Raw genomic sequence first — 144,179 nt, 5'->3', positions numbered from 1 at the left:
ACAATTACTATCTTCTGACCAAAAGGAAATGTAGTTTCATGTACAGGATGTATCAAAATGAACATACCGGTTTTAAGGCGTTGTAGCATTTATTACGTTCAACTTACAATTGTAAAAAATACACTAAATGAAAGAGCGACTCAAACAGTTGTGTTGTATACCTGTGCGCAATGGGAAGATTATGGAATGACAAAAATAAAAATGCAAATGTCGTGTGACTAGGGCCTTCCATCGGGTAGACCGTTCGCTGGGTGCAAGTCTTTCGATTTGACGCCACTTCGGCGACTTGAGCGTCGATGGGGATGAAATGATGATGATTAGGACAACACAACACCCACTCCCTGAGCGTAGAGAATCTCCGACCCAACCGGGAACCGAACATTCTGTCGCGCTGACCACTTTTTTTTCTCATATTGTTTGATATTATTCGTTGCATTTGTTCGGTGCGGAAGTCCCATGACAGCCGTTCAAGTTCAGTGTGCAGCCGTTGACTCAGCTTTTCATTGCAGAGGGCAGCTAACCCTCTGACCGAACACGCTGAGCTACCGTGCCGGCTAGAGCTATGGCCCGTGCCTCAATGGGAAGAAGCTGAACAACACATCTTTATCTTTGGAGCAGGATGGTGCGTCGCCTCACTGACATAACTCAGTGCGCGACTGGTCAAACGAAGTTGTATCCGACCGGTGGACTGAGCGCAAAGGGCCGGTTGACACAGCATTTTATGCACGACCTTCACATTCACACACGATCTGACGCGATTACGTGCTTGTGCCTCCGATACCAGCTGATCTATCCGACTTTAGAAACAGTGTTACTCCAACAGTTACTCCTGACACGTTGATCAAGGTTTCGGAACAACTCGCCTATCGACTCGAAGTGTGATCGGTGTTCTCATTGAATAATTGTAAGAAAAACTGTTCGCGTTTCTGTTTCATTTGTTGTATTATTTATAATTGCAAGGAGAATGTAATATGTGCTACAAAGCCTTAAAACCTGTATATTAATTTTGAAACACCCTGTATCACCAATATTGCATATAAAATATTCTCTACCGATCGTTAAGTGGATAAGCTTAAAGATTTTAATGGTAGCTCGGAGTTTCGATATTTACTCGTATAACAAACAATCGAAAGCGCACTATTCGTCGTTTATGGACACGATCTGACTACCAGACACGCTTACCCATAGACAACCAGTTTATTAGTGATAAACTAAAGTTTCAAACACGATATCTACTTCTATACCTACATACACACCCCAAAAACTGCCGTACGGTGCATGTACCACTGCGAGGCATTCCCTTTCCTGCCCCACATGCAAATGGAGCGACGGAAGAACGACTGTCTACATGCTTCCACACGAGCCTTGATTTCTCTCATCTTGTCTTCGCAACCTTCACGCGAGACGTACCTCGGTGTGAGTAGAAGCGTCCCGTAGACACTCGCCATTGCCGGTTCTCTGAGCCTTCCCAACAGTGTTTCGTTGAAAGAACACCTCCTCCCTGTGGATACCCGTTTGAGTTCACGGAGCATTTTCGCAGTCCCCGTGTTGATCGAAACTACCGGTAATAAATCTACCAGCAGACCTCCCAGTTTTGTCCGTGTTTCCTTGTAATCCGATCTGGTGAGAATCCCATACACGCTAGCAGTACTCAAGAACGGGTCTCTTTTGTAGGTGAGCTACACGTTCCTAAAATTCTGCCATTAAACCCAAGTTCACCATTCGCCTTCCTGACAACCAACGTTAAGAGTGCGTTCCAATTCGTATCACTTTGCAACGTTACTCCTAGACAGGTCTGTTTACTCGACGGTACAGTGATTTTGGCTTGCCAGGTGTGCTTATCGTTTACTAGACCATGTTTATGAAAGAATAGTATGGTGTTGGCGCACCGATTCCTGGTACAGATTTGGAAAATGGACAGCACTCCTGATAATACAAGATAAAATAATAACTTCCACAGTTTGTAAAACCCCACAGCACAATTTCGTAAAGGAATATGCCACAGTAAGATAAACAGGTCGAGAATCGTCTTCTAGAAATGTAAGTAAATCAATGAAAACTAAATGTAAACCGCCAAGTTCAAAACGATCTGTTAAATGCAGGGCCGTCTTTACCAGGCTGTACATGCGGTTCGAGGTACCACGGCGCAGGTACCTAGGCATCGCAAGGCGGAAGCCTTATACCGAGTGTAATCTGCCCGTTTTGAAAATTACTGAACAGACATTCATTACACTTGTAAAAATACAGGCACCGATATTTTTTACAAATACGCCTCATGGAGCTTGAGGCACAATTGCGACATGCGACGGGCACGTATAATTGACTCAGGACAAGAAGACGGCTCGCGCAGGTGGTTGGCGGAGCGAATGGAATAAACCGTCTGCCGTTGCAGATACTGGAGACGTGCGTCAGGAAATGTTTACTTATTACTCACACGGCGTTGCCAACCAATGCCTAGATTACCCACGAAATAAAAATGGTATAACTTCTAACTCGCTGCCGTTGGAAACAATCTAAAAGCAAGTAGTTCTGCTTGCCAGTCGAAGACGTATTCATTGGGGGTGAAATGTACCGAACATACAGTTGATGTGACGTTGAAACGGACTTTTCGTTGGCACTTCGCAATCCAGGCGTGCGACAGATTTCCTGTTACATCAGCCAGGCATTTTAAGACGATACTTCATACCGCGAAAACGCGAGAAACTAAACCAGACAATAACACAACGCTAATAAAAAATAAGAAAACTTGAGGAAGAAGAAAGAATTAAAAAGCTGTCTTCTACAACTCACAGTCTTTCTCTGTCTGATAAGTACATTTTAGTGAAGTTAAAAACAAACTGTTTGTTATGTACACTATCTGGTCAAAAGTATCGGGACACCTGGCTGAAAATGACTTACAAATTCGTGGCGCCCTCCATGGGTAATGCTGAAATTCAGTATGGTGTTGGCCAACCCTTAGCGTTGATTACAGCTTCCACTCTCGCAGGCGTACGTCCAATCAGGTGCTGGAAGGTTTCTTGGGGAATGGCAGCCCATTCTTCACGGAGTGCTGCACTGAAGAGAGGTGTCGATGTCGGTCGGTGAGGCCTGCCACCAAGTCGGCGTTCCAAAACATCCCAGAGGTGTTCTATAGGATTCTGGTCAGGACTCTGTGCCGGACAGGGATGATATTGTCGTGTAACCACTCTGCCACAGGCCGTGCATTATGAACAGGTGCTCGATCGTGTTGAAAGACTCAGTCGCCATCGCCGAATTGCTCTTCAACAGTGGGAAGCAAGGAGGTGCTTAAAACATCAATGTAGGCCTGTGCTGTGACACTGCCACGCAAAACAACAAGGGGTGCAAGCCCCTCCATGAAAAACACGACCACGCCATAACACCACCGCCTCCGAATTTTACTGTTGGCACTACACACCTGGCAGATGACGTTCACCTGGCATTCGCCATACCCGTACCCTGCCATCGGATCGTCACATTGTGTACCGTGATTCGTCACTCCACACAACGTTTTTCCACTGTTCAATTACGCTCGTTACACCAAGCGAGGCGCCGTTTGGCATTTATGGACGTCATGTGTGGCTTACAAGCAGCAACTTGACCATGAAATCCAAGTTTTCTCACTTGCCGCCTAGTTATTATAGTACTTGCAGTGGATCCTGATGCAGTTGGGAGTTCCTGTGTGATGCTTTGGATAGATGTCTGCCTATTACACATTGCGACCCTCTTCAACAGTCGGCTGTCTCTGCCCGTCAACAGACGAGGTCGGCCTGTACGTTTTTGTGCTGTACTTGTCCCTTAACGTTTCAACTTTACTATCACATCGAAAACAGTGGTTCTATGGATGTTTAGGAGAGTGGAAATCTCGCGTACAATCACCGGACCACGTTCGAGGTCCGTGAGTTCCGCGGAGCGCCCCATTCTGCTCTCTCACGATGTCTAATGACTACTGAGGCTGCTGATATGGAGTACCTGGCAGTAGGTGGCAGCACAATGCACCTAGTATGAAAACCGTATGTTTTTAGGGGTGTCTGGATACTTTTGATCACATAGTGTATGTTGGATTTGGATAGATTTGTTTTTCATAGGCTACCTATTATGGTTGGATACGCAGAAAAAAGTTTTAGGTAATTTTCCAGTTCGGGGAGATACATATGGCGCGTATGCGCCTCATTTTAATTGCGATTAGGGCCCCGTCTGCGCCTGTTTGATATTAATAAGTAATAATGAAAAAATAACATTTTTAGTGTAAGGCAAGCAAAGACAGGGGAGCTAACCATAAAATGAAGAAAAAGCATATGCGCCGACGCCATGTTTATTTCCCCAAATAAATTACCAAATTAGTTTATTAACCAGTTAATTATTTCGTATAATATGACGCCTTGGTAATTTGGTAGTACGCTTGGCAAACGGTACATCTCTATCGCGTGACTATCGTGCTGCGAGGTATCGATTGTCACGCAGCACGCGCTAAGTTTTCCATTCTCTTAGGCGATATCATGTGTTTTCATTAAAAAACTTATTCTAATCAAACATACGTTGTAATAACGCTTTTTAATGTGCAGAGTGTTAATTCTGATATGTAAACAGACGCTTAAGAGCAAGTGCGATTTTTTTTTCCTTCAATAAAATTTGATTCCGAGGCTCGGGGAACACATTTAAAATCAGAAAATGCTTTCTTGACACAGTGGTATTCGCGTAAGCAACGTAACATTACTTTTTGAAGCAATTGCTACCTGCACACAACAGTAAAGAAGAAGATATCGTGAAGAACATAGTCTGCTAATGTTGTGGAGTACATAATACGGCAGCACCGGCTTCAAGGCGAAGCACAGCGAAAGTCCGTGGCACCGTTATCCATATATGATTATGAGCTGTGGAAGAAGCCATCTCTCACATATAAATCGTTGGCGCTGCATGCTAATGTAAACAAAACCACCCAAGTCTGTGCGTGATAATATATTACGCTTCTGCAGTAACACGGCTTGGTACTTAACTGAGAATTAAACAGATTTATAACTTTCACGAGTGTTTACTTTCATATCGAAACTATCTTCACAAACATAAACATTTGGTACGTTGGCTACATTATTTGGATCTCAACGAACGAATTGCAAACATATTTTACGTATATTCCCATTCCTTGCTATTTTAAAAATAAATTTATGGAATTTTTATAGATGTACTTCTACCGTATGGTACCAGACACAAAGAGTAACTCACTTTTTACGACGCAGATCCACAACAGGGCACTATAGTGTATAGGCGCTGCGACTACAAAACAGATAAAGGCTCGTAAAAAAATACGGCACAGGCATCACGTGACTCGGGGGAAGCATTTTTGCAGGCCTTCAAATTATTTTAGTTTCATTTCGATTTTTTGTTTTTTTGTAAATACGTACAATTACCAGGGAAAAAACTTATTATCGACATAAAATAACGCAATTAACTGTTAAAATGATTTCCTGAAAATAGTCAAATACAAAATACCCCATCATATTTCTGTATTGTCTCGGTTTTTAACAGTGGAAACCTCTGAGGTACGACATTTGGCTACCTGCATAAATTGTTGACTTATGGTATGTTGCATTTCAGGGACATCTTCGTCAATCAGAAGAGCAGCTTTCTTCAGAAGAGGCACCTGCTTCAAAAGAGACACTTACTTCAAGAGAAAGGAATACTCTCTCCAATAGTACCTCGCCTGCTCCATATGAATCAACCAGGACGCTGAATTTCCATTGGATGCACGATTTTCTGAAAATACCGCGATTGATCCTGCTCGCTGACCACAAATACGAGGGCTGGAGCTTAAATAGCGGCAACTATTTATTCACAACCGATATAAAAGAGTTACATGTTTGCACCTGTTACTGTCCTTCAGAGTAGTCACCAGAGTTGAGTAGAACCAGTTGCCAGCGATGTGGAAGGCGTAGTGTACCGTTAGCAGAGCCTTTTCTGTTGATGGTGCGAATGGAGCGGTCTACGGCCTGTCGAATCTCTGGAACAGTTCTGAAGCGAATGCCACGAAGTGGTTCCTTCACCTTCGGAATCAAATCAAAGTCACAAGGACTCAAGTCCGGGGAGTATGGTGGATGGTACAGTACTTCCCAGTCCCATCGACCGAACAGAGCAGTCACAGCTTGCGCTGTATGCGCCCGCGCATTGTCCTGCAAAATGATGGGTGGGTTGCGCAGAAAGTGTCGCCGCCTCTTTCGCAAAGCTAGTCGCAGGTGTTACTACAAAAACGAACAGTAATACTGTGCACTGACGGTCTGCCGTGGATGAACGTGAAGAGTTAGGGTAACACCATCACAGTCGTACACGAGAATCACCGTAACTGCGTCAGAGCCCCGATATGGTGAAAGTTATGGTGATTCTCGTGTACGAATGTGATGGTGTTATCCTAACGATTTACGTTCCTCCACGACAGAGTATAAGCAACATTTACGCATATATTTAACACTTTCTGTGACAGTAGCCGAAGGAAAAAAGGTCATTTCCAAAACTGAAAATAATAAAAAAAAACTATTTACGATCAACCATTACCCAAGAAAGATTGACAAATTTAGGCACTGTAAGTATCGAATCGAGAGTAGATTTCAAAACAGATGATATCATTACAAAGTTTGCCAACTTAGAAGCCAGTAAAACTGAACTCGATGTTTGAAAATGTAGTTACCTTTATTTTAGGGTACGAATTAAATTAAAAAATGGAACGTAAAAATTAAATTTTGTTGGTCTTTCTCCTTTGTTGGCAAAAGGTGGGGGGTCAGAGGCTGAATTTCCGCACCCCAGCGCCCATTATCGTTAAGACAGCCCCGGTTAAATGTACGCCTTTGGTATGTTTTTAAAGAGTATTCAGGCTAAATCGAAACAAAAAGCATGTCCTTGATGTTGTTTAACTTCATAAAACAATGAATCTTTTTGAGAAGTAATTGTAGTTTGTAAGTGAGAAGAATAACTCTTTCAGTTACTGGATACCAACCGTACAAACCAGACAAATATTTTAAATAAAAGCTTACCTGATAGCGTTTTCAACAATACTAAACACAATATAGACCGGTTAATATCTGAAATGTTAATACTTTTGCTGTAATGTCTAACTCCTATGTTTTTATTGATAGAATTTTGGCTGATATTTTATTAGATGCATCGTACTGCAGAGATAATTTTGATATGCTTAGATTTACTCTATCCTTTTTTGTTGGATAAGTACAGATAATAGACGTACTTAAAAATGTCCGCCTTTATCAGTCTGAAATTCTCCCCCGTGTCCAGAGTCACTCATTCCAGTGCAGGCGAGCTACTGCCACCCCTCCGTGCCCATTGGGTTAAAACCCCTCTGGCTACCTACGGAAACTGCCCTTTATTGCTGAGCGCTCAGCGCTGCCAGAGAAAGTCATCAGATCGTCAGAGCACGTATGTAATAGTAATGAAATTCGAGAATCAAAGAAACGTACCAGAAACATTCTACATAAAACTGGTTCTGTTATGAAATGTCTATTGAACGACAGTAATGGCGCATTACATCACTATGCATCACAGGTTTCTCATGCTTACAGTAAATTAAATGTAAAGTGCGTTTCACCATTCAATTCATCCTTAAAAATTCACCCTGACTAGTAATATATCCTTCTATACATTGTATTCCATTGTTACCGCACATACTGTAGGTCAGGGACACCGTACTCAGATCACCCAGGAAACGCTATTAGTAGCGCAAAACAAGATTTTTTATCAATTTTTCGTAATTCAATGGAAGTCAGATTTCTAAGCACACTATTTCCAGTAGCTACGTTGTATTTAGAAAAGGAGACTTAAATTTTTATGGATAACTCAAATAAATGAGAATATTCCCCACCATACAAAACGCATGAAACAAAATGCCTGAAGACACACAAGATATGTCGGAAGGACAACATATAAGCAAAGGAAAAAATACACTCGCGAAAATTTATAATTTTACGTTCACGTTCAACATCCTGGCCTGTCCGCAGTTTCCAGATGCTGTACGTGTCCAGTAAAGGTGTAAGCTAATGGAGGAACAGTTCCCCGGCATAATGAGTCGCAAATCAAAAACATCGAATCCCAATTTTATAAAAACCTCAGGAGCCACTGAATAGTCACAAAATAGTTTATTGAAAACAGATGGCAAGCTCCAAAACGGAATGCCTCACCTTAAAAATTGCATTTATACAAAACATTTAAACACAGTGCTATAAAGCGCGCACTGCATCTGATACCAAGATGTGTACACACACTTGAAGAAGAAAAAAAGAAGTAAAAACATTACGTATCACACCGGAATTATGTTGATGTACATATACAGGCAAACATATGTTGAGAGTTTCAAAAAAGCTGGATGATTTATTCAAGAGAAAGAGCTTCACAAACTGGGCAAAACAGTAACTCGCTGGTCCACCTCCGTGCCTCATACAAACAGTTATTCGGCTTGGCATTGATTACAAGAGTTTTTGGATGACCTCTTGAGGGATATCCTGCCAAATTACGTCCAAGTAGCATGGTGGCCAGTTTAAAACCCGAGCTGGTAAGAGGTTCCTGCTCATAATGCTACGAACTTTCTCAATTGGGGAGAGATCAGACGGCGTTGCTGACGACGAAGCTGGTGTTTGGCAAGCACAAAGACAATTCAGTCGGACTGGTATCCCACCGCTGCCTGGGACGCCTCCAGAAACGTCTTCACTGGTTATAGGGACTCAGTTCTAGGCGAGGCAGTTCTACTCCAGTCAACGAGATTCCAGGCCGAAGACGTGTCTGGTGACTCACCAGACAGTGCTTGGATACCAAACTGACTGTCATCTACCATATGGCCCGACAACCTGGAGTTATGGTTTGGTTTCCCATTTCTTTTCATAGCAAGACCCCTTACAGCACGGCGGTACGTCGACGATATTCTACATCCCGTACTGTTGCCTTTCATGGTGAGCCATTCTGGGCTTACATTTCAGCAGGACAATGACCGCCCACACACGACGAGAGTTTTTACTCGTGCTTTCCAAACCCTACCTTGTCCACTAAGGTCGCTGGATCTCTCCTCAATTGAGAACGTTTGGACCATCATTGGCAGGACCTTCCAACCAGCTCGAGACTTTGACGATCTAACGTGACAGTTGGGCAGAATTTGGCACGATATCCCTCGACAGGAAATCCAACAACTCTATCGATCAATGGCAAGACGAATGACTACTTGCGTAAGGACCAGAGATGGACCGACGAGTTACTGACTTGCCCAGCTTGTGAAGTTCCTTCTCTTGACTAAATCTTCCAATTTGCGTTAAATTGTAATCATTTATTTGTCTGTACATGTAAATCACATCTACTGATTTCTTTTTTCTTTTTTACTGAGAGCGTATATGCTTTTCCGACCTAGGTGCTAACAGTACCCCGACAGAGATTTGTCACGAGTCCCTTCAGTTGACTGATGCATGCTAAAGGAATCCTGAGGGAGAATACGCTAGATGATAGATTTGATGCTAAATGCCACGGATGCGAGACTGCGAGCTTATCGTGACGTTGGGAAAATATTTAACCAGCCTGTTAGAAACTGCTAAAATTACACATTACGTTATCCTGAATTGAATAAATTTTCAATTTGCACATTAAACCTGCTTTTTTTCAAAATTTGGTACGCCGTTTCAATTATCGAGATGTGAAACGAACTATTTCCCATGAAATACTACTGTGGGTCACCCTAGCCCATAAACGAACGGAAAATGAAATGGTCAGTAAGTGCCTAGTTGGCAAACGCAGAAGCTATCTTCACCGGCAAGACAAAAGTGCTTTCGTAGTAAGCACTCAAAATTTAAACAATATTTGCCTCAGGCTGTTGCTACGTAACGCCTCGACTATTGTTACAGGTTTCGCTGGTGGTAGGGACTAATGCACTGGAAAGTGCACTTCCCCATCGCAAGAGAATGCTGCGCGATTAGACGTTGCTGCCTGAGACAGAAACCTAGTTAAGAGCAGGGGGCTAACTGACAATCTCAAGATTCTGTCACTTGCGTATCCTCAGTAAAATACTAGATATGACCACATCGAACATAAAATTTAGTCACCTCCATGAGATTTTACGCCAATACCATGTAAGACCGCATTTGTCCTCAAAAATTGCTTCAATATACGGAGGAAGACAATCTACACGTCTCTCCCGTATGACATGTCCAGTTTAAGCAGATAATCGATAATTAGATCCCACGTAACTACCAAATTGCGGGAATGTTGACCGCTACAATTCAGACACAGTTCAGTATAGTCCCAAATATTTTCTGTAGAGTTAAGGAGTTTGAGAGTTTGAGTTAGCCAGTAGTGGTGCGACAGAATGCCTCGGTGTTCGTAAAACCAGCTGCGTATGGGTTCAGCCCTGGGAACACGGCTGTTATGATCGGAAAATACACAAGTCTTCACAGAGATCTCAGCACGGAAATAAAGAAGAGAGGCCGAAACATGGACACCGTGAGTGCTGAAACAAGCGTCCTGGTTCAATTCGTTATAATCTGAATGAGGGCATAAGACTAGCTGGAAATATGCTCCCACGACATGACAGAACCATCTCTGGCCAAACTAAATGCTCCACACACTGCGTGTTAAACGACTTACTGGTTCGTCACTGCACTCGACGCCTGATATCATTTGAAAACAAGCAAACCCGTGACCTGTGGCTCGTCAGTCCGCACTAAACCAGTTGCCGCCTAGCAGCTGTGTTGTTTGGCCCACCAAAAATGTGCAGCCTTATCTGCCACCGTGAAATGGACTTTGGCGAGGAATGGACCTACAGATGTCCATTCTACGCTATTTTCTTTGCAGTATTGGGTTGGGAATTTGTTGAGATTGGCCCGAATTAATGGCAGCAGCTTCCATCTGCTTGACTTCGATTGCCGTTTCATTTCGCTACACTGGTCTCTGCCTCGTGTCTGCCAGCTTCTTTTACGGTCACTGTTCCTGCGCCGTGTTACACACAGTTCGCATAGACTCAGCAACAAATCGGGCAACTTTATTCACCGTGCGATAGTGGACACATCGAAACACGATATGTCCTTTTGTCGTGTTTATTTTAACAACCATTTTTATCTGTGCGGAAAGGCGCATTTACAAGTCTCACATCGAATCTGTCCTGAAAATTGCATGTTTTGTTTCCTCGGTCGTTAACAGCTATGGATTTGTAAAAAAAATGGCACACATTGAGCGACTTGTTACGCACACTGTAAAAACGAACGTCAGTACTTAATTACATCCACTTTTCCATGACAGTGGAAGATTCAACACCGTAATTATCATCATCTACTTCACCCCACTAAACATTTTCCAACCACTGTCAGTGAGTATTTGGAACATATACATTCCGATTTTGTCCGGCCCCTCACCACCTCCTTGTTAATAAGCTGGCCAAGATTTCTGAATGTTTCCTTCACTCGTTTTGTCCACTCTTCTTTTGTCCTTCCGCTTGGTCTGTTCTCTTCCATCTTCATCTTGAGATCTACCTTAGTATCCTCGTCTCATCCAGTCTCTTCTCCTGTCCATACCATTTCAATATTTTTTGCTCAGTCTTCTATCATTTTATTTCTCTAATACTATCATCCTCGATACACCAACCTAACTTCTGAAGAATCTGATCTCACGTTCTCGCACTTTACTTTCTTCCCTTCGTTTCACGTCACAGTCTTCTGCTGCAGCGAACAATGAAACTAGTGTATGATACGTTTGCTACATCACCTTCTTACTTTTCTGGGGGGGGGGGGGGGGGGGAGGGGACTTGTTTGTTCCATATCGTGCCTCTCAGACTTCATATTTCGTTCACTTATGTCTTGAAAGGAGGGTATAAGAAGAACATCAACAAAAGCAAAACGATGATAATGGAATGTAGTTGAATTAAGTCGGGTGATGCTGAGGGAATTAGATTAGGAAATGAGGGGTTTTGCTGTTTGGGGAGCAAAATAACTGATAATGGTCGAACTAGAGAGGATATAAAATGTAGACTGGCAATGGCAAGGAAAGCGTTTCTGAAGAAGAAAAGTTTGTTAACATCGAGTATAGATTTAAATGTCAGGAAGTCGTTACTGAAAGTATTTGTGTGGAGTGTAGCCATGTATGGAAGTGAAACGTGGACGATAAATAGTTAGACAAGAAGAGAATAGAAGCTTTCGAAATGTGATGCTACAGAAGAATGCTGAAAATTATATGGGTAGATCACATAACTAATGAGGAGGTATTGAATAGAATTGGGGAGACGATGAATTTGTGGCACAACTTGACTAGAAGAAGGGATCTGTTGGTAGGACATGTTCTGAGGCATCAGGGGAGCACCAATTTGGTACTGGAGGGCAGCGTGGAGGGTAAAAATCGTAGGGGGAGACCAAGAGATGAATACACTAAGCAGATTCAGAAGGATGTAGGTTGCAGTAGGTACCGGGAGATGAAGAAGCTTGCACAGGATAGAGTAGCATGGAGAGCTCCATCAAACCAGTCTCAGGACTGAAGACCACAACAACAACAACAATGTCTTGGTCATTATTTTCAGTTTCTTGTATTGCACTCTGGTTCTCGAATCTTTCCACCAGTTTCAGCTGCTTCCAACACAGCATATTACTTCACTACAAGTTTATTACGTTTACTGGTTGTGGGCACCATTTCACACTTATTTGCCGTAACTATTTGACCATACTGTTCATAACTTCTTCCCAAACTACTGTTCTGAAATTCCTCGTCAATCTTTCCCTGTATCATCAAATCGTCAGCATTCACAATTCCTGTCCTCCTGCAGCCTATCTCCCTTACCACTTTCGTCATTATCTGAATCACCGCTATGAACTGTAAAGGAGACGGTGGGTGCACTTCCTTGCTCCTACCTGCTTTTCTGAGTCGCACTTACCCGCCTCACACATCCCTAACACTCTCCTCCTTAGAAGGACCTTTTCGATTACCGGTAGGTACGTTCATAGTTAGAGGATCTGAAGCTTACTGCCAGGACATTAATGTTTTAAAACTGTACGACGCAACTGTAAATGAACAAATACATTGAAGATTAGAAGATTTCCGAGCGTTGTTAAGTAAAATTATTTGTAACTGAGCAATAAAGTTGTCAGAAGGTGATGCTTACACAGACGCAAAAACTGTCTGTAGATATGAGTGAGCACAGAAGGGAAAAATTCTGAAAACTTTCGAAAAAGATTAATCATAGTTCCTGATGGTGGACACGGTAAACTCTGTGTCTAATATTTGAAGCAACTAATCTCTCCTCAAGCAGAGGTTATTGTTTCGTAAGTGGACGACTTTTGGTTACAGGAAAAATAACTTTTTGGTGATGTAATGAATGAATGAATGAATGGCAAACACGCTAGTAGCTCGAAAATGCTATATAGTAGAGGAAACCAAGTAATCTTGAAATTATCTATTTTTAAGCAGATTACGTGTTAGCATATTTCTAGAGAGATATTGAAAGAAAGCTTTTTGTAAACGTAGAACTGAACCTTTGCGATCAAAGCCTACTAAAATGTTCCTCACATTGACAAATAATTTTAGCATTGTACCTGTGTTGAATAGGTCAGATTAAAAACTATAAGGAGAAATAAAATGAGTTTAGTGGCTCTCCAGTTTTCAGTTAACGTTTTCTTTTTCTCGTTTTTACGATATTAAAATTAATATCTAACAATTGGCTGATTACTGATTATTGAAGCAGCGAACATTTGCATTTATCCTGTTCACTGCCAGGAAAGTTCAAAACGCTCTGCGGTACTCCCTGGCGTTTCTGCGGTTGCCCAAAGTCAAAACTCTTACCAAAATCGAACTTTCATTTAATCTTTCCTTATAGGATAGCTGCAACATACAGCGTTCTGCAATAATCGTCGAAAGAAATGTAACCCTCATAAGCGGTTCAGTCTGGGATCTTCTTTTCGGCCATGAAAGCGAAAATATTTTATTTGGGTATGCCTGCCCATCAAAAAGACAGGTTTGGATGATCCGCTCGTACCTTGACAAAGACGAGATAAAGTGAAATTTTGTAGACATTTCGAAAGTAACGAAATTTTTTTATCGGTTAAAACTGTCAAAATGGTAGTATGAACAGCAGAACATTAAAAGTGTAAGTGTAGCTAATCCAGTACCATTAAATGTTACCTCGCTTCCAACAAGTATAAATTGGGTCGTCAGAGCGAGCATGTATTTGGAATGAAATAGCAACATACCTAATACCATCGAGATGAAACTGGTTCAGTTTCGAACGATACTAACGGTTATTACTTCACCATACGACATAGGTTACAGCTGCTTACCGTAAGCCCGCATCTCGTGGTCGTGCGGTAGCGTTCTCGCTTCCCACGCCCGGGTTGCCGGGTTCGATTCCCGGCGGGGTCAGGGATTTTCTCTGCCTCGTGATGGCTGGGTGTTGTGCGCTGTCCTTAGGTTAGTTAGGTTTAAGTAGTTCTAAGTTCTAGGGGACTTATGACCACAGCAGTTGAGTCCCATAGTGCTCAGAGCCATTTGAACCATTTTTTGCTTACCGTAAATTAAATGTAAAGTACGTTTCACCATTTACTTCGTCCTATTACGATATGAATACTGACAGTGGCCACGTTAAATTTACAATACTAAAGCTAAATATGTAGGACTAACTTAAACGAATGGGTCTATTTATAAAAATCTTCTTGGTTTTCAAGCCACATCAAGTTGAATAAAATTCTCGTGTTACCGATTAGCATCTCTGCCATCGTCATCAGAAGTAAAACGACTAACTACTACGGCTGGCACGTTTTCTGCTTATATAGGCACGGTTACTTCCTCTGGGACCAATCAGAAAAGACCGGAACGACACGTGCGCACAAGCTGACTGGGCCCGGTTACTTCCTCTGGGACCAATCAGAAAAGACCGAAACGACACGTGCGCACAAGCTGACTGGGCCCGGTTACTTACTCTGGGACCAATCAGAAAAGGATGAAACGACACGTGCGCACAAGCTGACTGGGCCCAGTTACTTCCTCTGGGACCAATCAGAAAAGACCAAATTGACACGTGCGCACAAGCTGACTGAGCCCGGTTACATCCTCTGGGACCAATCAGAAAAGACCAAAACGACACGTGCGCACAAGCTGACTGGTCCTGGTTACTTCCCCTGGGACCAATCAGAAAAGACCGAAACGACACGTGCGCACAAGCTGACTGGGCCCGAATATTTTCTCTGGGACCAATCAGAAACGACCGAAACGACACGTGCGCACAAGCCGATTCGGCCCGGTTACTTCCCCTGGGACCAACCAGAAAAGACCGAAACGACACGTGCGCACAAGCTGACTGGGCCCGGTTACTTCCTCTGGGACCAATCAGAAAAGACCGAAACGACGCGTGCGCACAAGCTGACTAAGCCTGGTTACTTCCTCTGGGACCAATCAGAAAAGACCGAAACGACACGTGCGCACAAGCTGACTGGGCCCGGTTACTTCCTCTGGGACCAATCAGAAAAGACCGAAACGACACGTGCGCACAAGCTGACTAAGCCCGGTTACTTCCTCTGGGACCAATCAGAAAAGGCCGAAACGACACGTGCGCACAAGCTGACTGGGCCCGGTTCCTTCCTCTGGGACCAATCAGAAAAGACCGAAACGACACGTGCGCACAAGCTGACTGGGCACGGTTACATCCACTGGGACCAATCAGAAAAGACTGAAACGACACGTGCGCACAAGCTGACTGGGCCCGGTTACTTCCTCTGGGACCAATCAGAAAAGACCGAAACGACACGTGCGCACAAGCTGACTGGGCCCGGTTACTTCCTCTGGGACCAATCAGAAAAAACCGAAACAACACGTGCGCACAAGCTGACTGGGCACGGTTACTTCCTCTGGGACCAATCAGAAAAGACCAAAACGACACGTGCGCACAAGCTGACTGCGCACAGTTACTTCCTCTGGGACCAATCAGAAAAGACCGAAACGACACGTGCGCACAAGCTGACTGGGCCCGGTTACTTCCACTGGGACCAATAAGAAAAGACCGAAACGACACGTGCGCACAAGCTGACTGGGCACGTTTACTTCCACTGGGACCAATCAGAAAAGACCGAAACGACACGTGCACACAAGCTGACTGGGCACGGTTACTTCGTCTGGGACCAATCAGAAAAGACCGAAACGACATGTGCGCACAAGCTGAGTGGGCCAGGTTACTTCCTCTGGGTCCAACCAGAAAAGACCGAAATGACACGTGCGCACAAGCTGAATGGGCACGGTTACTTCCTCTGGGACCAATCAGAAAAGACCGAAACGACACGTGCGCACAAGCTGACTGGGCCCAGTTACTTCCACTGGAACCAATCAGAAAAGACCGAAACGACACGTGCGCACAAGCTGACTGGGCACGGTAACTCCCTCTGGGACCAATCAGAAAAGACCGAAACGACATGTGCGCACAAGCTGACTGGGCCCGGTTACTTCCACTGGGACCAATCAGAAAAGACCGAAACAACACGTGCGCACAAGCTGACTGGGCACGGTTACTTCCTCTGGGACCAATCAGAAAAGACCAAAACGACACGTGCGCACAAGCTCACTGGGCCTGGTTACTTCCACTGGGACCAATCAGAAAAGACCAAAACGATACATGCGCACAAGCTGACTGGGCCCGGCTACTTCCACTGGGACCAATCAGAAAAGACCGAAACAACACGTGCGCACGAGCTGACTGCGCACAGTTACTTCCTCTGGGTCCAATCAGAAAAGACCGAAATGACACGTGCGCACAAGCTGACTGCGCACAGTTACTTCCTCTGGGACCAATCAGAAAAGACCGAAACGACACGTGCGCACAAGCTGACTGGGCCCGGTTACTTCCACTGGGACCAATCAGAAAAGACCGAAACAACACGTGCGCACAAGCTGACTGGGCACGGTTACTTCCTCTGCGACCAATCAGAAAAGACCAAAACGACACGTGCGCACAAGCTCACTGGGCCCGGTTACTTCCACTGGGACCAATCAGAAAAGACCGAAACGATACATGCGCACAAGCTGACTGGGCCCGGCTACTTCCACTGGGACCAATCAGAAAAGACCGAAACAACACGTGCGCACGAGCTGACTGCGCACAGTTACTTCCTCTGGGTCCAATCAGAAAAGACCGAAATGACACGTGCGCACAAGCTGACTGCGCACAGTTACTTCCTCTGGGACCAATCAGAAAAGACCGAAACGACACGTGCGCACAAGCTGACTGGGCCCGGTTACTTCCACTGGGACCAATAAGAAAAGACCGAAACGACACGTGCGCACAAGCTGACTGGGCACGTTTACTTCCACTGGGACCAATCAGAAAAGACCGAAACGACACGTGCACACAAGCTGACTGGGCACGGTTACTTCGTCTGGGACCAATCAGAAAAGACCGAAACGACATGTGCGCACAAGCTGAGTGGGCCAGGTTACTTCCTCTGGGTCCAACCAGAAAAGACCGAAATGACACGTGCGCACAAGCTGACTGCGCACGGTTACTTCCTCTGGGACCAATCAGAAAAGACCGAAACGACACGTGCGCACAAGCTGACTGGGACCAGTTACTTCCACTGGGACCAATCAGAAAAGACCGAAACGACACGTGCGCACAAGCTGACTGGGCACGGTAACTCCCTCTGGGACCAATCAGAAAAGACCGAAACGACATGTGCGCACAAGCTGACTGGGCCCGGTTACTTCCACTGGGACCAATCAGAAAAGACCGAAACGACACGTGCGCACAAGCTGACTGGGCACGTTTACTTCCACTGGGACCAATCAGAAAAGACCGAAACGACACGTGCGCACAAGCTGAATGGGCCCGGTTACTTCCACTGGGACCAGTCAGAAAACACCGAAACGACACGTGCGCACAAGCTGACTGGGCACGGTTACTTCCTCTGGGACCAATCAGAAAAGACCGAAACGACACGTACGCACAAGCTGAGTGGGCCAGGTTACTTCCTCTGGGTCCAATCAGAAAAGACCGAAATGACACGTGCGCACAAGCTGAATGGGCACGTTTACTTCCTCTGTGACCAATGAGAAAAGACCGAAACGACACGTGCGCACAAGCTGACTGGGCCCGGTTACTTCCTCTGGGACCAATCAAAAAAGACCGAAACGACACCTGCGCACAAGCTGACTGGGCACGGTTACTTCCACTGGGACCAATCAGAAAAGACCGAAACGACACCTGCGCACAAGCTGACTGGGCCCGGTTACTTCCACTGGGACCAATCAGAAAAGACCGAAACGACACGTGCGCACAAGCTGACTGGGCCCGGTTACTTCCACTGGGACCAATCAGAAAAGACCGAAACGACACGTGCGCACAAGCTGAGTGGGCCTGGTTACTTCCTCTGGGTCCAATCAGAAAAAACCGAAATGACACGTGCGCACAAGCTGACTGCGCACGGTTACTTCCTCTGGGACCTATCAGAAAAGACCGAAACGACACGTGCGCACAAGCTGACTGGGCCCGGTTACTTCCACTGGGACCAATCAGAAAAGACCGAAACGACACGTGCGCACAAGCTGACTGGGCACGGTTACTTCCTCTGGGACCAATCAGAAAAGACCGAAACGACATGTGCGCACAAGCTGACTGGGCCCGGTTACTTCCACTATGGACCAATCAGAAAAGACCGAAACGACACGTGCGCACAAGGTGACTGGGCACGTTAACTTCCACTGGGACCAATCAGAAAAGACCGAAATGACACGTGCGCACAAGCTGACTGGGCCCGGTTACTTCCACTGAGACCAGTCAGAAAAGACCGAAACGACACGTGCGCACAAGCTGACTGGGTACGTTTACTTCCACTGGGACCAATCAGAAACGACCGAAACGACACGTGCGCACAAGCTGACTGGGCCCGGTTACTTCCTCTGGGACCAATCAGAAAAGACCGAAACGACACGTGCGCACAAGCTGACTAGGCCCAGTTACTTCCACTGGGACCAGTCAGAAAAGACCGAAACGACACGTGCGCACAAGCTGACTGGGCACGTTTACTTCCACTGGGACCAATCAGAAAAGACCGAAACGACACGTGCGCACAAGCTGACTGGGCCAGATTACTTCCTCTGGGTCCAATCAGAAAAGACCGAAATGACACGTGCGCACAAGCTGACTGCGCACGGTTACTTCCTCTGGGACCAATCAGAAAAGACCGAAACGACACGTGCGCACAAGCTGACTGGGCCCGGTTACTTCCACTCGGACCAGTCAGAAAAGACCGAAACGACACGTGCGCACAAGCGGACTGGGCACGTTTACTTCCACTGGGACCAATCAGAAAAGACCGAAAGGACACGTGCGCACAAGCTGACTGGGCCCGGTTACTTCCTCTGGGACCAATCAGAAAAGACCGAAACGACACGTGCGCACAAGCTGACTGGGCCCGGTTACTTCCACTGGGACCAGTCAGAAAAGACCGAAACGACACGTGCGCACAAGCTGACTGGGCACGTTTACTTCCACTGGGACCAATCAGAAAAGACCGAAACGACACGTGCGCACAACCTGACTGGGCCCGGTTACTTCCGCTGGGACCAATCAGAAAAGACCGAAACGACACGTGCGCACAAGCTGACTGTGCCCGGTTACTTCCACTGGGACCAGTCAGAAAAGACCGAAACGACACGTGCGCACAAGCTGACTGGGCACGTTTACTTCCACTGGGACCAGTCAGAAAAGACCGAAACGACACGTGCGCACAAGCGGACTGGGCACGTTTACTTCCACTGGGACCAATCAGAAAAGACCGAAACGACACATGCGCACAAGCTGACTGGGACCGGTTACTTCCTCTGGGACCAATCAGAAAAGACCGAAACGACACGTGCACACAAGCTGACTGGGCCCGGTTACTTCCACTGGGACCAGTCAGAAAAGACCGAAACGACACGTGCGCACAAGCTTACTGGGCACGTTTACTTCCACTGGCACCAATCAGAAAAGACCGAAACGACACGTGCGCACAAGCTGACTGGGCCTGGTTACTTCCTCTGGGACCAACCAGAAAAGACCGAAACGACACGTGCGCACAAGCTGACTGGGCCCGGTTACTTCCACTGGGACCAGTCAGAAAAGACCGAAACGACACGTGCGCACAAGCTGACTGGGCACGTTTACTTCCACTGGGACCAATCAGAAAAGACCGAAACGACACGTGCGCACAAGCTGACTGGGCCCGGTTACTTCCTCTGGGACCAATCAGAAAAGACCGAAACGACACGTGCGCACAAGCTGACTGGGCACGTTTACTTCCACTGGGACCAATCAGAAAAGACCGAAACGACACGTGCGCACAAGCTGACAGGGCCCGGTTACTTCCACTGGGACCAGTCAGAAAAGACCGAAACGACACGTGCGCACAAGCTGACTGGGCCCGGTTACTTCCACTGGGACCAGTCAGAAAAGACCGAAACGACACGGGCGCACAAGCTGACTAGGCCCGGTTACTTCCACTGGGACCAATCAGAAAAGACCGAAACGACACGTGCGCACAAGCTGACTGGGCCCGGTTACTTCCACTGGGACCAGTCAGAAAAGACCGAAACGACACGTGCGCACAAGCTGACTGGGCACGTTTACTTCCACTGGGACAATCAGAAAAGACCGAAACTACATGTGCGCACAAGCTGACTGGGCCCGGTTACTTCCTCTGGGACCAATCAGAAAAGACCGAAACGACACGTGCGCACAAGCTGACTGGGCCCGGTTACTTCCACTGGGACCAGTCAGAAAAGACCGAAACGACACGTGCGCACAAGCTGACTGGGCCCGGTTACTTCCACTGGGACCAATCAGAAAAGACCGAAACGACACGTGCGCACAAGCTGACTGGGCCCAGTTACTTCTACTGGGACCAATCAGAAAAGACCGAAACGACACGTGCGCACAAGCTGACTGGGCACGGTAACTCCCTCTGGGACCAATCAGAAAAGACTGAAACGACATGTGCGCACAAGCTGACTGGGCCCGGTTACTTCCACTGGGACCAATCAGAAAAGACCGAAACGACACGTGCGCACAAGCTGACTGGGCACGTTTACTTCCACTGGGACCAATCAGAAAAGACAGAAACGACACGTGCGCACAAGCTGACTGGGCCCGGTTACATCCACTGGGACCAGTCAGAAAAGACCGAAACGACACGTGCGCACAAGCCGACTGGGCACGGTTACTTCCTCTGGGACCAATCAGAAAAGACCGAAACGACACGTACGCACAAGCTGAGTGGGCCAGGTTACTTCCTCTGGGTCCAATCAGAAAAGACCGAAATGACACGTGCGCACAAGCTGAATGGGCACGTTTACTTCCTCTGTGACCATAGAGAAAAGACCGAAACGACACGTGCGCACAAGCTGACTGGGCCCGGTTACTTCCTCTGGGACCAATCAAAAAAGACCGAAACGACACCTGCGCACAAGCTGACTGGGCCCGGTTACTTCCACTGGGACCAGTCAGAAAAGACCGAAACGACACGTGCGCACAAGCTGACTGGGCACGTTTACTTCCACTGGGACCATACAGAAAAGACCGAAACAACATGTGCGCACAAGCTGACTGGGCCATGTTACTTCCTCTGGGACCAATCAGAAAAGACCGAAACGACACGTGCGCACAAGCTGACTGGGCCCGATTACTTCCACTGGGACAAGTCAGAAAAGACCGAAACGACACGTGCGCACAAGCTGACTGGGCCCGGTTACTTCCTCTGGGACCAATCAGAAAAGACCGAAACGACACGTGCGCACAAGCTGACTGGGCCCGGTTACTTCCTCTGGGACCAATCAGAAAAAACCGAAACGACACGTGCGCACAAGCTGACTGGGCATGGTTACTTCCTCTGGGACCAATCAGAAAAGACCGAAACGACACGTGCGCACAAGCTGAGTGGGCCAGATTACTTCCTCTGGGTCCAATCAGAAAAGACCGAAATGACACGTGCGCACAAGCTGACTGCGCACGGTTACTTCCTCTGGGACCAATCAGAAAAGACCGAAACGACACGTGCGCACAAGCTGACTGGGCCCGGTTACTTCCACTGGGACCAGTCAGAAAAGACCAAAACGACACGTGCGCACAAGCGGATTGGGCACGTTTACTTCCACTGGGACCAATCAGAAAAGACCGAAAGGACACGTGCGCACAAGCTGACTGGGCCCGGTTACTTCCTCTGGGACCAATCAGAAAAGACCGAAACGACACGTGCGCACAAGCTGACTGGGCCCGGTTACTTCCACTGGGACCAGTCAGAAAAGACCGAAACGACACGTGCGCACAAGCTGACTGGGCACGTTTACTTCCACTGGGACCAATCAGAAAAGACCGAAATGACACGTGCGCACAAGCTGACTGGGCCCGGTTACTATCTCTGGGACCAATCAGAAAAGACCGAAACGACACGTGCGCACAAGCTGACTGGGCCCGGTTACTTCCACTGGGACCAGTCAGAAAAGACCGAAACGACACGTGCGCACAAGCTGACTCGGCACGTTTACTTCCACTGGGACCAATCAGAAAAGACCGAAACGACACGTGCGCACAAGCTGACTGGGCCCGGTTACTTCCGCTGGGACCAATCATAAAAGACCGAAACGACACGTGCGCACAAGCTGACTGTGCCCGGTTACTTCCACTGGGACCAGTCAGAAAAGACCGAAACGACACGTGTGCACAAGCTGACTGGGCACGTTTACTTCCACTGGGACCAGTCAGAAAAGACCGAAACGAAACCTGCGCACAAACGGACTGGGCACGTTTACTTCCACTGGGACCAATCAGAAAAGACCGAAACGACACATGCGTACAAGCTGACTGGGCCCGGTTACTTCCTCTGGGACCAATCAGAAAAGACCGAAACGACACGTGCGCACAAGCTGACTGGGCCCGGTTACTTCCACTGGGACCAGTCAGAAAAGACCGAAACGACACGTGCGCACAAGCTTACTGGGCACGTTTACTTCCACTGGGACCAATCAGAAAAGACCGAAACGACACGTGCGCACAAGCTGACTGGGCCCGGTTACTTCCTCTGGGACCAACCAGAAAAGACCGAAACGACACGTGCGCACAAGCTGACTGGGCCCGGTTACTTCCACTGGGACCAGTCAGAAAAGACCGAAACGACACGTGCGCACAAGCTGACTGGGCACGTTTACTTCCACTGGGACCAATCAGAAAAGACCGAAACGACACGTGCGCACAAGCTGACTGGGCCCGGTTACTTCCACTGGGACCAGTCAGAAAAGACCGAAACGACACGTGCGCACAAGCTGACTGGGCACGTTTACTTCCACTGGGACCAATCAGAAAAGACCGAAACGACACGTGCGCACAAGCTGACAGGGCCCGGTTACTTCCACTGGGACCAGTCAGAAAAGACCGAAACGACACGTGCGCACAAGCTGACTGGGCCCGGTTACTTCCACTGGGACCAGTGAGAAAAGACCGAAACGACACGGGCGCACAAGTTGACTAGGCCCGGTTACTTCCACTGGGACCAATCAGAAAAGACCGAAACGACACGTGCGCACAAGCTGACTGGGCCCGGTTAGTTCCACTGGGACCAGTCAGAAAAGACCGAAACGACACGTGCGCACAAGCTGACTGTGCCCGGTTACTTCCACTGGGACCAGTCAGAAAAGACCGAAACGACACGTGCGCACAAGCTGACTGGGCACGTTTACTTCCATGGGACAATCAGAAAAGACCGAAACGACACGTGCGCACAAGCTGACAGGGCCCGGTTACTTCCACTGGGACCAATCAGAAAAGACCGAAATGACACGTGCGCACAAGCTGACTGGGCCCGGTTACTTTTTCTGGGACCAATCAGAAAAGACCGAAACGACACGTGCGTACAAGCTGACTGGGCCCGGTTACTTCCACTGGGACAAGTCAGAAAAGACCGAAACGACACGTGCGCACAAGCTGACTGGGCACGTTTACTTCCACTGGGACCAATCAGAAAAGACCGAAACGACACGTGTGCACAAGCTGACTGGGCCCGGTTACTTCCTCTGGGACCAATCAGAAAAGACCGAAACGACACGTGCGCACAAGCTGACTGGGCCCGGTTACTTCCACTGGGACAAGTCAGAAAAGACCGAAACGACACGTGCGCACTAGCTGACTGGGCACGTTTACTTCCATGGGACAATCAGAAAAGACCGAAACTACATGTGCGCACAAGCTGACTGGGCCCGGTTACTTCCTCTGGAACCAATCAGAAAAGACCGAAACGACACGTGCGCACAAGCTGACTGGGCCCGGTTACTTCCACTGGGACCAGTCAGAAAAGACCGAAACGACACGTGCGCACAAGCTGACTGGGCCCGGTTACTTCCACTGGGACCAATCAGAAAAGACCGAAACGACACGTGCGCACAAGCTGACTGGGCCCGGTTACTTCCTCTGGGACCAATCAGAAAAGACCGAAACGACACGTGCGCACAAGCTGACTGAGCCCGGTTACTTCCACTGGGACCAATCAGAAAAGACCGAAACGACACGTGCGCACAAGCTGACTGGGCCCGGTTACTTCCACTGGGACCAGTCAGAAAAGACCGAAACGACACGTGCGCACAAGCTGACTGGGCCCGGTTACTTTTTCTGGGACCAATCAGAAAAGACCGAAACAACACGTGCGCACAAGCTGACTGGTCCCGGTTACTTCCACTGCGACAAGTCAGAAAAGACCGAAATGACACGTGCGCACAAGCTGACTGGGCACGTTTACTTCCACTGGGACCAATCAGAAAAGACCGAAACGACACGTGCGCACAAGCTGACTGGGCCCGGTTACTTCCTCTGCGACCAATCAGAAAAGACCGAAACGACACGTGCGCACAAGCTGACTGAGCCCGGTTACTTCCACTGGGACCAGTCAGAAAAGACCGAAACGACACGTGCGCACAAGCTGACTGGGCCCGGTTACTTTTTCTGGGACCAATCAGAAAAGACCGAAACAACACGTGCGCACAAGCTGACTGGTCCCGGTTACTTCCACTGCGACAAGTCAGAAAAGACCGAAACGACACGTGCGCACAAGCTGACTGGGCCCGGTTACTTCCACTGGGACCAATCAGAAAAGACCGAAACGACACGTGCGCACAAGCTGACTGGGCCCGGTTACTTCCTCTGGGACCAATCAGAAAAGACCGAAACGACACGTGCGCACAAGCTGACTGAGCCCGGTTACTTCCACTGGGACCAATCAGAAAAGACCGAAACAACACGTGCGCACAAGCTGACTGCGCCCGGTTACTTCCACTGGGACCAGTCAGAAAAGACCGAAACGACACGTGCGCACAAGCTGACTGGGCCCGGTTACTTTTTCTGGGACCAATCAGAAAAGACCGAAACAACACGTGCGCACAAGCTGACTGGTCCCGGTTACTTCCACTGCGACAAGTAAGAAAAGACCGAAACGACACGTGCGCACAAGCTGACTGGGCACGTTTACTTCCACTGGGACCAATCAGAAAAGACCGAAACGACACGTGCGCACAAGCTGACTGGGCCCGGTTACTTCCTCTAGGACCAATCAGAAAGGACCGAAACGACACGTGCGCACAAGCTGACTGGGCACGTTTACTTCCACTGGGACCAATCAGAAAAGACCGAAACGACACGTGCGCACAAGCTGACTGGGCCCGGTTACTTCCACTGGGACCAGTCAGAAAAGACCGAAACGACACGTGCGCACAAGCTGACTGGGCCCGGTTACTTCCTCTGGGACCAATCAGAAAAGACCGAAACGACACGTGCGCACAAGCTGACTGGGCCCGGTTACTTCCACTGGGACCAGTCAGAAACACCGAAACGACACGTGTGCACAAGCTTACTGGGCACGTTTACTTCCACTGGGACCAATCAGAAAAGACCGAAATGACACGTGCGCACAAGCTGACTGGGCCCGGTTACTTTTTCTGGGACCAATCAGAAAAGACCGAAACGACACGTGCGCACAAGCTGACTGGGCCCGGTTACTTCCACTGGGACAAGTCAGAAAAGACCGAAACGACACGTGCGCACAAGCTGACTGGGCACGTTTACTTCCACTGGGACCAATCAGAAAAGACCGAAACGACACGTGCGCACAAGCTGACTGGGCCCGGTTACTTCCTCTGGGACCAATCAGAAAAGACCGAAACGACACGTGCGCACAAGCTGACTGGGCCCGGTTACTTCCACTGGGACAAGTCAGAAAAGACCGAAACGACACGTGCGCACTAGCTGACTGGGCACGTTTACTTCCACTGGGACCAATCAGAAAAGACCGAAACGACACGTGCGCACAAGCTGACTGGGCCCGGTTACTTCCTCTGGGACCAATCAGAAAGGACCGAAACGACACGTGCGCACAAGCTGACTGGGCACGTTTACTTCCACTGGGACCAATCAGAAAAGACCGAAACGACACGTGCGCACAAGCTGACTGGGCCCGGTTACTTCCTCTGGGACCAATCAGAAAAGACCGAAACGACACGTGCGCACAAGCTGACTGGGCCCGGTTACTTCCACTGGGACCAGTCAGAAAAGACCGAAACGACACGTGCGCACAAGCTGACTGGGCACGTTTACTTCCACTGGGACCAATCAGAAAAGACCGAAACGACACGTGCGCACAAGCTGACTGGGCCCGGTTACTTCCACTGGGACCAATCAGAAAAGACCGAAACGACAAATGCGCACAAGCTGACTGGGCACGTTTACTTCCACTGGGACCAATCAGAAAAGACCGAAACGACACGTGCGCACAAGCTGACTGGGCCCGGTTACTTCCACTGGGACCAATCAGAAAAGACCGAAACGACACGTGCGCACAAGCTGACTGGGCCCGGTTACTTCCACTGGGACCAGTCAGAAAAGACCGAAACGACACGTGCGCACAAGCTCACTGGGCACGTTTACTTCCACTGGGACAATCAGAAAAGACCGAAACTACATGTGCGCACAAGCTGACTGGGCCCGGTTACTTCCTCTGGGACCAATCAGAAAAGACCGAAACGACACGTGCGCACAAGCTGACTGGGCCCGGTTACTTCCACTGGGACCAGTCAGAAAAGACCGAAACGACACGTGCGCACAAGCTGACTGGGCCCGGTTACTTTTTCTGGGACCAATCAGAAAAGACCGAAACAACACGTGCGCACAAGCTGACTGGTCCCGGTTACTTCCACTGCGACAAGTCAGAAAAGACCGAAACGACACGTGCGCACAAGCTGACTGGGCATGTTTACTTCCACTGGGACCAATCAGAAAAGACCGAAACGACACGTGCGCACAAGCTGACTGGGCCCGGTTACTTCCTCTGGGACCAATCAGAAAAGACCGAAACGACACGTGCGCACAAGCTGACTGGGCCCAGTTACTTCCACTGGGACAAGTCAGAGAAGACCGAAACGACACGTGCGCACTAGCTGACTGGGCACGTTTACTTCCACTGGGACCAATCAGAAAAGACCGAAACGACACGTGCGCACAAGCTGACTGGGCCCGGTTACTTCCTCTGGGACCAATCAGAAAGGACCGAAACGACACGTGCGCACAAGCTGACTGTGCACGTTTACTTCCACTGGGACCAATCAGAAAAGACCGAAACGACACGTGCGCACAAGCTGACTGGGCCCGTTTACTTCCACTGGGACCAGTCAGAAGAGACCGAAACGACACGTGCGCACAAGCTGACTGGGCCCGGTTACTTCCTCTGGGACCAATCAGAAAAGACCGAAACGACACGTGCGCACAAGCTGACTGGGCCCGGTTACTTCCACTGGGACCAGTCAGAAAAGACTGAAACGACACGTGCGCACAAGCTGACTGGGCACGTTTACTTCCACTGGGACCAATCAGAAAAGACCGAAACGACACGTGCGCACAAGCTGACTGGGCCCGGTTACTTCCACTGGGACCAATCAGAAAAGACCGAAACGACACGTGCGCACAAGCTGACTGGGCACGTTTACTTCCACTGGGACCAATCAGAAAAGACCGAAACGACATGTGCGCACAAGCTGACTGTGCCCGGTTACTTCCACTGGGACCAATCAGAAAAGACCGAAACGACACGTGCGCACAAGCTGACTGGGCCCGGTTACTTCCACTGGGACCAGTCAGAAAAGACCGAAACGACACGTGCGCACAAGCTGACTGGGCACGTTTACTTCCACTGGGACAATCAGAAAAGACCGAAACTACATGTGCGCACAAGCTGACTGGGCCCGGTTACTTCCTCTGGGACCAATCAGAAAAGACCGAAACGACACGTGCACACAAGCTGACTGGGCCCGGTTACTTCCACTGGGACAAGTCAGAAAAGACCGAAACGACACGTGCGCACAAGCTGACTGGGCCCGGTTACTTCCACTGGGACCAATCAGAAAAGACCGAAACGACACGTGCGCACAAGCTGACTGGGCCCGGTTACTTCCTCTGGGACCAATCAGAAAAGACCGAAACGACACGGGCGCACAAGCTGACTGAGCCCGGTTACTTCCACTGGGACCAATCAGAAAAGACCGAAACGACACGTGCGCACAAGCTGACTGGGCCCGGTTACTTCCACTGGGACCAGTCAGAAAAGACCGAAACGACACGTGCGCACAAGCTGACTGGGCCCGGTTACTTTTTCTGGGACCAATCAGAAAAGACCGAAACAACACGTGCGCACAAGCTGACTGGGCCCGGTTACTTCCACTGCGACAAGTCAGAAAAGACCGAAACGACACGTGCGCACAAGCTGACTGGGCACGTTTACTTCCACTGGGACCAATCAGAAAAGACCGAAACGACACGTGCGCACAAGCTGACTGGGCCCGGTTACTTCCTCTGGGACCAATCAGAAAAGACCGAAACGACACGTGCGCACAAGCTGACTGGGCCCGGTTACTTCCACTGGGACAAGTCAGAAAAGACCGAAACGACACGTGCGCACAAGCTGACTGGGTACGTTTACTTCCACTGGGACCAATCAGAAAAGACCGAAACGACACGTGCGCACAAGCTGACTGGGCCCGGTTACTTCCTCTGGGACCAATCAGAAAAGACCGAAACGACACGTGCGCACAAGCTGACTGGGCACGTTTACTTCCACTGGGACCAATCAGAAAAGACCGAAACGACACGTGCGCACAAGCTGACTGGGCCCGGTTACTTCCACTGGGACCAGTCAGAAAAGACCGAAACGACACGTGCGCACAAGCTGACTGGGCCCGGTTACTTCCTCTGGGACCAATCAGAAAAGACCGAAACGACACGTGCGCACAAGCTGACTGGGCCCGGTTACTTCCACTGGGACCAGTCAGAAAAGACCGAAACGACACGTGCGCACAAGCTGACTGGGCACGTTTACTTCCACTGGGACCAATCAGAAAAGACCGAAACGACACGTGCGCACAAGCTGATTGGGCCCGGTTACTTCCACTGGGACCAATCAGAAAAGACCGAAACGACACGTGCGCACAAGCGGACTGGGCACGTTTACTTCCACTGGGACCAATCAGAAAAGACCGAAACGACACGTGCGCACAAGCTGACTGGGCCCGGTTACTTCCACTGGGACCAATCAGAAAAGACCGAAACGACACGTGCGCACAAGCTGACTGGGCACGTTTACTTCCACTGGGACAATCAGAAAAGACCGAAACTACATGTGCGCACAAGCTGACTGGGCCCGGTTACTTTCTCTGGGACCAATCAGAAAAGACCGAAACGACACGTGCGCACAAGCTGACTGGGCCCGGTTACTTCCACTGGGACCAGTCAGAAAAGACCGAAACGACACGTGCGCACAAGCTGACTGGGCCCGGTTACTTCCACTGGGACCAATCAGAAAAGACCGAAACGACACGTGCGCACAAGCTGACTGGGCCCGGTTACTTCCTCTGGGACCAATCAGAAAAGACCAAAACGACACGTGCGCACAAGCTGACTGGGCCCGGTTACTTCCACTGGGACCAGTCAGAAAAGACCGAAACGACACGTGTGCACAAGCTGACTGGGCACGTTTACTTCCACTGGGACCAATCAGAAAAGACCGAAACGACACGTGCGCACAAGCTGACTGGGCCCGGTTACTTCCTCTGGGACCAATCAGAAAAGACCGAAACGACACGTGCACACAAGCTGACTGGGCCCGGTTACTTCCACTGGGACCAGTCAGAAAAGACCGAAACGACACGTGCGCACAAGCTGACTGGGCAAGTTTACTTCCACTGGGACCAATCAGAAAAGACCGAAACGACATGTGCGCACAAGCTGACTGGGCCCGGTTACTTCCTCTGGGACCAATCAGAAAAGACCGAAACGACACGTGCGCACAAGCTGACTGGGCCCAGTTACTTCCACTGGGACCAGTCAGAAAAGACCGAAACGACACCTGCGCACAAGCTGACTGGGCACGTGTACTTCCACTGGGACCAATCAGAAAAGACCGAAATGACACGTGCGCACAAGCTGACTGGGCCCGGTTACTTCCTCTGGGACCAATCAGAAAAGACCGAAACGACATGTGCGCACAAGCTGACTGGGCCCGGTTACTTCCTCTGGGACCAATCAGAAAAGACCGAAATGACACGTGCGCACAAGCTGACTGGGCCCGGTTACTTCCTCTAAGACCAATCAGAAAAGACCGAAACGACACGTGCGCACAAGCTGACTGGGCCCGGTTACTTCCACTGGGACAAGTCAGAAAAGACCGAAACGACACGTGCGCACAAGCTGACTGGGCACGTTTACTTCCACTGGGACCAATCAGAAAAGACCGAAACGACACGTGCGCACAAGCTGACTGGGCCCGGTTACTTCCTCTGGGACCAATCAGAAAAGACCAAAACGACACGTGCGCACAAGCTGACTGGGCCCGGTTACTTCCACTGGGACAAGTCAGAAAAGACCGAAACGACACGTGCGCACAAGCTGACTGGGCACGTTTACTTCCACTGGGACCAATCAGAAAAGACCGAAGCGACACGTGCGCACAAGCTGACTGGGCCCGGTTACTTCCTCTGGGACCAATCAGAAAAGACCGAAATGACACGTGCGCACAATCTGACTGGGCACGTTTACTTTCCACTGGGACCAATCAGAAAAGACCGAAACGACACGTGCGCACAAGCTGACTGGGCCCGGTTACTTCCACTGGGACCAGTCAGAAAAGACCGAAACGACACCTGCGCACAGGCTGACTGGGCACGTTTACTTCCACTGGGACCAATCAGAAAAGACCGAAATGACACGTGCGCACAAACTGACTGGGCCCGGTTACTTCCTCTGGGACCAATCAGAAAAGACCGAAACGACACGTGCGCACAAGCTGACTGGGCCCGGTTACTTCCACTGGGACCAGTCAGAAAAGACCGAAACGACACCTGCGCACAAGCTGACTGGGCACGTTTACTTCCACTGGGACCAATCAGAAAATACCGAAACGACACGTGCGCACAAGCTGACTGGGCCCGGTTACTTCCTCTGGGACCAATCAGAAAAGACCGAAACGACACGTGCGCACAAGCTGACTGGGCACGTTTACTTCCACGGGGACCAATCAGAAATGACCGAAACGACACGTGCGCACAAGCTGACTGGGCGGCTAAGGCCAACCGCACGGCCCACGCCCGCGAGGAACACAGGCCGTGGTGCGTATTCAAAAAGGGTTCAAATGGCTCTGAGCACTGTGGCAGTCAACATCTGAGGTCATCAGTCCCCTATAACTTAGAACTACTTAAAACTAAGTAACCTAAGGACATCACACATACCCATGCCCGAGGCAGGATTCGACCGTAGCGGTCGCGCGGTTCCAGACTGAAGCGCCTAAAACCGCTCGGCCACCGTGGCGTGTATGTCAAGCAGCCGGCTCCGGCGGGAAACGAGTAAGTATTTAAGAAAAGTTAAATAATTTTTGACTGCGCTTTTAAATACATGTTAGCTTTCAATAGCCCACAACGAAATTAAGACCTTTAGTGGATACCTTTTCAGTTAAATATTGATCTCCGGTGGGCCTTGCACAGAGCCGAGCGTTCGCGAAGTGTGTCAGGCAAGCCGACCTGTGTGACGTCAGAAGTTCGTAGTATATCTCATCGGCCCCGAAGCCAATTAGTGTGACGTCACAAGACCGTTGTAAGGCCCGTGTACCTCGTTGGTTCCGCCATGGGACCGAGTGCCATCACGTGTCGCTAGGGGCTGGCAACATATTCCAAACTGACACTCCCGCCTGTCAAGCATTCGCCGTGGCTTCGTTTCGACATCCAAAGCCCGCCTTCACGCCCTATTGCGTGTGTACCCTGGTCTCTGTTGAAATGGTTGCTGTTCATCCTAATCTCAGCCGCCCAGTATGTTGACGCATGAGCCAAGACGCTTGTGTTTTCAAACATTATTTTGTGTCTGTTTTCCGGGTAATGCTCAGCTACGGCCAATTTGTCAAGCTGCCTTTGTTTAATATGTCACTTGTGATCGCTACAACGCTCTGCAACTGTGCGAATTGTCTGAACTGTACAGATGTTGCTGCATTCAAAAGGGACAACATACGCACCGTGCGCACGAAGAGCTGGGTCGTCTTTAATACGGAGCAGCTTGTCTGGTATTTTGGGTGCCTCAGTCCGTTTCTCTCCATTACTCGTCCTAACTCGCTGCTCATTGCCCCACAGTATAATCTATTCATAAATCATCTAGAAGCTCTTTTTGGTTATTTAACAGGAAGAAACAAAGAAATTTTGATTGCTGGTGACTTTAATACCGATTTTCTAATGGAATCTACCAATAAACATTCACTGCAGTTAGTAATGTTCTCTTTCAATCTAACTCACACTGTAAACTTTCCAGCTAGGATCACTAAATCCTCTAGGACAGCCATTGATAACATTTTTATAGACAAATCAAAGGAACAAAATCATATCATAAAAACTGTTATAAATGGACTATCAGATCATGACATGCAGCTCCTTGTTTTAGATGTAAATTCTAAGCAGATTATCAAGACTGCTAAATCTGAGTACAGGTGAGTAGTTAATCAACCAAAAATTGAGTGTTTTCGAAAACTGCTCAAAGATATGAACTGGAAAGATGTGTTAGTGCTCATAACACGAATGAAAAATATAACACATTCATGAACAATGTCAGTACCATGTTTGAAAACTGTTTTCCTCTAAAAGTTACTCAAATTAAACAGACATCTATAATAAAACCATGGATTACACAAGGAATAAAGATTTTCTGTAAGACAAATAGGAAAATGTATCTGCCGACCAAGAATAGCTCCAATGCTGATGATTTAGCTAAATACAAGGAATACTGTAACATATTTAAAAAAGTAATTCAGACATCTAAACAAATGCACTACGAGAAGAAGATAGCAATGTCAGGGAACAAAATAAAAAAATATGGGATATAGTGAAAAAGGAGACTGGTAGAACCAGAAAGGAACAGGAGCAAATAGCACTAAGGGTAGATGACACATTAGTAACCGATGGGAATAATGTGGCAAATCTATTTAACAAGTACTTTATATCCATTACTGATAGAATGGGATTGTCAGGATCAGTAAATAATGCCCTTGAATATCTGAAACTAGCCTTTACAAATAGCTTCAGGTACATGAATATGTCACTCACTTCACCAAAAATAAATAAATAAATAAATAAAATAAATAAATAAATAAAATAAATAAAATAAATAAATAAATAAATAAATAAATAACTTCCATAATAAAATCTTTAAAACCAAAGCATTCTAGTGGTCACGATGAAATATCAACAAAGTTAATTAAGGAACGTTCTTGTGAGTTTAGTACAATTCTAAGATACTTGTGTAACCAGTCAATTATAACTGGGACATTTCCTGACTGGCTAAAATATGCAGATGTTAAGCCTCTGTTCAAGAAAGGGGATAAAGAGATACCATCAAACTACAGACCAATTTCACTTTTGCCAGCATTCTCAAAAATTTTAGAAAAAGTAATGTACAGGCAGCTTCTCGACCATCTGACCACAAATAACATATTATCAAGAACACAGTTTGGATTTCTGAAGGATTCTTATATCGTGAAAGCTATTTACACCTACAGTGAAAATGTACTTAATTCATTAAATAACAAGTTACAAGCAGCAGGTATTTTCTGTGATTTGTCAAAGGCATTCGATTGTGTGAACCACAACATCTTTTTAAATAAATTAGAATTCAATGGTGTCATGGGCAGTGCTGCAAAATGGTCATACCTCGCTAACAGGCTCAAAACGGCTCTGAGCACTACGGGACTCAACTGCTGTGGCCATCAGTCCCCTAGAACTTAGAACTACTTAAACCTAACTAACATAAGGACATCACACACACCCATGCCCGAGGCAGGATTCGAACCTGCGACTGCAGCAGCAGCGCGGCTCCGGACTGGAGCGCCTAGAACCGCACGGCCACCGCGGCCGACTCGCTAACAGGAAACAAAGGGTGTCAGTGCAAGGGACTAGTGAATTAAGTCATCAGTTATCGTCAGAATGGGAAGAAATTACATGTGGTGTCCCACAAGGATCCATCTTAGGGCCATTGCTTTTTCTTGTGTACATTAATGATCTCTCATCAGTTACACTGCCAGAGCAGAGTTCTTTTTGTTTGCAGATGACAAAAGTATTGCAATAAATAGTATTCGAGTGTAGTTCTAGAAAGATCTGCTAATGATATTTTCATGGATAAAGCCAACTCACTGACATTAAACTTCGAAAAGACTCACTAGATGCAATTCAGAACCTGTAAGAGGTTTCCACTTCGCATGTGCATAAAGTATGAAGAAGAGCAGATAGAACAGGTTGACAGTCTTAAATTCCTGGGATTACAACTTGATAATAAATTCAGTTGGGATGAGCACACCACAGAACTGCAGAAACGCCTTAACAAATCTTTATTTGCAATTCGAGTGTTAGCAGACATAGGCGACATAAAAATGAAAAAGCTTGTATACTTTGCATACTTTCATTCCATAATGTCATATGGTATAATATTTTGGGGTAACTCTTCAAGTCAAACAAAAGTTTTCAGAGTCCAAAAGCGTGTAATACGTATTATTTGTGGAGTAAATTCACGGACGTCCTGTAGAAACCTCTTCAAAGAACTGGGTATACTAAGTACTGCCTCTCAGTATATTTACTCCTTAATGAAATTTGTCCTAAATAATATATCTCTTTTTCCAACAAACAGCTCAGTTCACACATACAATACCAGGAACAAAAATTATCTGCACATGGACTTAAGAGCACTTACTTTAGTTCAAAAAGGGGTCCACTACTCAGGAACACTCATCTTCAACAATTTGCCAGCAAACATAAAAAATTTAGTTACAAATAAAGATCAGTTTAAAAGGAGCCTGAAAGACTTACTAGTGGCCAACTCCTTCTACTCCATTGCCGAATTTTTTAATAGAAACAAATGATGTGTTGTATATATTCATACTATTAGTATTGTTATTCCAGCTTAAAAAAAAATTGACATGTTCCACATCCACGAGGATCTCCTCAACACGGATCTATGGAACCAAAAACTAATCAAATCAAATCAAATCATGGCAGGAAAGCAGCCGGCTTGGCCTCCTCAGCCGATTCACAAGGCGTCGTTCTCCCGTGGCACCTGAAAGCATTTGCGGTGTCTGTCTTGCTATAACCATTCTCTCTGAATGTGCCTCGCGTCCTGCAATTCAGACTGTACACGGTCGTCATCAGAAATAACTTTTGCTCTGCGTATTAAAAGGGTCAGAGCCGCTTTCTTGTGTATATAGTGGTGAAAACTATCGGCGTTCAACTATCGACCATTGTGTGTCGGTTTCCTGTACATTGACCGACCGCGCCGGAATTCTGTTTCCCACTTTGCACGGATCACATATGCCGAGTTATTCACCATTTTTGCCACGCTGCTGGGACAAGGAAGCAACACGTTGCTTTGCTGAAGTGAAGCACCACAACTGAACTGCGGTAGCGGACAGAGTTTTGAAGAGCACAAGTCACACCAGATACAGCAGACAGGGTATGAGATTGATCTTAATGCCAGAAACCTATATCATCGTCATCAATTTTGGTCGTCAACGTTGTCGCCATTCGGCTGGGAGTGGGTGGACGTAGCCTTGGCAACACAAAAGCGTGCAAGTTTGTGCAAGACAGCCTCTAAGCCCGACCGCTTCACTCACAGAAGAACTGATGTGGAGAATGATAAGACCCATAGGACAGTCGTTAATCTCTCCGACCGACAACTGGACGACAGCTCTGTGGCAGCGCTGAGTAAAGATCTTAATTTTTCGCCAGTCCCGCAATTTCTGCCAATTTTGGAGATCATTAGTGGAATAGAGCAGCGCATTCGGCATCTCTCGCACGACACAGCTGAGGATGTCGGACCAACCACCAGCCATGTACTTGCGAAAGCTAAGCTGCTGAAATCTGATATTAGACAGGAGGAACGACGTGGCTTATGCTTACTGCATCAGAATGAGGGCTTGGTTGTGTTACCAGCTGACGAAGGAAATGCCATTGTGGTTCTGAACGCTGAAGAGTTCCAGCTGAAGGTGCTACATTTATTTATTAGAAGATGCCGCATACCGGAAGCTTAGTCGCGATTTGATGCAGGCCGTCGTTAGGAAGACAGGGAAGTTATTAAGGAGGATGCTAAGTTCACTGGACTTGGATACGATGTGACGTCATTATGACGTATACACGCTACATCGAAAACGATAGAAACCGTATATCGACTGTTCGACTTTTGTGAACTTTCGAGAGGTTGTGATAGGGTAGCGCTGTGCTCTGCGCCATTCGTTTAAATGTGTTTTGCGTTCCTTGCGTTTAAATCGTGTATTGTACTGTGTTTGTGTCCTGTGCGTTGTTTTTCGTTTGCTCGTCTCTAATTATGTGTTCAGCATTCGGGAGACTAATGAGAGAAAAGCTGAAAGAGTTCAGCATCGATGACGACGGGCAATTGCGTGGTTATTGTGAATCTCAAGCAGAAATTGATGTACTTCTGACCCAGCTGAAGTGCGTCGGTTATTCGTATTCGGTGAGAAGAAGCACTCAGCAGCCAAAATCTTCAGATGCGTCAAGACACTAACTTTTGGTTAAGATAACATTGAGAAATCCACTTCCCTTCGTATTTCATCTCCGGTCGACGATTTTTCTTCAACAATGCCTCATATTTTTCTTTTTAAGTTCGAAATTCAATCATTCTACACAGCAGTCGTTACTGGACACTAAGGTACCAGTCTCTGCGGTCCGAGTGTAAAATTACTTGGAATTATGGTTGATAAAAGACTATCTTGGGATGGACATATAAATTACTTAGCTAACAAACTTGCACGAGTTCTCTTTCAGCTGTATAAATTAAGAAAAAAAAGTCAGCAAGAGTATGCGGCTACAATCTAATGTGTACTGACAAGACCAATTGTATGAAACCATACTAAAATGTTGATAATAAATAAATATTATTTTCGGCGTAAGCATTCAATACAACAATCACACAATCTAATCTGGTCTGGACATAAGAAGACTTCACTTTTTTACGAAACGTGTTGTCCGTGGTGTTTTCAAGGCCACGGTCAGGAATATTTCTATTAATATCCAGCTCTTTTAGTTTTATTTTGGCGAAATACATACACGCTGCCACACTGAGCTGTTTTCAGAATCGCAAGTGTCAAAACAAACCACTAGCTGACGACAGTTTAGAATCTCGAACGTTCGTAAAAGTCGATAGGTGTGTTAATCGACTAAAGCGTATATACGTCATAATGACGTCACATCATATCCAGGTTGGGTGAACTTAGGATCCTCCAGTTATTAAAGACTCTGGTTTACGAGACCAAGTGGTGAAGAAATTAATGCCTCATGCCGCCAGAGCTCTCAGGCTTTATGAACTGCCGAAGGGGCATAAGGGAAATGTCTCTTTTGGGCCAATTGTTACAGCAGTCATCTCGCGCGCCTAGAGACATCTTGCAGGATTGTTAGCCCCAAACTGGTATGTTGTGAACACTATGACGTAAACGCGCAAAAATTTGTTGAAACACTCAAGGTAATGAAAATGGCCAGTACAAGACACGCTGGATCTTTAATCTCAACAGTTTCCACCTGGAATCGTCAAATTGTTCCTTCATGTTCTAACGACGATGTACTTCTTGTACCGCAATCAATATCATAAAATAATGGAAGGCACAGCAATGGGCTCACCACTGTCTAGGGTAGACGCGAATCTCTTCATGAGTTTCATGTGACGCTTTTTCTGCACTTTTCACCCAGTCTCACACTGTGGGTTACATCTTCACAGAGGACGAATGAGTCTGTTCCACTTGAAGAGAGCTGTATGGAATAAAATGCCAAAAGATGCATAAAATACGTCAGCAGGATGAACAACATCAAAATTTAAGTCCACATTCTATCATTTATAGGCTTTAAAATATTTTTGGATGTTCTCTCTGAGACATTAACATCACTGTACCGTTCTGGACTTGGATTTTGAAAGATAGTCCAGACTCCAGACTTGCGGCATTACTAGTGCTGAAATTAGTTGAATATTTGATTGATTTTAACATTAACAAGTAACTTGTTACCAAACTTAGTTCAATAATATCACATTATTGGTGAACATACGCTATCAAACTTTGTCGTTCTACCCACAATTTAATCATTCACCATCAGCAGATCAGAGTCTTGTTTTGTGCAAATACTGCCATATCGGAGAGATATTTATCTTATGCTGCCAAAATCCAATTCAGCCACAATGTTACACTTATGTAAGAGTCTCAGCTAACGAGTGACTATGCATTCTTCCACTCACAACAAGTTAGCAGACAGTTGACAGTAGTAATTTGACGGTAAAAAAAATCTAGAGAAGGGAAAATGGCAGGAGAATGTGGACTGGCTAAAATGTATGAGACATAGTATTAGGAAAGTGCTCTGTGCAAAATTCTACTACATGTCTTAATAACTGTGAAAGAATGTTCCGTGTATAGCAGATACCTGGCGATGTTGGAAGGTAAAAGAGGCGTTTTGAAACCATAGTTTAAACTACAAAACATTTCTAGGGACATATGTGGCTCTGATCATAATTTATTGCTTACAAAATGCAGATTAAAGCTAATGAAATTGCAGATGGGAAAGGAATATATGGGACTGTGATAAATTAAAATGGACTAAAAGGCAGTTGCGTAGTTTTGGGAGATACAGTAGTGAAGACAGCAGGGGACCAAATGGGCAAAAAGCCAAGGACCAGTAGAAATCCTCTGATGACACACAATATGTATTAGTTGATGAAAGGAGAAAACATAAAAATGCAGTAAATGAAGTAAGCATTTGGGAATACAGATACCTAAAATGTCAGATTGACAAAGTGTAAGAAATGGCAAAGTGAAAATGGATAGAGGAGAAATACAAAGCTATAAAAGCATGCATGACTGCGGGAAAGGTACTTATAAATTCTGAATATAATAATAATAAAGCAACCTTTGGAAAAAGTGAAACATCTGTGGCATAAAGTGGTGCAGGAGGCAGCATGCTTGAAAAAATGATGTCAGCAGTTGATGCACGCAGGTGGCTGGTCCAAAAAGAGAGCTACTAGGCCAACAAGTTCGGTGTCCTCTGTGTGTGCCTCAACAACCATAAGACTGGAACAAACTAAGAGAACATCTAAGTTGCAGCACCATCTCCTGTAATCAGGGGTTCAGTCATGAAATAATTCCCTTAGCAGGCACTACCTCTGCAAAAGTCAACAATTCTCCACACATGAAGTCACCAACCACTTATACAATTTTAAACATTTTTACCCTGTCAGATCTACTGCTGAACTTGAGAACCAACAATACAATTACTAGAACCACATCTCAGGCATTGCAGCTTCTTGATTCTGGCCAGCATCATGAGACAAGATAGTGGAACAGGAAACAACCCCAGACACCACTGATATTACCTTCTCCTGACCCAGCTTGTCTTTTGGGACTCAAGAAAAACACAGGGTCAAGATCACTTACAGTAATACATAGTAGGGAATAATATCAGAGAACTGACCACGTCAACAGGCCTCGTACCAAATACTAACAGCCAACGTGACCAAACCTAGGCCCCACACAGTGCCATCACTCCCAGTTGAGCTGAGTCTGACATGATGCTGGATACCACATCGCCGCTGATGGCCACTGCACGGCCACTAGCGATGGCACAGCTGCACCCACTAGTTGGTAGCCTAAGCGCTCTCTACAGCAAGAAATCACTAGTTTTCTGGTGCATATGGCTGGAGATCTGAAAGAAGGAACTGCCATGGCTCAATATCTCATACCAAAATTGCAAATTCCAGGTCAGCTGCTGTGGCCGAGTGGTTCTAGGTGCTTCAGTCTGGAACTGCGCGACCGCTACGGTTGCAGGTTCGAATCCTGCCTCGGGCATGGATGTGTGTGATGTCCTTAGGTTAGTTAGGTTTAAGTAGTTGTAAGTTCTAGGGAACTGATGACATCAGATGTTAAGTCCCATAGTACTGAGAGCCATTTGAAGCCCCCTTCCAGGGTGCAACTACCGGCTCTCCTTGACATGACTAACATGAACCCACGATGATTCGCTCGCAAACAAGTCATGCCCAAGAAGATTCACAGGACTCAGAACCCTCACAATATGATACAGTCTCAGGAAACGAGGGCTAACTTACTAGTGAAACCCAACTCCCCTTTCATGCACTGCTGGTATTGAACAAGAACACCCAGACCCCAGCCATAGCCTCACACTCCTGTTGGCCTTGATTGTAATAGTGGGCCAACCTCCTATGTGCAAGTAGGACGTTCTGTCTGCTCCTAATCCAATTCTGTTTTGGAGTAACTTGCTCCAGGAGGAGATCATTTAGTCGTTATGCTATGCAGGTCACTGGCACATTTATGGTAGAGCACTATTATATCCTACACATCTATCTCCATAACCAGACACAATTCACAATCAGTTGTCAGACATCTCAACAAGGAAAGCAAAATACACATCCTTGAAATATTTACCAATATACAACAATGCAAAAAAATATTGTTCCCCACCTAGTCAAATCTGAAAAGGACTGGCTTCTTCTGGACAGCTATGGACCATTCTGCCTGACCTAATGACTTGCAAGCCATTGGAAAGAATGGTAAAGTGATGGTGAAACCCAACTTGCACACTTCTCGCATGACACGCTGGAAGTCACAGACAGAAGCAATAAGATGGGCAGAGTGTTTCTTAATGTCCTTAAAGTACTCAGCACCTCACTAATGATTATTAATGAAAGTAAAGGAGCTGGACAAAAATATGGGAACGCCAGCAGAAAGTGCACGCTTCAACATTAATGCAGATGCCAGCAAAGTCTGCAGGCTGTGTTGTGGCACCTGCTGACTGCCTCAAATATGTCACAAGTGCCAGTCATGGTCAGAATGGTGTTCTGTGCGATTATGAGTACATTATGTTGGAGTTAAGTTATTTAAACGTAGAGAAATTGTTGGCACATGTACGGTGGGCGCTTCTGTAACCAACGGAGCTGAAGTGTTTGATGTCTGAAGAGGCACCATTTATACAGCATACAGTGGAAAAACATCATCCTCTAAGTCACAATGTTGACAAAAGTCAGTGTTGATTGGTCATGACAGATGGCATTCAAGAGCATTGTGATAAAAGAGGATGACAGCAGAAAGAGTCACTGCAGAACTTAATGTCACACTCATAAACCTTGTCAGCATCAAAACAGCACAAAACAAGCACCATGAGCAGCAAATTGTAGGGTGAGCTGGAATTACAAAACCACTCATCAGTGATTCAAATGTCCACAACAGGAAAATGTGCTACTGAAGCCATGGAAGAAAGTCATTTGGTCGGATGAGTCTTGTGGCACATTGCTTCCGACTTCTGGTTGAGTTTAGATTCCAAGAATGAATTATGGTGGTTGTTTGATGATCATTTTGGCAGTCATGTCATGCTATTCCATGGGCCTCAATGCAATGTCATATTACTGCCAAGGATTATATGATCATTTTGGCTGATCTGATCCATCCCATGGTACAATATTTGTTCTTTAATGGTAATGTTGTGTCCCAAGTTGAGAGAGTTCCCGTTCAGGCACTTCACACCATCAAGGACCAGCTTTGTGAACACAATGATGGATTGTTCCAACTCCCCTGACCCCCACAGTCACTAGATTTCAATGTTATTGACATTTTGTGGCCTACTGTGGAGAGAAAGGCATGTAATCAAACTTGTCACTCTCTTACATGAATAATGATACAACATTCCATTGAAAGCCAAGCAGGACCTCTGTTTATCCATTCCAAGCTGACTGGAAGCTGTTTTGAATGCCAGCAGGTTTCCTATACTGTATTAGGTTTGGTAATGTGTTTTTGGTGTTTCTGTATTTTTGTCCACCCACTGTACAGTCATATGTGGGTATCAAATGAAATTTATGACTGGGTTGAGGATTTCTTGGTACTGAGGATGTAGCATGTTGTTCTGGGCAGCCATCTACAGATGTAAAAGTAACTTCAGGTGTGCCCCAGGGATGTCAAGTAACCAAAGTGGCCTCCATCTGAAAGGCTTGCACCAGGCTATTGATCCATGTGACATTATTATTATTATTATTATTATTATTATTACTACTACTACTACTGCTGCTGCTGCTGCTGCTGCTGCTGCTGCTGCTACTGCTACTAATACTACTACTACCACTGCTACTAGCTATATGCCGATGCTTTGCAATTGAAGTTGAAGAAAGGCCTGCACATAGCATCGTGCATCAATCAGTAAAAACGAAACCCTTACAGGATCACTTTGTCAATAAATTTATTTTACCTTTTCAAGAAGTGAAATGTAAATAAGACTGATTGAAAAAAAATAAAAATAGAAAGAAAAACAAAGCAGATTCATTATGTTTGTAATGCACAAAGCAAAAATCAATAAATCTGTGTATCCTAGCCAACTAAATTCAATGTTGCTTTGTATTCTTAAAGATAACACTGTGGTGCTTAATTCTGACATAGACCTTCAAAACACTTCTGCCACTGAGGTAAAAAAAAAAAAAAAAAAAAAACCTAATAGCACCACTATTGATTCTCTGGTATACTGTGCAACTAATAACACCATCTACTGGCTCTCTGGTGTAGGGTAAAGTTACGAAAACTGCATCTGTTTTTAGATTTTGATTTTCTGTATTTGTATGTTTCACAACAAGTAAATTTTTAAAACATTACTGTTTTGGTTGCTACCTAATGAAAGTTATAAAAAATATTAAAAGTCTAATCTAAATATTAAAAAAAGCAGAAACTCAAATGTCACAGATCTGCAAGTGGTCCACTTGAGCTCTTGCAGGAGGCTAACAGAACCACTCAGCCACTGTCATTAAATGGGATACGTTCGGAAACAAAATACACATCAAAGCAGCCAATCATTGCACCCTTCAGAATACAGTATTTTGATATACAAACTAATTATACAAAAGGCTAATAAATTACCAATAAAACTTGAAGTCACCCAAATCACAGCTAAAAGGAAACATAGTTGCAAACTTAGGTAGCTGATCTTCATAGAAATATGTTAGGTAATATCAATATAACATCAGTCTCTTGTAGAAAACTTCTTGTGTGTTCACATAAATTCCATTTTCCAGTCATACATGCGTAAAATGACATGTGAGTCTTATCTTTTGGGACTAGCAAAACATTAGTAACATAATGTCTGAAATTTTTAGACTTTGTCATAGACTTTCGGAGTCATGAGATGCCCTATAGAACATGCCACACTTCCTTCATCTGCATAAGGACTCACTGCTTGAAGATGAGTCACCATAGGTAACATATCCTTCATAACCTGTAGATTCTTCCAAATTAAATACCTCCCACTTTCAGATCTTATTTCCTTCATTTCTAGATGATTTTCCTATAGGCCTAATAGATTTCTTCATTTTCTTTCCTTCTGTCAATCTAACTTCTTCTTCAAAACTGTTTTCGATGCGAGTGCATGACAGAATCACTGACTTAGTTTTCTTAATTTGGTTTTTCTTGGAAGAATGAGTTTGAGATGAGGTCAAACGTCTTCAGAAGACGTTTCCTCACTTCTTTTCCCACTGACCTTGACTTCTTCAGAAGGCTGACAAGTGTTAAAATCTGCAGTTATGATATTGTTGTCAGAAGTAGATGGGCAATCAATTCTTTGGGTAGATTCAGTTGGCAAACATTGATTACTTCCTGTCTGATTAAAACTGTGTGCTGGACAAAGACTCGAATTTGAGAGCTTTGCCATTCACAGGCAAGTGCTCTACCATCTGAGCTACCCAAGCATGGCTCACGGCCCATTGTCACAGGTTCAATTATGCCAGTACCTCGTATCCTACCTTCCAAACTCCACAGAAGCTCTTCTGTGAACCTTGCAGAACAGGCACTCCAGAGTGAAAATCTCTATCTGGAAACATGCCCCAGGCTGTGTCTAAGCCATGTCTCCGCAATATCCTTTCTTCCAGGAGTGCTAGTTCTGCAAGGTTCGCAGAAGATGGTTGGTTGGTTGTTTGGGGAAGGAGACCAGACAGCGTGGTCATCGGTCTCATCGGATTAGGGAAGGAAGTCGGCCGTGCCCTTTCAGAGGAACCATCCCGGCATTTGCCTGGAATGATTTAGGGAAATCACGGAAAACCTAAATCAGGATGGCCGGACGCGGGATTGAACCGTCGTCCTCCCAAATGCGAGTCCAGTGTCTAACCACTGCGCCACCTCGCTCGGTTTCGCAGAAGAGCTTCTGTGAAGTTTGGACAGTAGGAGACGAGGTAGTGGCAGAACTGAAGTTGTGATGAGGGGTCGTGAGTCATGCTTGGGTGGCTCAGATGGTAGAGCACTTGCCAGCGAATGGCAAAGGTCCAAAGTTCGAGTCTCGGTCTGGCACACAGTTTTAATCTGCCAGGAAGTGTCATATCAGTGCACACTCTGCTGCAGAGTGAAAATTTCATTCTGGAAATGTCGATTAGTCGAATAAGCTAGCTGACAGCCCTCAGGTCTGAAAATATCTGTATCCTGTAGTTCATTACCACATGCTTTAAGCCACACGTATGTGATGGCAAGGGGAATGCTCTGCCCACTAGCTCATCAACATCACAGCTTTGACAGATATCTCTGTTCTTGCCATTCGATCTCAATATGCTGCATTATGGAATTTTTTGAAAAAACCAAAACTCCCAAATCAAGAGGATGTAGCTTATGGCTTGTGTGAGATGTCTCACTAAGCAAAGACCTACCACTGCCTTTCACATATAATACTGGTGTGGCTTTCTTAAGCATCCAGAATCGTGGGTTTAGTGTGTTATTTTGTAGTCCTTTCAAGTCTGACAACGCCCTGTAGAACTATTGAAGATAATCTACTCTTCATACAGCCTGAGACTATGGCTCCACCCTCAGTGCCAGAAGGGGCACTGTGCAGTATGTAATCTATAAAGTGTGCCTTAGGAGTCACAAGAAATGAGGGCACAGCACTAGTTATTGCAACCATTGTCACAAGTGAATCTCTTTCAGCAGATATAGCTTGTTCAACTGCTCTGCAACCAGTATGAGTCAAGCCAGTCTTTTTATTGCACAGTGACAGCTAAAGTTTCTTCCAGATTGTACAAGTCCTGCAATTTAGACATGTATTTTTCTTTCAGTAAAACAATTTTACATTTCCCTCTGTAAAGCTAGTGGCCCTGATGTACTTGTATCTTCTGGTGCACATTTATGAAAGTCTGTTTTGTTTAATGAGTGGCATCAGCCATTCGTCCTGCTATGTTCCCACTTTCCCGGCTCTTTAGTACAGACTTTCCATTCCTCTCAGGAAATTCAAATGCCAGAATTCTAGCAGTTTTTGTGGTTAAGCTATAATGAATACTGTGAGAGGAAATAATATAGCTAGCCGGAATGGCCGAGCGGTTCTAGACGCTTCAGTCTGGAATGGCGCGACCGCTACGGTCACAGGTTCGAATCCTGCCTCGGGCATGGATGCGTGTGATGTCCTTAGGTTAGTCAGGCTTAAGTAGTTCTAAGTTCTAGGGGACCGATGATCTCAGATGTTAAGTCCCATAGTGCTCAGAGCCATTTGAACCATTTTTTTTAAATAATATATTCAAAAATGTTTTTCAGCCACTTTTGTGGAAATTTTTAAGTGTTCATCTAATGGCAATTCCTAGAAGAAAAGCCTTTTCTTTGTATCATTTAAGGGTTAACCTAGGAACACCAATGCCTCTTTCTACTTTCTGCAAAAAACCTCTTCCATAGATATGTTGACCGATTGTATGTTGCAGCAGCCTAGTGGATAACATCAACAACTGTTGGTTTGCTGCCTTATTCTTGGTGTTACGAACCCTGTAATTCACAGTATGCCTAATATTATTCTTAATCATGCTTCCATTGGTGCATAACAGGGAATATAAGAGTAGGTACAGGGCAAGTTTTTAATGAGGTTAACTGACCAGCTAACACCAAAATGTGCCATTCCCTTAGCCCCAAATGCACTAAAGAAATATATTTTGCAACAGCAGTACATAAACCAAAAGAACATTTGAAAATGAGGTAGGGGAAGATGGACAACATGGGATACTTAACACAAAATATATTTTGTCTAAGCTAATGTCAAATAAAAGTCCATATTTTCTATATATGACTTAAATTAGGACTCAACTACAGTTCCCACCAAAATAATTTGTAGTAAATGGTGTAGTAAGAAAACTAATAGTAATTTCTTGTAAAGTGGTTAAGTGTCTCATTTTGTTTGATTAGTCATATAAAATAGGACACCTGGAAATTTTCTTGTGATTCATCTTTTGAAATAATTTATCTCAGCAACAATAATTGATAATGGACTTATTATTTCATAAATATATTATGCAGCATTTAAATTACGATGTATCAACTAGTACACAATCCAGTCATTGAAAGTTATTTACAAAAATCACATTCAGACTCTTCACAGTCATCTGGTTCAATGCCACTGCAAGCTTCATGACCCCATCCTTCTCACTCAGAGCACTTAATCTACCCTTCCAGAGATTATGTGCTAGAAAACAAATCATTGTAGTAGCTACATGTGATATCTCAATTATTCTCTTCTCCTATGAACTGTTGTTGATTTGAACAGAATTTCTTAAGGCAGATGTCTTTGCCTTTTTTGCCATTTTCCCCATGGACTTTTTAGTGTTTCCTAGTTTTAATGACCTTGGGAAGTTTCTTTCCTTACGTGCTTCTGCACCAGTCAGTTGTTGTTTATATGGAGATGAAGTCAGTATTGTTGCTTTGCTCCATCTTTTGTCATTTAGGTTACATTTCTTCTGGGCTTGGGGAACTTTTGAATATTTTTTCAGAGGCAAACTCAATGTTGACTACCAGCCTACCCAGTTTAGCAGAATAAATTGTGACATGTGGGGCCATGGTCATAATGTTTCATTGTTGGTAGTAAATTGGTGGTATCAGGTATGACAACACAAATTTGTGTCAGTTGCTGCTGTGGTATTTCTTGATTAATATCCTCAACTGGTCTGTCTGTAGTGTTGGCTGGAGTATACAAATGATCAGAGAAGACCTCTGTGTTGGAAGGGAACATCCCTGGACTACAAAACCCATTTATGGCTGTTTGAAGAGTGGTGGCCTTGATGAATGCTACACTATACAATTTCCCTACTTAATTGATAGTGACAGCATGACCTGCATGATACAGAAGCTAATTTTTTTCTTCAGTAGAGTGGTATGTGCTCTATTAAATGAGCACCTAATTCTGATTTAAAAATAATTTTGTATGTAACAAAAAACAAACTGATGCTTTCCTTCTACAATGGGCATTGTATGATAGACATGATCAGCAAGATTTGTCTGGGTTGACTCCACATTGCGAAAACATAATTTCAAATATATGCCAAAACACTAGAGAAAATGCATCTGATGACCCATAGGAGAGACATCTGATATAAGGCAAGTTGTAGTTTAGCATTGTTACCAAAAAGCTTGAAAAGTTCTTGACTGGTTTACTTCAAATTTTTACAAGATACTCTAATAAACATTTGGATGGACATAGACCACATATTTTAATATTTATGGTGTATAAATATCTATATACTATATACCAATATCAAGAAAAGGATAGTTTCAATTCACCATATAGCAGAGATGCTGAGTCACTGATATGCACAACAGAAAGACTGTCAGAAAGGAGCTTTTGACCAACAATGTCTTCATTGAAAGTAGACAACATAAACATACAGACTCATGAAAATGCAACTCACAGAGAGTGAGCATCAGTGCATGATGGGTAATGCAACCAGGTGGTGAGGGTAAGGAGAAGGCTGGGGCTGGGACAGGGAAGAGCAGGAATAGCAGGGTAGGGGTGTGGGAAAATGAAGTGCTGGTTGTGGGAGTGTACCAGGAAGAGGTGGAGAGAGGACACAGCAGCTAGGTTCAATTAGGATGTTAGATAGAGGGCAGGGGGTAGTGGAAAAGGAGAAAGTAAAAAGACTGAGGGTGCATTGGTGGAACAGAGCACTGTGTAGTGCTGGAATAGGAACAGGGAAGAGGCCTGATGGATAAGGACAATGACTAAAGAAGTTTCAGGCAGGAGGGTTATGGGAAAATAGGATATATTGCAGGGTGAGTTCCCAAATGCACAGTTCAGAGAAGCTGGTGCTGGTGGCACCATCTGGCACAGGTTGTGAAGCAGTCATTGAAATGTAGACTGTGGTGTTGGGCACCATGCTTAGCAATGGGATGGTCCAGTTGTTTCTCGGCCACAGTTTGTTAGTGTCCATTCATGTGGACAGAAAGCTTGTTGGTTGTCATGCTCACATAGAATTCCATACAGTAGTTACAGCTTAGCTTGTAAATCACATGACCAGTTTCACAGGAAGTCCTGCTTTTTATGGGATAGTTGTTGTTTCTGACCATGCTGAAGTAGATGGTGGTGGGAAGCATTTAGGTCTATTACAGGAATATGAGCCATGAGACAAGGGATTGGGAGCAGGGGTTGTGTAGGGATGGACGAGATTATTGTGTAGGTTCAGCAAGCAGCAGAATACCACTGTGGGATGGGGGGGAAAGAATAGTGGGCAGGACATTCCTCATTTCAGGGAATGATGAGAGGTGGTCAAATGGTGGTGAATGTGGTTCAGTTTCTCCAGTCCTGGGTGGTAATAAGTCACAAGGGGAATGCTCCTCTATGGGCAGATGGTGGGACTTTGGGAGGTGGTGGCTGATAAAGCATGGGAGATCTGGTTTTGTACAAGGTTGGGAGGGCAATTACAGTCTATGAAGGCCCCAGTAAGACACTCTAAGTACATTTCGAGAGGGACCACTCGGCACTACAGATGTGATGGCTATAGGTGGCTAGGTTGTATGGGTGGAACTTCTTGGTATGGAATGGGGTGGCAGCTGTTGAAGTGGAGGTATTGCTGGTGCTTAGTAGGTTTGATATGGACACAGGTACTGATACAACTATCTTTGAGGTGGAGAGAAGTGAAAGGGTGAGAAGGCATTGAGGTTCTGTAGGAATGTGGATCTGGTGTCTCACCCTTGATACAGATCACAAAGATGTCATCAATGAATCTGAACCAGGTGATGGGTTTGAGAGTCTGTGTGTTTCGGAAGGACTCCTCTTGATGGCCCATGGGTAGGTTGACATAGGATGGTGCCATGCAGGTGCCCACAGCCATACGTTCAATTTGTTTGTAGGTCATGCCTTCAAAGGAGAGGTAATTATGGGTGAGGATATAGTTGGTCATGATGACTAGGAAGTTGGTTGGCCTAGAATCTGTCAGGCATTGGGAAAGGTAGTGCTCAATCGTAGTAAGGCCATGGCCATTATGGATGTAAGGTGGCATCAGTAGTGATGAGCAGGGCACCGTGCGGTAAAGGAACAGGAACTGTGAAGAGTTAGTGAAGGAAATGGTTGGTATCTTTTACATAGGATGGTAGGTTTCAGATAATAGGCTGAAGGTGTTGGTCTATGAGAGCATAGGTTCTCTCGGTGGGGGCACAGTAATCATCCACACTGGGGTGTCCGGGGTGGTTGGGTTTATGGACTTCAGGAAGCATGTAGAAGGTACGAGTGCGGAGAGTGGTGGTGGTGAGGAGATAGACTCAGGGGACAGTTTCTGGGCTGGGCCTAATGATTTGAGGAGGGACTGGACATCCTCTTGGATTTACTGGGCAATCCCTATGGTTCAGAACCACAGCTTTTGTTGGCAGTTAGGGTGGTGGATTACAGTTCTTTCTGCTGATGTAAGGTAAGGCTGGTTTCCCTGTTGATGAATGATGGTGAGGCATGGTCTGAGGTTAAGAAATTCTGGAATGTTAACAGGGATGGATTTGGAGGCAGTGGGGGTGTTTCACAGTTATATGGAGGAATGTACAGAGTCAGGCAGGGCTCAATACTGGTTTTGAGTTGAATATGATTGGTAGGGTTGATGCCAAAAAAGTGCTTCCATTGTAGGGACCAGTATAAAAACAGAAGGCCTTTAACAAGTTGAGCATGACTGAATTTGAGAGGGACAAAAGGTAAGGCTCTTAGAAAAACTGTTACTTCTGCAGGACTAAGGCTTGTGGAGGAGAGGTTTATGCCTGTTTTTCAGGTCTGTTAGCTTCTGGATTTTGCATGATGTGGAATGGAGTTTCACAGGGGGTTGTAAATGTAGGTTTGTAGGCTCTAGTAAAGGTGGCGGAAGTGGTAGTCCAAGGTGGGAGTAGGAGGTGAACAGATTGTAGAGTGTTTTTGAGGTGGTGTTGTGCATGCTGCTCTAGTTCCTGGAGGGCAAAAGTTTCAACTATTTAAATAGTTCTCTCATGGGATGGTTAAACCACACATATTCTCATAACACTTTGAGTCCTGAACCCTTTGGATCATGCATGCAACAGAATCCCAGGCATTATTTGCATCTCTTTAATTATCTACCATTGCATTCTTATAATCTTATTTAAAGATATGGAAACTTTTTTTAGAGGGAAAGGTTCCTATTTGATCCATTTTTAAAATAAAGCACAATTTAATGAACTCTTTTAACTTAACAGCACTGGTGGATTTTCCCACTAGAGTCACAGCTAATTCTACAAGTCGAATTGACAATATCTTCTTAGACAGCAGTAGAATTCTAAACATAACTGTAAAATGTATATTGAATGGGCTCTCAGACCATGATGGTCAACTACTTTCAATTGATAATGTTAGCCCTCTTTGTAAGAACAATTCTTGCAGTAAAATTTTCAGAGTAGTTAACACACAGTCTATCCATAGCTTCTGTAATTCCCTACGAGAAGAAGACTGGGACCAGATTGATCTCTTTGACAATGTTAATGACAAGTACAATGCTTTTCTAAATGAATTTATCTGCCTATTCGAAGCGGCCTTTCCTAAAAGGACTGTCAAATCCAAACACGAGACCTACTCTGGGCATTAAAACATCTTGCAGAAGGAAAAGGAATCTGTATGCCTCACTCAAATCCACTTGTAGTGTAGAAAAAGAAAAACATTACAAACTATACTGCTCTATCCTTAAAAAAGTTCTAAGAAGGGCAAAGAGTATTTTTATAAAATCAGAAACTGATGTCTCTAATAACAAAATTAAAACCATATGGGGCAGAATAAAAAGGGAAACAGGTAAAATTCCTGCTGCAGAAAACACAATAGAAATTAAAACAAAAGATACCATTCATGACAATGTTGAAATAATCACTGACATTTTTAACAACCACTTTCTGGCATCAGCAGTACAAATTGGAAAAACATGTTCTGTTAATGAAGCCATGTTATTCCTTGAAAAAGCTATTAATAAAAAAACCAAGCAGATTAATGTGTCTCCTGTCACAGTACATGAAACTGAGAATGTAATTAGAGAGATGAAGAGCAAGAATTCTGTTGACATAGATGGTATCTCTTCAAGATTACTGAAGGAGTGCTATAAGCTGATAAGCAAAATACTGTGCCATATATTCAATGAATCCATCCAGCATGGGATTGTTCCTAGCATCAAACCTCTCTTTTAAAAAAGGCGATAAAGCTGACATTACCAACTATGGGCCTATCTCCCTTTTAACAATCTTTTCTAAAATTCTTGAGAAATTGGTCCAGAAAAGACTTACTGAACACCTCATGCATAAGGTATTAAACAGTGGCCAGTTCGGATTTCAACAGGGTGCATCAACAGAACAAGCTATTTTTTCCTTCACGCATCAAATCTTAGAGTATTTTAATAATAAATTAGCTCCTGTTGGTATCTTCTGTGACCTTTCTAAGGCCTTTGATAGTGTTAATCATGAAATCTTCTTAGCAAAGGCTGAATATTATGGTATAAGTGGCTCAGTTGGCTCATGGATTAAATCCTACCTAGCTGGAAGAAAGCAGAAGGTCATGTTGAACAACTCTGAGGGGTACTCTGTGTCATCTAGCTGGGGCTCTATTGGCTGTGGTGTTCTTCAGGGCTCTGTACTTGGCCCCCTTCTCTTCCTCATCTTTATCAATGACCTTCTCTTGCATACTAGCTTTAAAACTCACTTTACTCTTTTTGCTAATGACACCTCTATCCTCATCAACAAAACTCCGAATCTTAATCTTGAGGAATCGGCCAATATTGTCTTTAGTGAAGTACATAATTTGTTGGTAAATAATGGGTTATCACTAAATGTTAATAAGACCCAGTTTGTGCATTTCCAAGTAAGAAAAAAGTTGAGAATCAATTAAGTATTACATTGAATGGTAGTGAGTCACTACAAGTTGAGTCAACCATGTTTCTGGGTGTACACACTGACAACAGTCTAAAATGGTCTGAACATATTTTGCACCTCCACCAAAAACTCAGCTCAGCAACATTCACTGTTCATATTATTTCCACTGTATGTGACTGAGACACCACAAAAACTGGTTATTTTAGTTATTTCTATGCATTATTGCTGTAGGGCATAGTTTTCTGGGGTAATCAGTCACTATCCAAAAAAATATTCATTGCCCAAAAGAGTGTTATTAGGATAATGAGCGGAGTCCAGCCTAGGCATTCTTGTAGGAAACTTTTCAGAAAATTAGGGATACTGACAACTGCATGCCAATATATCTACTACGTGTTATGTTTCATTGGTAAAAACGGACAATCATACAAAACCAATGATTCATACCATACCCACAATACCAGGAGGAAGATGGACCTCCATTATGAATCAAAAAACCTTACTATTGTACAAAAAGGAGTCCATTACATGAGCTGCAAGGTGTTCAATACTCACCCACCATCACTGAAATTACTTATCCACGAGCTTCCCAAATTTAAACAACAGCTCAAACAGTGTTTATCAGAAAATTCCTTCTATTCAGTAGAGGAATTTTTCAGTAGAATTAACTGTAATTAATTTTTTCATTTACTAATTTGATGTGCTATTGTGCATTACGATACTGACAATCACTGTTAACATTACTGTGTCTTTCATTTAGCTATTAAGATCTACCATATTTTCTAATGTAATTTTTTCTATACCTATTAATGTGTATTTTGTGTTATACCAGATATCCTCTTGCAAGAGGTACTTTTATGTATTCCTTTTGTATTATTTGTAATAATTCTGACATGTCCTACATGCATGCGGATGCCTCACAGTATTGGATTTATGGGATATAAATAAATAAATAAAATAAGTAAATAAATACAAATTTAGGACACAAATTTTATTTACATTTCAGTATAAATTTAGTGAAAAAATTCTGCGCAGATTCTTATCTGTACATTTAACAATAATTTGCCCTTGTATGGTACAATTTGAAACACTATGGCATGCACAGTGGAATTTTACAGTCAGGGCACCACCATACTGTTTCTTTTCTTGAAGACTTTCCATTGGACAGTTTTGTTTTTTCTGCACAAATTTTGCACACTCTTGCGGGATGCGCCTTCTTTTCAGTGGAAGGAATCCTGTCTGCAAAATGCCTTCCTAGAAGTCTGCTGCTACACACATTTTGGGGAGTAGCAGTATGTTAATGTACAGCACCTTTCTTTGAAATTCTTCACCTAATTGCAGAAGAAAATTTGCCAAATGGCAGCCTTTGTTCTGATTGTTTCTTATTTTACGGTACAATATGAAAGCATTCACTGCTGCCATTATAAAAACATGGAAAAACAGTTTCTTCCAACATTTCATTTGCCTTCTCTTGAAAGGGTAATAAGATATAAGTTGGTCATTTCTGTCTACACCTGTCTTGTTGAGGTTGTAGTCCAGAATGGCATCAGGTTTCATTTTCTCCGTAAGCCCCATTTTGCTATGTACTTCTACTTCTGTTTTGGTCATCTTAGGAAGACTTAACAAACATAGAACATCTCTTGTGTCCCTCCACTTCAATCACCATTTTTCAGTTTTTGTTGACTAAACCTTGCTTAGGAAGTCCTCTACAATTAGGCATGCAAATCCCCACAGCCTTCATCTTATTCTCCCACAGGAAATCAAAAACAGAAGGTGAAGTGTAATGTCTGTCCATGTAAACAGTATGTCCCTTTTTGAGGTAGCCAGACAGAAGTCTCTGAAAAAGGGCAGTGACTGAGTTGTCTTCCTGCCCTTTATCTGTGTAAACTTCAGTGCATAAAACATATCCTGTCTTTGCATCACACAAGGTAAACAGTTTGATACCATACTTGTCAGGTTTGCTTTTTATATACACACGAAAAATAACTCTTCCCCTGAATACACAGGCACCTTCATCTATAGTGAGGTTTTCTTCAGGTGACAACGATGCTGGAAACTGTGTGAGTAAATGATTCAGGAATGGTCTGATTTTGTGCATGGGATAATGGCCAGGTTTGTTTCTTGGAATGTACGAGGCATTGTTGTTTACATGTAGGCAAGAGAGAATAGCAAAAAATCTATTTCTAGCTAGAATTGAACCCGGAAAAAGGCGTGGAAACAAAGCTGTTTGTAGACCTGTAATCATGCAGCCTATTTTTCTTCACCAGGCACATGTGGATTATGACAGCAAAGAACAAATACATTGCATGAAGCTGTATCCCCAGCCCATGAGCTCCGCATGCTATTGGGTTTCATTTTGCCTGATCTCATTTTATCTGCAATAGATTTCACATACTGCTATTTTCTGCCTTGATGTGTTTTACCATTGATTCATGGATAAAAATTGAAAAAATATTGAAAGGACTGCTGCTGTCATCCACTTCTGCCACAATCCACTTTCCTCTTTGAATTCAGGCAATGAAGTTTGTACGTCTAATGTAGTCCACCCTAATTCAGCATCTGAAGATTTTGGAACACTAGAACGGCTTCTCTTGTGTGATGACTCTGTAGGTGGCACTACATACTTCAGTATTAGGTAGTACGTTATATACCGGCGGAGGTGAAATTTCGCCTGAAGATGCAAAGGACACGTAACCGAAATAGCAGACTTATTACACAAAACAATGTATAACAAACTGCTTCAGAAGAAAAATCACTCTATTCACTTTCAGAAACGTCCCCTTCGGAACCGGAATCTTCAAATGTATCGTTCAAAAGCTTCTCAATCTCAGTATTAGTCAAAAACTTTGATATATTTATTGCAAAACGCACTGCACGTGCAACAACAAATACATGAAAACTATGGCGCCATGCGACAGTACAGTGGTTTTGAACAAATGAGGATTGTCCTTAACAATGCCGAAATAGTTTCAGAAATATCCACACGATGGCAGCACCATGCACTGGGCACATCACAGCGTGCCAAGCCTGAATATTAGACGCGAGCTCAACGAAAACAAAGCGAATGGAGGAAGAGCAGAGCTCGGGCATAGGACACTCACAGCTGCCTGTCAAATGAGCTGCACTCGGGCTTGGGACTCAAAGTGTTAAAGGTAGCAAAATGTGCACAATTGTATTTTCATTAAAATTTAATATGCAATAAGAATCTCTAGTTGTTATAATTCTAGATCTCAGTCAAGGACATGTACTGCCAGCTAATGGTGGCCAGGACTAATCAGAATCAACAGCTGTGCAGTTCTACATTCAATTTCAGATGCATTCAAAGTACACTGCCTTGTCCTGAGACAGTGTAGTCATCTGCAAGAATGCTTCACAGTTGTAATCCTACTTCCAGACATAATGTGACTGATACTTTACACCCACAATAAAAAGGATCCCTTTTGTCTACTCTCCTTGATGTTTCATCTTAACTACCTCATTCAGGAGAAAGAAAACTGGCATTCTACGGATCGGAGCGTGGAATGTCAGATCCCTTAATCGGGCAGGTAGGTTAGAAAATTTAAAAAGGGAAATGGATAGGTTTAAGTTAGATATAGTGGGAACTAGTGAAGTTCGGTGGGAGATGGAACAAGACTTTTGGTCAGGTGAATACAGGGTTATAAATACAAAATCAAATAGGGGTAATAGAGGAGTCGGTTTAATAATGAATAAAAAAATAGGAGTGCGGGTAAGCTACTACAAACAGCATAGTGAACGCATTATTGTGGCCAAGATAGACATGAAGCCCACGCCTACTACAGTAGTACAAGTTTATATGCCAACTAGCTCTGCAGATGATGAAGAAATTGATGAAATGTATGATGAGATAAAAGAAATTATTCAGGTAGTGATGGGAGATGAAAATTTAATAGTCATGGGTGACTGGAATTCGAGAGTAGGAAAAGGGAGAGAAGGAAATATAGTAGATGAATATGGATTGGGGGTAAGAAATGAAAGAGGAAGCCGTATGGTAGAATTTTTCACAGAGCATAAATTAATCATAGCTAACACTTGGTTCAAGAATCATGAAAGAAGGTTGTATACGTGGAAGAACCCTGGAGATACTAAAAGGTTTCAGATAGATTTTATAATGGTAAGACAGAGATTTAGGAACCAGGTTTTAAATTGTAAGACATTTCCAGGGGCAGATGTGGACTCTGGCCACAATCTATTGGTTATGAACTGTAGATTAAAACTGAAGAAACTGCAAAAACGTGGGAATTTAAGGAGATGGGACCTTGATAAACTGACTAAACCAGAGGTTTTAGAGAGTTTCAGGGAGAGCATAAGGGAACAACCGGTGTGAAACAGGGTTGTAGCCTCTCCCCAATGCTATTCAATCTGTATATTGAGCAAGCAGTAAAGGAAACAAAAGAAAAGTTCAGAGTAGGTATTAAAATCCATAGAGAAGAAATAAAAACTTTGAGGTTTGCCGATGATATTGTAATTCTATCAGAGACAGCAAAGGAGTTGGAAGTGCAGTTGAATGGAATGGACAGTGTCTTGAAAGGAGGATATAATATGACATCAACAAAAGCAAAACGAGGATCATGGAATGTAGTCGAATTAAGTCAGGTGATGCTGAGGGAATTAGATTAGGAAATGAGACGCTTAAAGTAGTAAATGAGTTTTGCTATTTGGGGAGCAAAATAACTGATGATGGTCAAAGCAGAGAGGATATAAAATGTAGACTGGCAATGGCATGGAAAGCGTTTCTGAATAAGAGGAATTTGTTAACGTCGAGTATAGATTTAAGTGTCAGGAAGTCGTTTCTGAAAGTATTTGTTCAGAGTGTAGCCATGTATGGAAGTGAAACATGGACGATAAATAGTTTGGACAGGAAGAGAATAGAAGCTTTCGAAATGTGGTGCTACAGAAGAATGCTGAAGATTAGATGGGTATATCACGTAACTAATGAGGAGGTATTGAATAGAATAGGGGAGGAGTTTGTGGCACAGCTTGACAAGAAGAAGGGACCGGTTGGTAGGGCATGTTCTGAGGCATCAAGGGATCACAAATTTAGCATTGGAGGGCAGTGTGGAGGGTAAAAATCGTATAGGGAGACCAAGAGATGAATACATTAAGAAGATTCAAAAGGATGTAGGTTGCAGTAAGTACTGGGAGATGAAGGAGCTTGCACAGGATACAGTAGCATGGAGAGCTGCATCAAACCAGTCTCAGGACTGAAGACCACAACAACAACCCCATTCAGCTAATTGTGTAGGCTAGAGCAATACTATCAGCTTATGTGTCTCGGATCAGTTGTATAAATTATCAATAGAATATTGTCTTCATCCCAAAAAATGGAAGAGATCACAGTGGTGGGAGTGACAGGAGAGAGCTAAACAACAAGGAGCCATCACGAAATAGTCACACGTGCTGCCAATGTATAGTCACGAACAAGTCACCTAATCTTCAATGTGTTTGGTGTGGAATGGTACAAACACAACTACTTCCAACAAATTAGCATTGACTGATAGAACCACTGATGCATGGAGGACTTTCTTATGACCCACTGTGCAGATTACCCAATGCTCACACCATATTCACCCACAATTTTATATGGCATCCCCTTGACAGGAGCCCTTATACAGCAGTATGAGGCTAACATTTGGACAGGGTGTATACAGGGACAAGGAAAAAAAAAACTGGATTATTCCCGGATATCCCATGTAAAAAATATGCTTTTTCCTGGGCAAAAACACACTTTTTCCATACTAAGTGACAGTACGTTTTCCATAGAGTTTCCCTCACAACTGTAAAACTTATCAATCCTTTGAATGGTTAACATTTTATACACCTGTGTGGGAAAAAAAAGACGGGGGAGAGAAGTTTTGGAATGACTTTTAATGAAAAAAGGAGATAAGTTTTGGAAAAACCTTTGACTTGCAGCAACATATACACTGCATTATTTTCGTATTACAAAAGTATGAATTCAAAATGCACCAAACACAGCGCGTTAGTTTCTGGAGCGTTGAATTCGAGGTTGCGATGTCCTTTTGTAAGCCAATCATATCTCATGCCAAGTGGTCTCGCCAGCCAATGACAGCAGATATTCAGAGCATAGGACATGTGTTATAGTCAGCCAATAGCAAGATCACTGGTTACGTAGTGCGATCACACAAGTGGAAAAGTTAACGGTTTACATTAATGTACATAGTGTAGCTACAAGAAAAGCTAAGCTTTCACATTTAATATTGGTCTCTAAGATTAACAAACTACAACAGAAGCTAAGCTTTCACATGTAATATTTATCTTTTTTTGTGTGTGTTATACTTTAAGATATATCAAACAAATGTGCCAGTAAATGTAAAATTATGACATAAATGTCTGGGTTCGGAATTCTTGTAAGTGGCTGGTCCTTAAACTGCTCAATTTTAAACACTCTGTGATTTAGAAATCCATCCCACTTTCTCGCACGTAACCTAATTCATCTTGCGTAAAAAGAAATTTACTTTGAAAGTAACGCTTTTCGAACCACCATTCACAATACTATCCAGAGACTGTTAGAAATACATTCGATTTAGCAGTTGCCAGAGAGTGCCAGAAAACAGGCATTATTGCGCGCACAGCTGCAGTAGTGTACGAAGCCCACATGTTCGTATGTATAAAGCACTAAGAGAGCTTACATTACACCATAAAAGAAACAGGGCATCAGAGGATACTCTCAGGAGCATCAGAATTTTGTAAACCATATTAAAATGCATAATTTGGCTTCAGGTGCACACTGGCTTTTTTCCAGATTCACAATGAAATAGATCCCATCTAATATTAAGCTTTTCATTGTGGTTTTTGGGATGTAAATTTTCTTGGCGTACCAGTACTCTACGATCTTGTTTTTGGTTCTTTATTGTGGCATAATGCCATACATAGCAGAAGATGATAACGTGCACTTGAAATTCAGCCGACAGTTGGAACTAGCCAATACTGTGGAATGAAACACTTCATTTCAAATGAAATTATTGCCTCAGCGGAAAGATTAATAAAGCCAAATTTCTTTAGCAAACTTGCAAAAATAACTTCAGTGTTCTGCAAGGTGATTAATGCTTGACTGCTAATAAGTAAGAAATAAAATAAAATCAGAAAACTGAAACTAATAATATATTTTTGCCCACTGTAATTACGTGAATGTATTTTAATTCACTTGATAGCTCCCGGCCACAGAAATCCATTTTGTTTTCATTTGATGTGGGAACTGTAAACGAAGAAAAGCAGCAAAATCACTTAACGTAAACACAGGTCACGTGGAGACTAACCCCCTCCCCACTAGAACTCAGACAACTCTGTGCATGTGCGAATCTGGCAGCTACGGCACGCGAGAAAAAATTTTCACGTTTGCATCTGGCTACTTGCTGCTACTGCCGATACAGCTAACAGCCACACTTCAAGTGGCGGGAAACGGGAGAAGGTACTGCTTATAAGCGAGTCAACTGTGCATGCGCTTCAGCCCGCTGGCAACTGGTCAAAAGAACCTAATGTGAACAGTTGTGATGTCATGCTCATAGCAAGCAGTTTGTTGTTACGGAGAATTACAGTGTTTGCCCTAGGCCTTTAACATATTTTTGATATTTGCAGACGCTTGTGCATGCAAGGTCTTCTGTTGTTGTAAATTGCACATTTCCTTTGCCACTAAAGTTTAATTTTTTTCCTCTAATTTATATTTTATTGCTGCAGTATCATTCTCCAGTAGCAGGATAATGTAACATTCTTTGCTAGACAATCAATTCTTACCAGTCACAATTTAAAAAAAATTAACTGAAAGCTAAAACAATTAAAAATTCCTAGAATTCCGAAAAATTCCCAGGTTATTCCCAGTTTTCTCCCAGACGAAAAAATTCACAGGTTGTTCCAGGAAGAAGCCGGTCATATTCCAAAACTGCAGTGATGAGGAGTCCCTCTCCAAATATGCTAAAGCTCTCACTGAGGCCTACACAGAGTGAAATCACCCTCCCAACCTCGTCCACAAAGAGATATCCCCTGCCTTTATCTTTCCAGTCATCTACCACCCCCACATATCCACTGTTCAGCCACAAAGGAGCACTCCTTTCATGACTTAGTATCACCCAGGACTGGAGCAACACAATCATGTCCTATGTTTGGGTTTCAATTACCTCTTCTTGTGCCCTGAAATGAGGAATATGCTCCCCCCCCCCCCCCCCCCTCAGTAGTATTCCACTGCCCAGCAAACATCCTTGTCCATTCCGACATCACCCCTGCTCTCAACCCCTTGCCTCAAGGCTCAAATCCCTGCAATAGTCACAGATACAAAACCTGTACCATACATCTTCACACTACCACCTACTCCAGTCCTGTCACAGGCAGCTCTTACCAGTGAAAGCAGCCATGTGATCTACAAATTAAGGTGCAATCACTGTGCTGTTTTCTACATGGTCATGACAACTAACAAGCTGTCTGTCAGAATGAATGGCCCCTGTCAAACTGTGGCTCACAGATATCTGAACAACATAGTTGCTGAACATGCTGCCCAACACAAGGCGCTTCACTTCAATGACTCCTTCACAGCCTGTGGCATCTGGATCCTTGCTACCAACACCAGATTTTCTGAATTGTCAGGTGGAAACACACTATGCATTACATCGTATATTCCCATGCACTAGTCCCTGTCCTCCATCTACCTATCTCCTTCCCTGCTCCCAGCCCAGCACTACAGAGCCTTCTATTTCATCACTGCACCCACTAGTCTATTTCCTCTTCTCTACTTTTCTCTGTTTTTGTTCCACTTTCCCTCCCCACTCAGACCTCCTATCTGCACCTAGCAGCCCTACCCCGTCCCTATCACATCCCTGCATCTTACTCCTAGCAGTACTACACCTTCCACATCCCTACCCCATTCCTCTTCCTTACCTGCATCACCCACCCCAGCAGACTACTGTTCACACCAGATGCAGACACAATTATAGTCAGGCTCCAGTGCCTGGAGATAGTGTCCATGCACTGTGAGTTGTGCTTGTGTGAACATGTGTGTTTTCCAGAAGCAAGTCATTAATTAAAACGTCCAGGTTACGACACCATCATCAAACAGTAAAAATTCTTCCTCCTGATCTCCCAAGGTGAGCCATCAACTTCCATGTATTTTGGCGACTATACTTCCATGTATTTTGGCGACCATAAGTGCTCCATACTGCTACATTCAGTTATTGATATTTTTAGAGTTATGCAGCACTTGAGCATGCTGAAAAGATTGTAAAATTTCATGAGCATGTAAACTTGAAGTGCTAATGTTCCACAAATACTATTTATTGGACTTGTAATTAAATTTTGTGGTTGTACTGCAGGTTTCATATTTCTGTCGTCGTAAATTATGCCACAGTGAAATTCAACAAATATTTTGTTGTTAATTTGTGCCCAGATTATTTCTCTTCCAAAAATATTGATGAAGGAAGAGATGTGCATCTCATTATCTGTGTAACTGTGATCTGTTAAACTAGGACTGTAGACAACAATATTACAGTGCCAATAAAGAAGTGAACCACTTTAAAACTTACCTTTGTGTGTACTACATCATATGGCATTATCATTTAGAGAATCAGTTTTCAGCATGTTATTCCAAAATGCCCCCCCAAGGAACCATGGACCTTGCCGTTGGTGGGGAGGCTTGTGTGCCTCAGCGACACAGATAGCCATACCATAGGTGCAACCACAGCTGAGGGGTATGTGTTGAGAGGCCAGACAAACGTGTGGTTCCTGAAGAGGGGCAGCAGCTTTTTCAGTAGTTGCAGGGGCAACAGTCTGGATGATTGACTGATCTGGCCTTGTAACACTACCCAAAACGGCCTTGGTGTTGTGGTACTGCGAACGGCTGAAAGCAAGGGGAAACTACAGCCGTCATTTTTCCCGAGGGCATGCAGCTTTACTGTATGAGCAGATTCAGAAGGATGTAGGCTGCACTAGGTACTGGGAGATGAAGAAGCCTGCACAGGATAGAGTAGCATGGAGAGCTGCATCAAACCAGTCTCAGGACTGAAGACCACAGCAACAACATTCCAGAATGTGAAGATTTTGAACTTAACACACGTAAAACCGAGTGCACCAACAGGTACATCTTCCCATCCTCACCCCTAGCTCTAGGTGTGGTAGGGATATCTTACTCACACAGTATTTTGACACAAATAATGAGTCACATAGATACCAAATTTGGATGAAATTATTCCAAATATTCCAGAGTTATAGTTTTACGTCACCCTGTTTTGCAGTGACCCTCAGCCATAGAGGTGCTGAGAGTGTCTGACTTACATTGTAATTTTTCCAGACAGCAAGTGATACATGTTCCATGTTTAGTAGAAACTGCTTCCAATGTTACAGAGATACGCCGCCAACAAGTCACTCTCTTTGCAACGCTGCCCCTCCAAGCCCAAGAGTGAAACATAATTGGGACTGACTCCCATGAGCCAAGCAGCTCCGAAACCCACGGATTCAATACTAATATCAGCTGTCATAGAATATTTTTAAGCGTCATGGCCTCCCGTTCCCACAACTACGGTCGGTAATTCAGAAAATTTGAGACCACATGCACAATAGACCACCAAAATTTCATTTCACTTGAATGGAATACGTGTGACAAAAAAGAATATATATCTTGTGGTCCTATCCTTAGGGCCAATTTTCTGTATGACACTGTAGTAACTTTCAACACTGAATGCATATAGCAGTTCTGACTACATCTCTGCTTTGGTTTGTTTTTCAAGACACACATCTACGGATGATTATTCTTCAATTTGTTTAAAATTAGCTGATGATCGTTTAAAACTGTGCTTCCACATCTGACACATCACATCTTGTGTGCAGATACTTATTTGTGCTGTGATGTTCAGCGGTTATGTTGGGGTTGCATTAATAACACTGCCACATTAATATGACATGAAGTGCTCATATGAATATTTTGTAAGTCTTAGGTAATACAACACCATGTGTAATTCATTGTACTGTCTACATTTCTGGATGTTTCAAGCTTTTTTGTTGAATATAGGTACTAAGATAATGGTTATTGACCACGTGATAATAAGGGCATACAGACAGCTGTGTATCATGTATTTCACAAAAAACTCAACAAACTCTCCGAACACTATTAATGCGCAACCCCTCCCCTCCACCACCACCACCAGTCACCAGACACTGTTCCCATTCTGTAATGTTTGGTTTAGCTGGGCACAGAGGCAGTGCTGCCCCTCCTCACACCTCTCTGGCTTGGCCTGTCAGCTCCTGCTTCGCCCTGACACTCCTAAACAGATCCACATTTTCCTTACTCGCTTAGCGCATCAAAAACATTCACTCATTGAAGCTGCTCCAAGATTTTGCCCTTTAAACTTGTTCTCTGCAATACTGTCAGCTGAATATTCTGTGGGTGAAGGGTTGACAATCATAGTGGTGCCGTAAGTACCGTAAGGCGGTGCACGTATAACAGACGTAGATGTAGATCTAGACTGCAACAACACACCTCTCTGACACCAGTGAAAATTCTCACTAGCCCTCCAGCACTTCCCCTGGAGACTCAGACTGCCATAGATGGTGACATTTACACAACCCAAACCATTTTCTTCGTTTCTTTGAACATGAGAAGTTTTGTGAACAGGTTCAGTATCAACACACACAATTCTTGTAATGGACTCACCAGGGGCCACAGCACAGTCGATGTGAAGAGTACACTCTCACCTTTCTCACAGTGAGCCAAATACTGTAACTTATTTTCTAACACACTCACGTTCTTTTCCTTTCTCTGTTGTTTTTAAAAACAGAAACTTTCACATCTACACCCACTACAGTGATATGATGACAGTGAAAAAGGTGCAAGTCATGATGTACAAACTAACAGTATAGCAGTCGTTACTTAATGGCAACTAACGACACAATTATAATATTCAAGAAAAACATACACAAGAAAACTGTAAGGAAAGAACAAGTAAAACTCAGTACATGCAATCAGTGCTTTCTGAAAGCACTATAGGCAAAATAATTTTCAGGTTTATTTCATAAGCATGACTTTTTATGCTCCTCATTTCAATTTTTCATTACTCTTTAAAAGACACGATCATATACCACGGGGCCACATTGTTTGAAACAATCACCATCATCATCAGCAGCAGCACCAGCAGCACACTCGTACAATTTTCAGTGCGTTTATGAACTCAGCATAGGCCAATAATCAATATTTCAGAACCCTAAAGCTGCCATCTCTGCAGACATACTCCTGCATGAGATTTATGGTTAATAATAGAAAAAAACTCTATCAAAAAACACACTAACACATTCACACAGTAGTACACTAAACAGGGAAAAATTAGCACTTGGGTACTGCTTTCTTAGGGTGATTAATGTGCACTGTTTTGCAATTTCTACTTTCAATGTGTTCCCAGTGCAACTAAACACTCCTTTTATTGTGTCTGGAGAAGTTTAAGAGCCTTTCACTTTATGGTCTTACTTATTCACATATCTCTTGATTTCTTGTCTCTCCCTCTTTCTTCCTCTAATATTCTGTGAATTCTGATAATGAGAAGTCCTGAATGGACAACACACACAGATAGAGAGAGAGAGGAGGGAGGGATGCGAGTAAATGGTGGGGGTTCTGGACACAGTCTGTCACTCTCAGTTTTTATAATATTTTTCTCCCAATTTCTTTTATTGATATCATAAAATTATTACAATAGCACAGTCAGAAATCATTTGGCAAGATCACATCCTGAAATTTTATCTTTCACACTCATGAAGTACAGAATCATGAAAACTTCCCGTTACTTTTATTTTGCACATTTGATGACACAATTTACTGCTATATCATGCATTTTTTATCTTGTTCTGAATAGCACCAGGAAAACTGTCAATTTGTTCTTTAGCACATGTAGTACAGTATCTCCTACAATAAAAAATACTGCATTTCTGAAATTGGCATACAGGCTGGTGACAACTGGAACACTTTGAACCTAATAACAGAAAATCATTTTGTCTTGGTGGTGTAAATGGGTTCCTCATAATGTAACTGTCTTCAGTAAACAATATCTTTTTCAAAAATGGTGGTTTCTGTCCAAAATAGTCATAGTGCTCTTCCAGACCACATATATAACAACAGAATATGCCACTTTCATCTGGCTTATCTGCAACAGGAGCTTCCACTATATTTCCTTCATTTTGTCTATTCTGTCCATCTGTTTCTGCCATCATAGTGAATCTGAAATACAAGGAAAAAAAGAATACTTAGAGGAAGAATCATCAAACAATGGAAAATACAGGAAGGGATGTAACACAAATGCAACTCATACAAACATGACAACAGCAGCCAGAGACTGGTCACACATTGGTGTGTGTGTGTGTGTGTGTGTGTGTGTGTGTGTGTGTGTGTGTTGTCTATTTTCGACATAGCCCTTGTTGGCCAAAAGCTCATTTTCTGACAGTCTTTTTGTTATGCTTTTCTGTGACTCAGTATCTCCACTATATGGTGACCAGCAACTATCCTTTCCATAATAGTGGAAGAATTACATTTTATATAATTCTTCTGACACAGTCAAAAGCTGTGGGAAAGACATAAGCATTATTCCACTTTGTCTCCACAAAACCATTCTTTACTGGATTTGTTTAGCATCTAGTTTGAGCTGCCAATATTTTCAAGTAGCACAGGCATAAAAGCCAATGTTACAAAGTGTACACTGATAATATGTAAGTGGGAAAATTATACTTCACTGAAAACAGCATGTCATGGAAGAAGGAAGGAAGATAAGAGTTTAACAGCCCACACAAAATGAAGTCATTAGAGACAGAGCACAACCACAGATTACACGAGGATGAATGGATTACCAGCTGATTACAATATGTTCTCCAGTTACTTATTTATGTATTTGTGCCAATTTCTCATAAAGGAACATCAAAATGATATCATGTGTATTTCATTCCTTTTGAAAGGCTCTAAGGAGATCTGTTTGTTCTACTGGGGTAAACTTGAAAATATCACTGAGAATATCTGCAATCAACCCCGGAACTCAGTCACCTTCCATCATTTTTATGAGTCACTCTCTTCCCACACTTAAGGCTCAATCAGACAGACAGTGGGTTGACCATGCATGTATGAGGAAGCAAAAAAAGTGAGTACATGAAATGAACACTTAATGATAAGATTATGGTAAGTTACATTCATCGTCCATGTTACACTGCCATACATGGCTACACTCCATACAAATACTTTCAGAAATGATTTCCTGACACTCAAATCTATATTCGATGTTAACAAATTTCTCTTCTTCAGAAACGCTTTCCTTGCCATTGCCAGTCTACATTTTATATCCTCTCTACTTTGACCATCATCAGTTATTTTGCTCCCCAAATAGCAGAACTCATCCACTACTTTGGGTGTCTCATTTCCTAATTTAATTCCCTCAGCCTCATCTGATTTAATTCAACTACATTCCATTGTCCTTGTTTTGTTTTTGTTGATGTTCACTTTATATCCTCCTCTCAAGATACTGTCCACTCTGTTCAACAGCTCTTTCATGTCCATTGCTATCTCTGACAGAATTACAATGTCATCAGCAAACCTCAAAGTTTTCACTTCTTCACCATGGATTTTAATTCCTATTCCGAATTTTTCTTCTGTTTCCTTTACTGCTTGTTCAATATACAGATTGAATAACATCGGGGAGAGGCTACAACCCTGTCTCACTCCCTTCCCAAACACTGCTTCCTGTTTCATGCCCCTTGACTCTTGTCACTACGATCTGGTTTCTGAAGAAATTGTAAATAGCCTTTTGCTCCCTGTATTTTACTCCTACCACCTACAGAATTTGAAAGAGCGTGTTCCAGACAGCATTGTCAAATCTTTCTCTAAGTCTACAAATGCTAGAAATGTAGGTTTGCCTTTCCTTAAGCTATCTTCTAAGATGAGTCCTAGGGTCGGTATTGCCTCATGTGTTCCAACATTACTACAGAATCCAAACTGATCTTCGCCAAGGTCGCCTTCTACCAGTTTTTCCATTTGTCTGTAAAGAATATGTAGTAGCCACCAGAAAGATCGCGGGAGGCGCACATTGGCACGGCGCGTCATGGACGGTAGTTGCCGCAAGTAGAGTCCCGTCCACCAGAGGGCACGCCAGAATTCGGACGCGCCCTCTGCCGGCGTAACAACAAGAACAACAACAACAATTCCGGCAGGACAGGCGGAGCACAGTCAGTCAACATCGGGCATGCCTAGGACACAGTCCCGGTCTACGCTAAGTGAAGTGCGACGTAACGTGAACAGTGTTACTACACAATTGGCGACGAGTAGGGTCGTTCTTTCGCGTGTTGCGTCGTTGTTCCGGTTTCGCAGTTTCTCCACGGCATGGAGGATTTGGTGCGGGTTTTGGTTGCGCAGCAGACGGAGCTCATGGCCACCATGAAACAAGTGCTTCTGGCGTTGCTCTCCACGCCGTCTGCTCCGGCGCCGTTCCCTCCTCCCTTTCCCCCGTATGACGAGACGGCGGAGGATTGGGACGCATATGAACATCGCCTTCGGCAGCATTTCCAGGCGTTTCATGTTGCCGATGCGGAGGTATGTCGTGCTCTCTTCTTGTCTTGGATATCTCCCTCGCTGTATCAAGTTTTGCGGCAGCTAGCGCCGTTGCAGGAACCCTCGTCCTTGTCTTTTGACGCATTGTGTTCATTGCTGTCTTCATATTACCGCCGCCGCACGCATGTTGTGGCGGCTAGGGTCGAGTTCTATCAATGCAAGAAACAGCCCCATCAGTCTTACCGGGCGTGGGCCGCAACCCTGCACGGTCTTAGTCGCAAGTGTCATTTTGTCACGGAGCAGTCGCGGGAGTCGTATGCCCATGTTATGGTACGCGACGTCATTGTTCGTTCGGCCCCTGATAGGGAGGTCCGGCAATGGGCCCTGCAGTTAGAAGACCCTTCCCTCGAAGAAGTCCTGTCCATTGCTCAATCGTATGAAGTCTCTCACGCAGCAGGTCAACAGCTGGAAGCGTGGTGCGACGTCGCGGAGGTTCAGGGCGGCGCGGCCGCATCCACTGTGTCCGGGGTGGACGACGTGCGAGCGGTACAATGCGGCCGTTACGGCCGCTCCCGCGCGGCGCGTAAACAGAATTCCGGCCACCGGCCCCTGTTGCCGTCCTGTGCATCGTGCTATATACATCACGATCGGTCGAAGTGCCCCCAGCGTTGGGCCGTTTGTCGCAAATGTAGTAAAACCGGTCACATTGCTAAAGTTTGCCGCTCAGCCTCAAAAGAATCGAAGGAAGCAAGTACAGAGGACGTGGACGTTGACATTCAGGAAGTTTCATTGGGCCAGGCTCCCGACGCATCGGCACGCAAACTCTTTATCGAGGTGTCAGTTCGGTTGCGCCGGTTACAACTGCAAGTAGATACGGGTGCGGCAGTTTCGTTGTTGAATGCACAAACGTATTCCGACCTTGGATCGCCCCCGTTGGCGCCAGTTTACCGGCGTCTACACGGTTATGGTAAACAGTTCATTCCCCTACTGGGTCAATTCACTACCGACGTGACTTACAAATCAGTCACTCGGCCTATTACTTTTATTGTTGTCAGTGATGCGAGCTCCGCTAACCTTTTTGGCCTGGATGCCTTTCAAGCTTTCGGTTTTTCTATCGCTGACACCATACAGTTGGTCTCTGAAGACGTTCCCTATCACTCATTGGAATCTTTGATCTCAGACTTTCCAGATATTTTTGAGGAGGGCCTGGGGCGTGTTTCAGATTTTGAAGCTCACTTAACGTTGAAGGCGTCGGCTCGCCCACGTTTTCTACGCGCGAGGCAGATCCCCTTGGCTCTCCGCCCTCAGGTAAAGGAAGAGCTAGACCGGCTGACAGCCCTAGGAGTCGTTCTTCCCATTTCTTCCAGTGAGTGGGCTTCGCCCCTCGTTATTGTCAAGAAGCCCTCGGGAAAATTATGTCTTTGTGGCGATTTTAAGGCCACCATTAATTCCCAATTGGTGGTGGACACCTATCCTTTGCCTCGTGCTGATGAATTGTTCTCCGCCGTGGCGGGAGGCCACTATTTTTCGAAAATCGATTTGTCAGAGGCTTATCATCAGTTACCACTTGATGAGGACTCCAAACGGCTGGCAGTCGCCAACACCCCGTTCGGCCTTTACCAATACCAGCGGTTGGCTTTTGGAATATCCAGTGCCCCGGCGATATTCCAGCGTTATCTTGAGCATGTCACGTCGACAATCCCTCATTGTCTTAATTACTGGATGACATAATTGTCACGGGCCGCAGCACGACGGACCACTTGCACAACCTTCGCACCCTCTTTCTCAAATTCAGGTCTGTGGGCTTGCGTTGCAACCTGCATAAGTCAACCTTCTTCCAACCGTCCATTGAGTATGTGGGCTACACCATCTCTCGGCATGGCATCCAGCCACTAGGAAGTTTGGTCCAAGGTATCGTCAACCTTCCTCGGCCCACATCGCTGAAGGAGTTACAAGCTTTTTTAGGCAAGATAGCCTATTACCACCGTTTCATTCCCAGGGCTTCCACTATAGCCCACCCCCTGTACTGCCTTCTGCACAAGGGTGTTCCTTTTGATTGGTCGCCTGCATGCGAGCGAGCGTTCACCTCGTTGAAGGGCCTCCTCACGTCAGCCCCTTGTTTGGCTACTTTTGATCCCCATAAGCCGTTGGTCCTGGCTACAGATGCTTCGCAGTATGGGGTGGGGGCGGTCCTGGCCCATTGCAACGCAGATGGTTCCGAGCAACCACTGGCGTTTGCGTCGAAAACGCTTAGTCCCGCGCAGGCCCATTACTCCCAGGTGGAAAAAGAGGCTTTGGCCATTGTCTACGCTGTTACCAAGTTTCACCCTTTCTTGTATGGCACGAAGTTTCAGTTAATCACTGACCATAAGCCGTTAATATCGTTATTTGGCCCCGCCTCTCAGATTCCGGATAGGGCGGCCCACAGACTACAGCGCTGGGCCTTGTTCCTCTCTAAGTACCATTATGACATTCGTTTTCGCCCTACAGGCCAGCATGCCAACGCCGACGCTCTTTCCCGTCTTCCGGTGGGCCCGGACCCTACATTTGATCGAGAGGAGATTATGTGTTTTCATTTGGATGTGGCGTCCCGCCAGGCGGTTGATGGCTTCCCGATCACTAGTTCTCGAGTCGCCAGGGAAACGGCGGCTGACCCGGTTCTCCGGCAAGTAGTTCGCCTCATTCAGCAGGGGTGGTCGTCCCGCCCTCCGGGCCGGGCCTCGGACCCTCTTCGTAATTATTTTCTTCTACGAGACCGTCTCTCGGTCTTGGAAGGAGTTCTCCTTCTGGCTACCGATGATACAGCTCCTCGCGTGGTTGTTCCTGCAAGTTTACGACGGGAGGTCCTCAAGTTATTACATGCGGGGCACTGGGGTGTTTCCCGTACTAAAACCTTGGCTCGCAGACATGTGTACTGGCCCGGTATTGACAGAGAAATTGAGCACTTGGTGGCCGCCTGTTCCCAGTGTGCGAGCCAACAAGCATCTCCCAGGGCAGCGTTCTCTTCATGGCCGCCGGCAACCCAGCCGTGGGAACGTGTTCACATCGATTTTGCGGGGCCATTTCTCAATGGCTTTTGGCTCATTGTCATTGATGCGTATTCCCGATTCCCATATGTGGTTCGCTGCTCCTCAACCACTTCAGAAGTTGCAATCCAGGCACTAGCAAAAATCTTTTCTGAGGAAGGTCTGCCAATCACCCTGGTCTCGGACAATGGACCGCAGTTTCTTTCGCAGACCTTCCAGGATTTTTGTAGGCGCTTCGGTATTCGGCACGTTTGCTCTCCCCCCTTCCATCCACAATCGAATGGGGAAGCTGAGCGCATGGTGCGCACCTTTAAGACGCAGATGAAAAAGTATGTGCACGAATTTCCTGCAGAGGAAGCATTGACGTTTTTCTTGACGGCATACCGGACCACACCAATGGGAGACCGCAGCCCCGCAGAGCTCCTCCATGGGCGTCAACCTAGGACTCTGCTGCACCTCCTCCAGCCTGGTCCTCGCCAGTCTTCCCAAAACGGAGTACCTGGCTTTCCACTGGGTATGTCAGTCTGGGCCCGTGGGTTTGGTCGCAATCCACGTTGGATACCAGCGGTGGTCCTGCACCGCCATGGCCGCCGGCTCTATACCTTGCAGGTGGGGGACCGGGTGGTACGTCGTCACCAAAATCAGCTACGTCCACGTTCGGGCACCCACCCTCCGACCTCTCGGACACCGGCTTCCCCATTGCCGGCACCTGTATTGGTTTCACAGGGGACGTTACCTCCTCTCCCCGCTGTGACTCTGCCGCACTGTGATGGTTCTCAGCCTTGGCAGCCTCCAGTGGCTCCAGCACCGGCATCACCGTCATTCGAGCTGCCCCAGCGAGAGCCGGACCCCCTAGCCGGCCCGGTTTTGCAGGGGGCTAGTTCCCCTGTGGTCGTCCCTTCCCCTTCGTCCCCGCCACTGGGTCTTGCCCCTCCTGAGGTGGAACAGGATCCAGAGTTCGACAGCTTGTCGCCCGTTCTGTCCCGGGCTCCGGTTGTGGGACGACGGGGGCCTCTTCGCGTGGGTCACTTCCAGCCGTATTCGAAGGTTCCGGCTCGAGGGTTGGCAGATTCCCTCGACTCCGGCCATCCCATGGATGTGGAAGTCATCGTTCCTGCCCGACGCTCCACCTTCCGACGCAGTGGATCACAGTGGCTTCACCCCCCGAAGGAGGAGGAGTGTAGTAGCCACCAGAAAGATCGCGGGAGGCGCACATTGGCACGGCGCGTCATGGACGGTAGTTGCCGCAAGTAGAGTCCCGTCCACCAGAGGGCACGCCAGAATTCGGACGCGCCCTCTGCCAGCGTAACAACAAGAACAACAACAACAACTCCGGCAGGACAGGCGGAGCACAGTCAGTCAACATCGGGCATGCCTAGGACACAGTCCCGGTCTACGCTAAGTGAAGTGCGACGTAACGTGAACAGTGTTACTACAGAATATATGTTAGTATTTTGCAACCATGAGTTATTAAACTGATAGTACAGTAATTTTCACACCTGTCAACATCTGCTTTCTTTGGGACTGGAATTATAACATTCTTCTTGAAGTTTGAGGGTATTTCGTCTGTCTCATACATCTTCCTCACCAGGTGGTAGAGTTTTGTCAGGACTGGCTCTCCCAAGGCTGTCAGTAGTTCTAATGGAATGTTGTCTACTCCCGGGGCCTTGTTTCAACTTAGGTCTTTCAGTGCTCTGTCAAACACTTCACGCAGTATTATATCTCCCATTTCATCTTTATCTACATCCTCTTCCATTTCCATAATATTGTCCTCAAGTACAAAGCCTTTGTATAGACCCTCTATGTACTCCTTCCATCATTCTGCTTTCCCTTCTATGCTTACAACTGGGTTTCCATCTGAGCTCTTGATATTCATACAACTGGTTCTCTTTTCTCCAAAGGTCGCTTTATTTTTCCTGTAGGCAGTATCTATCTTTCCCCTAGTGAGATAAGCCTCTAAATCCTTAAATTTGCTCTCAAGCTGCCCCTGCTTAGTCATTTTGCACTTCTTGTCGATCTCATTTTTGAGATGTTTGTATTCCTTTTTGCCCGTTTCATTTACTGAATTTTTATATTTTCTCCTTTCATCAATTAAATTCAATATATCTTCTGTTCCCCAAGGATTTCTATTAGCCCTCCTCTTTTTACCTACTTGATTCTCTGCTGCCTTCACCATTTCATCCCTCAAAGCTACCCATTCTTCTTTCACTATATTTCTTTCCCTCATTCCTGTCAATCGTTCCCTAATGCTATCCCTGAAACACTCTACAACCTCTGGTTCTTGAAGTTTATCCAGGTCACATCTCCTTAAATTCCCTCATTTTTGCAGTTTCTCCAGTTTTGATCTACAGTTCATATCCAACAGATTGTGGTAAGAGTCCATATCTGCCCCTGGAAATGTCTTACAATTTAAAACCTGGTTCCTAAATCTCTGTCTTACCATTATATAATCTATCTGAAACCTTCTAGTGCCTCCAGGCCTCTTCCACGTATACAATCTACTTTCATGATTCTCGAATCAAGTGTAAGCTATGATTAAGTTATGCTCTGTGCAAAATTCTACCAGGCAGCTTCTTCTTTCATTTCTTACCCCCATTGCATATACACCTACTATGCTTCCTGTTGTGACTCGGCAAGACAGCCAAGCCACAATGATTGGTAGCCGAAAGGCACGCGTTTAAGCTCACGCAGGCTGGCTTGAGGTCTGGAGCAGTTATAGGAGTTGAGTCTAGTAAACAAGGTACGTAGTTTCTGGAATACTTAACTTTAATCCATAATTGGTGAACATCGGTCTGACGGTACATGCATCACTAGATAAATAGCAAATGATAATGGCGCCTTGCTAGGTCGTAGCAAATGACGTAGCTGAAGGCTATGCTAACTATCGTCTCGGCAAATGAGAGCGTAATTTGTCAGTGAACCATCTCTAGCAAAGTCGGCTGTACAACTGGGGCGAGTGCTAGGGAGTGTCTCTAGACCTGCCGTGTGGCGGCGCTCGGTCTGCAGTCACTGACAGTGGCGACACGCGGGTCCGTTGTATACTAGCGGACCGCGGCCGATTTAAAGGCTACCACCTAGCAAGTGTGGTGTCTGGCGGTGACACCACACTACCCCTGCATTACCCCTATTTGATTTTGTATTTATAACCCTGTATTCACCTGACCACAATCTTGTTCCTCCTGCTACCAAACTTCACTAATTCCCACTCTATCTAACTTTAACCTATCCATTTCCCTATTTAAATTTTCTAACCTGCCTGCCCAATTAAGGGATCCGACATTACAAGCTTCAATCCGTAGAATGCCAGTTTTCTTTCTCCTAATAATGATGTACTCCTGAGTATACCCACCCAGAAATACGAATGGGGGACTATTTTACCTCCGGAATATTTTACCCAAGAGGACGCCATCATCATTTAACCATACAGTGAAGCTGCAAGCCCTTGGGAAACATTACGGCTGTGGTTTCCCCTTCCTTTCAGCTCCTGTTACTGTAAGTCTATTATTCACATGAGTCTCATTCTGCTCTTCTTTATCTAATAACCATTCCTTCATAAGTAGGGTTGGTATAAATGCTATGAGCTACCACAGCTTTTGGTGGTACAAATGCTTGGAGTTTTGTTATTCGTTGCCATGTGAACAAACATCTGAGGGCTGTTATTTCTTCACCTACTGTTACATTGTTTATTCTTGCCATAGACAAACCTTGTAACTTGACAAAAGTTTGCTTCTCTCCTTTTCTGGGATTTACTATTTATTCAGTTACTATCACTATTTATATCATCATGATTATTATTGCCTCTCTCACTATTCATCGTATCTAAACTTTCTACACAGGATAACAACTCTTTTACTGTTGTTCATCCTCTACATAAAATCTCTTTACATAGTAGGGTAGTCTTCTGACTAACACTTTTGCTAAATGTACTTCTTAAAGCTCCCCCATGAACTATTATAATATTTGGAGTCAAGCAATTCTAATGTTAGTTCTTCCTATATATATATTGAGACCAAGTCTTCCATTTAAACTTTCCTTGGAAGTTGTTCCAAGACACAAATTCTCCTGAGTGAGCATTTCCCCACTCCACAGTGTCACCTACCAAATAACTTAAAGCAAAGTCTGTCTTTTTCAAATCTTGCCACTGAGGTGGTAAAGCTCTCAAAAAGAAGTAAGTAGGGCATTGTGGTGTCACCGCCAGACACCACACTTGCTAGGTGGTAGCCTTTAAATCGGCCGCGGTCCGCTAGTATACGACGGACCCGCGTGTCGCCACTATCAGTGATTGAAGACCGAGCGCCGCCACACGGCAGGTCTAGAGAGACTTCCTAGCACTCGCCCCAGTTGTACAGCCGACTTTGCTAGCGATGGTTCACTGACTACTTACGTTCTCATTTGCTGAGACGATAGTTTAGCATAGCCTTCAGCTACATCATTTGCTACGACCTAGCAAGGCGCCATATTCAGTTACTATTGATTTCGTGAATCATGTACCGTCAAGAGCGACGTTCATCATTAATGGATTAAAGTTAAGTATTCCACCAGCTACGTCCGTTTTTTCTAAAGTCTAATTTCCTTGTCCTGTTCCAGACCTCACGCCAGCCTGCGTGAGCTAAAACGCGTGCCTTTCGGCCTCCTCTAGTAACACGGTGTTGGCTCTCCTACCAACCACAATAGGCATACATCACCATCAGGTGTTGATTTTGGAAAATGCTTTTTTAATTGCCATCCCAAATTGAAATTCTTCCAACAATTTACTAGTGAAACTAGATTGTCTTGTGTGATGTCTGTCTTTAAGTTCCTGGCAAGTTTTAGCCAACTCATCCCATAACTGTTCAAACTCATTGTTCTCTTAACTAGCCCTTTTACCAAAACGTTTGACACTACTCAGATTTTCTGCCTTCTATAGAAATTTTTGACCTACCTATGCTTGTAACCTCCAAACAAGTAATCATCTCCTGTGGGCAAGTAGTATCGCCATTTTCACTTCTCTGTTCTAATAATTTGATATGCCTCATTACTTCCGTGATACGATCCTTCAGAATTTTAATTCCTTTTCCATACACTCACAAACACTATCTATGTTTGTATGCAGTTCTTTAATATGTTCATGTATCTCATTATTTCCTAAGTCACACTTTCTGCATGTACCTCTTCTTTCAAAGCAGTTAGTTTACTACCTACAATATTTTCAAGATCTGAGTGCAGAACCTCATGAGCTTCCCGAATATTAAGTTTTAACTCATCTCTTAATTCATTGTTATTTCTTTGTAAGGTGATTATACAGGGTGAAGAAAAAGTCTAGGTACACCCCTACAAATGTCGAATGGTGTGAGGAATCACAACAGTGACTGGTATGGGGTGTCTGTAAGTGGGGGCACACCTTATAGGAATTATGGCGACAGCAGCTGCCATCTTGAAGTCCACTACCTTGGGTTTGGGTTACATGTTTCATATGGGAAGGTAGTCATGTGGTACATCATTTTCAACCCCCTCTTTCTCAGGAATACACATGTGACATATGCTTTAGGATATCATTATTTGTGTAGGAGTTGTGACATGTTAAAGTTTGAAATTGCAAGGAGGTGATCAGTTCTGTTTACTGTTGCAGATAATCCACAATGCCACTTACACAGCAGGAGCATGTTGAAATTGTGTTAACGAGTGGTGGACGAAGTACCAGAGTGACTGCTGCCGACTTCAATGCCCAGTGTCCTGAGGGAAATGACATTTCACATATGACAGTACCCCAGTTATTGGACAAATTTTGTGCTACAGGTTCTGTGATGACAAGCCACACAGTGGACGTCCAAGAACAGCCACCAATGAGGAGACTGCAACAGCAATTGTGGCATTGTTTGTGAAAAGTCCACATCGCACTATGTGACAGTTATCAACAGCATCCAGTGACAGTCAGTGTTCAATCCTGCATGTATGGCACACACACCAATGGCACCTGTACAAGTTACAGTTGCAACATCATCTCTCTGAGGATGACCCTGATCAGCAGTTGCAGTTTGCAAAATGGGCTGTGGAGCAGCATAACAGGAATCCAAACTTCATATGTTAGGTATTTTTCAGTGACAAAGTGAATTTTTCTGTGCAAGGAAAAGTAAACAAACAGAATCATCATTACTATTCAGATGCAAACTTCTCATGGACTGATCCTTGTAAAGGTGCCGGTGGTGAAAAAGTGACGGTTTAGTGTGGGATTTGGGACACAAGAATTGTAGGTCCAATGTTTATTGATAGAACATTGAATGGGAAGAAGTGTCTTAACATGTTCTGTGAGTATGTGCTTCCGATGCTGTTGAATCTGCAGGGTGATTTCCCAACTTACTTCCAACATGACTGTGCATCTCCCCACTATGCTACTGAGGTCGAGCAGTTTTTGAATGAAGAGGCCACTGGATTGGTATGAGGGATCCTAGCAAATGACCACCACAATCCCCTGATTTTACATCTCTTCCTGTAACTGTGGAGACATCTGAAATCAATTACGAAGTAAAAATCAACAATGTAGCTGAACTGTGACGGCGTATTGCGGAGATGTGTTCCTCTGTTTACCCAACATCCTACCATGTGTGCAGCAGCACTGGCAAGAAAGACTCCGATTGTGTGTCCAGCACAATGGAGGTCATATTGAGCAGATGCTGTCATGCCAACTTTGGCAAGTGTCTTAAACTTTAACAGTCATAACTCTTACACAAATAAATATCTTAAAACAGATTTCAACTCCGTCAGTTCTGGTCCCAAGCCTGGGGGCTCATCTCGCAAGTGATGAGGAAGGAGAAGGGTGAGGAGTAACACCTCGTAAGAAAACCTGGGTCCATCTGGCTCCGGATGGTAGTACCTTGTGCGGGCCCCTGCCTAGGGTTAAAGGTGAAGCTCAGTCAACGGTCTCAAAGGCGGAAGAGAAATCCTAACTCCCAACAGCAGAGAGAGCAGAAGAACCTAATGGAGAAAACAAAACCAAATCCACTTTGCCTCTGTCTTGTAGCAAGCGGCGCAATGGTCAGCGTCTGTTCACCAGTGGTGTGGCTGAAATCCATATTCTGAAACTATCCCTTCCAGTCTTAACATTCTGGGTTCACTCAATGAGTCTTCCTTAACCCCACCTGATTCCAGGTACAATCATCATGGAGCATTTTGATAATCACAATATTACCCCAGGTGTTCAATCCACAGCTCGTATTACTGGCACAACTGGTCTTTCAGATTCTGGGCCGCCAGGTTAAAATGCAATGTGATTCAGCAGAGGAAGTCGGAGCCTTCCGGCCAACTTAAAACCAAAACAAATACTTTTTTGCAACACTTAACATACAAGAACTTTTGCAACCAGGCAAACTTCATAAAATGGGAGATACATTAAAAGAACAGAAGATTCGAATTTTGGCACTTCCAGAAATGCGAATGACGAACAATAACGCCATGGATTTCAGCAATTATCGTCTTTTTAAAAGTAAAACTGGTAAAAGAATACTTAATAGGATTGGATTGGATTGTTTGGGGGGAAGAGACCAAACAGCGAGGTCATTGGTCTCATTGGATTGGGGAAGGACGGGGAATTAAGTCGGCCGTGCCCTTTCAAAGGAACCATCCCGGCATTTGCCTGGAGCGATTTAGGAAAATCACAGAAAACCTAAATCAGGATGGTCGGAAATACTTAATAATGCGCCACATCTTGGAGTTGCTTTTTCAATCTCCAAAAATATTTTAAAATCAATAAAGGAGGTAAAACCCATTAATAATAGACTAATGACAATCTCTCTTAATTGTGCAAATAAAGCATACACTTTAATTAATTGACCATCTGCCAGTCAATCAGAATAACCATAAAAAACCTGATGAAGTTAATGAAGCTTGGGAAACATTAGAAAGCATCATCTCGAAAATTCCCTCAAACCGTGCTAAAATTTTAATAGGTGATTTTAATACTCAATTAGGTAAAGAGAAAAAATATAAGAAAACAGTGGGTGGAGTTCCTCACACAAATGGAAAAACCAAAATGGCCAAAGACTTGTTGAAACATGCAAATATTTTAAAAAGAACCCTTCTAAACAAAAAACCCGCCGGGCAACCAATATATTTACTGGGGAATTTCAAATCGATCATGTAGCAATTTCATACCCAAACTACAAAAAAATTTTACATGTTCAAGTTAGGAAAGGGGCTTATACTGATTCTAATCATTATTTAATGCGAATAAAAATAAAACTTCAGCCTCAGAAACTCTTCAAAACAAAAAATGTTATCCCAAAATAACCCCATGTCTAACAAGTGAACTTAACAAAAAACAATGTAACAATTGGCAAAGCCTAAAAGAAAAGTTCATCAAAACAGCACAAAATTTAGTTCCGCTTCAAAAAAAAACAAAAACACCCTTGGCTGAATGCAGATCGCGAAACAGCAGTTAAGTCTAGGCATGAGGCATTCAAAAATTGGAATAGTAACAAAACTGAAAAAAGTACACCACCTTTCTAACTGTGAGAAAAAAAATAACATCTAAATTAATCCGACAGACTAAAAGAAACTACAAAAATGCGTACTTTTGGAAATCAAAAAAGATTTCCAAAAGAACAATGCAAGAAACTTTTATAAAACATTCAAAACAAAACTAACTGGTTACCTACCTAAAATTCTTTGCTTCAAAACTGAAAATGGCAGCTTGGCTCTTAAGAACCAGGAAAATTGTAAGGTACTTGCTAATTATTTTGAAAAACTATTGAACTGCCCAGAATCAGCGAATAAATTCCACCCACAGCAAATTAATAACACCAACCCTAACTTTAAAGCACCTGACGAAATTGAAATAACTAAACAACTTAAAAGAGATCACTCAACTATTAGGACATGTCTGGCAAACTGAGAAAATACCTGAGGACTGGAAAACTGCCCTAATTCATTCATTGCATAAAAAAGGGGATAGGACCGATGTTAATAATTACTGAGGAATCTCTCTCCTCCCAGTGACATACAAAATTCTCTCGCAGTGTTTACTTGATCAAGCCCAAGAACAACTAGAACCTAAAATTGGTGAATACCAAGCAGGCTTTAGACCAAACAGATCCTGTCCGGAACAAATTCTTGCTTTAAAACTAATCCTCAGACACCAAAGGATTTCTAGTAACAATACTGTATGTACATTTGTGGATTTTAAAAAGGCTTATGACTCAGTTGATCATGAGTCTCTTTTCCAAATTTTAAAGGCACAAGGGCTAGATAATAAAACACTAACACTGATAAAGGAAACATTAATCGACAGTATACCTAAAGTTAAATTCTTGGGAGAGATTTCTGAACCATATCAAATAAAGACTGGTGTCAGGGAGATGGACTCTCTCCATTATTGTTTAACTGTGTTTTGGAAAAGGTAATCACAGAATGGCGAGAACAAAAGTCAATTCAAAATATAGACCAATCAATCAAGTTAGGCAGAAGTTATATTAGAGTAGATTGCCTTGCCTTTGCTGATGATCTGGCAATTTTAACTAGGGATGTTACCACATCTCAAAAACAAATTGAAATTCTTAAAGAAGTAGGACTATAAATATCATTCAAAAAAACAAAATACATGACATGCAACAAACAAGCACCAAAGTTTTTGAATACAAAATATGGAAAAATAAAAAGGGTGTCTCAGTTTAAACACTTGGGGGAAATCCTGCAAGAAAACGGTCTGGAAAAAGCTGCAAATGTAGCCTGCTGTCAAAAGATGGCAACTGCATTCAGATTAACACAAAACATTTATAATAAAAAATCACTTTCTAAATTAACTAAACTTAGATATTACAGCACTGTAATCAAACATGAATGTCTTTATGAAGCAGAAACTTTAATTTAATTTAATTTAATTTAATAGGAAGAGGGATATTGGTGAAATTCAAAAGAAAGAAAGAAAGAAAGAAAGATTGTCAGGAAAATATTAGGCCCCAAAATTACTGAGGGAGAAACTTATAGGCTGAGAAGTAATAAGGAAATAGAAGAACACACAGACATACATGTTGACATGAGAAAACGAAGACTTAAATTTTATGGGCACATTAAAAGAATGGCACCCATTAGGTTGACAAAACAAATAGTAGAATTCTACGAAAACAGAAGGAAGGCCAAAACTGAGCCAATGAAATGGATTCCTGCAATTATGGAGGATCTTAAAGCAGCCGGTATAACTCAGACAGACCTTACAGATAGGAAAACATTCAGACAAAAGATATTTGATTTGAAAGTTGGTCAGAGGGAAATTAGAAAACGGAATGGAACACCATGATCTGATGAAAGAAAGAGACTTCACTCTGAAAGGATGAAATAAATTTGGGCACAAAGAAAGGCCAACCATCAAACATGACATTGATGGATTGTCCCTCGTGTGGTCCTACTGGGCCCATATGTGAATAATAATAAAACAGATTTCACATGTGTTTTCCTGCGAAAGAGGTAGTTCAAAATGATGTGCCACATGACCTCCTCCTCATTTGAAACATGTAACTCAAATCCAAGACAGCGAATTTCAAAATGGCTACCACTGTCGCCACAGCTTCTACAAGTTGTGCCTCCACCTATGGACACCCCATACCAGATGCCATATGATTCCTTACACTGCTCAAGTTTTCTAGCAGTGTATCCAGAATTTTGACTCACCCTGTACTGGCCCACCTTTGTGATAGCTCATTGCTAATCTTACCACTACTATCTCATAATAGTGAGAGTTTGTTATTAATCTTATTATTGCTATCTTTTATTTTCTTATGTCCGCAGCTCTTGGTCTTGCTGTAGCATTCTCGCGTTCCGCACATGGGGTCCTGGGTTCAATTCCGGTGGGGTCAGGGATTTTCCCTGCCTCAAGATGACTGGGTGGTGTTGTGTCATCTTCATTATCAACATCATCATCATTAATCACCATTACAGTCATAGGAAGGCAATGGTAAACCACCTCTGCTAGGACCTTGCCTAGACGGCAGTGCGGGTCTCCCACATCGTTCCCTACACTCCTCGGCATATGGAAATGAAACTCTCATCATCATCATCATCATCATCATCATCATCAACTTATTTTCTTATTAATACTATCCTCTTAGATTTTGAACATCTCCTCGATTGCTTGCACCCTGTACTGCCTCGAATTTCTGATAGCTCTTACCATTACTTTCTCATAGTAGTGAGAGTTCATTATTAATCTTATTACTACTGTCTTTTACACTGAAGTGCCCAAAAAACTGGTATAAACATGTGTATTCAAATACAGAAGTATGTAAACAGGCAGAATACAGTGCCGCAGCTGGCAACACCTTTATAATACAGCAAATGTCTGGTGCAGTTGTTACATTGGTTACTGCTGCTACAATGGCAGGTTATCAAGATTTAAGTGAGTTTGAATGTGGTGTTATAGTCGGTGCACAAGCGATGGGACACAACATCTCCTAGGCAGCGATTAGGTGGGGATTTTCCCATACAATCATTTCACGAGTGTACCGTGAAAATCAGGAATCCAAAAAAACATCGGATCTCCAACATTGCTTTGACTGGAAAAAGATTTTACACGAATGGGACCAATGACAACTGAAGAGAATCGTTCAACATGACAAAAGTGCAACCCTTCCACAAATTGCAGCAGATTTCATTGCTAGGCCATCAAAAAGTGTCAGCATGCAAATCATTCAACAAAACATCATCGATATGGGCTTTTGGAGCTGAAGGCCCACTCGTATATCCTTGATGACTACACGACAGAAAGCTTTATGCCTTGCCCCGGCCCATCAACAATGATGTTGGACTGTTGATGATTGAAACATGTTGCCTGGTGGGACAAGTCTCTACTCAAAGCCGCGCGGGATTAGCCGAGCGATCTAAGGCGCTGCAGTCATGGACTGTGCGGCTAGTCCCGGCGGAGGTTTGAGTCCTCCCTCGGGCATGGGTGTGTGTGTTTGTCCTTAGGATAATTTAGGTTAAGTAGAGTGTAAGCTTAGGGACTGATGACCTTAGCAGTTAAGTCCCATAAGATTTCACACACACACACATCTCTACTCAAATTGTATTGGTCAGATGGATGTGTATGGGTATGGAGACAACCTCATGAATCCATGGATCCTGCATGTCAGCAGCGGATTTTTCAAGCTTGTGGAAGCTCTGTAATGATGTGGGTCATGTGCAATTGGGAGTGACATGGAACCCCTGATACGTCTAGATACAACTCTGACTGGTGACACGTATGTAAGCATCCTGTCTGATCACCTGCATCCATTCATGTTCATTGTGCATTCTGACAGACTTGGGCAATTCCAGCAGGACAATGTGACACCCTACACATCCAGAATTGCTACAAAGTGGCTCCAGGAACACTCTTCTAAGTTTAAACACTTCCTATGGCCACCAAACTCCCAAGAAATGAACAATATTGAGCATATCTGGGATGCCTTGCAATGTGCTGTTCAGAAGAGATCTCCACCCCCTCAAACTCTTACAGATTTATGAATTGTCCTGCAGGATTCATGGTGTCAATTCACTCTAGCACTACTTCAGAATCAGTTGTGTCCATGCCACATCATGTTACAGCACTCCTGCATGCTCGGGCGGGCCCAACATGATATTAAGCACATGTACCAGTTTCTTTGGCTCTTTAATGTATTTTCTTATTAATACTATCCCTTAGTTGTTGAACATCTCCGAAACCTTTACAAATAAAGTCATCATATATATTCCTTGTGCTTTCATGGCCATTTTCCTAGTCCACATAGGCATATGCTAGGCTGAAGAGCCAAAGAAACTGGAAAAACAGACTAATATCACGTAATGTTCCCACGAGCACACAGACGTGATGACATGACGTGGACTTGGCTAATGTCTGAAGTAGTGCTGAAGGGAATTGACACCATGAATCCTGCAGGGCTGTCCACAAATCCGTAAGAGTATGAGGGAGTGGAGATGTCTTCTGAACAGTATGCTGCAAGACATCCCAGATATGCTCAATAACGTCCATTTCTGGGGAGTTTGGTGGCCAGCAGAAGTGTTTAAACTTAGAAGTGTGTTCCTGGAGCCACTCTGTAGCAATTCTGGATGTGTGTGGTGTCGCATTGTCCTGCTGAAATTGCCCAAGTCTGTCGGAATGCACAATGGACAGAAATGGATGCAGGTGATCAGGCACGATGCTTGCGTATGTCTCACCTGTCAAGTGTCATATCTAGACCTATTTGGGGTCCCATATCACTCCAACTGCACACACCCCACACCGTTACAGAGCCTCCACCAGCTTGAACAGTCCCTTGCTGACATGCGGGGTCCATCGATTCATGAGGTTGTTTCCATACCTCTACACGTCCATCCACTTGATATAGTATAAAATGAGACTCTTCCAACCAGCCAACATGTTTCCAGTCATTAACAGTCCAATTACATTGTTAATGGGCCCAGGCAAAGTGTAAAGCCTTGTGTCGTGCAGTCATCAAGGGTACACAAGTCGGCCTTCGGCTCTGAAAGCCCATATCGATGATGTTTCATTGAATGGTTCCCACACTGACACTTGATGATGGCCCAGCATTGAAATCTGCAGCAGTTTTTGGAAGAGTTGCACATCTGTCGCACTGACTGATTCTCTTCAGTCATCACTGGTCCCGTTCTTGCAGGATCTTTTTCCAGCCACAGCAATGTCGGAAATTTGATGTTACCAAATTCCTGATATTCACATTACACTCGTGAAATGGTCATAGGGGAAAATCCCCACTTCATTGCCACCTCGCAGATGCTGTGTCCCATCTCTCCTGCACTGACTATAACACCTTGTTCAAAGTCACTTAAATCTTGATAACCTGCCATTGCAGCAGCAGTAACAAGTTTAACAAGTGTGCCAGACCCTTGTTGTCTTATATAGCTGTTGCCAACTGTAGCACCATATTCTGCCTGTTTGCATATCTCAAAAAATGATGTTGTTGTTGTTGTTGTGGTCTTCAGTCCTGAGACTGGTTTGATGCAGCTCTCCATGCTACCCTATCCTGTGCAAGTTTCTTCATCTCCCAGTACCTACTGCAACCTACATCCTTCTGAATCTGCTTAGTGTATTCATCTCTTGGTCTCCATCTACGATTTTTACCGTCCATGCTGCCCTCCAATGCTAAATTTGTGATCCCTTGATGCCTCAGAACATGTCCTACCAACCAGTCTCTTCTTCTCGTCAAGTTGTGCCACAAACTCCTCTTCTTCCCAATTCTATTCAATACCTCCTCATTAGTTATGTGATCTCCCCATCTAATCTTCAGCATTCTTCTGTAGTACCACATTTCGAAAGCTTCTATTCTATTCCTGCCCAAACTATTTATCGTCCATGTTTCACTACCATGCATGGCTACACTCCATACAAATACTTTCAGAAACGACTTCCTGACACTTAAATCTATACTCTTCTTCAGAAACGCTTTCCTTGCCATTGCCAGTCTACATTTTATATCTTCTCTACTTCGACCATCATCAGTTATTTTGCTCCCCAAATAGCAAAACTCCTTTACTGCTTTAAGTGTCTCATTTCCTAATCTAATTCCCTCAGCATCACCCGATTTAATTCGACTACATTCCATTATCCTCGTTTTGCTTTTGTTGATGTTCATCTTATATCCTCCCTTCAAGACACCATCCATTCTGTTCAACTGCTCTTCCAAGTCCTTTGCTGTCTCTGAAAGAATTACAATGTCATCAGCAAACATCAAAGTTTTTATTTCTTCTCCATGGATTTTAATACCTACTCCGAATTTTTCTTTTGTTTCCTTTACTGCTTGCTCAATATACAGATTGAATAACATTGGGGAGAGGCTACAACCCTGTCTCAGTCCCTACCCAACCACTGCTTCCCTTTCGTGCCCCTTGACTCTTATAACTGCCATCTGGATTCTGTACAAATTGTAAATAGCCTTCCGCTCTCTGTATTTTACCCCTTCCACCTTTAGAATTTGAAAGAGAGTGTTCCAGTCAACATTGTCAAAAGCTTTCTCTAAGTCTACAAATGCTAGAAACGTAGGTTTGCCTTTCCTTAATCTTTCTTCTAAGATAAGTCGTAAGGTTAGTATTGCCTCACGTGTTCCAATATTTCTACGGAATCCAAACTGATCTTCCCCGATGTCAGCTTCTACCAGTTTTTCCATTCATCTGTAAAGAATTCGTGTTAGTATTTTGCAGCTGTGACTTATTAAACTGATAGTTTGGTAATTTTCACATCTGTCAACACCTGCTTTCTTTGGGATTGGAATTACTATATTCTTCTTGAAGTCTGAGGGTATTTCGCCTGTCTCATACATCTTCCTCACCAGATGGTAGAGTTTTGTCAGGACTGGCTCTCCCAAGGCCATCAGTAGTTCTAATGGAATGTTGTCTACTCCCGGGGCCTTGTTTCAGCTCAGGTCTTTCAGTGCTCTGCCAAACTCTTCACGCAGTATCATATCTCCCATTTCATCTTCATCTACATTCTCTTCCATTTCTATAATATTGTCCTCAAGTACATCGCCCTTGTATAGACCCTCTATATACTCCTTCCATCTTTCTGCTTTCCCTTCTTTGGTTAGAACTGGGTTTCCATCTGAGCTCTTGATATTCATACAAAAGGTTCTCTTTTCTCCAAAGGTCTCTTTAATTTTCCTGTAGTATCTATCTTACCCCTAGTGAGATGAGCCTCTATATCCTTACATTTGTCCTCTAGCCATCCCTGCTTAGCCATTTTGCACTTCCTGTCGATCTCATTTTTGAGACGTTTGTATTCCTTTTTGCCTGCTTCATTTACTGCATTTTTATATTTTCTCCTTTCATCAATTAAATTCAATATTTCTTCTGTTACCCAAGGATTTCTATTAGCCCTTGTCTTTTTACCTACTTGATCCTCTGCTGCCTTCACTACTTCATCCCTCAGAGCTACCCATTCTTCTTCTACTGTACTTCTTTCCCCCACTGCTGTCAATTGTTCCCTTATGCTCTCCCTGAAACTTTGTCCAACCTCTGGTTATCCAGGTCCCATCTCCTTAAATTCTCACCTTTTTGCAGTTTCTTCGATTTTAATCTGCAGTTCATAACCAATAGATTGTGGTCAGAGTCCACATCTGCCCCTTGAAATGTCTTATAATTTAAAACCTGGTTCCTAAATCTCTGTCTTACCGTTATATAATCTATCTGATACCTTTTAGTATCTCTGGGATTCTTCCATGTATACAACCTTCTTTTATACTAGAAAATGATATTGTTATTATTTGCATATCTCTGTATTTGAATATGCATGCCTATACCAGTTTCTTCGGCACTTCAGTGTATTATCATACTGTTAATCAATGTATACCATAAAAGTAAGTGTACAATGTGTGTGTCACTAAAACTAAGAAATGAATCTCAGAACAATCAAGGGAGTTATATGGTGTGGTAGCCCTCTGCCCGCATCAATGAAGAAGTTTCTCATTTTTACCTGAAGGGCATGCTTTTGAAGATATAAGGGAAGGGCTGGGAAGTTTCACCCTCTAGAAATTTCCAGAACATTCAAGTGTATTTAAGAAGATTCCATAACGTCTGTTAGTATTAGAGAGCTTTCCACATCATTCAACAATGATCTGGGATATTTTTGAATGTTAGGGAATAACCTGGAATGTTCCAGAAGATTCCAGAACGTTAAGGAACATCCCAGAACATCCCAAATCATTGTGGGAGATTCCAGAACACTCTCGAATATTGTGGAATGTTCTGGAACATAGTGGACTATTCAAAGTCTTTTTGGTATGTTCTGGAATTCACCACTGGTGGGGCTACCCACTGGTAAGGGTATATAAAGCAAAACCAGTCATAGGTTCAAACATCAGTTTCATATCAAAGACAAAAGGATGAACCAAAAAAATAGTGCACTGACTGAATAAAAAAATAGTGAAGTGTGAGTAGTCAAAGTGATACAGTGACTGAATGTAAATTGAAAACAATGCATGAAAATTGTGCAAAGTGTACTCAGTGTACCTGTTACTAATAAGTTGATTTCATTTATGTTTTGGGCAATGCCCAAATATAAAAGAGGACGAGATATTGCCAATTCTGAAGCAAATGGAGAAAACAAAAAGAAGAACACAAAGCATGTGTAAGTTCCCAACGAACGGCAATGAGCACCGTGGAAAGCAGAGAAACCAAAGATGAACGAAATTAACAGATTGAAGAATCAAGAATTGCAACACAATTTTATAATAAAAGATGGCAAACTCAAGCTAGCCACGAAAATATCACTCGACAAGATGAGGAAAAGTAAACAGTGCGACCTAACAAATGAAGCATTCCAGTACGTGATGAAAGAATATAATGAACATAAACACGCCGTAATTGGAAAAATTGATAATGTCTGCCAATTCTGCAATGCAAAAATGTTCAGTAGAGAAAACCAGGATTCTGCTGCATGGATTACCACAACTAGAAGCACCTCCACAGGAATTTTTACATTAAATAATCGGGCAAACTCCAGAGTCAAAACACTTCCTTCAAAATATAAAAGCATACAACACCTGCTTCAAAATTATCACTTCTTTTGGTGTCACTTTGAACAATACTACCAGAGATGAAATCAATTGTGTTGTTTTTTTTTTCCATCCAAGGACAAATCTATCAAAACGCAGGATCATTATTACCACTACCCAATGAAGACCATAGATTTCTGCAAGCGTATTACGTCAAAAATGAGGGAAAAGAAATTGATCAACGATGCACAAATATTAGTGGATTGAAAGGAGAAGTATTCCAAGATGTACAGAGGATATTACAAAAATATAAACGACTGATTCAATATTCACAACAGCACTAGACTGAATCATTTCTGATGACTATAAAGTTATAATTCAAGCCAATAAAAGACCGCCTGGAGAATATGAATGTTGATTTAATGCACCTCAGGTAGACAAAGTTGCCATCACAACTGTGGATGATGAAAACACAAGCCGTCATGTAATTGTACAATGAAGAATAGAAGGACTACAGCGCATTGCAGAGACAACTTTGATAGAATGGCCTCCAATATTTCTGCATGGAGAGGAAGGATATCATATTATGTGAAACAAATCCAACCTGAAATACAACAAAAAACAAACAAAAAGTCACTTCCAACGAGCTGTATGCTTACCGCTTAACGATCAGAGACAATGAAACATACAATCACATTCTCAACACTCACAATTTATACCAACAATTCCTGGTAGATATGTCTCAGAACAGATGCTTTACATAAGACAGAATCAGAAAAAAACTAGACACAGAAGAACACATCCATCTTCAAAACGCAATCATAAATGACAGAAACATTGACAGCATTGGAACAGTGGTAATCTTATCCTCATCATACATAGGAAGTCCGAGACACATGCACAAATACATTCAAGATGCCATGACCTACATAAGAAAATATTGATGACCTGACCTCTTCATAACATTCACAAGCAACTCATCATGGCCAGAAAGCAAAGAACAACTAAGATTTGAATAGCCCCTATGTATCACCATGACATAATAGCTCGAGTTTTCCGACAAAAAAGAAATGAGATTTATTGAAGTCGTCATAAAATACTACGTCTTGGGAACTGTTAGTTGCTGGATGACCACAATTGAGTGGCAAAAATGAGGACAGCCTCACTCACACAGTCTCGTATGTCTACACGACAGAATTCATCCCACAGATATCGACAAAATTATCCAATCTGAATTCCCCAATCCACAAGAAGACCCGGAACTGTACTGCATAGTAGCGAACAACGTGATTCACAGACCACGCTGGCATTTAAAGCCCAATTCGCCATGTATAAGTGATGGAGGGGAAAAAACAGAAATCAGAGCCATACTTGGACAACACACAAATCAGAGTTGATAGTTATCCCAAATATAGAAGATGATCACCCAAAAATGGTGGCTTCACTGTAAAAATATGAATATGAGGCAGCAACAAACTGAAAATAGGTACTCAATGGGTAGTATCACACAACACACTATTTTCCAAAATGTTCCAAGCACACATAAACGTAGAATACTGAAATTCAAAGAAATCCATAAAATATGTAAGTATGTGAACAATGGCAGTAACAAGGCAGAATTTAAAATAGCCAAAGACATTGAACAACAAAACAAACAACAAGAATGTCATGCACGAAATGGGAAGATACATAACAAAGCAGCATGGCTTTTTTTGGTTTTCCCATACACGAACGCAAACCTACTGTGCAACATTTAGCAGTACATTTGGAGAATGGATAGAGAGTTTACTTTATAAAAGATATTGCCAGAAAAATTGCAACCAAATCACCTAAGAACACAACATTAACAGCTTTTACCAACTGTGCCAAACGGATCTATTCACAAAAACATTACTAAATGAAACTCCAGCCTGCTGGAGTAGCTTTTTAAAGTCTTCACCAAACTTTTTAAACTTTTTAAAATCTTTACCAAAAAGAGTCAAATCACTGACCAGTAATACACAGCAGCACCATATATGGTGTGTATTACAAAATTGTATGCCATGTTGGCACATAAAAATCATTAAATGTCAAACCATGCAAGCCAACAACAAAATTATTACTTTTTAAATCCATTACCAAAACAGTTAACTATTCAAACCCACTGGGCAGTAAAACAAAACAGCACCACTTGCGGTGAGTATTACAAAGTTGTATGCAATGTAGCATGAAAAAATGTCTAAAAATAAACAGCAATATTGGTATTAAAACAATAGGAGACCAAAAATCTCCATCACTTATGACCATTTACAAGCAAAAGAACTTAAGCACACAAAACTTTGCAAATTCTGTGCAGATAAAACAACTTTTTCATAATATGTTCCACAGAAAAACAAACATTAAACCACATGTTGTCTTTTTTCAAAGCACCAAAAATATACTTGCCATCCTGAGGAAGACACAGCATAACCATACCCAAGGGCATATAGGGTGAGAGAGCGTTCGTAGGGGGACAGGGATGCGGGGGGGGGGGGGGGGGGGGGGGGGGGGGGCATGGAGAGCTGGGAAATGGGGGGTGGGAGGAACATTGTAGTGCATCGAGAATTTCGGGGTAAATTCTAGAGACACTTGGTCTTCCACCGTCTCGAACACTCGATATTTTAAGTATGAATGTGGGAGAGTGGAGATGTGTCTACCACACCACCGGTTTTTGTGTGTGCAGGATGGACGTGTATCAGGAGAATACTGCAATCGTGGTGGTCAATCAGCACAGACAAGTGTTTGCCGCTCGCACCATAGAAGCTGCATGAGATGTACAAGGAGCAAGCATGCATTATTCTTTGATGGTGTAATGATTGTAATTGTTATGAATAAATGAAATATGATTTGACCAGAGACACTTATTCGGGTGTTAGACTTGCGAGAAGCGAGAACTGTCTTTGAATTTCTGGTGGTTATTAAACTCACCGCATTGTAAATATACTTAATTGTATCTGACGGTTAAAGACACAATTGACTTGCAAGAATTTGTATACTTACGTGAGACTTGTGGACATGGAAATATACCAGAACTGAAAGTATTATGAGAGTACCTAGTTATTTCAAGAGCAGAGAGAGAGAAAGAGAGAGAGAGAGAGAGAGAGAGTTTTTCTTTTAACCCCTCTAACAAACATTATTTCTTTGGAGAAGAAGTTGTGGAGATAAATGCAGCCACATATCCAGAGAAGAGGATCGGCTGAATGTTTCAAGTAAGGCAATTGTAATAAGAGAAAGGGAGAGTGCACACTCCAGTTTTGCCCCGTTTCTCTTGTCGCCAAAACTGTTAGAACATGAAGATGAAGGAGCCATAAAACGAGACTGTAAATATATTATCAGTAGTAGTAAGAGAAAATTATTGAAAATTGGACCAGAAATGTGCATTCTCCAGCTTTACAATCAAACACAAACTACTATCTTCAACAGAGAAACCATATGTCACTCAAGAGTAATTGTACAGATAATATGCTAACAAAAAGGAACCCAAACAACTTTTTATGATAATTTTGTGGTGAAGACCACATAATCAACCAGTAACCGAGATTCATAATATGCCATACACATGACGCCACATAAGCAGCATAATGGCACAACAAACACAGAAACTTTATTATCCAACCAGCAGCAGCCTTTAGGCACCACAGACAATAGTGCATACTTAAAACGAGCTGTACTTCTCAGTGTATCAGCAACGGAATATGAAAACAATGCAAGAACCAAAACATGCACTTTAAAATATGCAATGTATTTTTATGAAATGAGAAAGGGAGGTGGAAGGGGCAGGGGAACGCACAACTTCTGTGGTAGCCATCAACATAAAAAAGCTGGAAACTGAACTCGGTATATGACAGTGAATCCAGGGAGCGAAAGGTTGCTACAAGAATATTAGAAAATGAGCAGAAGGTGTGGGGGGGAGGGGGGGGGGGTGGAAATAGGGAAAGGAAATGGGGTTGAGGAAATGTTCATTGCACATTTTCGACATCTTTGGCAATGTCATCTTTGACATTTTTAAATAAGTTTAAAGTGATATGTTCTGTATCTTTGGCATATGCTTTAGAATTTGGTAATAGCTGTATTTTGCACAAGTGTAAATTTTGTTTTCTGGCCTGTAGGATGATTTGAGAATGGGTCTCAGGCTGAAACTAGTCATCAAATGAACAAAAAGCAAAAATTTGCAACTTGGACTGGTTTTTCATTTTACACACATTGCTTTATGTCTCTACATATTATACATCGAACAAAAGAAGAAAAATCTTTCAATGATGTAAACAAAAAATTCCAGTACAGGATCATCCAGGAATCATGAAAACAGGTGCACCAGGCTGAGTACACACTGTACATCTGAACACCACCAAATGTTTCTATCTCTGGTTGTTGCTATATGAAATACAGAGATCAACAAAGATTGTTGACGATTACCTATTCCTGGTATACAGTGGAGCAAGCTAACACTTATGACTACTGGAGAACAACCACCACTGGGAATTAACACTACAAGAAGCCCCACTCACAGCCTCAGCTGAACAAACGAGAGATTTATTCACCATAATTCTAACAACGTGTAACTCATTGAATCCAAAACAGCTACATCAAAGAGAGTACGAGTGACGACATACTGTACCAAATCCGACTAGCTCATCCTGACCTGACCATCGAATTTGATGACAACGTCTTTAATGAAACGTTCATTCACCTAGGAGATAAATATTTAGCAATAAACAACCAGACCTTAGTACAAATTGGGATGCAAGCATCACAAAAAGATGCTATCAGTGTGCTAAACTTCAAAATTACAGAGGAAAAAAGCTGCAACATCAACAAACTACTTCAATACTACTCCTCAAAGGCTCTCAAAAGGAAATTATAACATTATCATGGACCGGATCAACAACAACACTGGCAAAATTATTTACTTGGATAAACCAGGTACCACTGGGGAGACATTTCTAATAAATCTATTGCTGGGGGAAATACGAACTAAACAATACATCACACTTGCACTGGCATCATCCACCATTGCAGCCACACTCATGACAGGAGGACGAACTGCCCAGTCCACCCCAACTGCCATTGAATATAGCCAATGAACAATTCCCGGTACGTAAAATCTCAACAGCTTCTGAACAGGGTGAACTTCTAAAGCAAGCTAAAATTATCTTCTGGGATGAATGCATGATAGCACATAAAACATAACTCAAAGCCATGGACAGAACATTACAGTACTTGTGACAAAACTCCGAAATGGTGGGAGGAGCTATACTCATACTCTCAGGATATTTTCAACAAACACACCCAGCAGATGAGATCAATACATGCTTTAAAAAAATCACATCTCTGGCCACACATATAAATACTGCAACTAACAAAAAATATGAGAGTTGACTTATCAAAAGATTTTGCTCAATAAATTTTACAAATAGGTGAAAGCACATATCCTACTAACTAGATGACCGGCCTCATTAAACTCAACAGTGATTCCTACCAAACGGCAACTGCTTAAAACAAACTCATCAACCAAATTTATCAAAACATTGTTCACAACTATACCAATCTAGACTGGCTATTCGAAATGACAATTTTGGCAACTAAAAATAATATTGTCAATGATATCAATCTGAATATTCAAAACAACATTCCCAGTGAAGAGAAAATATACAAATCAATTGACACAATGGTAAACACTGAAGAAAGTGTGATCTCCCTCACAGAATTTCTAACTATTTGCAAGTACCAGTAATACCATTACACTGCCTTTGACTTAATATTCGCTCTCCAATCATACGACTCAGAAATTTCAACTCACCAAAACTGTGTAATGGAACAAGAATGATCATCAAACAGCTATCAAATAACATCACTGAAGCTGAACTTATGACTGGAAACTGCAAAGGACACACACTATTTATTCCCGGAATACCTCTGATCTCTACTGAAATGCCATTCCAATTTAAAAGACTACAATTTCCAATCAAATTAGCCTAGTTTTACAATTAACAAAATGCAAGGACAAATTTAAAATATTGTGGTATCAACCTCAAAGACTTCTGCTTCTCTCATTTTCAACTATACATAGCTTGATCTTGAGCAGGTATTTCAAAAATTTCTACATATATATCCTGGACAACAAAATGGAAAATGTTGTTTATAAACAAGTATTGTAAATAGTTAGAATATGTTTTCAACAATTTTCTTTCACTTTAAAGTTTATGCTTTTATTCCAACTACCATACAATCTCATATCAACTTCCTGACTGAAGCCGGATACCCCAATTAGTTATTAATAATTCTTATTGCTTCCCGCTCCATGTTACTAGCTGGTTATTCTAGTCTCCTTTTAACACAATACAAAAAATAGTGCTTTAAATTATAATAATCACAACTGATCTGCTGACAAAACAGTTGGCTTGGGATGAACTGTGAGTGCTTTGTGGCTATGTCGTACTGAACAACTGTGTCAAACTGCTGCTGGACTGTTACTGATTACACAGTGTCATGCGACTGCCCAGTGCATTTTCAGTTGGTAAAATTGTCATTTCATATAGCCAGTCCAGATTGTTATAGTTGTGAACAATGTTTGGATAAATTTGGTCAATGAGTTTGTTCCTTCCCTGTTTAACATTAAAGTAAGTTATGGCAGTTGGATACACTTTCACATCTTTAACATCTGTGCTAGCATCAGTTGCAAGACAAAAGGGGTTTTCTTGTAAGTATTATAGTACATCACTCTGTGTTCCAGATGACAAAGAATTTATAAATTCAGTTGTTTTAGTTCTTCCACAACTTTATTTTTAGCAATGTGAGAGTCAGGATACATTTTTTTGAACAGCAGTGAAATATAATCTGCATAAGAAATTGGCGAGCTGCGTTCAACAATAAATGAACCAAAAAGCATTGGTGACAGAGTCTTCCATGCCAGATTTTATTCCAAATGATGACAATGATGCATTTGAAGACTGAAGGTTTGCTAGCTCTACAAATACTTCAGACAGAACATGATGACAGCAGTCATCACGACCGGCATGCTTTATAGAAATATCTACTGAACACACTGCACAAAAAACATTTTGGCCTGAATTTATTTGATTTTACCAAACATGACCATTCTTTACTATACTGTTCCTGAAATTTCTGTCCAGTTTTACATTTTTCGTCACACTGCCAGCCACTGTACTAACGCTTTGGTGTTCCACAATATTACTGTCTGAATTTGGTACAGTGTTTTTCTCACTTGCAGTCAGGATATCTTTCACACAGTTTAATTTCACATCATCAGTTTGTTATGCTTCCCTCACAGACACTATTAAAAATTGCTTAAGAAACAAAAAATTCTTAATTCCTTGCATTTTTAACAAACAACTAAAACTTTCCTTAGCAGCTAACACAATGTTTTCGAATTCCAAATGGACGAATATTACCACCAAACACAATGTAACTATTACCAAAAATACCAGCAGTCTATACACAATTCATGTGGGACAGTCCTGCTGTGTTTCCATGCACGAGTCACTCATCTGAATTTAAATATTTCAAAGAGTTCATGGTTCCTATTTATTACGTAATTGTTTATTATTATTATTCATTACATAATTTTTGTTCTCTTATGAAAAATCAGGGATCTACATTCTGGATGTATGTACACTTTATCACCACCTAGTATGTATGCACAGATTTACAGGTGGTTACAACTTCCACACATGGATGATGCGTCTATCAGTTTTCTTAGTTCCACTGCTAGATGGCTGTCACATTAAACTTGTACGTTGAAATCATTCATAGACAGGTTTACTACATACTTTACAAAGAAATCATTACAATCTGTACAACATTTAGCAGCATATGATTGGCGGAAAGCAAACAGTATCTTTTCCATTTCTTTTTTCTTTTTTTTAAACATGAAATCGATAATGTCCATTTCCATAATTTTTAGTACGTCTCCGTAACTCCCTAATGAAGGTGATAAATCCACAATAATTATAGACAATTCATACTAGTTGGCAGCTATGACGTAGCACTGTATGAAATCTTATCAAGATCTGCAGCTTTTTTGAAAGTGGTGCTTCAAAGATTCAGAAAGGTAAATACCTGGGTGTAAAAACTGTAGAAATATGAAATGGAATGATCACATAGGCTCAGTCATAGGCAAAGCAGATGGCAGACTTGGGTTCACTGGTGGATTTCCAGTGGAATACAATAAGCCTACAAAGGGGATTGCTTACAAAATACTGGTGTGACCCATTCTAGAATACTGCTCAAGTGTGTGGAAGCCATACCACGTAGCATTGACAGCAGATATTTATCGTATACAGAGAAGGGCAGAACAAATAATCACTGTTTTGTCTCACCCATGGGACAGTGTCATGGAGATGCTGCACAAATTGAATTGGCAGACACTAGAAGATAGATACAAAGTATCCTAGGAAAACCTACTTGCAATGTTTCAAGACTCACCTTGAAATGATGAATCTATAATTATTCTACAACCCTATACATCCTCTCCTGTAAGAATTGCAAGGACAAGACTAGATTAATCACAGTGTGTGCAGATGCATTTAAACTCTCATTCTTCCCAGGTTTCACACCCAGAACGGAATGGGAAGATGCCTTAATAACCGGTGTAATCGGATGTACCCTCTGATATCCACTGCTCAGTGGTTTGCAGCATATGGGTGTAGATGTATAAAAAGGTCTATAGATCCTAAGAACTGTTATAAATCAGTCATAGCATTTTGGTGCCTCTCAACGGGCTTTCACAAGAAGTGTGTTTTTATATACTTCCAGCTGGCAAACTACTGTTAACAAACGCACAGAACACTACATTGTCAGTGTGTTAATAATGCAGATAAGTTCTACATTATTTGTGGTGCAATTACATTTGCTTCATAGCAGTGATCAATTACATCACCTATTTAAAGAAAGGCATATTTACCGTATTTTGACTATAAGACAGGAGACCAGGACATGGGGTGCACTACACGTTCATCAAACCCCAAAATGGTTTGGAGGGCGATCACCAATCATCACTGATGACTTATTTCTGTGTAATTCCCATTTTAAAAAAATGAGTCTCTCTGAACAAAAATACCTCCGCAACTTCCCCTGTACCTTATGACAAGGTGCATCATCTTTCTGAACCAAGAAGTGAACTGTAACGGATGTTTAACTGAAGGTGAAAATCCTTTCAGTCCAAGAAATGTAAACTTCTCTCTTAAAGCATGTCATCCTGGATACATATGATGACGCATGGAAAGTTCAATGATTTCATTGGGAGTCTAGAACATTTTACAAATAAGGAAAAACTTTTGGCATTACATTTGAAACAGTGAAATTATCTATATGACTCTGCCAAAGTGTCTGCATTTTGAAACAGAACTAAAGATTTGGAGAAGTTCTTTAAAACTGAATGACCTCTCATAGTGCAAAGATATAGATGCACAGTCCTGATCTGTGGAGATCCTTCACTGATGCTTTGAAGATAAGTCTTAGCCCTGTAACTGCTACGGATGTCTTAACATGCACACCTTTCTACCTGTCCCTGTGTGTTCTGAACGTGTTTATGTGCACCACCAGACCTTCTACCTGGTACTCTGAATGTGTCTATGTGTAGACACATTCAGAGTACCAGGTAGAAGGTGCGCGTAAACAAGTTCAGAGCATACAGGAACAGGTACAAAGACATGCACTTTAACACATCCAGAGCAGTACTTTTACACAACAGTACCAACACAAAAGAAATTACTCCAGTCAGGCTATTTATCATATTTGGGTATGACTGTGCTAGATACAAGAGGAAAATGTGTGGGGGTTTCAAAGCTATTGCCATATTACTAGGTCCGTACACCTGATGCACCTAGCACAGTTGTTTCCTGTGCAAGAGGAAACCACTGTGCTTGTGACAGACATTACTTGCAGAAAAATCAGCCACAGAAAGAGGTTTTAACTTCTTAAAATGTTGTGCGTGGACTATCAATGTATCCAAGCAAATATTTTGTTCTGGCTCTACACATAAGACTGTGATTTTCGAAGTTTTTCTTTTTTTTTTTTAATTTAATTTAAATGGCTCTGCATTCATTAATTTACATCAAAAATTCCTCAGGTTCAGTTCAAAAAAACTTACATACAGATGTGCGGATGGATATGTGTGTGTGTGTGTGTGTGTGTGTGTGTGTGTGTGTGTGTGTGTGTGTGTGTGTGTGTGTGTGGGTGCGCGTGCGCGAGTGTACACCTGTCCCTTTTTCCCCTTAAGGTAAGTCTTTCCACCCCCGGGATTGGAATGACTCCTTACCCTCTCTCTTAAAACCCACATACTTTCGTCTTTCCCTCTCCTTCCCTCTTTCCTGACGAAGCAACCGTGGGTTGCGAAAGCCTGAAATTTGTGTGTGTGTTTGTGTGTTTTTTATTGTTTTTATTGTCTCTATCAACATACCAGCGCTTTCGTTTGGTAAATTACAGCTTCTTTGTTTTTAGACATATTACATTAAATATATTTGCACTTGCAAATAGGGACAACCAACAACTGTAGAATGGCATGATGACAACGAAAATTTGTGCCAGATCATGACTCGAACCCGGACTTCGCACTTATCGCAAGCAGGGTGACTTACCATTTGTCCATCTGAGCATGACTCGCAGCCTGACCCACTCTTCCATACATCGTCAACCAGGCTATGAGTTGTGCACAGATAGCCAAATGGTAAGGCAACCGCTTGTGGGAAATCCGGGTTTGAGTCCTGGATGGGCACAAATTTTCGTTGTTGTCATTCCATTCTACAACTGATAGTTGCCCTTATTCGCAAGTGCAAATACATTTAATGTATTTCATAGCGGCTGTAGTCACCGCAACGCCTGAATGCCAGTCCCAAGGAACTCTGCATTGTAATCAGAATAAAACAGGCACTGCAATATCATATCATCTTTACAGTGAGTAGCAATCTATCCTTTTCAGAAGCACTGATATTCCAAACTGGACTTTCCATTGTTTTATTAATTAAATGTGATTACATCTTCCATTGCTCTTTGTTTCTTTGTCCTTTAGTTCATTTTTTTGTGTCTACTTGTAATTTCTGACATGCACCTCTCAATTACTTTCAGGTTTGGTATAGTTTTCACACTTAAAAGTCCAAGGCCTTTTGCCAGGAGAAAAAACAATGATACTGATTGCAAACTTTCCTTTTCAGACACAATGAAGCCTTCATTACAAAAACCTATTTAGTTTACTAAAACCACTCCAGGCTACTTTTTACTCATACATTTATGTCTTCCTCTATACATCCAGCTGTCTTCCTCAGCAGCTCCAAATACAAAAACTCAATCTGTAACCTATTACTTTATTGTTAATTTGTATTCTTTTTTTTTTATGATCTCACTGTATATTACTTTTTAGTTTTATTATCCCTGATTCTCAAACCCCTGCCCAATCCAATCACCTACCCAGAACTTTCACCCACCCACCCTTCTACCCTCCCCCCCCCCCTCTCTCTCTCTCTCTCTCTCTCTCTCTCTCTCTCTCTCTCTCTCTCTCTCTCTCTCTCACACACACACACACACACACACACACAAATGAAATTGAATTAAGAATGTCATGATATCCATTTTAGAAAAGTACATCTCAATGTGAACAAAAAATTCAACATACCCATGGAAACAAACACTATTACATTAGTTTCCTATTATTTCTTGATGACAACAGGAGAAATCTACTTGTTTATCCTCCTGCAACAGCATCTGTAGAATAAAAGAGGAAAATCATATACAATTTGTTAACATAATCAGCATCACACAAATTACTCTTGTTGGGATACATACAATAATTTTAAACACAAACAGACTCAAAGACTGAATGCATCGGCAGAGTAGCAGAGGTCTCATAGTTTACTGACATTACAATTCTTAGAAAAGAGCCCCACAGACAATTTGAATTACTGTCAATGTTGAACAAGACACATATTACTTCTGTGTAAAACTTCATACACTTTAGAATATTCCTGCCATTTAAGGTTTAAATTATATGTGTGCTTTATGTAACTCCAGCCATTTCATAATTTTATTTCCATGTGAAAATTCAATGCATTAAATACCCACTAAAAAAAACTAAGACTGGGAATAAAATTGCAAAATTGTACAAATTATTACTCTGTAAATGCATCTCATTATGGGCCTAAAAACCAAAATTTCAGCAGGTGCACATGAAGCATCAGTGTGATTAAAAATAAATGCTTCATATAGGCCTATTGTGAAGGAAGTCATCAACAACAAATAAGTGCCTTCCCAGAGATTTGAAATTCCAACACTGATATCACTATCCACAAAAGCACTAAACTATTGATAGTTTATGCTTCAATTAAATCACAAAATTATTTCAGGCAAATTAGGAGGTTTAGGAATTCACAGGAGGAGAGAAATGTGGTTCAAATCATATTTCCAATACCGAACAAAGGTTGTAAAAATCACATCAGTTCATTTTTATCATAAAATGAAAAGCATTTGATATAGTAGAGCTATACAGTGATGTTTCAGATCCTTTGCGGTCCTTGTACATAAATGGTGTACTGGTCTCAGGACAGTTCTGGAAATTCTCATTGTTCATTGATGATGACGGTGTAACAGTAAGCAGCACAACAGAATTTTGGTATACAAATACTGCTCAAGTGAAACTGATTTGATGCAAACAGGTTGAGACTTAATGTAAATGAAACAGATTGCATATAATCTGCCATCTGTAGTGTGAGAAAAACCTTGGCTCTAATAAAATGAAACCACAAAAATATTGCTGGAAAGAAACGAACAACAGTAGTAATTACAGACACACGAATGAAACTTAAAAGTTCTTCATTCCTGAGTGAATGAACTCACAGAGTAAATAATATTATTTATATTGGCGTTAAATAAAGGTCATGCAAAAGCTGTTGTAGCCGTACTGATTCATAAAAACTAGAAATTGAGGATTGTGAATTACAGCTTCATTAATGAGGGGTATGTTTCTGCCATGTAAATGCTAGCATCAATTGTCAAACAGTTATGCTTCGACACAGTTACACCTACACGACTCCTTTGGTAACGGACTAATGGTGACAATGTTATAATCGAAATACAGACCTGCAATAAATTACAGATTCTGTGATTGACTGCTGTCCTCCTTTACATTTGAAGTACAAAACATTCCAGACAGTGTGAAACAAAACAGAGAGACTGAAAGGAAATATGAAAAGGATCAGCTAGTTGATACTGAGAAATATTCTGAGGGAAACGACACATGAAATTGCTATAGGAACTTCAAAACTAAGCCCACAGGGTTTCAACCACAAGGTATCTGATTCCAGAAAGACAATGGGCAATCTGCTCTAACAATCAAGAACACTGCATTGAACTCACCCGATAGTTCAAAGAGCTAATTAACTGCCCAGAGCCAACCCAAAGAGACCCACCAAAAGAATCTGAGAATACTAATCCAAATTCATTACCATCAGATGAAGCAGAAACTGTCAGTCAGAACAAAAGACTCAAAAACAATCATAGCACTGGGGAAAGGAAGAGGGAATTGTAGTAGAAATCCTCAAATCAGCAGACTCGAATGCCGTAAGAAATCACAAAAATCATGCGAGACATTTGGCAAACAGAACAAATTACAGACAACTGTAAAAATGCATTAGTTCATACGTTACAGAAGAAGGGAGACAGAACAGATGTAAATACCTACAGTGAACTCACAAATATTAATTGCATACAAAATTCTATCCCAGTGTCTTCTTGACAGAGCACAGGGATAACTTGAATAATAAATTGGAGAATATCTGGATATAAGACAGGATTCAGAGAAGGCCATAAGAGAAATTCTAGGTACAAAACTTGTAGAGTTTTGTTTACAAGTTTTCTACCTACAATTTTTCTTATAGTTTTGCATTCCTTCCCCTGAGTGTTTTCAATGTCTACTTTTGTCTTCCAAATTAGCATTATTGATGCATAGAGGCATTCTGGTTTAATTATTGTATTGTAATGTCTTAGTTTTGTGTGTCTGTAGATATATTTTGTGTCATATTTATTGTGTATAAATTGTAGGCCCATGTGGAGTTTGCTGGCCTCCCATTGAGCACTTCCCCTTGTGGCAGACAGGGTAATGCTCACCAGATATGGTGGGTACCAGGGAAATAAAATACCCAAGGTGGACCAAGACCAGCAGTTGCTGCCTTGTAGTATGATACTGGCTTATAAAAAGTCTGAGGTGAGTTAACCCTGAAAGAAAATCCTCAATTAAGTTAGGCCTGGGAAGCCAGTAAAGAAGATTATTTGTAGTTGCTTTCAAGACACATAAGAGCCTCAGAACGCAATCAACTCAAGATACCAGCATGAGCAGACTCATGTCAGGGATGATGGTTTAAGGCCTGATAATAGCCAGGGTCTTGTAAAATGCAAAGATCATGGAGAAGACTTACACGAATTGGGACCATCACCATCAGCCACATAGGAAAATGTGAAGAAATAGTGGACCTTATGGAAAGGAGAAAATTAATGATACTGGGGACGAGTGAAACAAAGTGGAAAGGGAAAGGCATGAAGAAATTAAGGAAACAGTACACACTGCATTGGCATGGAAATAACAGAGAGATGAAGAATGGTGTTGGTTCCATCATGAATAAAGATCTAGAAGGAGTCACTGACATTTAATACATTAGGGAGACAATAATAAAGATGACTGTACATTTAGGGAAAGAAAAGCTAACTTTCATACAGGTGTATGCAACTAAAACTGGATGTCAAGAGGATAAGACCAGTTTCTTGAAGATTTGGAAATTGTGATTGGTAAGATAGAGTGATCATTACAGGAGACCTAAATGCACAGATTGGGACAGATAGAACAGGATATGAAAATGTAATGGGACCCCATGGATATGGTAGAAGAAATGTAGAAGGTGAGCATCACCTAGACTTCTGTATGAGGAATGGGTTGGTGGTGAAAAACAGTTGGTTTGAGAGGAGAGAGAGCCATAAGATTACACAATACAGTTGGGATGGATTACAAAAGACTGCAGTTGATTATGTCATCATAGGTCACTGATGTTAGAGTAATCCCTAGTGAGAGCCTTGACAGTGATCACCATCTATTAGTAGCAGACCTGAGAAACTTCCATGTGCCAAAAGTACAGAACAAGAAAATGCCAAAAATCAAAGAATGGGAACTCCAGAAAACAGAAGAAAGCTGAATATCAGAATCAGATAAAATCCCTATTACCAAGAGATGAAAGGAAAAATGGAGAGGCAGAATGGACCACATTAAGATACACATTGGTAAAGGAAGCCACTGATGTTTGTGGGAAGACAAGTATGATGACAAGAGAGAAGGAAACACCTTGGTGGAATGAAAGTGTGAGAGCAGTAATCATGGAAAGAAATCTCTTCAGGAAAGAGAGTGATTGAGAGAAAAATAAACCCGAACTTATTAGAGATGAGGCAAAGATCAGAAACCTCAAACAAATGCACCGAATCAAGAAACTGGAAGTTATAAGAACAGTTGCAGAAGAAAAGACCAAGGCATGGAAGATATTCACTCAGAAATTGGAGGAGGACAGTAGAGGCAATAAGAAACTGTTGTATAGGGTTATCAGAGGTAAAAGGAAACCAATGAAAACCATAGAAGCACTTGAAGATGAAAATGGAAATCTGGTTAGGACAGAAAGTGACATGAGAGAAGTCCTGAAAAACCATTTCCATCACCTTTTAAATAGATCTACATCTACATTCATACTCCGCAAGCCACCCAACGGTGTGTGGTGGAGGGCACCCCACATGCCACCGTCATTACCTCCCTTTCCTGTTCCAGTCGCATATGGTTTGCGGGAAGAACGACTGCTGGAAAGCCTCTGTGTGCATGCTCGAATCTCTCTAATTTTACATTCGTGATTTCCTCGGGAGGTATAAGTAGAGGAAAGCAATATATTCGATACCTCATCCAGAAATGCACCCTCTTGAAACATGGACAGCAAGCTACACCGTGATGCAGAGCGCCTCTGTTGCAGAGTCTGCCACTTGAGTTTGCTAAACATCTCCGTAGCACTATCACGCTTACCAAATAGCCCTGTGACGAAACGCGCCGCTCTTCTATGGATCTTCTCTATCTCCTCTGTCAACCCGACCTGGTACGGATCCCACACTGATGAGCAATACTCAAGTATAGGTCGAATGAGTGTTTTTTAAGCCACCTCCTTTGTTGATGGACTACACTTTCTAAGGACTCTCCCAATGAATCTCAACCTGGCACCTGCCTTACCAACAATAAATTTTATATGATCATTCCACTTCAAATTGTTCCACACGCATACTACCATATATTTTACAGAAGTAACTGCTACCAGTCTTTGATCCGCTATCATATAATCATACAATAAAGGATCCTTCTTTCTATGTATTCACAATACATTACATTTGCCTTTGTTAAGGGTCAGTTGCCACTCCCTGCACCAAGTGCCTATCTGCTGCAGATCTTCCTGCATTTTGCTGCAATTTTCTAATGCTGCAACTTCTCTGTATACTACAGCATCATCCACGAAAAGCCACATGGAACTTCCGACACTGCCTACTAGGTCATTTATATATATTGTGAAAAGCAACGGTCCCATAACACTCCCCTGTGGCAAACCAGAGGTTACTTTAACGTCTGTAGACGTCTCTCCATTGAGAACAACATGCTGTGTTCTGTTTGCTAAAAACTCTTCAATCCAGCCACACAGCTGGTCTGATGTTCTGTAGACCCTTACTTTGTTTATCAGGCGACACGGCGAAACTGTATAGAAAGCCTTCTGGAAGTCAAGGAAAATGGCATCTACCTGGGAGCCTGTATCTAATATTTTCTGGGTCTCAGGAACAAATAAAGCGAGTTGGGTCTCTCATGATCACTGTTTGTGGAATCCATGTTGATTCCTACAGAGTAGATTCTGGGTTTCCAGAAATGACATGATACGTGAGCAACAAACATGTTCTAAAATTCTACAACAGATTGACATCAGAGATATAGGTCTATAGTTTTGCGCATCTGCTCGACGACCCTTCTTGAAAACTGGAACCACCTGTGCTCTTTTCCAATCACTTGGAATCTTCCATTCCTCTAGAGACTTGCGGGCTGTTAGAAGGGGGGCAAGTTCTTTCGCGTACTCTGTGTAGAATCAAATTGGTATCCTGTCAGGTCCAGTGGACTTTCCTCTGTTGAGTGATTTTAATTTCTTTTCTATTTCTTGGACACTTATTTTGATGTCAGCCATTTTTTCGTTCGTGTGAGGATTTAGAGAAGGAACTGCAGAGCAGTCTTCCTCTGTGAAACAGCTTCGGAAAAAGGTGTTTAGTATTTCAGCTTTACGTGTGTCATCCTCTGTTTCAATGCCTTTCAATGTCCCAGAGTGTCTGGATATGCTGTTTCGATCCACTTACTGATTTAACGTAAGACCAGAACTTCCTAGGATTTTCTCTCAAGTCGGTACATAGAGTTTTACTTTCGAATTCACTGAACGCTTCACACATAGCCTTCCTTACGCTAACTTTAACATTTTTTAGCTTCTGTTTGTCTGAGAGGTTTTGGCTGCATTTAAATTTGCAGTGAAGCTCTCTTTGCTTTCGCAGCAGTTTCCTAACTTTGTTGTTGAACCACAATGGGTTTTTGCTGTCCCTCACAGTTTTACTCGGCACGTACCTGTCTAAAATGCATATAACGATTGTCTTGAACTTTTTCCATAAACACTCAACATTCTCAATGTCAGAACAGAAATTTTCGTTTTGATCGGTTAGGTAGTCTGAAATCTGCCTAAACAGGCAAACCTTCCTCCCTTTTTTTTATATTCCTATTTACTTCCATATTCATGGATGCTGCAATGACCTTATGATCACTGATTCCCTGTTCTGCACTTACAGAGTCGAAAAGATCAGTTGAAGAACCAAATACAGAACTGGAAATCCACACTTACAATGCAGAAACTCCCATCACATGAACAGAAATAGAGGCAGTCTTAAAATCTATGCCTAAAGAAAAATCTTCAGGTGCAGATGAAGTGAACGCAGACATAATAAAGCCAGCAGGTATTCAAGGCATACAATGGCTGCACCAAGTACTCAATGCCGTAAGGGTACATAACAAAATACCTGCGGATTGGAGCAAGGATGTAATAATTCCCCTGTTTAAGAAAGGTAGCAGACGGAAACCCACCAACTATAGAGGAATAGCCATATTGTCTGATGGACTGAAAATACTTGAGAAGATCATAGAAAACAGACTGAGAACTATCGTAGAACCACAGCTGGAGGAGGAACAATATGGCTTCAGAAGTAACAGAGCAATAATAGATCTAATTTTTAGCACCAACATGTTGATGGAAAAGTATTGAGAGAAAGGCAAGAACCTGGTCATTGTATTCCTGGATATAGAAAAAGCCTATGATAGTGTTATAAGAGAGATGATCTGGGAATGCCTGAGGAAAAAGAATGTGCCTGAAGGACTAATAAGAAAAATTCAGATGTTGTACAATGACTGTACTAGCTGTTTACAAATTGGGAAAAGACGATCATCATGGTTTGAGACCAAAAGTGGAGTTCAGCAAGGAAGTGCACTGTCCCCACTACTATTCATCACTGTTACAAATACTATAATGAAGAACATCAAGGAGAAGTCAGGTGAACTGAATGCATTTGCCTTTGCTGATGACATCATGTTATGGGGTGAAACTGAAGAGGAAGAATAGACCAGACTCGATGAATGGAAATCTCAGCTCCAGAAATATAACCTCAACATCAGCAAGACCAAGACAGTAGTGATGGCAGTCAACATAGATGTACAACTAGCGAGTGTAAAACTAGGAGACCATCAACTACAGTGTGTGGACAGTTCTTGGTTGGTTGGTTGGTTTGGGGGGGATGAAAGGGACCAGACTGCGACGGTCATCGGTCCCTTTTTCCAAAAAAGTAAAACCACCCAAAGAGAATAAAAAACGAACAACAGGAAAGACGTCAGACGACACAGGACAAGAAATACCCCTACAGAGATCAGACAAAACAAATTAAAATCACACAGAGTGTGACAGTGGTTGGCCGACCATAGAGATAAAAAGGAAAAGCCAACCACTGAGAACACATTAAAAACTCAGCGTAAAATCGTAGGCCAATGGCCAGAATCAACACAAACGAACAGAACAAACACTCAGAGTAAATAATAAAAACCCCCTGCCCGAATAAAACGGAAAACTAAGTCAGCCATACCAGGGTCATCACATAAGAGGGCAGGGAGCGTATCAGGCAGCGCAAATGTCTGCCTGACCACAGCTAAAAGGGGGCAGGCCAACAAAATGTGGGCCACTGTCAAAGCCGCCCCGCAGCGACATACAGGAGGGTCCTCCCGGCGCAGTAAATAACTGTGTGTCAGGTGGGAGTGGCCAATGCGGAGCCGACAAAGGACGACAGAGTCCCTGCGGTTGGCTCGCAGGGATGACCGCCACACAGTCGTCGTCTCCTTGATGGCACGGAGTTTATTGAGCATGATCCGATTGCGCCATTCAGCGTCCCAAAGCGCAAAAACGTTTCGGCGGAGGACTGCCCACAAATCAGTCTCTGGGAGGCCAACGTCCAGAGACTGTTTACTCGTGGCCTCTTTCGCCAGGCGGTCAACATGTTCATTGCCCGGGATACCGACATGACCGGGGGTCCACACAAAGACCACAGAGTGGCCGCAACGCGCTAGAGTATGCAGGGACTCATGGATAGCCATCACCAGACGAGAACGAGGAAAACACTGGTCGAGAGCTCGTAAACCGCTCAGGGAATCGCTACAGATAACGAAGGACTCACCTGAGCAGGAGCGGATATACTCTAGGGCACGAAAGATGGCGACTAGCTCAGCAGTGTAAACGCTGCAGCCAGCCGCCAAGGACCGTTGTTCGGAATGGTCCCCTAGAGTTAGCGCATACCCGACACGACCAGCAACCATCGAACCGTCGGTGTAAACAATTCCAGAGCCCTGATACGTGGCCAGGATGGAATAAAAGTGGCGGCGGAAGGCCTCTGGAGGGACCGAGTCCTTCGAGCCCTGTGCCAAGTCGAGCCGAAGGCAAGGGCGAGGAACACACCACGGGGGTGTACGCAGAGGCGCCCGGAAAGGAGGTGGAACTGGGAAAAACCCAAGCCCGCAGAGAAGCTCCTTGATGCGTACGGCGATCGGACAACCCGACCGGGGCCTACGGTCTGGCAGATGGACGACTGACTGCGGGAACAGGACACGATAATTTGGATGCCCGGGCAAGCTAAAAACATGGGCAGCACAAGCGGCCAGCAAACGTTGGCGTCGGAACCGCAGTGGAGGTACACCTGCCTCCACTAGGACGCTGTCCACAGGGCTGGTGCGGAAAGCACCAGTGGCAAGGCGTATCCCGCTGTGGAGAATTGGATCCAGCACCCGCAATGCAGATGGGGATGCTGAGCCATAAGCTAGGCACCCATAATCCAGGCGAGACTGGATTAACGCCTGGTAGAGCCGCAACAGGGTAGATCGGTCGGCGCCCCAGCGGGTGTGGCTCAAACAACGCAGGGCGTTGAGATGCCGCCAACACGCTTGTTTAAGCTGCCGGATATGAGGCAGCCAAGTCAACCGGGCATCAAAAAGGACACCCAAAAACCTGTGGGTCTCCACCACAGCAAGAAGTTCGTCAGCAAGATAAAGCCGCGGCTCAGGATGGACCGTTCGGCGCCGGCAGAAATGCATAACGCGGGTCTTGGCAGCCGAAAACTGAAAACCACGCGCTACAGCCCAAGACTGCGCCTTGCGGATTACGCCCTGTAGCTGACGTTCAGCTGCTGCAATGCTAATAGAACTATAGTAAAGACAGAAGTCGTCAGCATACAGGGAAGCGGAGACAGAATTTCCTACTGCCGCAGCGAGACCGTTTATTGCAATTAAAAACAGGCAGACACTGAGGACAGAGCCCTGGGGTACCCCGTTCTCCTGGACGAGGGAGGAACTATACGAGGCCGCGACTTGCACGCGGAAGGTACGATACGACAGAAAATTTCTGATAAAGATCGGCAGAGGGCCCCGAAGACCCCATCCATGAAGCGTAGAAAGGATGTGATGACGCCATGTCGTATCGTACGCCTTCCGCATGTCGAAAAAGACAGCGACCAGGTGCTGACGGCGGGCAAAGGCTGTACGGATGGCCGACTCAAGGCTCACCAGATTGTCGGTGGCGGACGGCCTTTACGGAACCCACCCTGAGACGGAGCCAGAAGGCCCCGAGACTCCAGCACCCAATTTAAGCGCCGGCTCACCATCCGTTCAAGCAACTTGCAAAGAACGTTGATGAGACTAATGGGACAGTAGCTGTCCACCTCCAGAGGGTTCTTTCCAGGTTTCAAAATGGGGATGACAATACTTTCCCGCCATTGCGACGGAAACTCACCCTCGACCCAGAGACGGTTGTAAAGGTCGAGGAGGCGTCGCTTGCAGTCCACTGAAAGGTGTTTCAGCATCTGACAGTGGACGCGATCTGGCCCGGGAGCGGTATCAGGGCAAGCGGCAAGGGCACTCTGAAATTCCCACTCACTGAATGGAGCGTTGTAGGGTTCAGAAGCGTTGGTGCGAAAAGAAAGGCTCCGACGTTCCATCCGCTCTTTAATGGAGCGGAAGGCCTGGGGGTAATTCGCAGAAGCGGAACTCATAGCAAAATGCTCTGCTAAGCGGTTTGCAATGACGTCGGAGTCAGTACAAACTGCTCCATTCAGTGAGAGCGCAGGGACGCTGGCAGGGGTCCGATAGCTGAAGACCCGTCGAATTTTGGCCCAGACCTGCGATGGAGTGACATGGAGTCCAATGGTGGACACATACCGCTCCCAGCACTCCTTCTTGCCTTGGCGGATAAGGAGGCGGGCCCGCGCACGCAGCCGTTTGAAGGCGATAAGGTGGTCCATGGAGGGATGTCGCTTGTGACGCTGGAGCGCCCGCCGGCGATCTTTAATCGCTTCAGCGATCTCAGGCGACCACCAAGGCACAGCCCTCCGCCGAGGGGACCCAGAAGAACGGGGAATGGCAGACTCGGCGGCAGTGACGATGCCGGCGGTGACCGATGTAACCACCGCATCAATGGCATCAGTCGAGAGAGGCTCAATAGCGGCAGTGGAGGAGAACAAGTCCCAGTCAGCCTTATTCATAGCCCATCTGCTAGGGCGCCCAGAAGAGTGACGCTGTGGTAGTGACAGAAAAATCGGAAAGTGGTCACTACCACACAGGTCGTCATGCACACTCCAGTGGACAGATGGGAAGAGGCTAGGGCTACAGATTGAAAGGTCAATGGCGGAGTAGGTGCCATGCGCCACACTGAAGTGTGTGGAGGCACCATCATTCAAAATCGAGAGATCGAGTTGCGACAATAAATGCTCAACGGTGGCGCCTCGACCTGTTGCCACTGACCCACCCCACAGAGGGTTATGGGCGTTAAAGTCGCCCAGTAATAAGAAAGGTGGCGGCAATTGGGCTATCAGCGCAGCCAGGACATGCTGCGCGACATCACCCTCCGGTGGAAGGTAAAGACTGCAGACGGTAAGAGCCTGCGGCGTCCACACCCTAACAGCGACAGCCTCTAAAGCTGTTTGTAGAGGGACAGACTCACTGTGAAGAGAGTTAAGGACATAGATGCAGACGCCACCAGACACCCTTTCATAAGCTGCTCGGTTCTTATAATAACCCCGATAGCCACGGAGGGCGGGGGTGCGCATTGCTGGAAACCAAGTTTCCTGCAGAGCAATGCAGAGGAAAGGGTGAAGGCTGAGAAGTTGGCGGAGCTCAGCTAGATGGTGGAAGAAACCGCTGCAGTTCCACTGGAGGATGGTTTTGTCCATGGCTGAGAAAGGCGTGCCGGGACTGGGACGGCAGATTACGCCGCTGGGTCACCTGCTGCCTCCGATTGAGCACCCGTGCTAGTGCTATTCACGGCGTCTGAGGGACCGGCAAGATCGAGGTCCTCAGCGGACGCCAGAATCTCCACCTCGTCCGCAGACGCAGAGCTAGAAGGTTGCGATGGGGTGGCTACCACCGCGCGTTCCTTGGGCTTAGAGCTGCTCTTCTTTGATTTCTCACGCTGCTCCTTGGGTTTAACTGGCTGGGAGGGCTTCACCGATTCAGTCTCCGGGACTGAGGAGGATCGGGAAGCCCTTCGACCTGCAGATTGTGGGCACTTACGCCACTGTTGATCGTCAGCCTTCCCGCCGGTGGAGACCTGGGAAGGGAGGGACCCAAGGGACCCCTTGCGAGCGTGAGAAGCCGAAGAAGTTGGACACTTCTCCGGCTTAGAAGTGGGGACCGACGTCCCCGATGGGGGGGATGGTGTTGCTCCTGAGGTAGGTGGCACAGGAGCAATCCGGTGGGTAGAGCCCCCCACTGGCAAGGGGGCAGGAGGAGTTGTACCACTCGTCGATCCGGCCGGAAGGCGCGAAACTGATGGGGCTAGCACAGGTGTTGTAGCAGCGGCGTAGGAAGTTGTCATTCTCACTGGATGTAATCGGTCGTATTTCCGTTTGGCCTCAGTATAAGTCAGTCGGTCCAGGGTCTTATATTCCATGATTTTGCGCTCTTTCTGGAATATTCTGCAGTCTGGCGAGCAAGGTGAATGGTGCTCCCCGCAGTTGACGCAGATGGGAGGCGGGGCACATGGAGTATCGGGATGAGATGGGCGTCCGCAATCTCGACATGTGAGGCTGGAAGTGCAGCGGGAAGACGTATGGCCGAACTTCCAGCACTTGAAGCACCGCATCGGGGGAGGGATATAGGGCTTGACGTCACATCGGTAGACCATCACCTTGACCTTTTCCGGTAACGTATCACCCTCGAAGGCCAAGATGAAGGCACCGGTAGCAACCTGATTGTTCCTCGGACCCCGATGAATGCGCCGGACGAAATGAACACCTCTACGTTCTAAGTTGGCGTGCAGCTCGTCATCAGACTGCAAAAGGAGGTCCCTATGGAAAATAACACCCTGGACCATATTTAAACTCTTATGGGGAGTAATAGTAACGTTAACATCCCCCAACTTGTCACAAGCAAGTAACCTGCGTGACTGGGCGGAGGATGCCGTTTGTATCAGTACTGAGCCAGAGCGCATTTTAGACAAGCCCTCCACCTCCCCAAACTTGTCCTCTAAATGCTCGACGAAGAACTGAGGCTTTGTGGAGAGAAAAGACTCCCCATCAGCTCTCGTGCAAACTAAGAATCGGGGCGAATAACTGTTACCTCCATCCTGGGACTTACGCTCTTCCCACGGCGTGGCCAGGGAGGGAAACGTTTGCGGATCGTACTTCTGAGCATTAAATTGAGCCCGAGAACGCTTAGAGACTGCTGGCGGCTGGCCGCCAGCGAGAGATGATGTACCACGCTTCATTGCGGGTCATCTGCCCTGATGCCACCTACTCCGACCAAGGGCCCTCCCCACGGGCGCCACCCAGCCACAGCAAAGGCCACCTGGCAGGATGGCCGTTGCCGGGAGTCCTGATACCCCAGGAGGATAGGCATCTACTCCTTGGCATACGTGGGGAGTTAACGGCGCAGGCATCAGTAGAGCGATCCCTGTGTTGTCAGGGGGCTACAACCAAGAGGGTACATGGCGGCCCCACCACAACGAACTGGCTACCGTGCTGGATCTTAGGTGCAAAACTGTCCAAGGTCGTCGTCGCAGTTAAAAGAAACACTGCAGAGGGCAGCGTGGTAATCGCACCCAGGGACGTATCCCCGCCCTAAAGATCGAAAACGAGCGGGACACCATTGCAGCGACGTGAAAGCCGGCTAAAGATCTAATTGCACGACGGATACAGTGCACCATGTAAGGCGCCCTTCCCCAATTGGCTCGCTCTTCGGAATAATTTAGAAAGATGGAGGTCAAACCCGAGAGGGGACCATCACATAAGGCCAAAGCATGTGAGACTCCTTTTAGTCGCCTCTTACGACAGGCAGGAATACCGCGGGCCTATTCTAACCCCCGAACCCGCAGGGGGGTGGACAGTTCTCTGAAGTGTAATCTCTACTGATAATTTGGTCAGAAATGAAATCACCAACAGAGTGCAAAAAGTATCTGAATTCTACCAACAAGTAAGATCACTTTTATGGGATGACTTGATTCCGAAACCAGCTAAACTGTTGATGTTTAATAGCTATTTCATACCAATATTGACCTATGGTATCGAAACATGTACCCTCACAAACAAGACAATCATCAAGCCTGCTAGCATCAGACATGAAATTTCTTAGATCCACCATCCAGAAGACCAAGATAGACAAGTTAAGGAATGAGGAGATGAGGAAAGAAGCCAGAGCAAAGACATTCCGATTAGAATGAATTGGCACATCTAAACTTCGATGGTGTGGGCATGTGATGAGAATGGAGCCAACTAGAACAGCCAAAATAAATTTGGAAAGACAGGTGGATAAGAAAAGACCTCAAGGAAGACCTCAAACTCGATGGGTGGACTTGATTAAGGCAAATCTAGTGATCAGAGGATGGACAGTGGATGACGTTCTCCGTGAACAGGTGTATCTGGACAGGACGAAGTGAAAGAGGCTCATTACCAGTACCTGAGAAACTGGAACTGTTAAACGATGATGACAAAATTTGTAGACAAATCATACCAATTCAGAAGCAATCAGGAAATCAAACAATATACAAATATTCACACTGGCATTAGAAAATGATGGCTAAGATTCTATGAGCACATTAAAGGAATGAATCTAGACAGATTTACAAAACAAATAGTCAATTTAAAACAAGTGTACGGCCAAAATAGACACGATGAAATGAGTTGGCAAGGTCAAAACTGACATGAAACTGGCAGGAATTACTCCAGTATATGAACAAAACCATGATACCTTCTGGTCGAAAATTCACAAACAGCAAGTTGACCAAATACAACTGTCACCAGTCTCTAATCTAGTGGTTTTCATATTTTAAGCTGTAATATCCATAGTCTGAGTAACAAATCTTTTGAACCTGAAGCTGCTATTAAGAGGCCAGTATTGATTGTAAGTGTATTGTGGAGCTCAGGGATGGCAGTTATTGCTGAAACAACCAGGTTTCGGTTATATCAGCTTTCTTCGATATCAGTTTAACGTGACATTTAAAAGTGTTCAAAATAACCATTTTCTGATATGACCAGTTTTCAGTTTTTTATTCATATTATTTCTTCTAACAAATGTAGAAATCAAAAAAAAAAAAAAAACTGAAAAATTTGACACTGTTTCAAGATACATAGCATCAAGAATCAAAAGCTTAGTCCATTCACCGTTCACTGCTTTTGTCAAAAAGTAATAAGTTGTCGAATACCAAAAAAAATTACCAGTTTCAACTACTGAATCTAATTTTTTTTACTTAAACTCTGCTCAAAAATCACTTTGTGATAGGGAATCATACCACTATTTGGGCGTTACAAACAGACAGTAATAAAGGGTGAAAACTGAGGTTGAAAAACTGTTTTCTCATCTTAATGTGTCTTTTTTTCTAGGGCTACAAGAAGATAAAGGCATATTATGTGCACACAGGCAGCATATCAGCTACTTTCTATTTTTATTGTACACACTGAATGAATTACTGTTACGTTTTTAATGTGTTACTATTACAATAATTTCCCTCCTCTTCTATTATGTCATGGAAACAGCAGGCAAATCTTTAATATTTTAAAGCAAATGAAGCATTGTACTTCATTGCTAGATCACTACCTAAAATTATGAGGTTAATTCAAATGCAATCTGGTCAGTGCGTCTACCTTTGCCTTACACATAAGATGGCACCACGTAACTGCAGGTATGGTGGTGCCGTCTATTGGTAGAGAGAGTGATGCGTGCGTGCTCTTTGATGTTGCAGAGTGTCAGTGTGGTTTCACACCGAAGAGAAACTGGTCACAGAAGTTATCGTCCACTACCGAACATGCAGGCGAGTAAGCAGGAACAATGAGAAGTAATTCGATTTTTGGTGGCAGAGGGAGTTGGAGGCTGTGAAATGTATTGAAGGATGAAAGTTGTGTATGGTGAGTACAGTCTTGAGTTGTTCAAGTGTTGCGGAATGGTGCAAATGATTCCTTGAGGGGCACGAGTAAATGGAAGACGATGCTCGTCCTGGAAAGGTTCATCATGTCATCACACTGGAAATGGTTGTGGAAGTGAATGCTTTAGTCTTGGACAACCGCAGAATCACCATGGACGAGATCCATCAGTTACTGGGTATTAGCGTAGGCACTGTCCACACCATAATGCATCAACACTTGAACTTTTGAAAAATCTGTGCACAGTGGGTTCCCCACCAACTGACCACCGAACAGCGCAATACTTGTATGGCACTGTCTTTGAGTCATCTGCACCTCCAACTCCCTCTGGCACCAATACGGCTTTCTGTCACGTAATGTCACAGGTGACGAAACATGGTGTCACCATTATGAATCGGAAAGCAATCGTCAGAGCAAGCAGTGGAAACACTGCGACTTCAACACCTCCAAAGAAATCAAAGGCTGTGCACACCAGTTCTGGTAAGGTCATGATGTCCTCCTTTTTTTACCACAAGGGCCCAGTGCTTGTCGAGTTCCGGAACGGGGAACCACCATCAATGCCCAGCATTATCAAGACACTTTTCAGAGCCTTACATGAGCCATCAAGTCGAAACACCGGGGCATGCTGTCCGATGCCATTATCCTCTTGCATTTCCACCGTACAGTTCCCATCTTTCACCGTGTGACTTTCATGTGCTTGGACCTCTAAAACAAGCTATTCATGGACATTGATTCACAACGGACGTTGAAATGTGTGACACGGTCCAGGCCTGGATCCGACAGCAGCCTACTAGCTTCTTCAAGGACAGAATCGACCAGTCAGTCTCACAATGGGATAAATGCGCCAATAGTTTTGGTGACTATTTTTGAGTATGTGTACTGCATATAGCTCCTTTTTTGAGTTAATAAAATCATTGCCATTACTTTACACTAGTGACTGGGTTTCATTTGAATGCCCCTTATATTTCCAGAATAGGGTTGATGCCATCAAGCAATTCTATGGATGTCTGGTGATGACAGCAAAAAAACTACCATATAGAACTGGTAAAAGCAACTCTTGCACACTGCACCTACACGCGTACGTTAAGCCACGACACATGGCAACAGGGACATTATTGTCTCAATGATGCTGTACCAGTTCTTATGCCACATGTTTGACACTTGTTTCTGTTGGCACTGTTACTAAAATAGCACTGATTACTTTTCCCATGTTCTATAACACCACAATACTTCAAATCAATGCAAACTTTATGAATAAAAATTGCTCCTTTTTTAAAAAAAAGTTTATTGAAAAACAAAAAAACAAAATCAGCACTGCTCCTATGGCTAACTGACATTTTGGTTTTTACCTGGTTATTAGTAAAATAGCATGCAGTTTTACTGTATGATTAAATGATGATGGCGTCCTCTTGGGTAAAATATTCCGGAGATAAAATAGTCCCCCATTCGGATCTCCGGGCAGGGACTACTCTAGAGGATGTCATTATCAGAAGAAAAACTGGCGTTCTAGGGGTTGGAGCGTGGAATGTCAGATCCCTTAATCGGGCAGGTAGGTTAGAAAATTTAAAAAGGGAAATGGATAGGTTTAAGTTAGATATAGTGGGAATTAGTGACGTTCGGTGGAAGAAGGAACAAGACTTTTGGTCAGGTGAATACAGGGTTATAAATACAAAATCAAATAGGGGTAATGCAGGAGTAGGTTTAATAACGAATAAAAAATAGGAGTACAGGTAAGCTACTACAAACAGCATAGTGAACGCATTATTGTGGACAAGATAGACACGAAGCCCTCGCCTACTACAGTAGTACAAGTTTATATGCCAACTAGCTCTGCAGATGATGAAGAAATTGAAGAAATGTATGATGAGATAAAAGAAATTATTCAGGTAGTGAAGGGAGACGAAAATTTAATAGTCATGGGTGACTAGAATTCGACAGCAGGAAAAGAAAGAGAAGGAAACGTAGTACGTGAATATGGATTGGGGCTAAGAAGTGAAAGAGGAAACCGCCTGGTAGAATTTTGCACAGAACATAAGTTAACCATAGCTAACACTTGGTTCAAGAATCATGAAAGAAGGTTGTATAAATGGAAGAACCCTGGGGATACTAAAATGTTTCAGATAGATTATATAATGGTAAGACAGAGATTTAGGAACCAGATTTTAAATTGTAAGACATTTCCAAGGGCAGATGTGGACTCTGACCACAATCTATTGGTTATGAACTGTAGATTAAAACTGAAGAAACTGCAAAAAGGTGGGAATTTAAGGAGATGGGACCTGGATAAACTGAAAGAACCACAGGTTGTACAGAATTTCACGGAGAGCATAAGGGAACAATTGACAGGAATGGGGGAAAGAAATACAGTAGAAGAAGAATGGGTAGCTTTGAGGAATGCAATAGTGAAGGCAGCAGAGGATCAAGTAGATAAAAAGATGAGGACTAGTAGAAATCCTTGGGCAATAGAAGAGATACTGAATTTAATTGATGAAAGGAGACAATACAAAAATGCAGGAAGTGAAGCAGGCAAAAATGAACATAAACGTCTCAAAAATGAGATTGACAGGAAGTGCAAAATGGCTAAGCAGGGAAGGCAAGAAGACAAATGTAAGGATGTAGAGGCTTATCTCACGAGGGGTAAGATAAATACTGCCTACAGAAAAATTAAAGAGACCTTTGGAGAAAATAGAACCACTTGCATGAATATCAAGAGCTCAGATGGAAACCCAGTTCTAAGCAAAGAAGGGAAAGCAGAAAGGTTGAAGGAGTATATAGAGGGTCTATACAGGGGCGATGTTCTTGAAGACAATATTATGGAAATGGAAGAGGATGTAGATGAAGATGAAATGGGAGATATGATACTGCGTGAAGAGTTTGACAGAGCACTGAAAGACCTAAGTCGAAACAAGGCCACGGGAGTAGACACCATTCCATTAGAACTACTGCCAGCCTTGGGAGAGCCAGTCCTGACAAAACTCTACCATCTGGTGAGCAAGATGTATGAGGCAGGCGAAATTCCCTCAGACTTCAAGAAGAATATAATAATTCCAATCCCAAAGAAAGCAGGTGTTGACAGATGTGAAAATTACCGAACTATCAGTTTAATAAGTCACGGCTGCAAAATACTAACGCGCATTCTTCACACACAAATGGAAAAACTGGTAGAAGTCGACCTCAGGGAAGATCAGTTTGGATTCCGTAGAAACGTTTGAACACGTGAGGCAATACTGACGCTACAACTTATTTTAGAAGAAAGATTAAGGAAAGGCAAACTTACGTTTCTAGCATTTGTAGACTTAGAAAAAGCTTTTGACAATGTAGACTCTTTCAAATTCTGAAGGTGGCAGGGATAAAATACAGGGAGCGAAAGGCTATTTACAATTTGTACAGAAACCAGATGGCAGTTATAAGAATTGAGGGGCATGAAAGGGAAGCAGTGGTTGGGAAGGTAGTGAGACAGGATTGTAGCCTATCCCCGATGTTATTCAATCTGTATATTGAGCAAGCAGTGAAGGAAACAAAAGAAAAATTCGTAGTAGGTATTAAAATCCATGGAGAAGAAATAAAAATTTTGAGGTTCATCGATGACATTGTAATTCTGTCAGAGACAGCAAAGGACTTGGAAGAGCAGTTGAACGGAATGGACAGTGTCTTGAAAGGAGGATATAAGATGAACATCAACAAAAGCAAAACGAGGATAATGGAATGTAGTCGACTTAAGTCGGGTGACGCTGAGGGAATTAGATTAGGAAATGAGACACTTAAAGCAGTACAGGAGTTTGCAATTTGGGGAGCAAAATAACTGATGATCGTCAAAGTAGAGAGGATATAAAATGTAGACTGGCAATGGCAAGGAAAGCGTTTCTGAAGAAGAGAAATTTGTTAACATCGAGTATTGATTTAAGTGCCAGGAAGTCGTTTCTGAAAGTATTTGTATGGAGTGTAGCCATGTATGGAAGTGAAACATGGACGATAAATAGTTTAGACAAGAAGAGAATAGAAGCTTTCGAAATGTGGTGCTACAGAAGAATGCTGAAGATTAGATGGGTAGATCACATAGCTAATGAGGAGGTCACCGATATGGCGGAAACGACCATTCACAATAACTCCCCTATCGCGACTATGATGTCATGAAGTAAACAAGACAACAAACACAAAAATAGTTCGAAAAACCATCACATACATATTCTGCTAAAAATATAATAAAAATAATGGAACAAGCAAGGGAAATTGGTGTTTTTTGGGTGGGGACAAACTAAAAATAAACACAAGCCACTAAACCAAATGACAAAAACGATAAAATAAAATGACCATAACCTTCAAAAAATCAACTAAAAACAATATCAACTGGAATCGAACACTTCCCTTGAGCTATATAGGTCAACAGAAACTATTGATACCAAATCATGAAACCCAAAACTACAACCACGTCCACAATCATCACTACCTCAAAAAACACAACAAACCAACAAAATTGGAATTGAACGCTTCCCTTGACCTATATAGGTCAACAGCAACTACAGATACCGCACTATAAGTCTCAAAACTTTCACCATCACCTCCCATAATCTTACAAAAAACATTAGAAAATCAAAATTGGAAACGAACGCTTCCCTTGACCTGTTATCCTTATGACATCTCCACATAAAGCCGCCCCTGATCTGAGATGCCGGAACTTTAGTAAGCCCCTTTTCTTCATGACACACTGAACACTCCATGACTTCAGCCAACAGGCCGAATAGCTTAAGAAATTTTATTAGAGACAACATACTGTCCCCCACCATCACCGACAACCGAAAACTGTTGACCTGGTCAGTCATATCCAGACCTACCAAAGACATAAACAAAGTGATTTAGCAAAATTCACACATGACGAACAGAAAAAAAAAACCTACAATCACGTCGACATAACAAAACCAAAATCGTTAACTCACTGAAAAATATTCCGCTGAAGGGACAGTCACCACCGATACAACACACGTGCAATGCTACCATGGAATTGAATCCCATACACCACATAACATGCTAACCATAGACACACCACCAGAGAGAACCACTGACCACACAATACGCCACCTATAAACACGCCACACACGCAAACTAAACCAAAAACATCACACAACAATACAAACACACCACCAGAGAGCACCACCGATCACATCAGAATGACACCTATAAACACGCCACTCTCACAAAATAAACTCCGCGCTGTCGTCACGTCACACACCACAACAGCCTTACGTCACGGGTCAAAGCCGACAGGTGGAATTGGGTGCTTCAGCTGACCCGACAGCAGTAATAGCTTCAAAAATAAATTGAAATCATATGTAATTGACAACTCCTTCTATACCATAGATGAATAGGAATAAATAAATCCATAAATATAGTATATGCATTTTGTGCCATTTAAGGGAATGGGATAAATAATAGAAATATTCATCTTTGACTCTGTATTGTAATACATATATATATTCGAAAAATCTTTTTTCATATGTGCATTTCTTGTGCACTTGACACGTTCCACATTGTAACAGCTACCATACCAGGCGATTGATCAATGGAACATGCAACCAACTAACTGCAAAATAGCTATGAATCTGCATACCTAAAGTGAAATGACCACATAAAACTACATGTAGGAAAAGCAGATGCCAGACTGAAATTCACTAGAAAAGTAATTCATCCCATACCTCCAAATATGACTCCAGCCCTTAACCTATGATCCTCCTAGCTTGGTGGTGTAAATTCAGGTCAAATAGGAAAGAGTTAAATGGTAGGCAGAACTTTGTCATTACACTATTAAAACATGGAGGAGGAGTGTAACCTTATATGGAAGTGGAGTGTCGTTGTTGTTGTTGTTGTTGTTGTTGTTGTGGTCTTCAGTCATGAGACTGGTTTGATGCAGCCCTCCATGCTACTCTATCCTGTACAAGCCTCTTCATCTCCCAGTACCTACTGCAGCCTACATCCTTCGGAATCTGCATAGTGTATTCATCTCTTGGTCTCCCTCTATGATTTTTACCCTCCACGATGCCCTCCAGTACTAAACTGGTGATCCATTGATGCCTCAGAACATGTTCTACCAACCGATCCCTTCTTCTAGTCAAGTTGTGCCACAAACTCCTCTTCTCCCCAATGCTATTCAATACCTCCTAATTAGTTATGTGATCTACCCATCCAATCTTCAGCATTCTTCTGTAGTACCACATTTTGAAAGCTTCTATTCTCTTTTTGTCTAAACTATTTATCGTCCAAGTTTCACTTCCATACATGGCTACACTCCATACAAATACTTTCATAAATGACTTCCTGACACTTAAATCAATACTCGATGTTAACAAATTTCTCTTCTTCAGAAACGCTTTTCTTGCCATTGCCAGTCTATATTTTATATCCTCTCTACTTTGACCATCATCAGTTATTTTGCTCCCCAAATAGCAAAACTCCTTTACTGCTTTAAATGTCTCATTTCCTAATCTAATTCCCTCAGCATCACCCGACTTAACTCGACTACATTCCATTATCCTCGTTTTGCTTTTGTTGATGCTCATCTTATACCCTCCTTTCAAGACACTGTCCATTCCGTTCAACTGCTCTTCCAAGTCCTTTGCTGCCTCTGATAGAATTACAATGTCATCGGCAAACCTCAAAGTTTTTATTTCTTCTCCATAGATTTTAATACCTACCCCAAACTTTTGTTTCTTTTACTGCTTGCTCAATATACAGATTGAATAGCATCAGGGAGAGACTACAGCCCTGGATCACACCCTTCCCGACCACTGCTTCCCTTTCATGTCCCTCGACTCTTATAACTGCCATCTGCTTCCTGTACAAATTGTAAATATCCTTTCGCTCCCTGTATTTTACCCCTGCCGCCTTCAGAATTTGAAAGAGAGTATTCCAGTCAACATTGTCAAAAGCTTTCTCTAAGTCTACAAATGCTAGAAACGTAGGTTTGCCTTTCCTTCATCTTTCTTCTAAGATAAGTCGTAGGGTCAGTACTGCCTCACATGTTCCAATATTTCTACAGAATCCAAATTGATCTTCCCCGAGGTCGACTTCTACCAGTTTTTCCATTCGTCTGTAAAGAATTCGCGTTAGTATTTTGCAGCTGTGACTAATTATACTGATAGTTCGGTAATTTTCACATCTGTCAACACCTGCTTTCTTTGGGATTGGAATTATTATATTCTTCTTGAAGTCTGAGGGAATTTAGCCTGTCTCATACATCTTGCTCACCAGATGGTAGAGTTTTGTCAGGACTGGCTCTCCCAAGGCTGTCAGCAGTTCTAATGGAATGGTGTCTACTCCCGGGGCCTTGTTTCGAATTAGGTCTTTCAGTGCTTTGTCAAACTCTTCACGCAGTATCGCATCTCCCATTTTATCTTCATCTACATCCTCTTCTATTTCCATAATATTGTCCTCAAATATTCTGCCCTTGTATAGACCCTCTATATACCCCTTCCACCTTTCTCCTTTCCCTTCTTTGCTTAGAACTGGGTTTTCATCTGAGCTCTTGTTATTCATGCAAGTGGTTCTCTTTTCTCCAAAGGTCTCTCTAATTTTAATGTAGGCAGTATCTATCTTACCCCTCATGAGATAAGCCTCTACATCCCTACATTTGTCCTCTAGCCATCCCTGCTTAGCCATTTTGCACTTCCTGTCGACCTCATTTTTGAGACGTTTGTGTTCATTTTTGCCTGCTTCACTTCCTGCATTTTTGTATTTTCTCCTTTCATCAATTAAATTCAGTATCTCTTCTGTTACCCAAGGATTTCTACTAGCCCTCATCTTTTTACCTACTTGGTCCTCTGCTGCCTTCACTATATCATTCCTCAAAGCTACCCATTCTTCTTCTATTGTATTTCTTTCCCCCATTCCTGTCAATTGTTCCCTTATGCTCTCCCTGAAACTCTGTACAACTTGTGGTTCTTTCAGTTTATCCAGGTCCCATCTCCTTAAATTCCCACCTTTTTGGAGTTTCTTCAGTTTTAATCTACAGTTCATAACCTATAGATTGTGGTCAGAGTCCACATCTGCCCCTGGAAATGTCTTACAATTTAAAATCTGCATAGACATGAAGAGAATATATGCTTCTGAAACGTGGTGCTGCACAAGAATACTGATGATTATCTAAAAAAGTCAAGTAACTCAAGGGATCTGGAAACGTTTCTAGAAAGCATGCAGGGGTAGTGACAACGGAATAGCCGTTTGCCAGAAATGATAGCATAGTGTAAGCACATACTTAACCCATCCATGACACGATTGGAATCCATTACATATTACAATCTGTACTAACTCATGAGGCTGTTGCAGCAACAATAATTACTTGTGTATAAAGAGCAGCTAAATCAAGTAAGAAGATTTACATGTTGAGTAAGCTAGATAAAGAGGCAGACATGTCATGTCTCAAAGAGGAACTCAAAACATTTACCTTTTGGCAGGAGCATGTAGAAAGTCCTGGGCTCAAGTTTCAAAGAATGTGCATTGGACAGATACGTAAGTAGTAGAATAGTTAATGATAGGAGGGATTCTCCATGGTTTACAGTCACTGTAATGGAATTCCCCAAGAAATGACTACTGCATAATAGAGCTATGAAGATTAGATCAGAGAGATGTAGAATAAAACATGTTTTGATGTCAAGAAACCAACACATTAAGTCTTCAATGACTACTGCGGAAGAATCTTATCAAAAGATCTCTCACAAAACCCAAAGATACTGAGGTCACACATAAAGGATGTCAATGAAACCAAAGGTTTCACATTTGTGTGTGACACAGGAACTGAAACTGAAGATAGCAAAGTAAAAATAGAAATGCTGTACAGTATTGTCAAATGTTCCTTTACTAAGGAAGGTATAGAAGTACTCCCCCAATTCACTTCCTGCGGGACTGCAAAGATGAGTGATATAAGAAGTAGCGTTCATAGCTTTGAGGTACAGTTCAAATTGCGAAAATTAAAGTAGACTCCAGGGCTCAATGTAACCCTCATCAGACTGTACACAGAATATGCAGCTCAATTAGCATGCATTTTAACCATAATATATCATAGATTCACTGAATGGAAAACTGTGCCTAATGACTGGAAGAAACACAAGTTATATTTGTTCACAACAATGGTAGCAGAAGTGATCTACAAAAGTACCACCCAATGTCATTGACATCTACTGGTTTTTGAAGTGTGGAACACATTTTGAATTCACACATAATGAGGAACCTCTAACAGAATCACTTCCTCCATGTCAAACAGCAGGGATTGTGAAAACACTGATAATGGGAAAACCAACTTATACTTTTCTCAAATGACATCCTGAAAGTAATAGATCAGGTCAGTCAGGTGAATGCAATACTTTTAGACTTGTGAAAAGTGTTTGCTGTGGTACCATAGCAACATTTATTACCAAAAGTGTGATTATATGGGGTATCGTATGAAACTTGTTGCTTCAGGTGTGCTGTATATTCATGACTTGCCAGAAACTATTAACAGTAATCTCAAACTTTTTCACAGTTTTGCTGTGACCTAATAATCACAAATTTGAAACTGTGTGCTTTACTAAACACTAAAATGTGGTATCCTATGACAACAATACAAAAGGGATCGGTCAACTCATACACACAGCTGTGTAACACTTTGTATACATACAAAATAGAATGACCAGATAGGTTCAGTCATAGGTAAGGCAAGTGCCAGACTTGAGTTAATTGAGAGGACACTGGGAGAATGCAGGCAGGCTGCACAGAGACGGCTTACAAATCACTTTTGCACCCAGTCTTAAAATACTGCACAAGTGTGTGGGACCCATAGCAAATAGCACAAACAGAGGTTACTGAACATATACAAAGAAGAGTGGCAAGAATGGTCACAAGTTTGTCCGACTCATTGAAGAATGTCTTGGAAACATGGAAAAACCTGAATCGGCAGGAGCTTGAAGATAAGATGTCAATTATCCCTCAAAAGCCTACTTACAAAATTTGAAGAATTAATATTAAGTGAGGATTGAAGAGCTATTCTTCAGCTCCAGACATATCACTGATGATAATAGTGATGCTATTTGGTTTGTGGGGCATTCAACTGCGTGGTTATTGATGTCCCAGTCATATCACTACTATAAGGATAATGAAGGTAAGATGAGACTAATTATAGGTAGCACAGAAGCAGTTTAAGATAAGACTAACTGTAGCTAGCACAGAAGCAGTTAAGTACTTCTGCTAGAAGGAGCAGATAAGCAGTTGTCAGCATCCCACTCAGACAATGAATTGATATTTAGTTAAAGTATGATGGCCATGCATGAATTACACGCAAAGCTTCCATGGATTGTAAATCGTGCTCTGGAGAAATATGTGTCAAATAAGTGGATTAAGGACAGAAAAGACCCACCGTGGTTTTAAGCGAAATTCAGTAAATACTAAGGAAGCAAACCCATTGCACTATCGGTTCAAAAGAGAACATGCTAGTGACAACAGGCAATAGCAGAGTCATGCAGTTGTAAAAAGATTAATGTGTGAAGTGTACAACTACTATCATCGTCATAACTTAGCAAAATATATTGCCGAGAACATGACACAATTCTGGTCCTACATAAAATCACTAAGTGGGTCTACTTCAGTCACTTGTTGAACAGTCTGATGGGGCAGTGGAAGACAGCAAAAGGAAAGTGGAAGTTTAAATATTCAAGTTTAAGGAATCGTTCACGCTGGGCAATCGTACAGACACACATTCATTCGACCGTCCCTCAGACTCCTGCATGGAGGACATGTAAATACGCACCCCAGACAAAGTTGTTCTTTCATTTGCATATTACATTGTTATCTCTGTGTAATATAAACTTATGCACATCAATATCTTAGTTCTGAAAATGGCTTAATGCCAAAATTGCAACTGTAAAATTAAACACTGACATCTGCAAGCAAGATGACTTCATTTAAAAAATTTGTAGATGCTATGGAAGCTTATTACAAGAAATTAACAGCAAATGAAGGAGTTGAAAACTAGTCAGTCACCAGGTACAGACACAATCCAAATTCGGTTTTACAAAGAGTAATCCACAGCATTCGCCCCTTGCATTTATCATGAATCTCTCGTCCATGACAAGGTTCCAAGCAACTGGAAAAAAAGCGCAGTTGACTCCTGTATATAAGAAGGATACAAGAACAGACCAATAGCCTTAACACTGGTTTGCTGCAGAATTTGTCAACATATTCCCTGTTCGAACATAAAAATTTCCTAGAGATGGAAAAGCTTCTGTCCACGAATCATCACGGTTTTAGGAAACATCACTTATGCGAAACTCAGCTTGCTCTTTTCTTATGATATGCTGCGAGCTATGGATGAAAGACAGCATGCAGATCCCATATTTTTACATTTCTGAGTAGCATTTGACAAGGTACCCCACTGCAAACTGTTAACGAAGGTATGAGTATACGGAATAGCCTCCCAGATGTGTGAGTGGCTAGAAGACTTCTTAAGTAACAGAAACCAGCATGTTGTCTTCGATGGCGAGTGTTCATCAGAGGCGAGAGCATTGCCATAAGTGCCCCACAGGAGGAGGATAGGACCACTCTTCATTTTCTATATACATAAATGATATGGCAGACATAGTAAGTAGCATTCTGTGGTTGTTTGATGATAGTGTTGTGGTGAACAGGAAGGTGTCATCATTGAGTGACTGTAGGTGGATACAAGATAACTTAGACCAAGGTTCTAGCTGGTGCGCTGAATGGCTGCTACCTCTAAGTGTAGAAAAATGTTAGCTAATGCAGACGAGTAGGAAAAACAAATCTGTAAATATTTAACATTCTGTTTTCTCACTGTTTTTGCAAATATGACAATGTACACCAAAACATAATTATGCCATGGGACGATACCAACATCCTGTATCAATACAGAATCAACTGATCCACATCGGGTCAAATATGATTAAAGCCTCAACCTTCGATGACATCCTCCATTGTCTTCATCAATAACAACATACTAATCTCAGAAACTTGATCTCGTACATAATCTTACTGCCCTCGCTGAACACTCAAGGACAGGGACGGTGAAGTAGGTTACGCAAGTGCAGAAAGCATGCAACAGATCTACCTTGCAGGTAGTCTACATTACCTGTGCCTGTATGAGGCTCAGCTGATGGGTGCCTACAGGCATCTGTCCCCAAGAGGCAGCATTGGAGGAGCCTACTCTAAGGCTTACAGCTCTTTTGTGACTATTTATTGTTTTGCACACTCAAATCAGCTTACTAATGGTCACTGCTATATCAATAGCTATGCAGCGAATACATGTTAAAGCAGTGTGTGAGGCATCACATGTTGTTCTGCCTTTCATGACAGTGGGATTGGAGTGGTTGAGTGCAGGAAGAAGGTTTTACAGCATAAATGATTGCAGGGATAGTAATGTCATATGGTTCGACAAGAATGTTATGGACGTGGAAGTTGATGGTACTGGAAAGATATAATTTACTATTTTCCAGGTCACATGTGAGAAACTCACAGCTTCCGCAGGTCAATATATTGTGGCACCTGGGGTCTGTATGGTACTGGGTGAAAAAGGAATGGGGGTGGTGGCGTGCTTCTAGAAGCTGAAGCTGTATTTGTTGGAGAGGGAAAGCAGGAGAACACAAGGTCTATGAAACAGTTGCTCAAGACGAACACCTGGAAGAGATGGCTGGTACAGGTATTAAGGGTCTTGGCGTTGGAGTAAATGCATTCGTCATGAATGCTTAGGTTGTAGTAAAGGGAGTATTTGATGTTGAAGGGAAGGTAACAGGCAATTTTGAGGAAGTGTTGCTTATTGTCTGGTTCTACACTGACTGAAGTTCAGTGGTAAGTACCAATAAGATTCAAGTTCATTTATTTACCCATCAAGGATAATCTCACTTAGACATATGATTTCTCATCATTCTACAATGAAAATAAATTGCTCAAAATATGCATACACCCAGAATATATAGGTACGCATTTATGAGGAGACGACAGGTGATTGGCCAAGGCCTCTGTGAAGGAACCAGCCAGACATTTAAATGAAATGATTTATGGAAAATACGGGAAACCTAAATCAGGAGGGCTGTACAGAGTAAACTCCATCCTCCTGAATACAATGCCACTTTCTGAACAACTGCACTGCCTCAGCCGGTTTGTCCCTAAATGTTCTTTAATTTACACACAATCTGCTCCAAATAACTTATATAATAAAATATATGTTTTCACTTCATCAGTGCACACACCAAAACCACCCTCTGATGACTCCTGGAGCACAAACATGTTGCTATGCTCCTTGCACTAACTATAGTCTGTTCAGAAAACAGAATCAGGTCCACAAATATGCAACTATGCCCTGTGCATGTCTTCATGTACCCCTCTTGATCTGTCTAAAACAAAGTTAGCATCACCTCATGATGAATGACATGTTTAGCTCAGTAGAAATTCCAGTTTTTCTTCTGACTGTTAGTGGATAAATAGTGTATTCACATTGAAGACTACCCTCCCCCCCCCCACCCCCCCACCCCACACTACCCCAATGTAAGCAAATGACAAGATATTTATAAAAGGAAGGAACAGGAGCAAGGAGGGAATAACAGAGAGGATAAAGAATATGGGGTCAGCCTCCCGTATGACGAGAGAGATATACAATAAAAAGAATATATCCACAGAGGCAAAGATAAGCCACTACAAGGCAACAGTGAGGAATGCAGTACTATATGCTGCTGAGATGATGAGACTAAGAAGAAATGGGCAGAACAACTAGAGAAAGAAGAGAGAAAAATACTAGGTCCCAAAAGAGGTGGATGCAAAGGCCTAGGGAAGAGTTGTACAGGAACATGAGAACAATATCTGGGGAAATCACACTCAAAAGGGCAAGGTTTGCTGGACATGTAGTTAGAATGAGTATGGATAGGATAACAAAGAGAGTGTGGGAAACAACAGGGAGTGACTAATATGCCAGAGATCAATGACAGAGAAGAATACAGGAAAAGATTAGAGTGTCACCAGTGGAGCCGACAGGAGAAAAGGACACTGAAGATCTCGGAAGAAGAGAAAGAATGAAGAGGTTCTGGGAGAAGAAAAGGAAAATACAGTCCACAAAGGGGCTACCCATGGCCCTACAGAGGCCATAATGCAAGAAGAAGAAGAAGAAGAAGAAGAAGAAGAGAAGTGACAAGATATTATTATCATGTTCTATAGATCTTCGCACACGATTTTCTTTGATCATTTATTTTAATGTGACAGGATGAACCACTACTCTGAATCATCTAAGTAATCTTTGCTTGTGTAGTATGCATTACCCTTATGAAGAATGGTTTAACTGTCTTTCTGCAGTCAGTGCTAAGGAAGGTCACTTTGTGTTTGGAAAAGGACAAGTTGAATTTCAATTGCGAAAAGGAACTGAACTACTGCACAAAGCAAAGGGTTTCTTGACCAGAGTTCCCAACACAAAATGATTTCAATGATAAATCTATACCGAACCAGAGGGCTCAGCCTCTGGGTACTGATGAATCTCTCTTCCACAAAATCCATGAGCAAGTTGAGGCCATCCTGGTTCCTGCAGCTAAACCTCTTATATGTTTGTAACTCTGATCCTCAGATGTGAAGCAGTTTTGGGTAAGGATGAAGTTTGGGAGGCAATCAGGTGGCTAAGAGGCCATTTGTGTTACGGTATTGAATGAGGTTGCACTGACGACAATGTGAAACGGTCCAGTTGGGAGAGGAATGAGAATATATTTGAGATGTTTTATGTTTGCTTTGCTTTATAATTTGGATATATGTTGCTTCCCCAGACCTGAAAGTGTTCAGTAGGGACTTTGAACACTGCTAAAAGGGGACAGCCAAAAGTACAAAACAACCAATCCTGCAAGAATAACCATCCAGAGACATTGACATTCCCACGTCACTCTGAATCATGCTCTTTCTTAAGACAGTTGTGAAAAAAATGGGCAGGAACAGGATGAGAAAATGGAACATCTGGAACTATATTATAGTTTGTAATAATGAGAGAATGATAATTTAGAGGCTAGATTGTAACTGAGAGTTGAAACTACATATTGCTAAAATAGCCTGTTATTAAAGAAAGTATAAGTCATACGCTATGCACTAAGTATTAAACAATATAAGAGCAAATTAAAAATGAATTTGAGTGTTGTTAAATAAGATACATTCACAAACTGTGACAGAAATTATGAAACATTTAAATATGTAATTCTTCTAAAAAGTGGCAGTAACCACAGAAATTAAAATTAAATGCAGGCACATGAAATTACTCAATAGACACTGTGTATCCAACAACAGAAATTAGTTACACACACACAACCATTAAGGTGATTACAAAGGTCATTAAATCACTAAAAGCTAGGAACCTGTTCATATACGACTATTTCTGATAGAAAAGCTGGTATTTTCAGCAATCAAGCCGATTTTTGTGGAAAATTATGTTTGGCATTAGGCTGTTTGATTTACTGGAACACGCACAACTAGCCGGTTTTGAGCTATTGCCAGTTTCAGATGCAAATACTCATCAATGTATTGCAATGTGTGTCAATCCACAATGGCATGATGACTGAAAACTGTTGTTTGAACCATTAACAACCCTCTAAATAGGCCTCAATTCTTGCAGTAAGTATATAAACTTTATTCTCTGACAGTTTTCACAGTACTTATTGCAATATTAAGAAAATGAGGGGACAACAACTTCTCAGTAAGATGATAAAACGGATGTTTTACTTCCAAACGAGCAGTTTTCAGCAAACTGTATAACACCATTGTAGGGCATTACTGAACACCAGTAAAATTGAAGGTTACAATCGAGCAAACAGGAAAAATCAAATATATAACAAAATATACATACAACAACATTTTTCAAAACTCACTCATGCTTCCCGGCTCACAGCAAGGCGATCCTTTGGAGCTTCCTGTGGCCACCACTGTGGTTTGCAAGTCTCTCCTATAATGCCCATCACAGTAATATTTTTTGCTGCTATGGCTTCTGTTACTCTCAACAGCCCCAGGCCAACTTTACCTTCCACAGCCCTCAATTTACCGACTGATTTTTTGGAGGAGTCTAGTAGCTGTATAGGTGCATCAGATGGTATTTCTATTTCTGGTTTGGACCTAAAAAACACTGGCATCAAGCGTTTCCTAACAACACCAGTATGGTGTGTTCGTGCTGTAAGTTCTTGTCCTATATAGCAACCTTTGTGAAAGCTTACACCATGCAGATAATCACTATTTGCTTCCAAGGGGAAAGACACTCCAGGTGGTAGGTCACATATGCCTTCTCCTATTCCTAAAACGTATCTGTGAACTCTGTAATTCAAGAATCCATCATATAATGAACTACCACCTAATTCTCTTGCAAAAGTATCATGAACAATTTCATCTACGGGAGCAACAACACGATATCCCAGTGCCGCTACTCTTGGATCGCGACATATGATCACATCATCACGATGACTGTAAAGTCCAAGAGTTTCAGGTGATACGATATCTTTGGCATACGAAACTTTCCCTTGTGAGAAATCTAATTCATCAATCGGTCTATAAAAAACCCATACTTTCAATTTATCGTCAGCAACATCTATGTCGATTTTCCTGCGTACTCTGTATAACTTAAGATGTTTTTGAAGTAAATGAATGTAAGACGAATCACATTCAATCAAAAGAACATTTTCTTCTCTAGTTTTATAAATTATTGTATCACACATAACACGTCCTTTTACGTTCAGAAACAACGTGTAAATAGAATTCATACTTTCTAAATGACGGATATCATTTGTTATAAGTCCTTGCAAAAAATTGTGAACATCAACCCCTTGCACCTTCAGAAGCCCACGTTGCGTAAGATTTTCTACAGCATACACATTTCCTCTTGATTTGGAAAATGATTCAGTAAATGTTCTACTGTTCAATGCGGTAAGTTGAAAACATTTCAGTGATCTCCTGCTCAGTAGCGTGAACATTCTGTATTCTTGATTATGTACAGTTCAGAGCAGTCTCCAAGATGAATCTGATTCTTATCTGTAAACGCTTGAAAAAATATGAGAACAACGGTTTACTTACAAACAACCTCAACGATAAGAGATATCTCATCGTATGCTCTGATTTACATTTTGCGGGAAATTAACGATCTACATGAACGACATGATTCCAAACATACCTCTACACACTTAGCACTCACTACTATGTAAACAATAATATTATTGTCAAGTTCCGACAGTAGCACCAACATCTAAAAAAAAGACACGATTTGTCGCCATACTGTGAAACTGGGCCACCACTGGCAATGAAAACTTGCACATGCCATGACACCAGAAGCCAGTTTCCATGTGTGCAATCAGTATTTCTTGTTGGAATTGTGTGAACAATATATTTCGTGTGTGACGGCGCAAAGTGCACTGTGTAAAATAGACCTCTTTGACATTGTCTAACACTTTTTGTGTGCGCTAATTATTCTGTTGTGTTCGCTGTAATTTTGTTTGTTCTTGAATGTGCAAATATAGTTATTAGTAAGATGTCCTTTTTTCTCCTTAATACTTATTCAGCTGCGCAAATTCCAATAGGTTATGGGCCCAGCGTGCATTTGGAATAAGTATATCAATAAAATAGTAAGGAGAAAGTATTGGAAAAAGTTCCAATTTACGTGAAGTGCGAGTTATCCTTACAAGACGATCGCAATTTTTTTTCCGCATTATTTTTCGGTGTTCTTTACGGCAATAAAAAGCAAGTTACCGTTAAGAATGAGTGCGGCACAAATTCCACAGATTGAAAGACTTATAGGTCGCGAAAACTATGCAACCTGGAAGTTCGCAGTAGAAGCGTATTTACGTTTAGACGACCTATGGGACGTGGTAGATGGGACAATGAAATCCACAGATCATAATTATTCAAGTAAGGATAGGAAAGCAAAATCAAAATTGATATTACTGATTGATTCGGTGAATTGTGTTCACGTTGAAAAAGCTGCTACAGCGAAAGAAGTCTGGGACAATTTACGAAGTGCATTCGAGGATGGTGGTCTTACGAGAAAAGTAGGATTATTACACGATTTAATTACCACTCGTCTGGACAAATGTAAGAGTGTAGACGAATACGTTAATAAAATAATAACCACGTCGAATCGACTGAGAAACATCGGATTCGAGATCGCTGACGAATGGATAGGAACATTGCTGTTGGCAGGACTGCCCGAAAGGTATGCACCTATGATTATGGGACTTGAAAGCTCGGGTATACCAATCACAGGCGACAGTGTTAAGGTGAAAATCCTGCAGGATGTAAAGAGTGCTCCAAGCTGTTGTACATTGGAGAAGGAAGGTGCGTCTGCTCTCTACTCAAAAAACAAAAAGAAGAAACCGGTGAGGTGCTATAAATGTCAGAAGATGGGACATATTGCGTCTCAGTGCAAAGAAAAAGTAAGCCCAAGTTCAGACACTCAGCAAAAGAGGTATGTTACTGATAGCCCAGAGAGAAGGACCAATAACAAAGGTAAGGCACTCTCATGTTTTTATTCTTTTGGTGGGATGAGCAATCGTGATATGGAATGGATTTTAGACTCAGGTGCATCTGTGCATATTGTTAAAGATAAATCACTTCTTTATGACATCAAAGATAAGACTCATATGGGAATATCTACTGTTGATGGCAACAAGCTCCAGTGTCACCTGGCTGGGAAACTAGATCTACATGTAAGTGTAAATGGTGAATCAGATATGGTTACAGCACACAATGTTCATTATGTGAAAAATGTGGCAACTAACCTGCTGTCTGTAGGGGAAATTGTCAAGAAAGGAAATACAGTCACCTTTGACATGCAGGGTGCAAGAGTAATCAGTGAAAGTGGTGAAGTTATAGCTACAGCAAGTAACAAAAGGGGTATTTTTAAGTTGGATACCATTGACAGTAAACATAAAAATGTCAGTGATTCAGTATATTCAGCAGAAGGTTTTTTTTGGCACCGGAGGCTTGGACATCTAAATAGAAAGAGTATGTCTATAATAAAGGATATGGTAAAGGGAATACAGAATTTTAGTGTGTCCAAGGATCCTTGTGAGACATGTATAAAGGGAAAACAAGCAAGGTTACCCTTCAAGACTAGTAAGAGTAAATCCACAGAAGTCTTACAGTTAATCCACACAGATGTACGTGGCCCGATGGAGTGTGAATCCATAGGTGGGAGTAATTATTTTCTTACGTTTATTGATGATTACTCACGATATACTCATGTTTATTTTCTTAGTTCTAAAGACCAAGTGAGAGATATCTTTGAGGAATATTTCAATATGGTTGAAAGATGGACAGGAAAGAAGATCAAGATCATCAGGTCTGATAATGGAAGAGAATATATTAACCAGAAATTGAAGAAACTTCTGGCAGAAAAGGGAATCAGGCATCAAACTACCATAAGGTACAGCCCATCTCAAAATGGGGATGCTGAGAGGGCTAATAGGACCATTGTTGAGAAAGCAAGGAGCATGATGACTGACGCTGAATTACCCAAAGATTTTTGGGCAGAGGCAGTGTCAACAGCTGTATATTTGAACAATAGATCACCTACAAAAGCATTAAAGAATAGAACCCCTTATGAGATATGGGTAGGAAAGAAACCTGATCTAAGCAATGTAAGGGTTTTTGGGTGTGATGCAATGGCACATATTCCAAAACAGCTAAGAGGAAAATGGGATCCGAAAGCTAAAAAGTATATTTTTGTAGGCTATTGTGAAAATTCAAAGGGCTACCGATTAATGGATCCATTGACTAAAAAGATTGTCACAAGTAGAGATGTAATATTCTTTGAAAATAGAAAGGACTCAAAAGAGAGCAAAACCACTAAGTCAACTGCACCTAGTTCAGAAGGTGAAACCTTGTGTGAGGAAATAGGAAGTGAAGAAGAGGAAGACGACAGCCAAGGACAAATGGATACTATTTATGATGACAATGAGTTATAGGATGAAAAAAATGTAAGGCATTCTTCTCGTGTACCAAAACCGAAGGAATATCCGGATTTTGAGATGCATACAGCACAGCCTTTTAATGATGAGCCAAGAACAGCAGAAGAAGCAATGAGTGGCCCAAACTCGCAAGAATGGAAAGAAGCGATGAAGAGAAAATTAGAATCTTTATATCAGAACGAAAGCACTGCAGGCAAGATGGGTATTCAATTTGAAGAACCCTGAAAGCTCATCACCAAAATACAAAGCAAGACTTGTGATAAAAGGATATTCACAAAAACAAGGGGTAGATTACGAAGAAATTTTTTCATCTGTAGTCAAGTATGCATCATTGAGATATCTTTTAGCCTTGGCAGTAAAACGAAATTTAATAATTCATCATATGGATGTTAAAACGGCATATTTAAATGGGAAATTGGAGGAGGAGATATATGTCATTCCACCAAGGGAAGCCATAAAAACCAGGTCAGAAAGTAAAAAGATTAGGCGTTTGAGAAAAAGTATTTACGGACTTAAACAAAGTGGACGTTGCTGGAATCGATGTCTACATGAAATTCTAATAAATATGAATATGAAGCAATCCAAGGCAGATCCCAGCATTTACTATAAAGGGAGAAAAGAAGAAATAATAATAATGGCGATATGGGTGGACGATTTCTTTATCCCGACTGAAAGTCAAGGCCAAGTGAGAATTTTCAAGAAACAGCTGCAAACCAAGTTTAAGGTGCATGATTTGGGAGAAGTCAAACGTTATTTAGGTATGCAGATTACTAAGGATGAATAAAGAGAAGAACTGAGCATAAGTCAATCATCATACACGGAAAAAATATTAAAGAAATTTGGCATGAGTGATTGCAAAGCCATAAGTACTCCAATGGAAGTAGGAGTGAAGTTAAGTGTAAATGAGACTGATGTGGACTGTGACAAGAATGTTCCTTATTTAGAAGCAGTAGGGAGTCTGTTATATTTGTCTCAAACGTCACGACCCGACATTGCTTTTGCCACCAATGCAGTGAGCAGATATTGCAGAGACCCAAAGGAAAAGCACTGGAAAGCTGTAAAGAGGATATTCCGACACTTAAGAGGAACCTCAAACTATGAGTTAAAATACCATAGACATGGTAACGCAAAACTAGAGAGATATAGTGATGTGGACTGGGGGAGTGAATTGGGAGACAGATACTCCACCACTGGCTGCTGTTTTAAATTAATGGGGGGCCTCACATCATGGTCCTGTCAAAAGCAAAAAACTGTTGTATTGAGCACCGTAGAGGCCGAGTACATGGCACTATCCTACACCACACAGGAAGCATTATGGCTAGGAACATTAATAAGTGAAATAGAACCCAATTTAATTGAGGAACCTACAACCATCTTCTGTGACAACAAGGGAGCCATAAACCTAGCTAAAAATGATGTTACTAGTGCTAGGACAAAGCATATTGATATATGGCACCATTTCATTCGGGACCACGTAGCGCGACAGAACATTGCCGTGGACTATCTGCGTACAGAAGACATGTTAGCTGACCTTCTGACCAAACCCTTGGAAAGGGAGAAGTTTGAGAAGATTGTGGGACTATTTGGTTTATCTTGTGGAAGCAATACACAAAATATAAGTTCAAGGAGGGGTGTTGGAATTGTGTGAACAATATATTTCGTGTGTGATGGCGCAAAGTGCACTGTGTAAAATAGACCTCTTTGACATTGTCTAACACTCTTTGTGTGCGCTAATTATTCTGTTGTGTTCGCTGTAATTTTGTTTGTTCTTGAATGTGCAAATATAGTTATTAGTAAGATGTCCTTTTTTCTCCTTAATACTTATTCAGCTGCGCAAATTCCAATATTTCTACTGGCATCGTTTTCTAGATGGCATCAACCGAAATAATTCGTGCGGACATAAATATTGTTCTACATATTTTAGTCCTAGATCTTACAGAAACATTAATTAAATGAAGACGGCCGTACAAAAATTGAGTGCGAAAATGAATTTCTCGTAGAAATCTTTCGGGAGCCTGAAACACACTGATCGTAGACTAATCGGCAGGGGAAGAAATCTAATCCATAAAACATCTTCGATTGAATGAATCTAAGTTTGAATACCAACTGGGCTGCATCTCTTCCTGTATGCAAAAGTCAACCGTTTACATTTCCTTTGGGAAATAACTTTTTATTTCAACAGCTATGCTCTGTTCTAATTCCTAGAGTTGGTCAGGGCCAGAACTCTTGTACTTAGTTTTGTAACCAAACTTTATACTATGGAGTATCAGTGAATGATTCAGCCTATTTTAATATCTCTAAAGACTTACTAGTTTACTTACGGGCAGTTGTACAATCTCTGCATGGCAGCCAGTTAAGCTCCAATCTCGGAATAGTGCGAGAAATGCGTTGTGAGAATCTGGAATAACACCCAACTGGTGAATTAACACGGGATAACTTAACCGTCGATTTCTGGCCTATTAGCGAGCTTAACTGGGGAATAAGAACTCCACAATTTACAGTGACCTAAAAACACAAGCCATATTAAATGGCCCCTCTGATCACGATGATCAATTGTGAACCTTAAAATTCGCCAATGGAAAAACAGTAAGTGGTCATACCAAGGTTAAACATATTAGAATAATAAATATGTAATCTACTAGCTTGTTTAGAAACAGTTTACACCATGAACAATGTGAAGAAGCGCACCAGGCAGACACAATGAACGAGAAATTCAATTCATTCCTGGACTTATTTCTCAAACATCTTGTAACCTGCTTCCCTCAAAGACAGATTAAAATGAAATCAGCCTGTTATGGATTCTGTACTCTCCTATGACATTATCTTCTGGGAAAATGCTTCAGGAGTTGAAGTAGTCTTCAGACTACCCAAACGAGCATTGAGGTTAATATGTGGGGTCTGTAACAGAATATCCCACAGAGGTCTCTTTAAGATTAGCAGGATATTTACTATTGCAAATCAATTTAAGTATACTCACTAATGAAGTTTGTATCCAGCAACAAGGAATTATTCGAGAAAAATTGTAACATTCAGAAGAATAACACAGACAAACGAAAAATTTCCACCAAGGCCCTGCAGCCCTAACAAACATGCCCCTCATCAATATAAAATAGGAAATTAATAACTTCCACACATTCAAAGAAAAACTAAAAACGTTCTTTTTATAAAATGAACGAATTCCTAGAGTAATAAGGCAACTATACGAGCAAAAATACAGGAATACACTTAGATTAAAAAAACCACTGTTAAAAGAAAATCTTTACTATATCATCATGAAGACAAAGTTGTGAATTCTTAACATAAATTATAATGATAAAATGGAAATTTATTTATACCGTAGGTTAAAATGTGTACTACTATATTTTCTACACCGTTAAGTAACTTGAACTTACTTATATGATGAAAATAAAAATTTTGTATTTTAATTTAAATCATAATGAAAAATGTAACTATATTTATTTATTTGTGGTACTGGGATAAAAATGTGTACTTCTATTCACTCTGCTGTTTCAAATATTCACTTGAAATTACACCAGTAAAATGCAGGTTGTAATACTGCTTGCAACCAATCGTTTACAGAAAATTAGTATTTGCTTGATATATATAATGCTCACATGATTTTGTATTATTTGACTTGCCCTATATTACGAATACACCCTTTGTAGAATATGGAACGAAAAGGCATAAATAAAAAAAATCATATCAAGACAGCAGGAATAGTGACAGATGCAGACAGTGATGACGAAATTTTAGCTGAACTTTTCATGAGAGTGAGGAAGGAGAAGAAAGTGGAATGACGCTGATTCCAAATTTATATCCATATTTCGCTTGCGAAAGGAAGCCATAGGTCATCGTTTCAATCTATTACATGTGAAACTGGAGCATATGACGGACAAGGGAGCTATTTCTCTGTTTTCTTAAATAATACTGTTTGTTTGTAGTAATATAAGTTTAATTACAGTACTTTGCGAATTCCATCGTGTTATATGTGTAGATCAGGCACATTAAAATGACGTTTCATGCAAAAATTGTCTTGTTTATCCGACATCTGTTATTTTCGCTGCAGTAGTGGAAATGACTGTTTTATTTTATTTAGCAGACAGCGTTATAATAGATTTAAACAAATCGAGAAACCACACCTGTTATGTGTACTGTTTGTACTAACAGCTTTTCCTGTTTTAGACAAAACATCGATTTTTCATGATGCCAAGCGTTTTTAGATAACTGTAGGGAACCAGTTTAAATCTAAAAAAACCCAGTTCATACATTTCCATGGGTCTCACAAAGCGCAGGATGACATAAGTCTAAGATGTGATGATCAAGATATACGTCAAGTTTATTCAACAAAATTTGTAGGTCTCCATATTGACCATAAATTAAATTGGTCTTGCCATATTTTGGACTTGAGAAAAAGACTTAGTTCAGCAACTTATGCTCTACATATTATAGCAACAGCTGATAATAGTGAAGCTGTTAATGCTGCTTATTTTGGCTATTTCCATTCATTTTTATCCTATGGCTTAATATTCTGGGGTAACCAACCAATGGCAAATAAAGTATTTGTAACTCAGAAAAGAGGAATTAGAATTATAAGCGGAGTTAACAGGAATCATTCATGTAGAAATCTTTTTAAAACACACAAAATATTAACAATGACCTCACAATATATCCTATCCCTTATGTGCTTTTCAGCGAAGAACCTACACATGTACAAAACCAATACTTCTTATCATGACTATGACACAAGAACAAAACATGACTTTCATGTTGACAGAAAAAACTTGAGTCTGATTCAAATGGGAGTATACTACTCAAGCATAAAGGTGTTTAATGCCCCCTCATCTGAGACAAAAAATCTTACCAGTGAAATGCCAAAATTTAAGAGTAAATTGAAGGAATATCTATTGGAAAAAGCGTTTAACTCTCTGGATCAGTTCTTTAATGTAACATTGTAACTTAGATGTAATACTTTACTTGTAATATTTGGTATTGCCACTTTGTAACTTAATACATCTTACACCGGTATGGGAATTCGTGTTCATGCAGTTGGCACTATCAAATTCCTGCTAATGTACGGTTTGTAATATGGAAAATTGTAATTTATTATTTTATCGTTTTATACCTCAGTTTTACGATGGAAAATGCTTATGCCTGTAACTATTAACATACTGTTTACTACTAATAACATACAATACACCAATTCAATTCACATTTGTTAGCCTATACAAGTAGGCTACTGTGTTAATTTATATTGTGACTCGTTCCATATCCATGCAATTCTTTTGTATACTGGATCTATGTAACACGAATAAATAAATAAGAAAATGAAAAAACTCACCCACATTATGTCAGTACCAGAAAATATTGTTTGTCTCCGTTTTCCATTGGGAATGCCCCTTTTTCTAGACACCATAGTAGGATCACAACAACTTTCCGCCTTTTAGTGAAACATCTAAGGATCACAGACCCCTTAATGTTTCAGACCAACAGCATTGTCTCCCACCTAACATTATTCGCAAAAACCTGTGAACTATTTGTGATTATTCATGCCAAGTCTAACACCGTAAGACTAAGACGAAAGATAAAATTGTTTCTTTCTTTTTTTTTTAAAAAAATGTATGTGAGGCTTCACCAGCTATTGTGTTCCTCATGAAACGTCCCCTTAGAAAAATTATACATAACTGTGCTTAAACTGTCACACAATATTTTTTTAGTGCGACGCAATCTGACTTTCAGTAATCCCTACAAGAGAATGGCCCTGACTCACCTCCAACTGCGCAGCACTACACGCTGTTGACATCCAGCTGCCCAACACTACAATGGCCGACAGCAATGCAAACTAGCCACAGACTGCACACAGCACAGCCAGTGATTTTCATACAGAGCGCTACGTGGCGTTACCAATAAGAACCTAAACAGCCTACTTACATAGCCCCCATGCTCCCCACAAAAAATTTTACAAATTGTTTTGGGCACTGGCCAATACATATCTGTTAAAATTTTTTCACAATTGCAATAACAAAGAAATCAAATGCACACACTTATTGATACAATGTTGGTCAAAAGATAAAATTTTCTCACAGTCCATAAAGACAGTCCTGATCGTTCATCACAGTAAAATTGCAGTTTTTTCTCAATGTCTGAGCAGTAAAAGAAAATGCACATGGAAGTAGTGGATTTCCATGCAGTCTTGAAGAAGTAGTGTTGTCCTTCCAACGGAAAGACAGTGCTGACTCTTGACATACAGACAGGTAATGGGCCACAACAGAGCAAACTCACAGCAGAGTCAGTCGAAGTTTTGAAGAATACTGGTAGGTAGGTCATCACAGAACAGACCCACTGTAGTCCTGGTAGAGATTGTGGTATTGGTGGGCCACCAGAGGTGCAGACCCATTGCAGTCCTTGTAGAAATAATGGTACTGGAGAGTCAGCAAAGGTGTAGACTCACTGTAGTCCTTGTAGAAATAATGGTATTGGTGGGTCATCAAAGATGCAGACCCACTGTAGTCCTTGTAGAGATGGCCAGCAGCCATCTGTTGTGACTGTGCGGGTGCACAATCACCATCGAAGAGTCTTGCAGTTAATATAGCAAGTCCATAAACCACCACTTGTACACTCTCAAAGTTTTTGAAATTGTCCTTAGAACCAGCAATGCTGTTAAAGAGTCCCTTCCCGAATTGATAACACGCATGCAAACACTAACAGTCCCAACTTCTCATCTATTGTGCATATACTATGACCAACAGAAACGTGTGCAGTGAAATGTAACTTAATTTGATGAACTTGTGTCAACTTCAATTTTATAACATGAGAATACAATCACAAAGGTACAGAAAACATCATTAATAACATAATAATACAGATAACATCTGTAGTAATACAGGCTTTACAAAAGAATAGAAAGAAACATGCACATCATTGTTACAGGAATTATGGCATAAATAAATAAAATAAAGAGAATAGTTTTCGAAACAATAATTTCACACATGAGCATTGAAACAGAACAGGATAAATAATGTCTAAACATCTTTACAAAGTAAATAACACATTATTAGAAAAATTCTACAACGTAACTCTCATCAGCTAAACACATAAAGACAGGAAATACACAAGGGTACACAAACACATATCAGAATATCACAAGAGGAAAGGGCAGGGTTTGTTTTCAGTGTAACATTTGGTACTGCAGTCCAACCCAAAACTTCATCCATAGATCTTTCATCTTATTTTAACATTTGTTTCCACCAAAAAAATCCTATCAAAGCATGCTTTCTGTATTTATATGTTAACATATTTCTTACCTCATTATTTATTTTCCATTATCTTACCTCATCATTTATTTCCAAGAAAATCCTACCTAAACCTATTCTCCCTAAACCCTACTTTTTTGTTCATATCCTCTTTCAAAATACTTTTTTTTTTTGGCCAAATCATTTTCTTATAGCTTCTCAATGCATTTCTTCCAATTCATCACAACTCGTTCTCTCATATAGCCTACCCCATCTTAAGCTAACTTAAGTCTACTGAGCTCAGATATATATACTAAGGGACGAGGCAATGCAGCAGTACAAAACAATTAACACAAACAGCAATGACAAAAAAGTGCAAATTGGCAAAGCAAGCTACAGTAAATCTAAATTACTAAGCAAATGCAACATTACAACTAATAAGAGCCAATGTGCAGCAACAAGAAAAATAAATCAGTAGTAAAACTGGCTTAACAGAGTAATACAAAGTGAAATTTAGTAGCACTATGCATGGCAAACAGCAGCAGGAAATGCTATAACTTATACCTAAACATGGCAAAGCTCAATCAGAAAAAATATTACACTAAAGACAACAATGCAGATAAGGGAAATGTCTATTCACATCTTAATGCCTATGTAATTAAAGTGGTTCACCACAACTTATTCTATGAGAAATATTACCAAGTAGTTGAAAGGAAAATTATGTATGCAAGTCCTGTGAAGGGAAATGTATTTTTGTGCTTCTTCGTTTTTTTTAAGTAGATCATAAAGTTATTATTTACTGGATCTGTAGGCATAAAATATCTATATTAGTACATCTATAAAACTGTATTTTAACCAATGCTGCAGTGCAGCTAGAAACTAGATATTAAAGAAAATGAGCAAACTCTCAACTAAAAACACAATAGATATAAAATGTTTCTCATCATTTCATTTGGCATTTTAGTAAATATCATAAATTACGAGCTCCACAGTGTAATCATATGTTTTCAAGTTTGAGCGTGTCATATTTGCAATGCTTTCTACAAAGAAATGTCAATAGCGAGGCTAATGGCCTCTTTTTTTTCTCCACATAATGGCTTTCTTTTGTCAGACGACTATCTCTCAACTGGGCGCCCAAAACGCACCTACCTTCCATACCGAAATATTTACGATATCAGTTTCCGCTACAGTGACAGTCTCATATAAAAATTTCACAGGTCGAGAATTTGCGTTACAAATGCGTAGAAACAAAATCCTGTAAATATAACAGTGTCCAAAAAATTTTGGTTGGCTTTCACACATTTACACACATTTCATAAC

The 144,179-nt window shown here is 42.6% G+C and overlaps 1 protein-coding gene across 3 annotated transcripts; it reads right to left on the bottom strand.

The window, feature by feature from the left end:
• Positions 1-65,747: 65,747 nt before the first annotated feature.
• LOC126188182 (putative transferase CAF17 homolog, mitochondrial) lies at positions 65,748-132,969 on the bottom strand. Of its 3 annotated transcripts, XR_007537828.1 has the most exons (3): positions 131,554-132,908; positions 100,296-100,384; positions 65,822-65,871 (listed from the first exon to the last, which is right to left on the bottom strand). XR_007537828.1 is itself a non-coding variant. In XM_049929706.1 (2 exons), the coding sequence occupies exon 1, from the start codon at positions 132,640-132,642 to the stop codon at positions 131,554-131,556; it is 1,089 nt and encodes a 362-aa protein (XP_049785663.1). In that variant the 5' UTR covers positions 132,643-132,909; the 3' UTR covers positions 65,748-65,871. The 3 variants fall into 3 exon arrangements, 1 of the variants encoding a protein (XP_049785663.1); XM_049929706.1 differs by lacking the exon at positions 100,296-100,384 and having other exon boundaries at positions 65,748-65,871; positions 131,554-132,909; XR_007537829.1 differs by lacking the exon at positions 65,822-65,871 and having other exon boundaries at positions 132,743-132,969.
• Positions 132,970-144,179: the final 11,210 nt, after the last annotated feature.

The sequence above is a fragment of the Schistocerca cancellata genome, chromosome 5 (assembly GCF_023864275.1).
Source record: "Schistocerca cancellata isolate TAMUIC-IGC-003103 chromosome 5, iqSchCanc2.1, whole genome shotgun sequence".
Lineage (NCBI taxonomy): Eukaryota > Metazoa > Arthropoda > Insecta > Orthoptera > Acrididae > Schistocerca > Schistocerca cancellata.
This window is presented reverse-complemented; position numbering and strand designations above follow the sequence as displayed.

What these genes read in the sequence shown, in the direction of transcription:
- LOC126188182 (XM_049929706.1), bottom strand. Translation starts at nt 132,642, where the DNA reads ATGTTCACGCTACTGAGCAGGAGATCACTGAAATGTTTTCAACTTACC.